Source organism: Oryctolagus cuniculus, chromosome 3 (assembly GCF_964237555.1).
Source record: "Oryctolagus cuniculus chromosome 3, mOryCun1.1, whole genome shotgun sequence".
Lineage (NCBI taxonomy): Eukaryota > Metazoa > Chordata > Mammalia > Lagomorpha > Leporidae > Oryctolagus > Oryctolagus cuniculus.
Window position 1 is genome coordinate 111,343,121 of NC_091434.1, and position 144,179 is coordinate 111,487,299.

The following is a 144,179-nucleotide window of genomic DNA, read 5'->3' on the forward strand; positions in this document are numbered from 1 at the left end:
CTGTCTTTGCCTTTCAAACACATAACAATAATAAAATAAAAATTTTAAAAGAGCCATGAGACTGTGGTTAAAATTAATTACAAAAAGAAAAAGAAATGTGAAAGCAACACCAAGTAAGCAAATCCTGGCTGTAAGACTGTAATGAACTGTTTTCACCTAGTGTCAAAAATAAGACTCTCAGCATAGAAATTTTCTGCCTGCCTTGCAAAGACCCACAGATATTAATGGGTATTCTTGGGTTTGTTATGACTTACCATAATTAAAGCTAGGTGTAGGAAAACTAAGTCAAGAAATAATGAATGCTGCGCATTCAAGGGCCAAATTGAAAGTTAACAAAAGCAGTTCTTAAGAAAGAAATCACATGCTAATTTAAAATAAAAAATTTTATGAAGTAACATGTTAAAAGTCTCAATTTAGAAGATTTCTTTTCCAGGTTTACAATGTCATAAGAAAAATGTTGTCTTCAAGAGTGCTTCTTGGCTTGCACTGCAGCTCAATAGGCTAATCCTCCACCTTGCGGCAACCGCACACCAGGTTCTAGTCCAGGTTGGGGCGCCGGATTCTATCCTGGTTGCCCCTCTTCCAGGCCAGCCCTCTGCTATGGCCCAGGAGTGCAGTGGAGGATGGCCCAAGTGCTGGGCTCTGCACCCGCATGGGAGACCAGGAGAAGCACCTGGCTCCTGGCTTCAGATCAGTGCAATGCGCCGGCCGCAGCATGCCGGCCACAGCAGCCATTGGAGGGTGAACCAACAGTAAAAGGAAGACCTTTCTCTCTGTCTTTCTCTCTCACTGTCCACTCTGCCTGTCAAAAAAAAAAAAAAAAAAAAAAAAGTGCTTCTTGCAGTCCACAAAGCAGACTCATAGAATGATAATCACTTTAAGTAGCACTCTGACCTCAGAATCAGCTCTTAAGGCATCCTGGCGTGGCTGAAAAGCCCATGAGAGCATTTCAGTCATGGAAAGCCAAGAAGATGTGGCAAAAAATGTTCTACATGAAGGCTCTCTGTGAGTGAGACCTCAGTGGAAAGAAGTGGCCATCACAGAAGGATGTACTTTTCCCTAAAGGGAGGCGAGAACTTCCACTTTGCTTATGGCCTTGTCTAAATACTGACAGAGTTTGTGGATTCAAAAGGCTTCCATAGCCTTGGCAGCTCATACCAAGTGCCTCTGGTGGTCATACATAAGAGTGTTAATTGTTAAATTAACAACAGGAGTCACTGTGCACTAACTCCCCATGCAGGACCTCTATCCTTAATGAATTGAATTATGAGTTAACTGTAAAACTTTTTCTGTCTGTGTGTGTGTGTGTGTGTGCAAATTGTTGAAATCTTTACTTAGTATAGAGTTGGTCTTTTGTGTACAAAGTTAATTGAAGATGAATCTTAATAGAGACTGGGACTGGGAAGGAGAGAGGCAGGAGAAGGAGGGGTGGGAGTGTGGGTGGGAGGGCAGGTATAGTGGGAAAAATAACTATATTCCTAAAGTTGTACTTGTGAAATTTGTACTCATTAAATAAAAAGTTTCTTTGAAAAACAAGAGTGCTTTTCCACTTCAAATCCCTAATTCAAAATCACTTTTTGTGTCACCACAAATTCAACATGTTGTCATTGGACATGGTGCCACTTCACATTAATATTTCAGCAAAATGCCCAAGGGAAAATATGTAATTTTTTCTTAATATGTTAATGATTTTATTATTTGATACTGTAACAGTTAATATACATTGAATGTAGGACATTATAGAGAAAAACTTTGTTTAAATGTAATGATATTAAAAATGCTTAGTTTTTATGATAAACCAAAATTTTTTAGATAGCCAAAAATCAAAATACAAATAAAGAGTTAAAGATTTCAGGGGCATGGCACTGTAGTGTAGTGGTTAAACTGCTGCTTGCCACACCAGCATCCTATGTCAGAGTGCTGATTTGAGTCCTAGCTGCTATGCTTCCAATCCAACTTCCTATTAATGTGCCTGGGAAAAGCAGTGGAAGAGGGTTCAGGAACTTGGGCCCTTGTCACCTGCATGGGAGACTTAGATGGACCACCTGACACCTGGCTTCAGCCTGGCCCAGCCCTGGCTGTTGTAGCCATTTGGGGAGTGAACCAGTGGATAGAAAATTCTCTGTGTCTCTCCTTTTCTCTGTCACTCTGCCTTTTACGTAAATATTTTAAACATAAAGATTCTAATTATTACACAATCTTCATTCCAGATTGCAAAACAACAAAAACTTCCTATTAAAATAAATGGCCATTATTTGCTTCTGATTTATCATGGATTCCTCTTCTGTGCCTAGTTTATTAAAGATTCTTAATGTTCAAAGGAAAATTTCCTGTGTGTTGCTCCCCGTCTTCATGGAGGAACGACACAGGACCCTGCGCTGTTCTTTCGTCTGCTCGGTCCTCCCCGGGTTTGCTGCTGGTTCTTCCCGGGTTGGCTACTGTCCCTTCCACCTCCATGGAAGGGCGGTTCCCCCTGCCACTTTCCCCACTTCCGCGGGGGAGCGGCACACTGCCGGCCGGCTCTCTCGGGGGCTGCTCAGATGTTCCTCAGGTGTTCCCCTTAGATGTTCCTGGTGCATGTTGTCTCTCTCCTCCTTTATAGTCCTCTTCCGCCAATCCCAACTCTGCTACCCACACGCCGAGTACGCTGCTCTCCTCCAATCAGGAGCAGGTCCTACAGTTTATTGGCTGAACTGGAGGCAGCTGTGTAGAAGCTGTTTACTCCCTTCTCAGCGCCATATTGTGGGAGAGCAGATGCATAGAATAAGTCTTAATTCCAGTAACTTAGTCTAGTCTGAGTTGCTCCCCACACCTGTGTACATAAATGCCACTCTGAAATACTGTTTTATTAATCCTTATATAGCCAGAGGCAGCTGAAGGAAATGTAGCATCTAAAAATTCCAAGTCTGATGGAAGCATTTAGCCCAACAGTTAAGATGCCCATATCATACATGAGAATGCCTGGGTTCTACTCCCAGCTCCTGCTCTTGACTCCAGCTTCCTATCAATGCAGATTGTGGGTAAAAGCAGTGACGGCTCAAGTAACTGGGTTAATGCCACTCACGTGGGAGACCTAGATTATGTCCCTTGTTCCTGGCTCAGGTCATAGTGGGCACTTGGAAAATGAACCAATGTATGGCAACTCGATCTCTCCCTCTCCAATCAATAAAAAATAATTTTCATTTTACTTCTTATATTTTCATATTCTTTGAAAGGCAGGGGGTAAAGGGTAAAGAGAGGCACAGACAGACAGGTCTTCCATCTGCTGGTACACTCTTCAAATGTCCACAACAGCCAGGGCTGGGCCAGGCTGAAGTCAGAAACCCACAACTCCGTCTGGGTCTCACATGTGGATGACAGGGACCCAAGTACCTGAGCCTTCATCTGGGTCTCACCTGTGGATGACAGGGACCCAAGTACCTGAGCCTTCATCTGCTGCTTCCCAGGATACGCATTAGAAGGAAGTTGGATCAGAAGCAGAGGAGCCAGGTCTGTGGATATGGGATGTGCATGTACCAAGCAGCAACAAAGTGTTGCACCAAACACCTGCCCCAATAAAAAATAATTTTAAAAAATTACAAATCTGCATAAAACATACCTCAATTAATCTAAATGGAATTTTTGAGATAGGGCACTTATTAAAATACAACCCTAACTTCAAATTCTGTAAACTATCTCAAATGCTATACCAGTATTAAAAAGAAATCACACACAATACATTTGTTACATGAGTTAAATCTGCAGATCTTGCAGATGATATTCATCTCTTATTTCCATGAATTTGTCCTAAAATATTTAGTAATAAAGAACATTTCAAAAGGATATTAGAGAGAAATGAATCAAAATTGCAACAACTAGAATTGTTCAAAATAAAAACAACACTTCATTTATTTGCTAATAAGGCTGTGAAAATATTATTTTCTCATTAATTCTTCCTTTATCCTTCATTAAAGACATTTTTGTTTCTTTAGGCAGCACAGTGAGGATTAATGCCACAGGCCTGACCACAGTGCCCTATGAGAAAATGTGGCTTCCAGGAGTCATACCTTGCAACCCCAAATTGGCTCTGCATGATTGATTTTAAAGTATGCATTAGCATTCTTCCTGAAACAAGGCTGGATACCTCCGAGAACATTCGCATTTAACCTTGTGAGTGCACTTCTACAGAAACTGAGCTGCCAAGGGAAAAATCAGTGTAATATAAGGAATTAATTAAGTCAGGCTGGAAAGTCTAGTATCGAAATAAAACAAAATCAACATGTATCTAAAGGGATAAGGATAGATGCATTACATATACTTAATGGCTTTTCTAAATGACTCCCAACAAAAGCATTCATCTAAGCACTTTTAACGCTGCCTCATTTTATAGTTTTGTTGTACTTGAGATTCTGATGTTTACCTAATAGAAAGTCTGACAAAATAGACTTTTTTCCAGTCATGGTCATAATTTGAAGCATTATACAATAGTGGGCTTTAAATTATGTATGGGTGGAAAAGTAGAAGACTGAAACCAAGATATATTCAGAAAAATATAATCATGTGCCAAAACTGCTCAAAAAGAGAGGAAGGACTTGAGCACTTGCATGTAACCTCTCCCACCCACCATTTCCAAAGACTTGCCCACCCTGACCCCTTGTTTCTGGGAGATCCAGATTGGAAGGAGCCTAGCACCTTATTTCTTGAGAAGATGAACTCTTAACTACAAAAGTGCAGAATGGAAGTCTTCAGGTGCACACTCACTATGACTACACTATTCAAATATAACAATCATTCAGATACATAAATCCTGAGAGAAAAGGTGAGCCAATGTTTTCAAAATTCATACTCCCATTTAGCCAGTTTATGGGGCTTCTTTCTAGGGAAGTTTTCTTCAATCAAAATACAGCAGCCTTGTAGAAGCCCTGCTGGAGATCTACCCAGCATGCTAACTAAGGCTTACTGCTCCCAGAATCCGGAATAACAAAATATGATCTATGGTGTGAGCCGACAGCCCAGGAGTAAGCAAAAAATTCTGAGTTCAATCTCTTTTCCTACCATGTTTACAGAATAATACTGATCAAGTATTTTACCCTGTAAATTGCTGAAGATCTCTGTGAACTGTTGAATAGCAAAAACAGAGTAGAAGTGTCTAAATAGTAAATTTCTACCATAATTAGCCTTTAGTAATTGCAATGTTAAGTTCTTTCTAAAAAAAAATTACTTCCACATTCTTTACATGCCTCTACCATGTCAAGATGAACAGATCAAAAGTATAACAAAATCAACATTATTTTTAGCCTACGAACTAAGATGTCTCCAAATGAGAAGACAGCTGTCTGTTTTGTAAATTACCATAAGCCATCTTTTAAATTAATATGATACAGAAGTTCTCAGTACTAAGCAGAAAGATCATAAGGATGGCTAAATTTCATCTTAAATTCCCAGTAACACTAAACCAATTTTAAGAACATGAATAGGACAGACTAAAACTAAAATATGCAAAGGGAATTTTAAAAAATCAGAATCATTGAGAAACTTTTAAGAGAACTGTTCCCACAAAACTTGAAAAGGGAATAGAGTCTGATTAATGAAATCACTGTGAGTCCTGGGACATATGTTCTCTCATGTCTATAATGAAAAGACTTCCAGTGCAGTCAAATAATAAATACACGGGAAATCTAAGATTAAGGTTGTAATTGTGAATATTTTATATTTAGTAGAGTAAAAAGTCATAGGTAAGGAGAATTCCTTCTTGCTTTTCTTCTTTGGCAACCACTAAAACTTTATTCAGGAAAACTAAGTTATTTCAAAAAAAGAGGCATTCAGTTCTGGAGTAATTTGGTAGATTTATATGTGCAAAAATTAGAAATCACTTGATACATCTATAATACACAAATACATATATAAACATTTTATTTTAATAATACTCTTTTATCACTTCAATTTAAATCATTCCATTATGAAAATGTCTTAATTGAAGAGAGAATATTTCTTCAAAACTCTAAATTAAACAGAGCTTTATCAATTAAATTTACAACAATACAACCTTTAGAAATATGTAATTCTTCATTTGACAATAATACTTCCCATTAAAAATTTGTCATGGTTTGTCACAGATTTAAAATACAAGGCACCTAATACTATTAAAAGATAATACAGTATATGTAGTGTAAGTGAACCAGATCTGTTCTCAAATATTTATTCTCTTTAAATTTCCATCAAATTTGCATGAACATACTTGTTGCATAAATTAGACAATTTTTCCTGTGTAGTTAATTTGCAATATTTTACAATACCAAAAAATATAATCCGTACCTATTGCAGCCAGCTTATTTTAACATTTTTCCTGTCAGAAACACTGATCTACATAAATGATTACTTGAAAATATTTCCATAACACAGTCCAGCATCTAATAAACATGAAAATAACATTAGGATTTTATTCCTTGATTAGTTTAATTGATTTCACCAGCTGAATTTCTTGGGACGTGTAAGGCAGGTTGGTCCTGTAGATGGACTATGGACTAGAACTTCCTACCATTGTTTTGATATGTATACAGCTACATAGCAAAGTACTTCATTATGAAAATGAAGAAAACAGATATGAGGAAAATATATTTTAGAGTTTCAAAGAACTGAAACTGTTATTTTTCAGACTAGGCACTGAAACACTTTTCTACAAAAACTTGCCAGAGATTGTCTCTTCGCCGTATAACGTTCCATGATCAAGCTAAAAACAAAAAACACAGACAAATGATTAGATTCTGATTTCCATAGTTTTGATTTTTGAGTTCTACAGCAATGTCAAAGGCTGACATTCAACACTATAAGTGCTTACAGACTGTGTCTTAGCAGTGTGTATTACTGGTATGTTTCACTATTACACGTACAAGAGACAAAGACTGCTGCCCAACCTGCTCTGCTCTACACTCCTCTACTACAATCGATTGTCTTGAGTCTTTACTATCTCCCCTTTGTCCAATTCTCACTTCCAGAAATACTGAAACTTTGCCTAGGTTGGGGTGGGTTTGAGCATGACCCTGGGAATAATGCACAGCATGCTATGAAAAGATGCTGCATAAATTATAGTATTTAAAAACTTTAAAAATAATTGTATTTATAGTTGTGTATTTAAAGATTTTAGTATGTATTCATTCATTTATTTATTTGAAAGGCAGAGTGACAGAGAGAGATCTTGCAACTGCTGGTTCACTCCCCAGCTGCCTGCAACAGCCAGGGCTGGACCAGCCCAAAGCCTGGAATTCCATTCGGGTCTCTCACGTGGGTAATGGAAATCCAAGTATTTGGGAAATCACCTGCTGCTTCCCAGGTGCATTAACAGGAAGCTGGATTGGAAGTGGGTGTGGGACTCAATCCTAGATATTCTGATATGGGATATGGGCATCCCAAAATGGTGGCTTAAACCACTGTACCACAACACACTTTCCAATTTTTTTTAAAAAAACTTAAGAATGGCAAATAAACACAGACTTAGCTTCACTCTTTTCTGAAAAGCTCATTAAGAAGGCAATGAAGGGATTATTTTTTTCCTAAAAGAAATAGACCAGAGTTCAGTAGTTAGAAACCACCTGAGATGGCCACATTCTATATGGAAGTGTGTGGGTTAGAGTTCTAGGTCTACTTCTTTTTTTTTTTTTTTAACTTTTATTTAATGAATATAAATTTCCAAAGTACAGCTTATGGATTACAATGGCTTCCCCCCCATAACATCCCTCCCACCCATAACCCTCCCCTTTCCCACTCCCTCTCCCCTTCCATTCACATCAAGATTCATTTTCAATTCTCTTTATATACAGAAGATCAGTTTGGCATACATTAAGTAAAGATTTCAACAGTTTGCTCCCACACAGAAACATAAAGTGAAACATACTGTTTGAGTACTAGTTATAGCATTAAATCTCAATGTACAGCACACTAAGGACAGAGATCCTACTTGAGTAAGTGCACAGTGACTCCTGTGGTTGACTTAACAAATTGACACTCTTGTTTATGGCATCAGTAATCACCCTAGGCTCTTGTCATGAGCTGCCAAGGCTATGGAAGCCCCCTGAGTTCTAGGTCTACTTCTGATTTTAGCTTGCTGCTAATGCACATCCTGGGAGTTATGGCTCAAGTTAGTTATGGTTCAAGGAGCAGAGCCCCTGATATCCACACAGGAGACCTGGGTTGAATTCCTAGCTCTTGGCTTTGACGTGGCCCAGCCCTCAGCTATTGCAGGCATCTAAGGAATGAAGCAGCAGATGGAAGACCTCTCTGTTTTCATCTCTGTCTCTCTGCCTTTCAAAAAAATTCATAAATAATTTAAAATAAAAGGAATAAACTACACAGACTGAGAAGATCAGAGAGCTAAGAAGAGAGCTGTCAACTTTAGCACATAAGGGAGAAATACCACTTGGAAGAATGAGAAAACAACTAAAAAATATAATATTGGTACCAAGTGTATAGAAAAACCTTGGAGGTACGCAGGTGCCCTCCCCTTACATTTCGCAGATGGTCAAGTGTCTTCTCTCAGAAACTAAAAATGCTGGTAACAAAGGTTCTCTGGACTGGGGAAATACCAGGTAGAACCCTACATAGTTTCATTATAAGTAACGTTCATTTTGTCATAGCGATGTAAACCTTAAATATAGGTCTAGTAGAAATTATGCATTAATTATGATGGAATACAGAGGAGGTAGGCATGATGTAGATTAGAAAGGCAGGCATGTGGCATGGGAGCAGAGAAGGTTTAACTATTTTGGTGGAAAAGTCCACTGAAGATGCCCAAAAATGAAAACTAAAGAAACAGAAGCAAAAGCATGGTATTTACAGGGACAAGGAAGTAAATGCCAAAAGAATCAGCAAAAGCATTTAAATGATTTCTTCAGAATGGGAAAAGAATGAAAGCCTGAAGGGCAACACTAGGTAGGGCACAGCAGGACTAGCTGCTTTGAACAAGAAATCGCATGGAGCATTATAATGATGTACACGTAAGACCATCAGCACAGTAAAAACTAGATTAAAAAACAAAACCTAGAAATCAGTCTTAGGTTAGAGAGAAATTTACCATGAAGATAGTGAAATATAAGCTTCAAGACCAAGAGGAACACTAGAATGTAACAGGAGTTATTCAACAGTCTAGGCGGCAAGGGAAACCTGACTACAATCAGGAAACACTTCAATATAAATTGCCTAAAGATCTTTCACAAGGGACCTGTATCTCCATAATTCTGGTAACTTAATCTCTCATTCTAAATAAATAATAATTTTGTATCTGCCAAAGATATGCTTACTTCAAGTATTCATTAGCAAATTATTAAATATCACCTACTCTGTCATCCCAGAAATATAAAAGATAGTATTTCTTATAATTTAAAAAAACGGGAAAATATTCTTGAAACATTTTAAATACAAAAGCACAGAGAATCAGGGAACAGATTGTGCTAGTTAGGCAAAACATACACATGCACAGAGAAAAGACTATATAACACATTTTTCTTAATTTTATAATCAGAGATAAAATATTTTTCTTAAGTATAATATTAAATAAAATTATGACCCTTAACATGAAAAAAAATACAAGTTTGGGGGCTGGTACTGTGGCATAGCGGGTAAAGCTGCTGCCTGCAGTGCCAACATCCCATATGGGTGCCAGTTCGAATCCCAGCTGCTACACTTCCCATCCAGCTCTCTGTTATGTCCTGGAAAGCAGGAGAAGATAGCCCAAATCCTTGGGCCCCTTCACGCACATGGGAGACCGGGAGGAAGCTCCTGGCTCCTGGCTTCTGATAGGCGCAGCTCTGGCAGTTGTGGCTATTTGGAAGTGAATCAGCAAATGGAAGACCTCTCTCTCTCTCTCTCTCTCTCTCTCTCTCTCTCTTTGTGCCTCTCCTTCTCTCTCTTGTGTAACTCTGCCTTTCAAATAAATAAATAAATCTTTTTAAAAAAAAAAACTAGTTAAAATTTACTGGTCACTTAATTTGAGTTAGTCACTATTATGTGTACTCTAAATTTCCAAGAATTTAATGTTTCCAGTAACATTATGAGTGGGTTTCAATTTTGACCCCAATTCACAAATAAGCAAATTGAAACACAGAAGTAAAGCACTGGGGTTGAGTGGTTGGCATCCAGTTCAAGTCCTAGCTGCATTTCAATCCAGCTCCCTGCTAATGCACCTGGGAAAGCAGCAGCAGAAGGCTCAAATACTTAGGTCCCTGCTACCCACATGGGAGACCCAGATGGAATTCCAGGCTCTTGATTTCTGCTGAGTCCAGCTTCGGCCACTGTAGCCATTTGGGGAATGAAACAGTGGCTGGAAGATCTCTTTCTGTGCAACTCCATCTCTCTCTCTGACATTCAGCCTTTCAAATAAATAAATAAAATCTTTAAAAAAAAAAAAAAAAGAACCAGGATTGTTGTTGTGGGGACAGTGAGTTAAGCTGCTGCTGGGAATGCTGGCATCCCCTACTGAAGTGCTGGTTCAAATCTCTGCTGCTCCACTTCCAATCCAGCATTCTTGCTAATGTGCCTCAAAAGGCAACAGAAGATATCCCAAGTACTCGGGCCCCGTACCCATGTAGGAGCAGGTGTTGCGGTCAGCAGGTTAAGCTGCTGCTTGCAACGCTGGCATCCCATATGAGCACTAGTTCAAGCCCCAGCTGCTCCACCTCTAATCCACACCCCTGCTAATGCACCTAGGAAAGCAGTAGAAGATGGCCCACATACTTGAGCCCCTGCCACCCATGTGGGAGATGTAGATTCCTGGTTTCAGGCTGGTCCAGCCCTGGCTGTTGGAGCCATTTGGGGGAAGTGAACCACCAAATCAAAGATCTTTCTCTATCACTCTGACTTTACATAAATAATAAATACATAAGAGAAAGAAAAAGAGAAAGGGGGGGGGGAAGGTTATACAGTTAGGACATGGAGAAGGTGGAATTGGAACACAGGCAGTTTGATTCCAGACTACTCTCTTAGCCTTTAGGTGAAATTGCCTCTTAAATAACCAATAATGGAACAAGAATAAGAATCTTATGCAACACTAATGCCAGCTTACATACAAACCTGGGCTCTAGGCAACAGCTAACTAGCTCCATCCTCCTGTGAAACACCATGCATAGGAATGAGGCTCTCACACTGTTCACTGTCTTCTGGAACTCTTAAAAAAAAAAGCAATAGTTAAGGGCAGTTTTAGAGTTTTAAGGGAACCTTAAAAGTGATCTATTCTACTGGCAGAAGCTGTGAGGTCTGGATGCAAGTTACTGGCAGATCTAAAATGAAGCCAAGATTTCTTAACCTGTCCCAAGTTCTTTTTTATAGAACAATATAAAAAGCTTCCTCTCTTAAAAAGAAAGGAGTAGAGAAGAGAGAATTTGAGGCAATTCTATCATTCTATTATGAATTATATTCAAATCAATAAAGGTGTTCTCTATTTAAATAACATTATAGCAAAACAGTAAATACTCTAGTTCTACCTGTAAATCAAAACACTTTTTCTGCAGTGTAGCAATGAAAAAACTCTTACCACCTAAAGGATCTGAGCAGATTACTTTATTTTTATCTAGCATAACACAGAGATCATGTGTAATCTTTCAGTAATTCCTCACAGGCTAGCACAATCTGATTTTCAGTTTACTTAGCAAACATTATTTTTTAAAAACCTACAGTGGAAATCAACCTACCTCTGAATTCGATGTTTTCTGCATATAAAAGCAAAAATTCTTCTGATTCCTACCATCACGGGATCCCAATTATTATAATGGCATAGGAGAGTTACAATAAAAAATGAAAAAAATACTGGGATAGCGCCTGCAAAAAATAACCAAGAAAACTGCACCTAAAAATGAAAGATAGGGAAAAAAATCAGACCTGCAATTATCACTGAGGAAAATTTCCCCTTTAATATAACTTTCCTATTTACAAAAACTAACAGAAATGTTAAAACATCAAGAGGATAATACTCAGCATTGAAAACATATTATTAATTATGTTATCATTAAATATAAGAACCCAGGAGTTCAATTACCTAAATAATCAACAATATTTTCTGCTTGGAAAATAGGCTAAAGAAAAGGCCAGGTAGCCTTCATTTACTTCACGGAGTACACTGAGAACAGGATCATCTACTGTGAAGCTACTGTCTTGCACACACATCACCATCTCTTCTTGCTTGTCACTGCCTATTCCCTCCCCCTCAGTTCCTGAACTCATCTTCAAAAACCTTACATTAAAAAAAAAAAAAATGTCATAGTTGTGTTATTATTGTGTTACATTATGGTTCTTTGTTAAAGATAGTACTAAAAGCAAGCAAAACCTCAAGTGCAACTTTTGTGAACCTCTTAGTTTTTTTTTTTTTTTTTAAGATTTAATTTATTTATTTAAGAGGTAGAGTTACAGACAGTGAGAGGGAGAGACAGAGAGAGAGGTCTGCCTTCCATTGGATCACTCCCCAGATAGCCGCAATGGCTGGAGCGGCGCCAATCCGAAGCCAGGAGCAAGGTACTTCTTCCCAGTCTCCCATGCGGGTGCGGGGGTCCAGGCACTTGGGCCATTTTTTCCTGCTTTTCCAGGCCACAGCAGAGAGCTGGATTGGAAGAGGGGCAGCCGGGACTAGAACCAGCGCCCATATGGGATGATGGTGCTGCAGGCTGAGGATTAACCTATTGTGCCACGGTGCTGGCCCCTGTGAACCTCTTATTAACAATTCTATCAAAGACACTTGAAACTATGAAACAAGTTAAAAATGAAATAATGACCAAGCAAAATAATGAAAATACATAGGAATATTTACTAAGGAATGTTAGAGAAGACAAGCCTCAGAACAGAAGAGCCCTCTGATGTCACCAAGTCTGATCTTCTAATTCATTTATCATGGTTGTCAAGAAAATTCAAAATAATGAGACGATACAGTTATCAAAAAAATTCTTTCCTTTTGACTAGTTTACCTTTACCATCTATATTCAACTAATGGTTAAAAACAATTGCCAAAGAAACCTGCACTGATTAACTATTGAGAATTTTGGGAGACATCTTGTTAGTGTGCTTTAAAAATAATGATGGGAATAGGCCATTTAGGCTAGCAGCTAAGACCCCCTATCATGGTACCTGGTTTTGATACTAAGCTATAGCTCCTGACTCCAACTTCCTGCTAATGCAGACCATGGGAGGCAACAGTAATGGCTCAAGAAACTTATCTTCAGCCTCTCATATGGAAGACCTGGATTGAGTTTCCCACTTTTGGCTTTAGCCCTGGTCCCACTCCAACATCAACCATGTAGGCATTTATGGAGTCAATCAATGGATGAGGGTGTTCTCTGACTCTGGCTCCCAAGTAAATAAATATAATAATGGAAATAATAACTCCTTCTATCTTTAAGATAGGGAAGGAAACTGTGTGTTCTTTTTGACAGTTTGATGTTTTTAAGGAAGCTTAGAATTATACCCAAGACTCCCTCTGGTGGAAAACATATTTCATTTCAGAGTATCATTCATCAGATTAAAGGGGTTTTGTGAGAATGTCTTAATACAAGAATAATCACTTGGACAATTTTTCACATGCACAGCTATTTGTATGGTACAGATACACAAAAGCTATCCCCAAAAAATAGCCATTAAGAGAAACTAAAAACCCTCTAGTTATCCATTAGTAGTATTTATAACATATTTACCAGAATATTTAATAATCTAGAGAAACCATGATACATTTAAATTATCCAAAACTATAAAAAGTGTGAAAAACTTATGAGAGCTAAAACTGTACATAGAGCTGATAGAATGACTTTGTGACTATTCAACTAAAAACCCTATTTTTGCTAATCCTCCACCTTGCGGCGCCGGCACACCGGGTTCTAGTCCCGGTTGGGGCGCCGGATTCTGTCCCGGTTGCCCCTCTTCCAGGCCAGCTCTCTGCTATGGCCAGGGAGTGCAGTGGAGGATGGCCCAGGTGCTTGGGCCCTGCACCCCATGGGAGACCAGGAAAAAGCACCTGGCTCCTGGCTCCTGCCAGGATCAGCGCGGTGCGCCGGCTGCAGCGGCGGCCATTGGAGGGTGAACCAACGGCAAAGGAAGACCTTTCTCTCTCTGTCTCTCTCTCTCACTGTCCACTCTGCCTGTAAAAAAAAAAAAAAAAAAAAAAAAAAAAAAAAAAACCTATTTTTTAAACTGAATAAAAGTAAAATTTATAAAGGTAGGGAGTGGACATATAGTTTAGTGGTTAAGAAGTCCCCAACCCCCATCAGAATAGCTGGGCTCCATTCCTGCACCTTGCTCCTGACTCCTGTTTCCTGCCAATACAGACCCCTACAATGATGGCTCAAATAATTGGATTCACCACTCAGAAGGGAGACCTGGATCATGTTCCAGATTACTGGCTTCAACCCTGGCCCAATCCCAGGCATTGCAGGCATTTGGGGAGTAAACTATCAGATGGGAGCTCTCTCTGTCTCTGACACGCTTAGCCTCTTAAATAAATAAAAACTTAAAAAATGTATAGAAGTAGATAATAAAGCCCTAGAAGATCTCTAAAAGCAAAGCTTATACTCAACAATGCAGTTATTTATGTCTTGGCTCATAAAACTTCTACTTTGATTACCAATAACCTATGAAGATAATTAAAAAATAATAAAGTCAGAAAAAAGGAAAATTGCTGAAGTAAACAAAAATTATTCTCTGATCCCTGAATATATCTTAATATAAATCTGAATCCATCAGAGATGCTTCCTACTGTATCAAATGCTTCTAGAATAAAATAGCTAATTTATGTCAAGTACAATAATGTTAATAAGTGCTAAAAATTCAGAAACTAAATGTATATTGGCTAATAAAAGCAAAAATGACCCATGAAGGTAGAAGATTTTTCTTCCTGAGTTTCTATTGTAGCTCTGATATACTCTGCTACTTTTTCCAGTATCTCCCTACCCTCAATCCCCTGCCAAAGGCCCAGTCTGCTCATTTAATTGGTTTCCCATTCTAGAGGTTCAGACAGTCCAAAAGACTGATTGGTTATTTTTTCTAATCAATTACATTTACATATATTTCCCCTTGTCTTCTCTCTTTTTTAATCTTAAAATACTTGATTAAACAAACTATAAAATCATGTAATAAAACCAGGTCTTCTATAACATTGAGTTTAAAAAATTCCCTAAAATTAGCCTTTATTTTCAATCAGCCAAAGCCTGTTTTTAAGTCAGTATGGTAAAGTTGACTTCCACATCTGTCTATTAGAATCTTGAAATATACAGTACTTCCCCAGTTTAATAGAATAATTTTGTTTGATATTCAGGATTATTATCCTGAGATAAGGAAGGACCTGGATGTTATTAAAATCTGTAAAAGAGTCTAATGAAGGAGGCAGGTGTTGTGGCACAGTGGGTTATGCAGCCACCTGGGATGCTCGTATCTCATACTGGAGTGCCTGATTCAAATCTCAGCTATCCTGCACTTTTTCAAAAATATATAATAAATCTTTTTTAAAAATGAATAAATAATATTCATTTACTTAAATGGCAGAGAGAGAGAAAAATCTTTTTGCTGGTCCAGTCTCTAAATGGCTGGAATGGGCAGGACTAGGCCAGGCCCAAGAAGCCAGAATTCGATTGGGTCCTCTCCATTGGTAGCAAGGGCCCAACTGATCTGCCAACGCCTTCCCAGGTGCATTAGCAGGATGCTGGAAGGAAAGCAGTGTATCCTGGACTCAAACCAGCACTTAGTATGTGATGTCAAGTAGTGACTAATCCCACAATGCTGGCCTCTACTCTGCACTTAAAAAAAAAAAAAAAAAAAGGTTTATTTATTTGAAAAGCAAAGTTACAGGGTGGGGGAGAGGTTGCTTCCATCCTCAGTTTCACTCCCCAAATGGCTGCAACAGCCACGGTTGAGCCAGGAGCTTCATCTGGGTCTCACACATGGATGCAGGGAATTGATCACTTGGGCCATATTCTTCTGCTTTCCCAGGTGCAGTAGCAGAGAGCTGTATCAGAAGTTGAGCAGCCAGTACTTGAACTGGCATCCATATGGGACACTGGCATTACAAGTAGCAGCTTAACCCACTTTGCCACAATACCATCCCCTCCTCTGTACTTTGGATCCTGCTTCCTGCTAACACACCTAGGAGGCAGAAAATGTGGCTCAAATACTTGGGTTCCTGCCAACCATGTGGGAAACCCAAATGGAGTTCCTGGCTTTGGCCTGGCCCAGCCCTGGCTGTTGTGGGAATTTGGGGAGTGAATCAACCAGTGGTACCTGGGTTTAACACTGAGCTCCAGCTCCTGACTCCAATTTCTTGCTAATGCAGACCATGTGAGGCAACAAGAAATTAAGTTCCAGCCACCCATATGGAAGTCCTGGATTGAGTTTCCCATTCTGGCTTCAGCCCTGGTCCCACTCCAACATCAGCTGCGTAGGCATTTATGGAGTGAATCAGTGGATGGGAGTGTCCTCTCATTCTCTCTCTGGCTCCCAAATGAATAAATTAAATAAATATAATGACGGAAACAATTACTCCTCCTATTTTTAAGGTAGAGAAGGAAAACTGTGTGTGTTCTATTTGACAGTTTGTTTTTTTAAGGAAGCTTGAACTTATACCCAAGAGAAGATCCTTCTCTGTCTTTCCTTCTCTGTTACTCTGCTTTCAAATAAATAAATCTTTTTAGAAAAATAATTTAATGATATATAATTTCATTGATATATATATATCATATATATATATTTCATGATATATATATAATTATATATACTTTATAATACACATTCACATTCTTTGAAAATACACAGTATATGAGACTTAATTGAGAAGAGCTCCATTCTTCAATCATGACAAATAAGTAAGAATTTACTGAACCATAAAACAAAAAGTTAAATGTAAGCACAAAACATTTTAAAAATACACATACTAGGCCGGCGCCGCAGCTCAATAGGCTAATTAATCCTTCGCCTAGCGGCGCCAGCACACTGGGTTCTAGTCCTGGTCGGGGCGCCAGATTCTTTCCCGGTTGCCCCTCTTTCAGGCCAGCTCTCTGCTGTGGCCCGGGAAGGCAGTGGAGGATGGCCCAAGTGCTTGGGCCCTGCACCCCATGGGAGACCAGGAGAAGCACCTGGCTCTTGCCTTCGGATCAGCATGGTGTGCCAGCTGCAGCGCGCCGGCCGTGGTGGCCATTGGAGGGTGAACCAACGGCAAAAAGGAAGACCTTTCTCTCTGTCTCTCTCTCTCACTATCCACTCTGTCAAAAAAAAAAAAAAAAAAAAAAACACATACTAGGGCTGGTGCCGCGGCTCACTAGGCTAATCCTCCGCCTTGCGGCACCAGCACACCGGGTTCTAGTCCCAGTTGGGGCGCCAGATTCTGTCCTGGTTGCCCCCCTTCCAAGCCAGCTCTCTGCTGTGGCCAGGGAGTGCAGTGGAGGATGGCCCAAGTCCTTGGGCCCTGCACCCCATGGGAGACCAGGAGAAGCACCTGGCTCCTGCCATCGGATCAGCGCAGTGCGCCGGCCGCGGCGGCCACTGGAGGGTGAACCAACAGCAAAGGAAGACCTTTCTCTCTCTCTGTCTCTCTCTCACTGTCCACTCTGCCTGTAAAAAAAAAAAAAATGCACATACTACATTATCATTGAGAGTATTTTGCCTTTACCCTAAAAAACTACACAAAGGCCTAAAAAATAGCTACAAAATCTGATTATTACTTGTATACATTTGTATACCTTTGGACTTTCAAGTATTTCCTGCCACACTTTTGTTACTTAGCACGGAGATTTGAAGCTTCAAAACACTATACTTCATGATAAATGCACTCCACCTTCCAACAGTAAGCAGTCACACCTCTTTCCTCCTACCAACCCTAGGGGCACTGACGAAACTCCTCCCTTCCAAACAGCTGGCAGAGACCTTGGTTTTTCTTTTCTGTGATGTTATCATTGCCAATGTTTATCACAAGAGTCCCCATGGCCAGACCAGGACTTCACAGATGAGGGAAGGAACACGTCCTCTACTAATTCCAGACAGAGATGAACATTCACTGAGAAACAAAATTATTCATGTGCTGCTCATATCTATAGTAGTATTAACACAGTGTTAAGGAACCTCTGAAGTTTATCTTAGAAATCAAAATACTACTACTTTATCATAAAATGTATCCCCTATTCTGTTCTAACACAAAAACACTTAGACCATAATAAGCTCAAAAACTGGAAAACTACATATAAAAATATTGCTGTTAAAATTTAGGGAAACATTGAAAAGTTTAAAAGTCAGGAAATAATGCATTTCTTTGATAATTTTTATAATTCTATGTACATCAAACACTTTGGGAGAAAATACATCAAGTTTTATTCATATTCATATCCTTTATAATTTAGTCATATTCCTTAGCTTTTTTAAAACCATATACTTAAAATATCTAGTAAGTAGTTTTCCTTACCTTTTGCATACACATGTCAGCTATAATGGACAGAGGTATTGTAAGGCTTAGTGCAAGTGTGCCTATCAATGATGAGGTAAGAAAGCAGCCCCTAAAAAAAAATTATACATTTCTACATTAAAAAAATAAAAGAACAAAAAAAAGCACTGAATAAAGACTTTTTATCCTAAATACAGGCTGAGAGACCAGTAGCAAAATTAAAGCTTAGGATGAGCTGAGACATAAAACATTGGATGATTCTCAAAGTTTATATTAAAAATGCAAATATATAAGTACAAAAAGTTCAAATACTTTATGCTGTTTTTAAGATTTGCTTACAGATAATTTTCAACTTTGGATGAATCGTTCATTACTTTTTTTTTTTTTACAAAACTGTCAAACAGAGCTCTTAGAATTTTATGATATATAGCTAATGAAGAAAACAGTATTATTAAAATTGGATATTTCACACAGAGACTTTAAGACAGTGATAAGCCAACATGTGACTCTATCATCAAAGCAAAAATCTCACCCTCATGAAAACTAATAATGTGTTATTCTTTAGATTTGCCTAAGCATAAAAAAGAACTGAATATTTTAAAAGAATATTTCTTTGCTTTCTATTTTTCTAGCAATTGTCCAAATAGCTAATTTTTTTCCACTTGAACTATCAATAATGGTGTCAAATTTTGAAATATTAATCTGCATGTACTTTCGTTTACTTGAAGGAAAATACTACATGATATATAGAGAGATAATCCATTTATACAGACTTACAATTTGGATCTACAAGAAAATGCATTCTGAGATAAAAACATAATATATATTATTAGGACCAAAAACTCATGAAAGTTATAGGCAAGTAAAGCTCTAGTTCAGTATATATTATAATTAGCAATGCTGCTCTGCAAAAAGAGGTCATCTCTTTATAAAATAAATATCCAAGATAGGCTTGACAACTGGTTCTTACTGACAAGGAAAGGAGAGCTCCAGTAGTGGTTCCTACCACTCATGGGCTGGTTCAGGGATCAAGTAGATTTTTTCCCTCAAATACAGGATATGTTCTTGGATATTTATAATCTTTGGTATATATAATATAAAATCAAAAGTCTGAGAGCATATTAAAACCTTGCTTGACTTAACCCAGCTTTTCTCTTTTTAGCTTATGGCTGACCCCTTCTATTACCAATAAATATTTCAGGTTAAAAAAGTTAAGCATCTAAAATGAATATAATAAAAGAGGGAAAGTGAATGAATAATAGATTCAGATATCAAAAAGTTTTAGAACAGCAAAGAAAAATATAAATTAGTATAATGTGAAGCAAATCTTTAAGTATTATACAAAAGGGAATAAGTATGCTAGATAGTGAGAAAAGTGACTACTCCCTTAACTGGGCAGGGTGAGAAAACAGTGTTACGACTTCTTGGAAAACAGGATCTCTGTTGTAGTGTTTAGCAAGGGAAAGCCAGTCACTGGTCTCAATTGATATGTAATACAATTCATTTAGGAGTTTATGAACAATTTGAATTTCTTTTTAAGTTTCTATTATATGGAAACAGGATTAAGTAGAAAGCTCCATAGTTAAAAAAGTTTCTTAAACTCCATACATGATATTATGTTCTAATTTTTTAAACATGTTCCATATTATAATATCTAAGTATATTTTAACACTTCATACTAATCACCTCTTGCTTACTCATATCAAAGGTCCTAAAAATAGTATTATAACCAAAAATGCCTAGGAACCACGAGATATTCTAAAGACTTTTATGTAAGTAACATCCCATAGATTTTTTATTTAGAATTAATTAATTCAGACTTGTATACATAGCTCATAAATTTAGATGTCCATTAGAAAAGGATTACATTCATTTGCATAATACTCTACTTTCTATAACACTTTTACAAATTTAAGAACATTTTGATTTATTCATTCATTCATTCAACAAATATTTATGGAGCTCCTTCTGTGTATGAACTACTACTCTATGCAATGGGCACACAAAAGTTAAAAAAAAAGTTCCTATTCTAATGGAATTAATGTATTCACTTCTAAGAATTTATGGGTGAGCTCGTGCGTGTGTGTGTGTGTTGGGAGTTGCAGAGGAGGGGCCATTAGAAGACAGAAAAATAGTACTTAAACTATCCAAAAGTCAATAAATGAATAATAAATCACAGGAGAATAAACAGCACATACCACAACCACAGGAACTCTGAGAGAACTGTTCCAATAAGGCCATTAATAATAATGCACATCAATACTACTTTATTTGGAAACTCAAAGTCCTCAAATCCGGTGTAATGAAGTAAAAAGAAACCAGGCCACAAGAGCAGCAGATTAAATAAACCTACAAAACCTAAACAGAAATAGAAGAAACACAACTTAAAATTGGGATTTATTTCAATTTTCCAAACTTGTAAGTCTATAATTAAAAAACATTAGATTTGCACAAAGAGTTTCAACAGGTTTCCTTAACTAGAACTTCTGCTGGTTTGGTTTGTTCTGAAGTCAGTCCTATGATTAACAAGCTCCACACTTGGAAAAAATTGTTATCCGGCAAGTGGTGATTACCACTCTTTGAGGTTCAACTATCCTCTTTATGTGGGGAGCAACTACTGTGGAACAAACCACTTCAAGGAATTCAAAGAGTTACTAACTTTATGAACTAACAATATGTCTTAGAACTTAAAAAACTGGTATGTGTTTGTTTATTCAAACTAAATTAATTGTGAGGAATTAGATGGCTTGCTTTCATGTTAAAGCATCTGTGCTAGGAACAACAGTGGAAGATTCCAAAGGAGATCCAATTTTTGGTTTCTGCCTGTCCAACATTCAAAAGCTAGTTGGTGATTACACATACAAGGATAACTCAACCAGTTCACAGGAAAATGTAAATAAAAGATATTTTATTTTGGTGGAAAATGTTATAATCCCATGATCAATTTTTTTCATAATATGTATTTTTCACAAACTTTTTAAAGACTCCTGGTATATACAAATAGCTGTTCAATGTACAATCTAAATGCAGACTGGCTGCTAAAACAGGAAGGCTATACGTGTAGTGCTAAAAGTCTGCTCTACAGTCTGACCATCCTGAGTTCCAATTCCCAGTCTACCATTCACTAGAAGTTGAAGTCTTATACAACAAGCAGAATCTCTTTTAAACCTTAGTTTTCCAATCTATAATAGTTAATTAGATTTCTGGGAAGCTGGAAGAAACACATAAAATATAGCACAGTACCTGGCATATGGTAAGTGCTTAATAAAGTTAGCTGTCATTATTATAGAAATTAAGTTTATATATGACTAACATACATATGAATGTAAAGACTGCAAAAATGATTATAATTTTATAGTAATTTGATTTTGCATTTCATTTTGTTTAACAGGTCTCCTATGAGAACCATGAGGTTAACTATAGAGGTTCCTTCAAAGAAAATTAAATGATAGTAGACATATATTTTATACTTCCTATATCACCTAAATAACCAGTTAGTATTTAGGGTACCTAGTTAAATATTCTTAACAAAGCTGAACACCATTCTCTATCTGCTCTCAAGATTCATAGCCACCCTCACTCTCTGAGGAACCATCTTGGAGAACAAAACAAGACTGCCTTTCCCAGAAGTTCCCATTGTCAGTGACTGGGGATGCACACACTGGCCCTCCTGGCCCTCATGGCTGTGAGGAGTGAGAAGTCATGTGACCTGTTCCACCTCACATTTGCTACAAATTAGGTCAAACCTCAAATGTACTTGGGACTATGGTTCTTTCCCTTTCTCTGTTCTGCTTCCCTTACTTCCTAATCAGTTTTTCCTTCACCTCGTCCACCACCAATAAACCACCCACACCAAATCCTTATCTCATATCTTGCTTTAAGAAATCCAACTTAAGACAAAAAAAAAAAAAAAAAAAAAAAAAAAACCTAAATGACACATAAACATAAGGGACTCATGGCCTAAAATGTTTACATAACATCAAAAAGTTTTCTAATAATGACAAAAAAAATCAGCCATTTTTTTTATTTTATTTTTATTTTTTGACAGGCAGAGTGGACAGTGAGAGAGAGAGACAGAGAGAAAGGTCTTCCTTTTGCCGTTGGTTCACCCTCCAATGGCCGCCGCGGCTGGCGCACCACGCTGATCCGATGGCAGGAGCCAGGAGCCAGGTGCTTTTCCTGGTCTCCCATGGGGTGCAGGGCCCAAGCACTTGGGCCATCCTCCACTGCACTCCCTGGCCACAGCAGAGGGCTGGCCTGGAAGAGGGGCAACCGGGAGAGAATCCGGCGCCCTGACCGGGACTAGAACCCGGTGTGCTGGCCCCGCTAGGCGGAGGATTAGCCTAGTGAGCCGCTGCGCCGGCCAAAATCAGCCATTATTAAGAATTAAATCTGGGACTGGCATTTTGGCACAGTAGATGCCTGAGACAACACCTGTGACACTGGGCTGGTTCCAGTCCCAGTTGCTCTGCTTACAATCCAGCTCCTTTGTAATGCACCTAGGAAGGCAGTGGAGGATGGTCCAAGTATTTGCCCTGACACCCCTGTGGGAAACATAAATGGAGTTCCAAGTTCCTGGCTTCAGACTGACCCAGTCCTGGCTGTTGCAGCCATTTGGATTTGGTAGATGAAACAGTAGATGGAAGATTCTCTCTCTCTCTTTCTCTCTCTTTTTCCTCCTCCCTCCCTCCTTCCCTCTCCTTTTCAAATAAATAATTATTAATAAGTAAAATTATTAAAAAAATAAAAAGAATGAAATCTATTCATTGAACTATGAGTATGAAATCCCACATAAATTAATACCTTTTGGTCCTAGAGACAAACAACCAAATCACATCACTATTCCTCAGGTTTTGCAGAATCTGGTGCCACATATCTTCCCATTCTTCCCCAAAGTGAACATTCTGGTACAATCACACTCCCTTGTCTGAACTCCCACATTCCAATCCTAACTCCTCCAAATCCTATCTATTCTAAAGCCTAGGACAAATTGATAATTGGTTCACCTCACATCACATATGAAAAGGACTAATAGGAATAACATGTCAATGTGCACTCACTCTAGTTAGAGTAAATTGAGCAGTTTTTTCTTGCAGGCTGCCAATGATTAAAAAAAAAAAAAAAAAGATGGGGTTGATCTATGGCAAGGTGGGTTAAGCTTCCACTTGGATTGCCAGAAACCCATATCAAAGTGCCAGTTTAAGTCCTGACTGCTCTGCCTCTGATCCAATTTCCTACTAGTATGCCTGGGAAGGCAGCACAAGAAGGCCCAAATACTTGGTCTCCTGTCACCCATGGCAAGACCTGGGTGGAGTTCCTGCTCCTGGCTTCAGCCTGTTTTGGTCATTTGGGGAGGATACCAGTGGATGGAAGGTCTCTCTCCCACTGTGGCTCTGCTTTTCAAGTAGGTAAGTAAGTATATCAATTAATCAATCTTTTTTTAAGTGCCATTGACTCAACCATTTACCCATAATTCTCATTTCACTGAATTCCAGATGAATTTTCTATGATTCTAAAATAAGATGTCATAAAAATTATCATTCTGGAAGGGTTCCAAGACAGCAGAATATTGACAGGATGGTCCGAATCATGTGGGGGAAAATTAATATTTAAAATGGGGAGAAAATACATGCCTGTGATAAAACTGTGGGAAAACTACAATGGGAAACCCAGCAGGAACAGCAGAGATGGTCTGGGTTTGCACTGAAGGAACAAATAGGGGGGAAACAAAGAAAAAAACAGCAGAGATTTGGACCTGGGGAGGAGACCGCCAGCCCCGGAAGACCAGGGGTATCTGCAGCTATGAGGAAAAGGGTGGTTCTCACAAACAGAGGTGAACATACTCCTCCATCCAGATAACAAGAAAACATACCAGGGGACTCCAATTTAATCCCATCAAGGTGGCTTGTACCAATGCCATCTCACTAGTCCAAGTGATCAATTTCAGTTCACAATTGATCATAATGAAAGGACTAAGAGTCAAAGGAAGCACATAAACAAGTCTAGTACCTGCTAATACTAACCAATAGAATAAATAAAGGGGAGAGTGATCCAACATGGGAAGCGAGATACTCAGCAGACTCATAGAATGGCGGATGTCCTAAACAGCACTCTGGCCTCAGAATCAGCCCTAAAGGCATTCCGATCTGGCTGAAAAGCCCATGAGAGTATTTCAGGCATGGAAAGCCAAAACAGTCAGGCAAAAAAAAAAAACAAAAACAAAACAAAACAAAAAAAAACCTAAATGAATGATCTCTGTGAGTGAGATCCCAGTGGAAAGAACAGGTCTTCAAAGAAGGAGGTACCTTTCTCTGAAGGGAGGAGAGAACCTCCACTTTGACTATGACCTTGTCTAAACAAGATAAGAGTCGGAGAACTCAAGGGGCTTCCATAGCCTTGGAAACTCATGACTGGAGCATAGGGAGATTACTGATGCCATAAACAAGAGTGTCAAATTGCTAAGTCAACAACAGGAGTCACTGTGCACTTACTCCTCATGTAGGATCTCTGTCCTTAATGTGCTGTACATTGAGACTTAATGCTATAACGAGTACTCAAACAGTATATTTCACTTTGTGTTTCTATGGGGGTGCAAACTGTTGAAAGCTTTACTTAATGTATACTAAACTGATCTTCTGTAGAAAAAAAAAAAAAAGAAGAAATTATCAATTCCCAACTTGACTCTCACTGGGATTAAACATGACAATAGGTCTGATCTGATTTCATCATCATTTAAAAAATCATCTATTATTTTTCACTTTATGTTTGTGTGGGAGCAAACTGTTGAAATGTTTACTTAATGTATGCCAAACTGATCTTCCGTATATAAAGAGAATCGAAAATGAATCCTCATGTGAATGGAAGGGGAGAGGGAGTGGGAAAGGGGAGGGTTGTGGGTGGGAGGGACGCTATGGGGGGGGAAGCCATTGTAATCCATAAGCCGTACTTTGGAAATTAATATTCATTAAATAAAAGTTAAAAAAATAAAAAATAAAAAATAAAAAAAAACAATAATACAAACAGCAAAGAGTTGGTTTTTCGAAAAAAAATAGACAAAATTGACACACCATTGGCCCAAAAAAAGAAGACCCAAATTAATAAAATCAGAAATGAAGAAGTAAATGTAAAAATAGATACCACAGAAATAAAAAGAAACACCAGCAATTACTACAAAGAGCAGTACACCAACAAAACGGGATGCCTAGAAGAAACTGATAGATTCATGTACACATATGACCTACCGAAATCCATCAATGTGATACATCACATTAAAAAATTGAAGAACAAAATCCATATGATTATCTCAATAGATGCAGAGAAAGCATTTGACAAAATACAACACGCTTTCATGATGAGAACTTTAAGCAAATTGGGATAGAAGGAACATTTCTCAACACAATTAAGGCAATTTATGTCAAACCCATGACCAGCTTCCTATTGAACGGGGAAAAGTTGGAAGCAATCTCACAGATCTGGAACCAGACAAAGGTGCCCACTCTTACCACTGCTTTTCAGTATAGTTCTAGAAGTTTTAGCCAGAGCCATTAGACAAGAAAAGAAAATCAAAGGTATACAAATAAGGAAGGAGGAAGTGAAACTATCCTTATTTTCAGATGACATGATTCTATAGATAGGGGATCCAAAAGACTCCACTAAGAGACTATTGGAACGCATAGAAGAGTTTGTAAATGTAGCAGAATATAAAATCAACATATAAAAATCAATAGTCTTTGTATTTGCAGACAATGCCAAAGCTGTGAAAGAGCTTCTAAGATCAATCCATTTCACAATAGCTACCAAAAAAATCAAATACTTCAGTATAAATTTAACCAAGGATGTTAAAGATCTCTACAGCAAGAATTACAAAATATTAAAAAGAGAAATAGGAGAAGATGCAAAAAAATGGAAAAATCTTCCATGTTCATGGATTAGAAGAATCAATATAATCAAAATGCCCATACTATCAGAAGCAATTTACAAATTCAATGTGATACCAATAAAAACACCAAAGACATTTTTCTCAGATATAAAAAAAATGATGTTGAAATTCATATGGAAACACAGGAGACCCTGAATAGCTAAAGCAATCTTATACAAGAAAAACAAAGCTTGAGGCATCACAATGCCAGATTTCAAGACATACTACAGGGCAGTTATAATCAAAACAGCCTGGTACTGGTACAAAAACAGATAGATTGAGCAATAGAACAGAATAGAAACTCCAGAAATCAATCTGCACATCTACAACAAACTTATATTCAACAAAAGGAGCTAAAATCAATCCCTCAAGCATGGCCAGTCTCTTTAACAAATGGTGCTAGGAAAACTGGATCACCACATGCAGAAGGATGAAGCAAGACCTTTATCTGACACCTTCCACCAAAATCCACTCAAAATGGACTAAAGATCTAAAACAACAACCCAAGACAATCAAATTATTAGAGAACATTGGGGAAACCCTACAAGACATTGGCATAGACAAAGAATTCTTGGAAAAGACCCCAGAGGCACAGGCCAGCAAAACCAAAATTGACAAATGGGATTACATTAAACTGAGAAGCCTCTGCACTGTGAAAGAAACAATCAGCAAAGTGAAGAGAAAACTGACAGAATAGGAGAAAACATTTGCAAACTATACAACTGATAAAGGATTAATACCCAGAAAATATAAAAGAGATCAAAAAACTCAACAACAATGAAACAAACAATCCAGTTAATAAATAGGCAAAGAACTGACAGACATTTTTCAAAAGAGGAAATCCAAATGGCCAACAGACACATGAGAAAATACTCAGGATCGCTAGCTGTCAGAGAATTGCAAATCAAAACCACAATAAGGTTTCACCTCACCCCTGTTAGAATGACTTTCATACAGAAATCAACAAACAACAAATGCTGGTGAGGATGTGGGGGAAAAGGCACCCTAATCCACTGCTGGTGGGAATGTAAACTGGTAAAGCCACTATGGAAGATAGTGTGGAGATACCTAAGAGGTCTGAACACAGAACTACCATATGAGCCAGACATCCTACTCCTGGGAATCTACCCAAGGGAAATGAAATCAGCATATTAATGAGCCATCTGTACCTCCATGTTTACTGCAGTTTAATTCACAATAGCAGAGACATGGAATCAACCCAAATGCCCATCAACTGAAGATTAGATAAAGAAATTATGGGGGGGGGGGGGGGGGCTAGCGCTGTGGTGTAGTGGGTAAAGCCACTGCCTGCAGCGCCGGCATCCCATATGGGCACCGATTTGAGTCCTGACTGCTAAACTTCTGATCCAGCTCTCTGCTGTGGCCTGGGAAAGCAGTAGAAGATGGTCGAAGTCCTTCAGCCCCTGCACCCACATGGGAGAACTGGAAGAAGCTCTGGCTCCTACCTTCGGATCAGTGCAACTCTAGCCACTGCAGCCAATTGGGGAGGGAACCAGTGGATAGAAGAACTCTCTCTCTCTGTCTCTCTCCCTATCCCTCTCCCTCTCCTCCTTTCTCTGTGTAACTCTTTCAAATAAATAAATAAATCTTAAAAAAAAAAGAAATTATGGGATATGTACACCATGGAATACTACACAGCAGATAAAAAATGAAGTCTGGTCATTTGCAACAAAATGGATGAAACTGGAAAGCATCATTCTTAGTGAAATAAGCCAGTCCCAGAGGGAAAAATTCTGTATTTTCTCCCTGACCTCTGATAACTAATAGAGTACCTAAAAGGCAACATGTAGAAATGCAATTGACACTTTGAGAAGCAATGATTTTGAACAGCTCTTCTCTTGACTGTTGAACAGCTTTTTGTTCTACATTTTTGTTTATCTTTCCCTTTCTAATATTTTCTTTACCTTTTTCTCTTTCATCTGAACCATTTAACTCTATACTTAACTCTATACTTTAACTCTATACTTAACATAGAGTTAATCATATATGTATCAAATTAATTGAAAATAGATCTTAGTAACGAATAAGAGTGAGAATAAGAATAAGAAGAGGATGGGGGTGGGGGTGTGGATTGGAGGGTGGGCACAGTGGGAAGAATTACCAAGATCCTAAAGTTGTAATTGTGAAATTATGACTTGCAGTCATAATTGCAAAGCAGTATAGTCCTACATACTTTCCTATGGACTTATTCTAAGGGTACAGCTTAACAACTTGCCAAAGGACCCCAAAATCCCTTAAGCTGGCTGATAAAAATAGCAGCTTAAGTGTTATAAATATTACATTGGTAGGAACAAGTGCTAAAGTGACCATATAAATAGGATCAAGTGTTAAAATGATCATATAAATAGGACTAAATGTTTGGAAATAATAGAATTAAAAAGGAATGAAGGCTCCAACATGGGAAGCAGTCCATACAGCCAACTCATAGAATAACAATCACTTTAAGTAATACTCTGATCTCAGAATCAGCCCTTAAATCACTCTGGTCTGGCTACAAAGCTCAGGGGGAACATTTCAGGCATGGAAAGCCAAAACACGCCAGCAAAAAATGTCCTACATAAGGGACCCCTTTGGGTAAGACCCCAGTGGAAAGAAGTGGCCACAAAGAAGGATGTACTTTTCTGTGAAAGGAGGAGAGAACTTCTACTTTGCTTATGGCTTTGTCAAGCTAGTGGATCCAAAAGGCTTCTATAGCCAAGGAAGCTTATGTCAAGAGCCTTAGGTGATCACTGATGTCACACTTAAGAGTGTTATTTGTTAAATAAACAACAAGAGTCATTGTACACTAACTTTCCATGCAGGACCTCTGTCCCCAAAGGGTTGTACCATGAGACTTCATAGTAAAATTTGTTTTCAAGAATCACTTTCTTTTATTGTATTAAATTGAGAATATTATTATGTCTCATAAGTTATAGCTATGTCTAAAAGCTCAAAAAAGATGTATCATCCTTGGGTTCTTTTTTAAAGACAACCAAGTTTCTAAAAAGAAAGAAGGGAGAGGAAGGAAGGGAAATGAAGCAAATTCACCTTTGAGAAGAAATAACATAGAACAGCCCTTTGTCTAGACTGTTGAGTAACAGTTTTCTTAGCTTTTTATTCCATTCTTTTTTTTTTCACTTTTTCTTTTTTGGACTTAAAAGAAGAGGGAGGAGGAAGGGGGCATAAAGAGTGGATGGGAGGGTGAGTATGGTGGGAAGAATTACTATGTTCCTAATGTTGTATTTATGAGATACATACAAATAAAAAACAAAAAAAATCATTCTTTTAAAAAATACTTATTTGAAAGAAAATTAAGATGGGGAGACACAGACACAGACACACACACACACATACACACATGAGAGAGAAAGAGACAGAAGGAAAAAGATTTCTTCCATTCACTGGTTTAGTCTCCAAATGGTTGCAACAACCAGGTCTGGGCCATACTGAAGTCAGGAGCTAGAAACTCCATCTGGGTCTCCCACATGAATGGCTGGGGCCCAAGTACTTGGGCCATCATCTGCTACTTTTCAGGTGCATTAGCTGGAAGCCAAGACTTGAAACAACATTCCAATGTGCAACGCTCACACCACAGGTGGCAGTTTGGGGCTGGCATTGTGGCACAGTGGATTAAGCCACCATTTGCAGTGCCAGGATCCCATATGGGTGGCTAGCTCCTCCACTTTGGATCTAGCTCCCTGCTAACGTACCTAGAAAAGCAGCAGAAGATGGACCAAGTGCTAAGGGCCCTGCCCAACATAGGAGACCTGGAAAAAGCTCCTAGTTCCTGGCTTCCATCTGGCTCAGTTCTGGCTGTCTCAGACATTTGGGGAGTAAATCAGTGGATGGAAGATCCCTCTCCCTCTCTTTCTCTCTCTCTCTCTCTCAATTTCTCTCTGTGTCTATCTCCTTCTTTAACTCTGCCTTTCAAATAAATAAGTAAATCCTTAAAAAATAAACATAAAAACAAGTGGCAATTTAACCTATCACACCACAACACCAGCCCTAATCTTCATTTTTAATGTATATTTCTATAATGGTATACTTAAAAGGAATGTAAGCAGTCATTCAGACCTGTGACTTTTCAAATGTTTTATGGCTGTAAATATTTAGGTGCAGCTATTTAAACTATTTTTAGTTGAAAAACCTTTTTTACAAACTAAATCATAACAGAAAAAGCCCAACTAGTAAGACTGCTCCAGAGGAAGCAACAACAACAACAACAAAAAATCAAGAACAGACTCCCATGTGCAACTCCATCTCTTCCCAGCCCAAATCCTTTCTATTCCCTAGGAAGGAGTTTGGATGAGTTTAGAAGCACTTATGTAGTCCAGTATCTTCCATTTTTCATATGAATACAAGTCAAAGGAAGTTATAATAGCCAAATTCCAGGTCTCCTAACTTCCTGTCAACTGCACTCTGAACTCTCATTGCCAGGCTTCTTTCTCTAATTATATTCAGCCAATTTTTGGTGAATATCATATCATTGTGTGTTCTTTAGCAATACTACAAATCCCACAAATTCTTTCTTTAACTGATTTTAGACAAAGGAAAATTTATGTCATATTAGGTATTTTATTTACCAAAGCCTAAGAATTGGTGCCAGAAACTATAACTGGGTAATTTGAGAATCTATGTTGAAAAAATATGAGTTTTTAGGATAAAATGTAAATGGAAAGCCTTTAACTATACCACCATTTTTAATGAAAATATATACACAAATTGGAATAATTTTCTACATATTATTTTGGGGCAGTTCCCCAATCCTATACTTCCAACAATTCTAATGGCAAAATGTAAAATATATAGTGAGTAAACTCTCACATGGAATAATTCTGTCCTATCAATGAGGACATATTTGAATCCTAGGCTGAAAACACTGATGCAAAAAAGGCTTTAGGAGTAAGTTTCTCCACCTCATACTGAGGGGAATGGACATTCCCTCAGAGGTGTACAACCATGCAGGACAAAGTAATAGAAAAGCACTGAGATGGTCTCCATAATCCTTAAATGGTTTTAAGCACTCTTATGGAGGGGGGAAAGGCTTTCTTCTACCCAAAATTAAAAACTAAAGTCTAAGTCAATCATTTGAATAGCCTCAAATTAAACATATTCTTACCAAAGAACATTGGAATATCCAACTTGTCTTCTCTGTCTACTTTTCTCTTAATCATAACAATATAGACAGCATAGAGCATGGCTCCAACAAGAGACCAAATAGAACCTGTAAAAATCAACATAAGGACTTAAAGCATTTATTTATTAACTCATTCAACATATACTTATTCACAATTTAGTATCAGACACTACTTCAAGAAATGAGCATATTCAATATTTTAATCAATTACTCAAAAGATAACTATTATTTTACTATTTTTAGACCTTTTTTGAAAAAAGCAAAGGGAAATCCTATCAACAAATCTCTTGGGCTAGTGTTGGGGCACAGCAGGTTAAGTTGCCCACTGCAATAATGGCATCCCCTGTTGGAAGGCTGATTCAAGTCCAGGCTGCCCCATTTCTGATCCATCTCCCTGCTAATACACCTAGGAAAGTAGAGAATCATGGCCAAAGTGTTTGGGCCTCTGCCACTCATGTGGAAGATCTGGATGGAGTTCCAGGCTTCTGGCTTTGGCCTGGTCCAGCTTCTGCTGTTGCAGTATCTGGATGGAAGATCTCTCCCTCTCCCTCTCTCCCTGTCTCTTCTTCTGTCAACTCTGCCTTTCAAATAAATAAAAATAAATCTTTTTTTTTTTTTTTTTGGACAGGCAGAATGGACAGTGAGAGAGAGAGACAGAGAGAAAGGTCTTCCTTTTTCCGTTGGTTCACCCCTCAATGGCCGCTGCGGCCGGCGTGCTGCGCTGATCCGAAGCCAGGAGCCAGGTGCTTCTCCTGGTCTCCCTTGCGGGCACAGGGCCCAAGGACCTGGGCCATCCTCCATTGCACTCCTGGGCCATAGCAGAGAGCTGGACTGGAAGAGGAGCAACCGGGACAGAATCCAGCGCCCTGACAGGAACTAGAACCTGGGGTGCCAGGGCCACAGGCGGAGGATTAGCCTAGTGAGCTGTGGCGCCAGCAAAAAATAAATCTTTAAAAACAAACATCTCACACACATAACAAATACATGAAGTACTTTAACGGGAAATGGTATTTAAAGTATGAAATTATTTTGTTATAAAAATGGTTTGTTCATAATGTATGTAAGATGTGTATTATGAAAAACTATGCATAGATTTCAAAACAATTTTTGAACCAAAACAAACTCACACTCTTAACTCCATTTGCCACAAGTTTTATGAAATATCTTTGTATCTATATATATTATTTTATATATAAGGGGCTACAAAAAGTTCACAGAAAATGTGCATTATCTTTTAATTCTACTTTTGACAAACTTTATAAAGACTGACACAAAACTGCTCTAAGTAAGAAAGATATAAGGCAGTTTAAGGCACTGCTCGCTGAGCAGTAACGAAAAATAACAAAGAAAGCATTGGTTTATTCAATAAATTTCATAATACCTAGATAAAGTATCCAAGGGAAACCATTTAAGTTAGGTTCTGATCATCTTGGTTTTATTAAATCTAAGCATAGGATCAAAAATTGTTTATCATATTTAGAACTGTTTCAGATAAGAATCAAGAATGCATGACAAAATTAGTGGGTAAAAGTTTGATAGGAACAGGATATTTGTCTAGTCTCAAAGTATCTCTCCACACCATGTTTATTATCTACAAAGAAAAAAACAGTAACTTTATTCTGGAGCAATCTGGCAGAAAACACCTTGGAATTAACATCACTAGTCCCAGGTCAAATCAACATCATGTGCCTTCTGGTACAATGCACTAATCAGATAAGGAAACACATTCTTAGCATAAGTGAACAACTTCAATTTAATCATGAGGAAATCAGTCAAACTCAAATTGAGGGGCATTCTGCAAACAATTAGGCTGTATCCTTCAAAAGTGTCAAGGTCATAGAAGACAAAAACAGAGGCAGGAACAGTTACAGATTAAAAGAAACAAAAAGATACATGACAATTAAATGCAACAATGATCCTGGACCAGAAAAAGAACCTTAGTAGAAATAACAGTGAAATTTGTAAAGGTCTATAAATCAGGTACTACAATTTTAATCAATGCTAATTCCTAATATTTATAACTGTAGTTATATAAATTATTAACAACTAGAGAAATGTGGATGAAGGTTATATGAGAATTCCATAAAGCATTTTTGAATTGTTTTTTACATTAATTCCAAGGAAAAGCTTTAAAAAAAATGCTGTTAGTTCCCATGCTCTGTATTAGCACACATGTGCACAAATGATGACATACACAAACTTCTTAGCATACTTCTATGCTCTTAACTGAGAGGTAACTTACCTATTGTATCTCTTCCAGCAGATTTTTCAGACCCTGATAGGTTTACCAGCACAACACCTCCAATGCTATAAGAATGACAGTCATTACTGATAAGCAAAATAATGAATTCCTTAAGAGGCTAATTATAAAGAAAAAAATTATTTATAAGTGATAAAGTCTAACCTAACTTTGGGTAAAGCTGTTGAAGAAGTTCATTAATAAGAATTAATAATATTATCAGTAAAGTATATTATACTTCTTTTTTTAGTATTATACTTCTAATAACTAATTTAATACTCACAAAATGAATAATATTGCCTCACATGAAAGGCATCACTATTACCATTTGCATTTTACATGAGCAAACTAATGCACAAAGAGGTAAAGTCATTGAACCAAGACCAACTGGCTCCAGAGTCCAACATTCTTAAGTACTATTACCCTTCAACTGGAGAAAAATTAACCAACTTGTCATTCCTCTGCCAATCCTTCTTTTGGAGATATAAATGTATTAAGTTAATATAGACTTTACATCGGTACAACTTCTGCTTACTGACAAAACCTAAGTTAACGGTAAAAATATCCTTACATACTTAAGTAATCCCACTTATCCCATGCTTTTAATGAATAAAAATAAGATCAAACTAAGAATACAGAGAAATCAGGTCACTCACTCAATTGCTATTTTCTGAGTAGCTAACATGAGTGAATGAGATGGATATGGTTCTTAGGCTCATGAAGCTTATGCTATTTTCCTATTTCTATGCATCTTCTAAATTATATACAATTTTTCAAGCAGATGGAATACTAATTTTAAAAAGTCTAATTCTCTCACCTTTTGATCAAAATGACCACGTGGCAATGGGAGAGGAATATTAAAAAAGAAATTATTGGGGCTGGTGCTGTGGCACAATGGGTTAATGCCCTGGCCTGAAGCACCAGCATCCCACGTGGGCACTGGTTTGAACCCTGGCTGCTCCACTTCTGACACAGCTCTCTGCTGTGGCCTGGGAAAGCAGTGGAAGATGGCCCAGGTCCTTGGGCCCATGCACCCACGTGGGAGTCCCAGAGGAGGCTCCTAGCTCCTGGCTTCGAATCAGTGCAGCTTCGGCCGTTGCGGCCAATTGGGGAGTGAACCATCAATGGAGGACCCCCCCGCCTCCACCTCTTCTCTATGTGCAACTCTGACTTTCAAATAAATAAATAAATCTTAAAAAAAAATACTTAAAAAAAGAAATTATTTTCCCTTGTGGAACAGTGCTGTCATAAGTCAAATGTAATCTTTATATTAAAAATTTGTTATCCTTCAGTTAAATGACCAAAGTTCTCAGTTAAATAATCATTTAACTGAATCAGATTCAGATATGATTTGAGTACCAACAACATTCCAGAAATCAGAGATTTTATTTCCATTTATATGATGATGATTGCTAAATATAATGAGCATCTGTTACATACCAGATATTGTCTCAAACATTTAACAAGTTTTAATTCATTTAATACTTTTGACAATCCCAGACAACAAATTCTACTACTATCCCAATATACAGAAGAGGAAATTTGCACAGAGATGTAAGAAACTTGCCCAAGGTCTCAAACCTAGTAATGATGGAAGTGGAATTAGATTATTATATTAAAATAATAAGATTCCAGGTGGGTTGAGGCCACTCTTTCTCATTGATCAAATGAGATTTCTTAGCTTATCAGATTTTCTTCAAGATTGTTGCAATGTCAAATTCTTTTTTATAACCTCAGAAACTGAACGTTATTGTTTAAGGCCAGTTCATAATGAGGTACTAAACAACGTTTACTATGACATTTTAAGAACATACAATACTACTTGTTTTAAAGCTTTTTTTTTTTTTTGACTGCTAGGGGCGAAAGCCTATGCTGAGGCTTTAGGTCTCTAAGGATTGACAATCCAGTAGGAAGACAACACAAATATGCACACAATTAAATAAAGATTGAAATATAGTTATTAGCAATATTGATGTTGTGCAGCAGTACAAAACTAATAAACAAGTTATACAGAAAATAAGTGAAAGATCATTGGAGGGTAAGACAAGAAAAGAAAATTGAATGTTAGATTTTTAGAAAAAGTACAAGGAGAAATCAAAACCAAGTAAAAAAGGGGAACTTGTCTCAGGAAAAGGAAATTGAAACCCAGAAGGTTATGAGGATTGAATTGCCACATTAAGTTAAATGTGAGCATCAGGATAATATTAAGTGTGTATTGACATAAGTGGGAGTCAAAGACGTCATGGGGCTTCTTCCTGCAAGTTACCCTACCCAGAAAGGTTTACAACTGCTCCAGCACGTGATGCAGGACTGAGTAGCACAATGCCCACTTAGGGCCTTCTTGTATCCTCATCTTTGTTTGTATATTATACTACAATATAAATTATTATGACTATTTTTTAACATTGTAGTTTTAGGCAGAGAAAACTACCTATTATACTATGAATATACTAATATTCTTACCTTAAAATTACAGCTAATAATTTTGAAAGGGTAAATCTATCACCGCTGTTACTAGGAAACACTGCAGCAAGAATTAAGGTAAACAGTCCTATGGGGAGAAAAGGATGAAAACAAGGTACATGAGCTTAGAGACTGTTACCATTATTTAATATCATCTTCATGGCTTCATTATAAATCTAACAAATTATTCTTTTGTCATTTTTAAATGACTGTGACTGCAGTTATCTAGGCTGAAATGTTCAAAGTCATACATCAAAATTAAACCACGTTTATCTTAACTGTACAGATCAAGGAGAGTTCTATTTATTTTAAAATAATAAGGGAGTTAAGCATCCAGAATAACATTCTGACTTCATCATATTCCAGCCTGTGTGCTAAAGTTATTTTTACCACTTCAAAAATACTTCTTTTATCTTCCAGATTTGGAAGGTGATTCAATTTTAAAAATAAAACACCTTAACATGGGGAAAATTATAGTTCTGAAAGAAGCTATTATATTTAGTTAAAGGGTCTAGAAAAAGATCTTTAGAAAGGATATGTGCAGGGAAAGAAAACTAGCTACAACTATAATATAAAGAACCAACTGAAATACTTCAATATATTGGCATATAAAAAATTCTGTAAAGTATCTGAAAACATAAACAGCACAAGACTAAAAAAAGAAAATATGAAGATTAAAAAGCAGTTACAATTACACTAATGTACCCTAAAATTAATGTAACAGCTTAGAAGATAGAATTTTATATACATATGCAAATATGTATATATACCAGAAATATACATGTATCAACTTTATAGCAGATTTGAAGATAAATTTCTTACCAGAAGTTGAAGACAAAATATTAACTATAGCAACTTGTGTGTCTGAAAGTGCTTCTTGATAAGACAAATTTGCCAAAAACCACTAAAAGAAAAAACAAAATGATAGACATGTCTGTATCTTTTATAGCAACTTATAGTGCTCCCTTTTTTTCTTTTCCTAAACACTTTTACCATGAGAGATTTTAAAAGCTGCTTCACATTAAAAAAAACCACAGGCCCAAAAGATAATAAACATTTGTAATCAGACCTAAGATCATGTTATCCAATTTCCCTTATGAAATTAACAAAAATTGGTTGAAAGTTACCTTTCTTTTTAAAAGAAAGTAAAATAAAATTAGGCATTAAATAACTTTTAAAATTTGTTTTAATCAAGCACCACTAGCACTCTATGAAGCTTATTTAAATCAAATTTAAATTGGGGAAAAATCTCAAACATTAACACATATATAGGTGAATAGCATAATTAAGAACTCCATTAAACTGAATGTGTCCATGCAGAAAGATGGAACTAGCTAGCTAGCTAGATTGATAAGCAAAGGCTACATTTACTTCATAAATTTAGAAATGTCTAATGAAAATTATTAGTTTATTGGTAATTATTTATATGATTATTATGAATCATCTGGGATTAATTATATGATTCTGTTTGGAGATACAACGCAAAGAAGTTCTTATAATTTTGGATACACTGAAGGAAGTTTTCTAGCTATGAGGAGGATTTTATTTCTCTTCCTTATCTTCTGCTCCTTAAGCTTGGGATATTCTTAAATTCCCAATCCCACACCTACTTTGCTTTAGGAAAAGGAAATAAAATCTTTTTTTGATGAAGGGTGTTATGATGTCCAAAGCTCATTTATCTTCGTTAAAATTGATCTTTTTTTTTTTTTGATAGCTAGATACTTCACTATTTCAAGCATGAGTGTTACTAAAGCATATACTTTACAGAAGTAAACTAACTGTTAGTCTAACTATTTTGGTATCTTTGTTACTGTCACAGATTCCACTGAAGACTGCCTTGTCTCTATTGAAAGGGACATATTTAGATCTCTCTCAGAATTTATAACTAAGTATTATGAAGTGCATAGATGTAAGATATCAGGATACTATCAGAGACAGCAGATGGCTAAGAGTCTAGTGATCTCTAGTCTATAGTGTAATTGAGGCTAAAGTCACAGTGCAATTGTGTCTATGTGTATGATTTCATCTATTTTTATTTATTTATTTTTGACAGGCGGAGTGGACAGTGAGAGAGAGAGAGAGAGACAAAGGTCTTCCTTTCCCGTTGGTTTACCCTCCAATGGCCGCCGCGGCCAGCGCACCATGCTGATCCGAAGGCAGGAGCCAGGTGCTTCTCCTGGTCTCCCATGGGGTGCAGGGCCCAAGCACTTGGGCCATCCTCCACTGCACTCCCTGGCCACAGCAGAGAGCTGGCCTGGAAGAGGGGCAACCGGACAGAATCCGGCGCCTCGACTGGGACTAGAACCCGGTGTGCCAGCGCCGCTAGGCGGAGGATTAGCCTAGTAAGCCACAGCGCCAGCCCATTATTTCATCTAAAGTCCATCTGATTTCCTAGATAATTTCACTTACCTATCTAAATAATAAGATGAGGTAGCAATTGATGAAATGGGTACTATCAGCCAGCGCCGCGGCTCAATAGGCTAATCCTCCACCTAGCGGCGCTGGCACACCGGGTTCTAGTCCTGGTCAGGGCGCCGGATTCTCTCCCGGTTGCCCCTCTTCCAGGCCAGCTCTCTGCTGTGGCCAGGGAATGCAGTGGAGGATGGCCCAAGCACCTGGGCCCTGCACCCCATGGGAGACCAGGAGACGCACCTGGCCCCTGCTTCAGATCAGCGTGATGCGCCGGCTGCAGCATGCCAGCTGCAGCAGCATTGGAGAGTGAACCAACGGCAAAAGGAAGACCTTTCTCTCTCTCTCTCTCTCTCTCTATCCACTCTGCCTGTCCAAAAAAAAAAAAAAAAAAAAAAGAAAAAAAGAAAAGAAAAGAAAAAGAAATGGGTAATATCAAACATATACAGCTGTAGGATTCATAATCTATCTGTAGTTGAATCACTAGGCAAGAGGCAGATACTGCCCTGAATTATCTTTCAGAGATTTTCTGCAAGAACAGATAAGCTTATCGGGTGTAAGTAGCTTTATTAACCCAATTCTTGTACTACTTTAATATTTAAACATTTTGCACATTTTCCAAACAATCTCACCAGTCTCTGCTAATGGAAGGTAAAGAAATAACAACAGAACACTTAGATGGCAGGCATTCAAAGATCATAAAAACTCATTAGCTTCCCAGAAAGACCTTCCCATTCTCTACCTCTCCCAAAACTCTATTCTCTGGCTCTCAACCCAGGGCACTCATAATAAAAGACCTATTCCCACTTTACTCCAATAAAAATCATCCATACATTATCCACGACTCATTCTATTACTCCAGAGTTGAGGACAACTACTTACTAATAATTATAGGAAATAATTTATATAACATTTCATTGTTTCATTCATAGTAATTCAGTTTTAAATACCCATAAAAATATTCTAAGAGATACTTAATTGACAAAAATTATATAAATTCAGAATATACAAAGTGATGATTTATGTATGTATATGATATATATGTATATATACACTATATACTAATTATCACAAATTAGAACACCCATCATCATCCACAGTTACTACTGTATGTGGGGGGTGGTAGTGAGGACATTTAAAACCTACTCTTAATAAATTTCAAGCAAACAGGCACAGGCGTTTGATGTAGTAGTTTAAGTTGCTGCTTGGGCTGCCTCCATCCTTTACCAGAGTGCCTGGTTCAATCCCCAGCTAATCTGCTTCGGATCCAACTTCCCACTAAGGCACATCCTGGAAGGCAGCAGATGACAGCTCAAGTACTTGGATCCCTGTCATACATGTAAGAGATCTGGAGAGAGTTCTGGGCTCCTGGCACTGGCTGGTCCAGCCTTGGCTGTTGCAGCCATTTGGGGAATGAACTAGCAGATGGAAGATCTCTCTCTGTCTCTTTTTGTTACTCTGTCTTTCAGATAAACAAATCTTTTTTAAAAAAAAATCTATAGGAAATTCTGTGGAATTACTGTACTTGCAAAAATAATACTCAACCACATTTACATGATTTAATATAAAGTGTAAAAACACATACTTGAACAAATTAACATGTATAGTAAACTCCTATGTGGATTTTTACTATTCCCTTGTATTTTATAACACAGGGTAAAATAAATATAATTCTAACTCTGAGAAAATGACAAACTCTGAAGAACTTCCTAAACTGCACTTGTGTGTATATGAACAGTTTCACTGTTGTAAAATTCATTGAATTACAATTAATATATTGAGGTAACGATAATCATGTATTAACTCTAATTCCCCGTCATGCCAGAGAGTAGAGTTTAAAGTCATGATTAGGGGCCAGCGCCGTGGCTCACTTGGTTAATCCTCCGCCTGCGGCGCCGGCATCCCATATGGGTGCCGGGTTCTAGTCCTGGTGGCTCCTCTTCCAGTCCTCTCTGCTGTGGGCCGGGAGGGCAGTGGAGGATGGCCCAAGTGCTTGGGCCCCTGCACCCGCATGGGAGACCAGGAAGAACCACCTGGCTCCTGGCTCCAGATTGGCGCAGTGCCGGCCATAGTGGCCATTTGGGGAGTGAACCAACAAAAGGAAGACCTTTCTCTCTGTCTCTCTCTCTCACTGTCTATAACTACCTGTCAAATAAATTACAAGAATAAATAAATAAAGTCATGATTAACAACAACAAACAAAAATTAACAATCTGAAAGTCTTATACTTTAATACAATATTGTCAGTATACAGTCTTTTCAAGTTCCAAACATATAATTAAGAAACAACCTACCACAAAGCAAAAAAAAAAGCTAATTTTTGCTACTTGAGTTGCAGTCAGTTTCCCCACAGTTTTTAATATAGATTCTTGTTCTTTCACAGTAGGATATGACATGCGCGACAACTTCGCTTCTAATGCATGGCTTGATGGAAGCTGTCGGATCTCCATGATATTACTGAACCTTACACGAGACTTTTTGGGAGCTTAAAAGGAAAGCACAACACAAAATCATTAAATGTTTCCCCTTGCAATCAATAAAATCTAAGTTGTGATTTAATGATAAGTATATACTATTTAATTCATCTATGACAAAGGAAACCAGAGTTATGTTATTACCTGGGGCATCTTTGTCTATTCAAAATAGTTAACTGGAAATATGGTTTCATCTATGAAAATGTTTGGAAGGTTTTAAAATGAGACTAACAATTAAACATGTCTTCTGGAAATGTGTAAACTGCCTGCTTCTGGATTTTAGTATGATTATTGTTTTAGCATTTATAATAAAATTTTGTTTGGATTTTTCTTCATGAATACTCAAATTATAAGAATTATTTTCTTGGGCAAGCATGCAGATTATTCCTGTATAGGTCCATTTCTTGTGAGAAAAATTGTGGGTAAATCCTATGTTTACACTGAACCTGGTATGCTTTAATAAATTCACAGAACCCTCAAAACTTACCTAATTTGCTATGAGGGATTTAAGGGCATATGGAGAGGATACTGTTCATTTGAAAAAATATATTTATGATGAAACCATACAGACTTTTGGTGCTTGGATTTCTGGTTGGATCATTGCAAAAATGATTATATTGTATCAGATTCACAATCTAGACAAATGTGTAGAAGACTGCAGGATGAGCCAACACATGTGCAACAGAAGCATTACTGGGGAATGCCAGTCAGTCTAGCAAACCACAAGTTTAGGGCTGAGTGGGAGGCTTTAATGAGGCTAAAATTTCCCCCCCCCCCTTCAGAGATATGAAATTGTAAGATTTGCTCACTTTTTTCAGTATCAATGCTTGTACTCTCAGGTTTTTCACTTGGAAGATCATGAAATTTCACAGGAACATACAGAGGTTCACTCTGGAATGTAACAGAAACAGAACAAAAACAGCCAGTATAAAAGATGATATGGTGGCTACAACTTAAATGTAGATCCAGATACCATCCAAAACACCATGTTTACACGTCATAATTTTCCCAAAACATGTTTTTAAGGAAACTCAACTAATTCATCAAAGTATAATGACAAACAATAAATCAGTTTAAAGTTTGGAAATGTAATATAATAACATTGGGACATTATAACTAGGACAGGCTGAGCATCCCAAATTTGAAAATCCAAAATCCAAAATACTCCAAACTCAGATATTTTGTAAGTATGCTCAAAAAGTTTCAGATTTTGGAGCATTCTGGAGTTCAAATTTTAGGATAAGGGATACTTAACCTGTATTTAAATGTCATTAAAAAAAATGACCTCTCTCTCAGTTAACAGATTATCTCCCATCCCTTTTCATTCACTCTTTTAAAAAAATACATATTGAGCTCTGACCATGTCAAATATGGTTCTAGGTCTTAGGAACATAAGGGTGAGAAATGAAAAAGTCTTATCCTCAGTGATCCTGTAGTCTAAAGGGGAAGGCAGACAAGGAACAGCAATCAAATATACAGTTTGCATTAATAATATTTGCCACGGGGCTGGTGCTGTGGCGCATATGGGCACTGGGTTGAGTCTCAGCAGCTCTAGTTCCAATCCAGCTTTCTGCTATGGCCTGGGAAAGCAGTAGAAGATGGCCCAAGTCCTTGGGCCCCTGCACCCACATGGGAAACCCAGAAGAGACTCCTGGCTCAGCTCTGGCTATTGCAGCCATTTGGGGAGTGAACTAGTGGATGAAAGACCTCTTTCTCTCTCTCTCTCCCTCTCTCTCTCTCTCTCTACACCTCTCTCTGTAACTCTTTCAAATAAATAAATCTTAAAAAATCTTTTAAAAAAAGCTTTCCAAATTATTTCCTCTAACTACATAAGATTCAACAACAAAAGCATAAAAATTCCTGAAAACTTTTACACAATTAATAGGTAGCAACAAATGGCCACTACCATGACTTACTTCTTGCTAGGTACCAGGTACCAAGCAGAACAGTTAAACACGTGTACATTTTTCGCTGGTCTCCACAATAAGTTTATGAAATAGGTTCAAGAAACTAACATATAAAATAAACAAAGGAGGTGCTGGTGCCAGTTGGATTCCCTGCTGCTCCACTTCTGATCCAGCTCTTTGCTAACGCACTGGGAAAGTACTGGAAGATGGCCCCAGTGCTTGGGTCCCTGCACCCATGTGGGAGGTCTGGATGGAGTTCAAGGATCCTGGCTTTGGCCTGGCCCAGCCCTGCCACCGAGGCCATTTGTGAGTGAACAAGCGGTTGGAAGATATCTTTCTCTTTTTGTCTCTTCCTCTCTCTGTAATTCTGCATTTCAAGTAAAAATAAATCAATCTTTAAAAAAATAATAAAATGGTACACAATAGTATTAAAGCCTGGTTTGCCTAACCTTCCTCTAAAAGGTCAGTATTTTTAGGTGATTCTAAATGACATCTATTTTTCAAATGTTCTCCAGGTGATCTAGTTTTCCAACCAGAAACAGTTTTATTTCTTTGATTTTTAACTCCTGACAATGACAAATGTTCAGTAAATAAACAAATAGGGTCTAGAAACAGACATGGTTAGTCTCTTTGTTATACTGTACTTATTATTGCTTCTCGGCCTTTGGTTAAGATCAAGTGTAGTATCTGTTCTTATCAGTTATACTGAACTTATCATTATAGTACTGGGCCTAACACAATTTGGTAGACTCATCTTATGGATAACAGCAAGGAATAAAGGAAGAATAGTCAGAAGGGTAGTCTGCTATCTCAGTTCTGATTTTTGTATTGACAGAGACAGCTGATATTAAATTACCTTGGCACATTAAGATCCCAAAGAAAAGAAAGGGCATTTTCTCTAAGTGTCAATAAACTTTTCTCAGTACAAACTTACACATTTAACTACACATTTAACTACAGTTCTAAGACACAAATAAAACAAAATGAAAAACTGTACTGTCAATAAAGTCACCAAACAAGGGCTTCACAAGCTGTTATTAAATTTTAGAGAACTTTAATACCATTCTCAGATAGAATGCCACATTTGGAAAGAAAAGAAGTACTGTAAAAACCACATTTTAAAGAGATGCCTCAGTAATGGTCTAACAAGAATGGATTTTACATAGTATCTCTCTAAATAGATTATAAATACTTAAGTAAATATGTTAATTATTTTATTTGCTTTCTTATTATCTGTCTCCTCCCTTACCCCAAACAAACACACACACTAGAACATAAGCTGTATTTTCAGAGCCTAGACCTAATGCTTAACACATATTAGGCACTCTAAAAAATGTGTGGAATGAACAAATGAACAATCTACTTACATATTCTTAGAGTCAAGTAGAAATATTTGTCTCTAAATGATAATGAGTATGAAGTAGAAAAGCTGGTAAGGAACAAAGGATTGTCCTTTACCATTTTCAAAACTAGTTTCCCCTTCCCCTGTCTCTTCAGAGGTAGCTGAATTGCTTACCTCCAAGCCCCAGGTCTCCCTGGGAAGGAAGAAAAAAAGGAAGAAAATACTAAACAACAAATTTCATAGAGGGCACTCAACATTGAGCTATAATTCCTAATATAGCTATGGTGCCATCGAAGCTGTTATTGAGTTCTTCCTGCAGTGGCTCAAGTCCACCAGCTCCAGTGGTGATGAGAAAACTTACCAAAGAACTGTTTATAGTTGTATCTGTTGTGCAAGCAGCAAAATAACCTTCAGCATCTGCAAACTAAATATAACAAAAAACATACAATTCAATTAAACTTATAACGTAATATTAGTCAGACACAGCTCAAAAGAACAGAATAAAAATTCAAAACATACCTATAAGAGTATAACTACTACTAATAATTCCAATTAATGCCAAGTAATCAAAATGCAAGGCAGGTATTACCATTTTCATTTTATTGATGAAGAAACTGAGACTGATTGGTCTAATATCGAAGTTTATGCTTTTTACATAACACTCATAATAACATTTCAGGTAACTGGGAAGAATGAAAAGACAAGCAACATGTTGGTATTATCATGAAAATAGTTTTGAACTCATGAATCCCCTAAATGGAACTCAGGGGCTGGGTCAAACTTTAAGAACCACTCTAATGCTGTATAAGTATGACTTTATTTCCTACCTATAGCAACTCTCTCATTATCCTTGCTGGAAGTCTGAAGAGGTTAAATAACTTGTACAAGATCACACAACTGGTAAGTAAGAGAACAAGATTCAAACACCAGAGCCCATGCTCTCAAAGAGTCCTTTAAATCAGTAAGAAAAAAATAAAAGAATTCTACTGTCCAAGAGATATGGAGAAGTAACCAAAAACATAGATTAACCAAGATGCTAATAAATTGTTCACCCTCAAACTGGTAAATGACAGCATTTCTGGTAAGGGTTCAATCTGATACAACACTAACTGAGACTGAATTGGTACAACTATTGTAGATGGTAATTTGGTAAAAAGAATCAAGAGCTTTAAAAATGAATTTCCCTTTTATTCACCATTATGCTTTCAGGAATTTAAGTGAATAACTACAGATAAGTATAAAGATATTTCCATTTATTGTATCAAATGCAAAAATAGGAACAATCTGTCAAAGGTAAACTAAAATAGGAAAAGATGATAAATTTTCTTTTTTCACCTAGAAAATCATGATATATTGTTGGGTGAAAAATAAAATTAGGTTAGAAAATTATATCTACATATATATAAAGAGAAATTAAGCCTATTCATGTTACATATATTTTTAATAGAACCATAGAAATATATAGTCTTATATAGTATCAAATATTTACAGAAGTCTTGGGTTAGTGGGAAAATGGATAGACTATTCTTATTCTTCTTGTTATCATAATTTATCTTCAACAATGAACATTTATCATTACTAAAATAGAAAAATTCTTAAGAATAGCAGCATATATGCCATTATTATTCCTTCGTTATTTCTTGAATGGAAGAATTTACTATTTTGTTCTTTTGCTTCCTCTGTATTTCCTGCACATATGCTAGTTCATATACAATGTACTTCTACATGTAATACTACATTGCATGTGCACTTCTATCATGTATATGTATTACTTTTGCAAGGTAAAAGTATTCATATTTGTGACAAGTCAAATTTGTGTAGATATGGTATAGATTCTAGGCTTCACCTCAAAATCAGTTATTGAAAAGCCCCTGACAAAAATCAAACAAGTATATTTCTCAAAAAATAGATCAGAAATATTACTTTAACCCTTAAAAACCATTATACACAAAAGAAAACGACAAGGAAATATAGGGGTGACCAGCAGCTAGGGGAAGGAGATAAAGGGTTAATATTTAATTGGTACAGACTTTTGTTTGGGATGATGAAAAATTCTGGAGATGGATGGATGGTTGCACAGTAAAGTGATTGCGCTTAATGCCACTGAATTGTACATTTAGAAAGGGTTAAAATGGTAATTTTGATATTATGTATGTTTTACCAATAGAGAAAATTTCTAATAGGATTAATACTGGAGACAGTTTCATTTTCTTTATTCTCAAAAGTTGCCATGTTTCCACTCGGATCTGGCTGAAAAGCCCATGAGAGTATTTCAGGCATGGAAAGCCAAGACACTCTGGCAAAAAGATCTCTGTGAGTGAGATCCCAGTGGAAAGAACAGGTCTTCAAAGAGGGAGGTGCCTTTCTCTGAAGGGAGGAGAGAACCTCCACTTTGACTATGACCGTGTCTAAACAAGATAAGAGTCAGAGAACTCAAGGGGCTTCCATAGCCTTGGAAACTCATAACTGGTGCATAGGGAGATTACTGATGCCATAAACAGGAGTGTCAATTGGTAAAGTCAACAACAGGAGTCACTGTGCACTTACTCCTCATGTAGGATCTCTGTCCTTAACGTGCTGTACACTGAGGCTTAATGCTATAACGAGTACTCAAACAGTATATTTCACTTTGTGTTTCTATGGGGGTGCAAACGATTGAAATCTTTACTTAATGTACACTAAACTGATCTTCTGTAAAAAAAAAAAAAAAAAGAAGAAGAAATTATCAATTCCCAACTTGACTCTCACTGGGATTAAACATGACAATAGGTCTGATCTGATTTCATCATCATTTAAAAAAATCATCTATTATTTTTCACTTTATGTTTCTGTGTGGGAGCAAACTGTTGAAATACTTACTTAAGGTATACTAAGCTGATCTTCTGTATATTAAGATAATCGAAAATGAATCTTGATGTGAATGGAAGGGGAGAGGGAGTGGGAAAGGGGAGGGTTGTGGGTGGGAGGGACGGTATGGGGGGGGAAGCCATTGTAACACATGAGTCGTACTTTGGAAATTTATATTCATTAAATAAAAGATAAAAAAAAAAAAGTTGCCATGTTTCTATTTTTATAAGGAAGACACATCATTATGTAAAATATCATTTTCTGACACTATGAGTGAGTTTATATTAAATCAAAGAATATAATTTGCCAAACATCTGAAACATGTCCCAAAATATGCTATTTTCATTTTATAAAACCTTATAACCAACTTTATAACTAATTATTTGATATACAAGCTGCAAATAACCAAAAAGTCTACACATTCTTCTTTCTCCTTACTTTCATCTTTCTCTCCATATTAATTAATTTGGCCTAATTCAACAACTTTTAACAACTCAACTTATGTCACAGGGTGGGGGAAAGAAAGTTATTAGGTACTTTTGATTTCTCACAAGATATTCTGATACCATGTTAATCAGAAGACAAATAAAAATTTTGGACAAAAACAGCTTTTTCTTCTTTCTTTTTCTCCAAGGTAGGTTTTTCTTAAGCCATATTTTCACTCATTAAATGAACAACTTGATACCTGACTGACCTTATAGAAATTAATATATCTTTAAATTTTCAAAAAATATATACCTCCCCAATAAATAAGACTCAAAACTTACAAATGCAGCATGCTTGCCTCTAAATCCTCTTGTACACTGCTGTCTCCATGGCTTCCAAATAATAAAGCCCAGAAGGTACAGGACAAACATAGATGTTTTTGCAAAGGTACTGAAGAATGGTTTGTTGTACTGAGTAAAAACATACTGTAAAGGAAAAAGTTATACAGACATCTATGAGATGACTTTAAACCTTATTACTCATCTCCAAAAAAATAAAGCCATTATATGATTTTTAGAAGTAGTTCATTGCAATAAGAAAGGTTAAAAGGGATTATAAAAATATTTGTGATTCATTTCTGAATGCTTTATTTGCCTGGCACACAAACAATAATATTAACAAACAAAATAGCAATAACCTTCAAAAAAGTTTTGTTCAACATTCATTGAAAACCTACTGGGCAACAGTATCTGAGCTAAGGGCTAAAGAAAAATTAAATAGGCTTTCCTGCCCTTGAGGAACTTACAATCTAATAGAGGTGCCACATATAAAGAATATACAGCATAACATACTAAATACCATTACAGGGGTTCAGGTTGCCACAGCAGCACCAAAAGGAAGACAACAATTTTTTTAAAGATTTATTTATTCATTTGAAATGTAGAGTTACAGAGAGGCAGAGGCAGAGGCAGAGAGAGAGATCTTCCATCCACTGGTTCCCTCCCCAGATGGCCACAAAGAGCCTGTGCTGCACCAAACTGAAGTCAGAAGCCAGGAGCTCCTTCTGGTCTCCCATGCAGGTACAGGGGCCCAAGGACGTGGTCACCTTCCACTGCTTTCCCAGGCCAGTAGCAGAGAGCTGGATCAGAAGTGGAACAGCTGGGACTCGAACTGGTGCACAGATGGGATGCTGGCACTGCAGGGGGTGGCTTTACCTGCTATGCCACAGGGCTGACCCCAGATGACAACAATTTGAAAGTTGGGCTTGCTGCCTGAGAGGCAGGCTTTTCTTGAGATGTGTTAGAAATGCTGAAAAAGCAGTCAGCCAAAATGAAGGGAATAGCATAAAGAAAGGCAATGAGATAGAAGTGTGTGTAAAGACAACTATGTGAAGGTTAATGTTCTTGGGAAGTTATATTAAAACTATACTCTTCACTTAAATTAGAAAAATCAATTCACACTTAGGATTTTGTCTCCTAGAAAAAAATAACTTCTAATTATGTGCACTGAAAAGTCTCAGAAGAAATGATAACCTGAGAGGAATAAGCAACTCCAGGACCAGACAGCAGGGTATGCCATCTGGCACTACAAAAAAGTATGGCTTCTAGAAGAAATGAGTAAATCCAGGTATGGAGAGAAAATATACAAGATGAGCCTGGGGGCACCTTGTGCCAGAAAGCAAGTAAGATGCTGAAGATTAGTAAGCTCATAGTAAAAGTACCCCAAAGCCAACTTGAAGGGGCTCCCATCTGTTAAAGATAGAACAGTGTAAACATTAAAAGAAATAGTTAAAATATTAAAAAATCTGAACAATTAACAAATTCTCAATGGTTACTACTAGAAGTTGCTAGATAATTCTACTCTAAAATAAAGACAAAAATTCAAATTTATTCACACTGTTATACATGAATCATGTTTCAAGATAACCAAACAGTAGTTATAAAAGAGCTCTTAAAGAATTCCAGCTAGGGGCTGCCACTGTGGCATGGCAAGTAAAGCCACTACCTGCAATGCTAGCATCCCATATGGGCAGCGTTTCATGTCCTGACTGGTCCACTTCAGATCCAGCTCCCTGCTAAGGGCCTGGGAAAACAGCACAAGATGGTCCAAGTGCTTGGGCTCCTGTATCCAAATGGGAGACCAGGTTGAAGCATCTGGCTCCTGGCTTCAGCCTGGCTAAGAACTGGGGATTGCAGCCATCTGGGGAGTGAAACAATGGATGCAAGATTGATCTCTTCTCTCTCTCTGTCTGTCTCTCTCTTTCTCTCTCTCTCTCCCCCTCCCTTTCACAAGAGATAAATAAATCTTAAAAAAAAAAAAAAAAAAAGCTTAGAAAAATCACTGAAACACCAGGACAATAGTCACATGGATATTCAATTACTAACTAAAGTTTGATGAGGAACCTTATAATGCTAAAGTGTCGTCAACCAAGGTGAGGCTTGCAGTCATTATGTGCTTTGTGTTACCATATGAAGTACCCAGTATCACCAAGGTATTTTTCCTAAAAACCTAAGCAGTACTTTACATCTAACTACCATTTTTCAGGAAATAAAAGAAAGAAAAAAAAGGTAAAAACCTCAAGGAAGCAATCAGGGAAGTCTAGAATTTATTATATACATCCTACAGGAAAAACTAACTAGCTTCTTCAACAAATCAATAGCATGAAAAAAAGAGAGGGGTTACAGTTAAGTAAAAAATTATTTCAAAGAGCCAACAAATTCAATGTGTGACCTTTGTTCAGATCTCAGTAACTCCCCCCCCCCCCCGCCCCGCAAAAGGTCTGGACACAAGGGCCAACCTGAATATGAACTATAAAGAACTTTAGCTAATTTTGTTAGATGTTAATGACAGTGATATGGTTTTTAAAATAACAGCACTAATCAGTTTGAGGTAAATAGACAAGAAATTATGTAGTTACAATTTGCTTTAAATACTGCAGGAAGGGCAAGGATTTGGCACAGCAATTGGGACACCTGCAATCCACATCAGAGTGCCTGGTTTGAATCCCAGCTACTCCACTTCCAATCCACATTCCTATTAGTGCACATCCTGAAAGGCAGCAGATGATGGCTTAAGTACTTGGAGTGCCTGCCACCCTTGTGGAAGATCTGGATTGGGTTCCAGACTCCTGGCTTCAGACTGGTAAACCCTGGCTACTGTGGGCATCTGGGGAGTGAACCAACAGATGAAAGATCTCCATCTGTCTTTCTGCCATGCAAATCAAATGAAAGATAAATGAAAACAAAACAAAACCAAAAATAATACAGGAAAAAATTCAGGGCCAATGTTGTGGTGTAGCAGGTAAAAGCTGCTGCCTGTGACACCAGCATCCCATATGGGAGCCCATTTATGTTCATGTCCAAGCTGCTTCACTTCCAATCCAGCTACCTGCTAGTGGCCTGGGAAAAGCAGCAGAAGATGGCACAGGTGTTTGGGTCGCGGCCACCCACATGGGAGACCCAGATGAAGTTCCTGGCTCTTGGCTTTGACCTGGCCCAGCCCTGGCCATTGCAGCCATCTGGGGAGTGAACCAGTAGATGATAGATCTCTTTTTGTCTCCTCCTCCCCCCATCCCTTTCCTTCTCTCTCTCTCTCTCTCTCTGTATCTCTGATTTTCAAATACAATAAATAAATCTTAAAAAGAAAAGAAAAGATTTGAGAGAGGGGTTGACAAGCTGGCAAAATTTGATAATTGTTAAGCAATGAGTACCTGGAGATGAATTATACTATTCTCTTTACTCCACATGTTAGAAATTTCCAAATTAAAAATAATAATTTTAGTTTTGAAATACATTAAGAGTTTGATGAATTTGTCAGACTGCAGAACTAGATATTTTACACATGCTCTTGCATAATGAAGTTATAAAATAGCCTTTAAAATATTTTCTTTTTTATAAAAACAAGGGATTTTTTCCAGCTTTATTGATAGTAACAGACACATAAAAATTGAATATAATTACTATGTACAATGTGGTATTTTCATGTATATATACATTATGAAATTATCTCCACAAACAAGTTGGGTTATTTTTAACCTTGCTTAGATACAAGTTGCAAAGTTACAATTTAATCAGATGCTCTTGTGTCCTAAATTTTATTATCTAATAAATAAAACAATTTAATTAAAACTAAAACAAAATTTAAGATATATTTGGCAGCAGGCATTTAAACTAGCAGTTAAGACTCTAAGACTCCTGCATCTCACATCTGAGTACCTGGGTTGGATACTTGGCTCTGGCTCCAAGAGCCCAGCTTTGACTAATGCAGAGCCTGGGAGGTAGCAGTGATGGTTCAAGTAATCTCTCCTGAAACTCACATGAGAGATCTGGATTGAATTCCTGGCTCTTAGCTTCTGTCCAGTCCAGTCCCGGCCACTGAGGACATTTGAAGAATGTATCGGCTGATGGTCGTTTTCTGTCTCTCTCTACCTCTCTGCCCTTCCAATTTAAAAATTACATTAAAAAAAAAAAAAAACATAGGTTTTGTTTCCTGTCAACATTCAGAGTATTACTTTGAGGTAAAAACCACAGAGTGTTAAATTAATCTAAAAAAGGTTCTAGAAAAATTCAAAAGTAAAAACTGGCTTGTAGTATTCCAAAGAAACTAAAAAAAATGTTATACAGAGGATATAATGTCCATGTCATATATGAAAAGTGAGAAGACTTACAACATCTAACTGCTTCTTTCAACATTTAAATTTATTTTATAAATACAAGCTCCCTTTTGGAAATTTGCCTTAAGACTGCATCATGAGTCAAAATGTAGTAAATTCTGAAAATAAAAATGTCTTTTTATAAAGAATATTAAACACACAGCATTAAGTCTACAAATAGAGAAACTACTTCTAAACTCAAAGTACCACATCACTACCAATGGGTCATTAATAAAGACGAATTTTAACTGAAGGCAATCATTGTATACCATGTACTTTGTAACAGTGTTTGAGTCAGCAAACATATAAATGGGAAAGCACCCAGGCCTCTGCATAGTAGTGACCTATACATGAAAATCTGAGCACTTTTACTCTTGTCCAAAAACATTCTTATTTTATACTAAATGGAGACTGTTAGATTCCTGAATGGCTATTAATTAGAATATTTATAGAGAAAGAAACTGAATTTAGAAAAAAAACAAACACATTCAAAGATTAATATGAATTCTCTCTAATACGTAATTCTCCCTAAAAGATACAATAAGACTGAATGAGTAGCATACATTGTGGCACGGCAGGTTAAGCTACTACTTGTGATGCCCCTATTCCATAACAGTGCTAGTTCAAGTCCTGGCTGCTCTGCTTCTGATCCAGCTCCCTTCTAACCCACCAAGGAAGGCAGGGGAAGCTGACCCAAGTGCTTGGGGCCCTGGAAGACTAGATGGAGTTCTGGGTTCCTGGCTCAGCCCCAGCTGTCGTGGCCATTTAGGCAGTAAAATACTGGATAGAAGATCGCTGTCTCTCCCACCATAACTATGCCTTTCAAATAAATGAATCTTAAGAAAAAGAAAACAAACAAAAAACAGGTTTTCACTTGAATTGACACAATTCACTATAAAAGAAAAGTAAATAATCCCACAATATTTAAAACACAATTTTTAGTAAGCATGAGAGTAATGGATAGAACTACTATGGGTTAAGAGAAATAGTGTCGTTCTCATGTGACACCATTACTGAATAAGAGGTACATACCGAAGTGAGTTCAGAAGAGGCCACCCATATCACATCAACAAGCAGGAGAATAACAATCCCCAGAGCCATCCGCCTGCGCTGAGTGAAGCCACTGTTCGGGGAGTTCATGCGGTTCATGATAAACACACACACCATTTGTAGTCTGCTTTTCAGAAAATACAGATCTCATTAGAGATGACTTTGGAAAAACAAGCGAATAAAAAGAAAAAAGGAGTGGAACAGAAACACGTGACATTTGTTAGCTAATGTTCAGTATGAAAATCGCTTAGTATTTAAAGAGCCTGGAATTTACCTTGTTGTAAGGGCCTTTCGGAGATCTTCGAAAGCAATGCCTGAAAACCTGGATCTCAGTCTAAAAGGAGGTGAAGAACTCAGCACACCTAAAAACCACAAAACACTGCTTACGAAAACGTCAACTCAAGATTTTTCACATCTTTTCCACCCCTCACGTTCAGACTGAAAGCAAATGAAAACATCAAAGTGTCAAGCATAATGGACACCTTTCCCTGTGCCCTTTCCCTGTGCCCCTCAGATCAGACTCTGAGGGGTACGCTGTAGGGGGAGAGCAATATTCCAGTCAGCTTAGTTAAGACCAGTTAGCTGTTTGAAGACAGCTGCTCCGAGTCTCACAAATGCACAACTCCATTCATGTCTCCTTGCAGAGGAATTCACCCCAGAGACAAGGTCCAGACACACGCCCGTTTCTACAAATGTGTTTTCTGCATTTAAGCTCCCGGAGTGGAATTCGCTGATTGGAGAGGCAGTGATCTGCAGTGGGTCTTGAGGGCACCTTTCCAACCCCCTTAACGTGGTAGAGGAAAAGGATCCTCCACGCTCCCCCACCCACGCCTGTCACTACATCTCGTTATTTCAGATCCAAGCAGTAATTCTTCAGGAAGGGAAGAAGCAGCTGTTAAAAAGGAAACACCCCCACCCCACCCCCTTTTTTTTGGAGGAAAAAAAGTTAAGTCGGTGGCGCCTCCGGTGAGAGAGAGGTAAAGCCCCAGGCGACCACGCACGAGCAGCTGGCTCAATCGCTGGAGTCTGGAGCCGGGTCAGAAGCCCCTGTCAGCCGACCGCTCTCTCCACCCCTCGAGACCACCATCAGCGGTCCTATCAAGGCGCTAGCAAAGGCTGCAGGTGGGCTGTTCTCGGGCACTTGGTTCCGGCTTCGGCTCCGGGTGACTTCGGGGCCCTTCCCTGCCTGCCTACCTGGCCTTCCTGCCCCGCGATGGCGTCGTGGCGGCACCATGAGCGGACCCGGCCCGGTCCCGCCGTCGCCCAGCGCCACGGCCGCGGCCTCGGACTCACAGAGCTGTCACTGCGCTCGACATCGCGCCGCGGTGGAGGCAGAGCCCCTGAAGCCGCGTGCCCCACAGGGCAAGGCCGCCGACACCTCCCAACTCCACTCGGGCCGGGAGGGCGGGGAGTGAGCAAGGGGAAGGGACAGTGCAAGCTGCGATGGCCGCGGAGGCCCGGAGCTCGGCCCTGGCTCCGGCCCCGCCCCCGGCCGGCCAGCTCCGCGGCCCCGCCCCCCGACCCGACGGCGGCGCGCGGGCTACGTCACGTCGCGGCGACGGCAGACCGTGGGTGCATCTCCACGGTGACTTGGCAGCGCCCAGCGATGTATTGCCCGGAATGCCGCGCCCATCAAGGAGATGCGTCGGTGACGCGGTCGGGGAGCCGCGATAGGAAGAAAGGAAGTAGGGTGAGGCGGAGGGAGAAAGAGGGAAGCTGGCGGCGCTGGGTGGGGAAGAGAGCGAGCAGGGAAGTGAGAGCCTCTAGACAACCCCTCCCTAGAACCTACGCGAGCAGCTCCCTCTCCTGCTGAGTTGGTAACTTTTGTCACCCGTTTCTCGAAGAGGGGAGTGGAAAGCAAAGTGGCCTGGGAATACTTTGGGTTCCTGGAAACTTTCATATGTAGACTACATCCTAGCTCTTGAACTGACAAGCTGTATCTTAGGGCAAAATATTTCTCACGTGGCACCTCAATGTCCTCATCTAAAGAATGGGGATAATGAAAGTACCTGCCGTTATCTGCCGTGTGTGTGTGTGTGTGTGGATGGATTATGTGAGTTTACAAATGTAAAGGGCTTATATGTCGATTCGTGGCACATAGACTCCAAGTGGTCGGCATCTTGACTTACAGTTGGAAAACAAAAATGAGGTTTAAGAATTCTGTAAGATAACTGGTATTGACTATCACAAGTGCCTTTTTAAAAAGATTTATTTTATTTGAAAAGCAGAGTTACAAAGAGAGAGAGAGGGAGGGAGAGACAGAGAAGGATCTTCCATCTGCTGGTTCACTCCCCAAATGGCCGCATTCGGTGGGGCTGGACCAGACTGCAGCCAGGAGCCTCTTCCAGGTCTCCCACATGGATGTAGGGGCTCAAGCACCTGGGCCATGTCCCACTGCTTTTCCAGACCATCAGCAGGGAGCTGGATCCAAGTGAAGCAGCGGGGACTGGACCTAGTGCCCAAACGGGATGCTTAACATGCCGGCCTCCACAAATGCGTTTTTGACATCTTAGTACGATGAAATTATGGGATTGACATTACTTTTTAAGTCTTCTTTGTTTCACAGAAATTTAATATATATTCATATGACCAAAAAGCACCAATGAACATTGTTGTGTTGATCTAATCAGTTTCTAATAAACTCTCAACATCAAGCATTTATAATAAATAAGTCAGAAATGTATTCTAGTAAGTTGTGCAGAGTAGAAAAACAGGAAAGGGGAGGGTTGCGGGTGGGAGGGAAGTTATGGGGAGGGAAGCCATTGTAATCCATAAACTGTACTTTGGAAATTTATATTCATTAAATAAAAGTTTAAAAAAAAAAGAAAAACAGTCATCTACTTGCAATTGTTATTCAGGGGAAATTTGGTTGCAGATATTAATCAAATTATTCCAGAAGTAGTTTATTCTTTTCTTTCTTTCATTAACATTCTAAAGGATGTCAGGGTTGTAATATACTTAGAAATTTTTTATTCTACATGTATGACACATAGTCTGAAAACAGAATGTTACTGCAACTATTCCTCATGATCTAAGAGCCAGGAAAGCCATGTTCTATTTCCTAATCTCACCACAGTTTGTTATGTACCCTTGTAGATTACACTACCCCCACTGTGCCTCAGTTCTCCACTATATTCTCAGCACCAAAACTAGTGCCTAGCAGAGTTGGCAGTCAGTGGTTAATGAACTTGAACATCCTTCTGTGTCTTGAACTTTTCCTTATACATAATTCCTCTCCCAAGTCTCCATTTATGTCATTTGGTAGTACCATTTTCCTGATCTCAGTCCTAATCTTTTCTTTTTAATTAATTTCCCTGTTATTCTTCAAACTTGATCACTTTTAAATCCTTTTGAAATCTCTTCATTGTAAACCCTCACAATTCATCAGGTGATAATTCTGACACCTTCGAAAAATTCCCTGAAATCTACTCCAGAGAAAATAATTTCCCCAATACATATACTACAAAATTAATATGAAAGCAAAGGATGTGTGTGTGTTAATAGTTGAATGCAGCTATAACCTGTACATTCCACATGTGCAAATAACCTTCAAATGAGTACAACAAAGGATATTTACAGTCAGCTTTGTATATCTGAGGATTCTTTATCTATTTGATGGGAAAATGCATCTTCCTTGAACATGTACAGACTTCATGTCTTTAATCCCCAAATCCTGTAATATAGACTAAGCACTATTTACATAGCATTTATGTTGTATATTAGGTATTATAGCTAATCTAGACGAGTCAAAACACGTGGGAGAATGTGTGAGAGTATATGCAAACACTATGCTAGTTTAAATAAGGGACTTGAACATCAGAGGATTTGGTATCTGAGGGTGCTAAAACCAGTCCTCAGATACTGAGACAGCTGTACTCAAAACTTACTATAGCAAAGCAGACAGCCATAGTCACTTGTGTTCAGCAGTGAACACAAAGGCAATCAGTGCAATGTGGAAGCTTTATTGGGACAAGGAGGAAAGGCTTCATGGATGCCCTCCAACCCTGATTGGGGGTTTCATATAGGGATGATGGAGGCAGGTTAACTAGAAGAAAGGCATCCTATATAGTTAGTTAAGGGGTACATATTTGGCTTTCTCTGGTTGGTCCAAAGTTGGAAATAAGACAAAAACTAAGGAAACTGGCAGCTGTTGATCAAGTCCTAGTCATTTGGAGTTGCTGGCTTCAGAGATTGTGGTTGCTTTTCTGAACTGGTTGCTTCAGAGGTTGTGGGTCAGAGTTCTATTTTTATATATGCTCTGGCCATTGTCCATGTGTATATTTAGTGTCTGTCTCACAACAGTCTACTGCATATATCATCATATTCTCTACAATACCTACCAGATTGCTGGGCACACAGCTTGATAAATACTCAATTTTGTTTCTAAGATACAGCTAAACTAAGGTTCACAATTTTAAAATATATATTATATATTTTTAAATATAGATATGTAAAAGACTTCTTTTAGATTTGAACTTTACTGCATTTTGAATTTGAACCTTACTGTGAATTATATGCCATAGTGGAGGCCATAAACTTAGGAGGTTCTGAGATACTTAAGGTACTAAGGGTTATTGTATGCAATCAAGTCCTAGATTTTGTGGGGTTTAGTGGCAAGGTGGAGGAGCAAAATGTCAACAGAGATGTGAATGAAAGTTCTAAACATCTACAGAGTAACCATCTCGGCAGTACTGGATGGAAGTCCACTCGTAGGTTGATGCCCACTCATTGAGGGCATGGACCAGAGTTCTGAGTGCTTGATGTGTCTGGATAGCTATAGATGGAGAAGACTTTGGAAAAGAGAGAATCTAAGCTTGATTTTAATGATGGGGAGAACTGTGATAAAGGGATAATATTTTTTTCTAAGTGAATAAAATATAACCAAAAGAAAAAGGTGTGTTCGGAGACAAGTTATAAAACTGGTTTGGCAGAGCACAGCATGTATGTAGAGAAGCAATGGGAAATAAGACAGGTCAGGTGAGTTCTGGGGATATTGACACCTGCTCTAGAAACTAGATTAGAGATTTGGGACTTTTAATTTGCATATAATGAAAACCTAAGGGTTTTTAAACAAGAAAGAAACACTTTAGTGAATCAGAAATTATTAAATATCCACATGATGTCTACTATGTGTTGGGACTGTGTCAAGAGTACCACATAGGGGCCGGTGCCGTATCGCAGTAGGTTAATCCTCCACTTTTGGTGCCAGCATCCCATATGAGCTCCGGTTCTAGTCCTGGCTGCTCCTCTTCCAATCCAGTTCTCTGCTATGGGCTGGGAAAGCAGTGGAAGATGGCCCAAGTCCTTGGGCCCCTGCACTCACATAGGAGACCTGGAAGAAGCTCCTGGCTCCTGGCTTCGGATTGGCACAGCTCCGGCGGTTGCGGCCATTTAGGGAGTGAACCAATGGATGGAAGACTTTCTGTCTCTCCCTCTCACTGTCTGTAACTCTGACTTTCAAATAAATAAATAAAATCTTTAAAAAAAAAAAAAAAAGAGTACCACATAAGGCGTGGGCCTACTTTCAAGGAAATTATGGGATAGAGAAAATTGATTCTCTAAATAGAGAACGTATATTCCAAGCTTGAAGATGCTGAGTCTAAATGCACTTCTCAAGTATCCTTTTAGCACCCTGTACCCATACTGGACACTAAATTGATGGTCATTTTGAAAATGGTCTCAATTGTCACTTCCTTATATCTTACTGTTGAAGGCATCGTTGGGAGGGAAGTGAATAATAAAGTAAAAGGCTCATCTGATTATCTCTGACCAATTTAAAGTGGCCCTGTTCATGCCCACCCAGTGCCTGAAACCAGGTGACGCAGGCGACCTGCCAGCTGAATGGCCCAAGCAGCAGACTAGCATGTGGTAATGAGGAGCTTATTGATGCCACACCTGATCTGAAGCTAGGAGCCAGGAGCTTCTGGGTCTCCCATGCGGGTGCAGGGGCCCAAGGACTTGGGCCATATTCTACTGCTTTCCCAGGCCATAGCAGAGAGTTGGATCGGAAGTGGAGCAGCCGGGTCTCCCCGGCGCCCACGTGGGATGCCAGCGCTTTAGGCCAGCATTAACCCGCTGAGCCACAGCGCCAGCCCCGCTGTCTCCTGTTTTAAGCAAAGACTTCCAAAGCACAGAACAACCAACTATCAAAGACCATAACAGTCTAAGGTCAGATTTTAGACAGTCCATGTGGAACTCAGAAACAGGGGTTTCGAACTTAGTGATACATCAGCACACTATTCAAATCAAAGCTATATTTGTAGAATAAGAATCCATGACGAGTTAAAAAGAATTTACTTGAAGAGAGTTTTCACTTTACGTAAATATCTCTGATTCCTTAGGGATTTTGAAGGTCTGCTTCTCCCTTTCTTAACCCAAGCAAGGGGAAAGGTGCTCTTCAAAAGAACATTCAAAGATCTTGCCTTATGTTTTCTGTTGTTAATATTTATTTATTTTATGTATTTAAAAGACTGAGAGGTCTTCCATCTACTAGTTCATTCCCTAAATGGCTCCAATAGCCAGGGCTGGGCCAGACTGAAGCTAGGGGCAAAGAACCCCATCCAGGTCTCCCATGTGGGTGGCAGGGATTCAAGTACTTAAGCCATCATCTGCTGCCTCCCAAAGGCATTAGCAGAGAGCTGGATCAGAAGTCAAGTAACCAAAACTCAACAGATACTCCAATATGAGTTGTGGATGTCCCAAGCAGTGGCTTAACCCACTGCTCCACAACATCCATCCCAGCATATTTTCTCTCGAATTTGAGGAACACAAAATGGATACCTGTGTCTGCGAGTGAGAGGATATGACTGGACACTACAGGGGGCTTGATGCTATGACAGCAAGATAAAGAAAGAGGCCTCTAGTGGGAATGGCTTATACTTCCAGGAAAGGCAAACGAAGATGAATTTCTCTTGGGCCAAAAGTGGTTCCCATAGGAAGGCATCATACTTGATTTCTTAAAAGGGATTCTATGTCTTAGGGCTACCTAGGGGAATGCAGTTCTCATAACCTGTGACCACTCCAGGAGACTGTCAGGCGAACAACACGGGAATCATTTCAAAGGAACTACAGGAAACATCTTTCCCAGCAGGTGTGTTCCATGAAAACAAAAATCTGCATTTGGAGTATACTGTGTCTCTTAGCACAAGTATTCCTTGAGAACACAGATCCGCATGTGGTGTTCTGGTAAAGGATTAATCAACAGACCTTTAGATTCCAAAATTTTTTGCACCAAAATAAGCTCATATTAACTTGTTATATGTGAACAAATTTGACATACTAAAAAAGATAAGCCATCAGTTTGAAAAGAGCACTATCAGAGCAACATAAGTTTGCTAAAATGGAAGCAAGCACAAACACCAAATTTAAGAAAGCTAGGTAGGGCCGGCGCCATGGCTCAATAGGCTAATCCTCCGCCTTGCGGCTCTGGCACACCAGGTTCTAGTCCCGGTCAGGGTGCTGGATTCTGTCCTGGTTGCCCCTCTTCCAGGCCAGCTCTCTGCTGTGGCCCGGGAGTGCAGTGGAGGATGGCCCAAGTGCTTGGGCCCTATACCCACATGGGAGACCAGGAAAAGCGCCTGGCTCCCAGCTTCGGATCGGCACAGTGCACCGGCCACGAAGGCCATTGGAGGGTGAACCAACGGCAAAGGAAGACCTTTCTCTCTGTCTCTCTCTTTCACTGTCCACTATGCCTGTCAAAAATAAAAAAATAAATAAAAAATAAAAAATAAAGAAAGCTAGGTAGAAAAAATGGTGAAATAATTGGTAATTTATTGGGAAAATGCCTCAAAGAAATCATTTTATAAATGAGTAACTCGTTTTAAGAAGGGATCAAATGATGTTAAAGATGAAGGCCACACCTCAGAATCAGCCCTAAAGGCATTCGGATCTGGCTGAAAAGCCCATGAGAGTATTTCAGGCATGGAAAGCCAAGACACTCTGGGGGAAAAAAAAATACTAAATGAAAGATCTCTGTGAGTGAGATCCCAGTGGAAAGAACAGGTCTTCAAAGAAGGAGGTACCTTTCTCTGAAGGGAGGAGAGAACTTCCACTTTGACTATGACCTTGTCTAAATATGATAAGAGTCAGAGAACTCAAAAGGCTTCCATAGCCTTGGAAACTCATAACTGGAGCATAGGGAGATTACTGATGCCATAAATAGGAGTGTCATTTTGTAAAGTCAACAACAGGAGTCACTGTGCACTTACTCCTCATGTAGGATCTCTGTCCTTAATGTGCTGTACATTGAGATTTAATGCTATAACAAGTACTCAAACAGTATTTTTCACTTTATGTTTCTATGTGGGTGCAAACTGTTGAAATCTTTACTTAATGTATACTAAAGTGATCTTCTGTATATATAGAAAATTGAAAATGAATCTTGATATGAATGGAAGGGAAGAGAGAGCGGGAAAGGAGAGGGTTGCGGGTGGGAGGGAAGTCATCGGGGCGGGAGGTGGGGAGCCAATGTAATCCATAAGCTGTACTTTGGAAATCTATATTCATTAAATAAAAGTTAAAAAAAAAAAAGATGAAGGCCACAGTGGCAGACCATCTATATCCATTTGTTTGAAAAAAAAATTAATAACTTTCATGACCTAATTGAAAAGGACCAACAATTTTTTTTTGTTTGGTAAGGTTTTTTTTTTAACCCCCAGAAACCTTTTAAGGAATACAAAGTTCATGGATTTCATAAACATAATTTTAGGAATATAGTGATTCTTCCAACGTACTCACCCACACTCCCACCCATCTTCCTCTACCCTCTCCTACTTCCCATTCTTATTTTTTACTAAAATCAATTTTCAATTAATGTTGTACACATATTAACTCTATACTAAATAAAGAATTCAACAACCTGTAGGAAAAAAAAAAGTTCCTCAATAGTTGAGAAAAGGGCTATTCAAAGCCAATGCATCGCAAAGTGTTACTTTCACTTCTATAGATTATCTTTGAAGTGTTCTATTAGTTATCACAGATCAGGGAGAACGTATGATATTTGTCCTTTTAGGACTGGTTTATTTCATTAAGTATGATATTTTCCAGTTATGTCCATTTTGTTGCAAATGACAGGATTTTATTTTTTATTTTTACTGCTATGTAGTATTCCATGGTGTACATATTCCATAATCTTCAGTTGACGGGCATTTGGATTGACTCCATATCTTAGCTATTGTGAATTGTGCTGCAGTGAACATGGGGGTATAGATAACTCCTTCATACACTGATATCATTTATTTGGGTCAATTCCCAGGAATGGGATGGTTGGGTCATATGGTAGTCTATATTCATATTTCTGAGGTATCTCCACACTGTCTTCCACAGTGGCTGTAGCAATTTACATATAGGGTACCTCTTTCCCCATACCCTTGCCATCATTTTTGTTTGTTGATTTCTGTATGAAAGCCATTCTAACAGGGGTGAGGTGAAACCTCATTGTGGTTTTGATTTGCATTTCCCTGACTGCTAGTGATCCTGAGCATTTTTTCAAGCATCTGTTGATGATTTTTATTTCCTCTTTAGAAAAATGCCTGTTTAAGTCCTTTGCACATTTCTTAATTGGGTTGTTTGTTTTGTTGTTGTTGAGTTTCTTGATCTCTTTATATATTCAGGTTATTAATCCTTTATCAGTTGTATATGTTACAAATAGTTTCTCCCATTCTGTTGGTTGTGTGTTCACTTTGATGAATGTTTAATTTGTAGTGGTGAAGCATCTCAATTTGATGTAATCACATTTGTCAGTTTTGGCTTTGATGGCCTATGCCTCTGGGGTCTTTTCCAAGAAGTCTTTGCCTATATAAGTGTCTTGCAGGGTTTCCCCAGTGTTCTGTAATTATTTGATGCCATCAGGTCTTCGATTTAGGTCCAGAATCCATTTTGAGTGCATTTTTGTATAAAGTAAGGTAGGGGTCTTGTTTCACACTTCTGCAGATGGAGATCCAGTTTTCCCAGCACTGTTTGTTGAAGAGATTGTCCTTGCTCCAGTGATTTATTTTAGCTCCTTTGTCAAAGATAAGTTGGTTGTAGATGCATGGATTGATTTCTGGAGTTTCTATTCTGTTCTATTCGTCCACTTATCTATTTTTTGTACCAGTACTAGGCTGTTTTGATTATAACTGCCCTGCAGTATGTCTTGAAATCTGGTACTGTGATCCCTCCAGCTTTGTTTTTGTTGTATAAGATTGCTTTAGCTATTCAAGGTCTCCTATGTTTCCATGTGAATTTCAGCATCATTTTTTCTATATCTGAGAAGAATAACTTTGGTATTTTGATTGGTATCACATTGAATCTATAAATTGCTTTTGGTAGTATGGACATTTTCATGATATTGATTCTTCCAGTCCATGAACATGGAAAATTTTTCCATTTTTCTGTATCTTCTTCTATTCTTTTGTTTAATGTTTTGTGATTCTCATCATAGAAATCTTTGAAATCCTTGGTTAAATTTATACCAAAGTATTTGATTTTCTTGTGGCTATTGTGAATGAATTTAATCTTAGAAGTTCTTTCTCAATTGTGGCATTGCCTGTGTATACACAGGCTTTTGATTTTTTTGTGTTGGTTTTTATATCCTACCACTTTACCGAACTCTTCTGTAAGTTCCAACAATGTCTTGGTGGAGGCTTTTGGATCCCAAATGTATAGGATCATGTCATCTGCAAATAGGGATAGTTTGACTTCCTTCTTCCCAATTTCTATACCTTTGATTTCTTTTTTCTTGTCCAATGTCTCTGGCTAAAACTTGCAGGACTATATTGAATAGCAGTGATGAGAGTGGGCATCTTTGTCTGGTCCTGGATCTCAGTGGGAATACTTCCAACTTTTCCTCATTCAATATGATTCTGGCCATGGGTTTGATTGTGTTGAGGGTTGTTCCCTCTATACCCAATTTGCCTCAAGTTTTCATCATGAAAGGATGTTGTATTTTATGAAATACTTTCTCTGCATCTCTTGAGATAATCATGCTTTTTTGTTTCTCAGTTTGTTAATGTGATGTATCACATTAATTGATTTGCAAATGTTGAACCATCCCTGCATATCTGGGGTAAATCCCACTTGGCCTCGGTGAATGATCTCTCTGATTGTTGTTGGATTCCATTGGCTAATATTTTATTGAGGATATTTGCATCTATGTTCATCAGGGAAATTGTAGTTCTCTTTCTCTGTTGTATCTTGTTCAGGTTTAGGAATTAAGGTGATGCTGGCTTCATAGGAGGGGTTTGGGAGGATTCCCTCCTTTTCAGTTGTTTTGAATAGCTTGAGAAGAATTGGAGTTAGTTCTTTAAATGTCTGGTAGAATTCAGCAATGAAGCCATCCAGTCCTGGGCTTTCTTTGCTATGAAGGTCTTTATGACTGATTCAATTTCCATCTTGCTTATTGGTAGGTTCTCTGTGCCTTCATGGCTCAATTTAGGTAGATTGTATGTGTTCAGGAATCTATCCATTTCTTCTAGGCTTCCTAGTTTGTTGCCATACAGCTCTTTGTAGTAATTTCTGATAATTCTTTTCATTTCTGTGGTGTCTGTTGTTAGATTTCCTTTTTCATCTCTAATTTATTGATTTGAGTCTTCTCCCTCTTTTTTTTGGGGGGGGGGGAGTTGGGCCAATGGTGTGTAAATTTTATTTATTTTTTCAAAAAAACAGCTTTTCCTTTTGCTGATGTTTCATGTCTTTATTGTTGTTTGTTTCAATTTTGTTTATTTCTTCCCTGATTTTAATTATTTCTTTCTTTTTTTTTCTTTTCTTTTCTTTTTTTTTTTTTTTTTTTGACAGGCAGAGTGGACAGTGAGAGAGAGAGACAGAGAGAAAGGTCTTCCTTTGCCGTTGGTTCACCCTCCAATGGCCACCACGGCTGGCGTGCTGCGGCCGGTGCACCGCGCTGATCCGATGGCAGGAGCCAGGTACTTATCCTGGTCTCCCATGGGGTGCAGGGCTCAAGTGCTTGGGCCATCCTCCACTGCACTCCCGGGCCACAGCAGAGGGCTGGCCTGGAAGAGGGGCAACCGGGACAGAATCTGGCGCCCCGACCAGGACTAGAACCTGGTGTGCCGGCGCCGCAAGGCGGAGGATTAGCCTAGTGAGCCGCGGCGCCGGCCCTAATTATTTCTTTGCCCCTACTAGTTTTGGGTTTGGTTTGCTGTTGTTTTTCTATGTCTTGAGATGCATTGATAGTTCATTTATTTTGTGCCTTTCCAATTTCTTGATCTAGGCACCAATGCTATAAACTTTCCTCTTAAACTGCTTTTACAGTATTCTATAAGTTTTGCTATGTTGTATTGTTGTCTTCATTCATTTTCAGAAATTTTTTAATTTCACTTTTTATTTCTTCAGTGACCCACCTTCCATTCAGGAGCATATTGTTCAGTTTCCATGTGTTTACATATGTTCTAGATTCTTGAGTTGTTGATTTACAGCTTCATTCCTTTGTTGTCAGAGAAGATGCATGGTATGAGTTTGATTTTTTTCAGTTTGCTGAGACTTGCTTAATGTCTTGGTATGTGGTCTATCCTAGAGAAAATCCCATGCACTGATGAGAAGAATATGTATTCCTCATCTGTAGGATGAAAAGTTCTGTAGATAACTGTAGATTTAGTCTGTAGTATCAATTAACTCGTTTCCTTGCTGATTTTCTGTCTGGTTGATCTGTCCATTGCTGAAAGTGGAATATTAGAGGCAGCGCCATGGCTCACTTGGTTAATCCCCTGCCTGTGGCGCTGGCATCCCATATGGGCGCCGGTTCTAGTTCCAGTTGCTCCTCTTCCAGTCCAGCTCTCTGCTGTGGCCCAGGAAGGCAGTGGAGGACGGCCCAGGTGCTTGGGCCCCTGCGCTTGCATGGCAGACCAGGAGGAAGCACCTAGCTCCTGGCTTCGGATTGGCATAGTTCTGGCCGTAGTGGCCATTTGGGGGGTGAACCAATGGAAGGAAGACCTTTCTCTCTGTCTCTCTTTCTCACTATCTAACTCTATCTGCCAAAATAAATTTTTAAAAAATTATAAAAAAAAAAAAGAGGAAAGTGGAGTATTTAAGTCTCCTGTTACTATTGTATTGGTGTCTATGTCTCCCTTTAGATCCCTTAACATTTCTTTTAAATAGCCAGGTGCCCTGTAATTAGGTATATATACATTTTTAAAAAAGGTTTATTTATTTATTTGAAAGAGTTACACAGCGAGAGAAGGAGAGGCAGAGAGAGAGAGAGAGAGAGAGAGAGAGAGGTCTTCCATCAACTGGTTCACTCTCCAGTTGGCCACAATGGCTAGAACTGTGCCGATCTGAAGCCAGGAGCCAGGAGCTTCTTCCAGGTCTCCAACACAGATGCAGGAGCCCAAGGTCCTGGGCCACCTTCTACTGCTTTCCCAGGCCACAGCAGAGAGTGGATCGGAAGTGGAGCAGCCAGGACTTGAACTGGCACCTGTATGGGATGTCAGCACAACAGGCAGCAGTTTTACCCGCTGTGCCACAGTGCCAGCCCCAGGTGTACATACATTTGTAATTATCACATCTTCCTGTTAAATTGAGCCCTTAATCATTACATAGTACCCTTCTTTGTCTTTTTTTACAGTTTTTGTGTTAAAGTCTGTTTTGTCTGATATTAGGATGGCTACACCAGCTCTTTTTTGGTTTCTGTTAGAATGGAATATCTTTTTCCATCCTTTTACTTCAGTCTGTGTGCATCTTTGTTGGTGAGATGTGTTTCTTATAGGCAGCAAATAGTTGGGTTTTGTTTTTTAATCCATTCAGCCAGTCTGTGTCTTTTAACTGGAGAGTTGAGGCCATTTACATGCAAGGTGACTACTAATAAGTAATTATTTGGCCCTGCCATTTTTCTATAAAAATTATTTACTTTGGATTTCCTTTGTACTTTTACTGGTAGCTTTTCTGCCTTCCCCCTTTTTTTATAGTGATGTGTTTCTGTGTGTAGCACATCCTTAAGCATCTTTTTAAGGCTATACAAGTGGTTACAAATTCTTTCAATTTCTGTTTTTTATGGAAGGTTGTTATTTCACCTTCATTCATAAATGAGAGCTTTGCAGCGTACAATATTCTGGATTAACATTTTTTTTCTCTTAAGTCTGGAATATATCTCTCCATTTTCTCCTAGACTGTAGAGTTTCTGATGAGAAGTAAGCTGTGAGTCTAATTGGAGATCCTCTGAAAGTAATCTAGCATTTCTCTTGTGCACATTTTGAATCTTTTCTTTATGTTTTACTGTGGAGGGTTTGACTATAATATGTCATGGTGAAGATCTTTTCTGGTCATGTCTATTAGGAGTTCTATGTGTTTCCTGTACTTGAATGTCCCTTTCTTTCTCCAAATTGGGGATTTTTTTTTGTTATTATTTTACTTAAAAGGTCTTCTAATACATTTCTCTTTCCACACCTTCAGGAACTCCTAAATCCTGTATGTTGTGTCATTTGATAGTATACCATAAATCTCCACTGTTTTTTAGTTTTCTAATTTCCTCTTCTTCTTTTTTAGTCTGACTGTAAAATTTCCAGTGATTTGTCTCGGATATTCTTTCTTCTGCCTCACCGAGACTGGCTTTCAACCATAGTTTTTATTTGGTCTATTAAATTCTTCATTTCCAATATTTCATTTTGATTTCTCTCAGTTTTGTGAGAACTGTTTTCATTCATGTAATGTATGGATTTCTTCAGTTCATAAATTTGCTTCTGATTACTTCTAAGTAATCCTACAATCAATTTTTTAAATTCCGTTTCTGGCATTTCTTCAATCTCTTCATCTTCACATTCTAGTATTGAGATACTGTGTTCTTTTGGGTGTGTCATGTTGTCTTCCTTATACTTGTTTCCTGAATTGCTGCATTTATTACTAGGTGTTTGTGGTGATACTTGTTTTTCATTCCCTCCCTGTAATGGCTTTTTATCTTTGAATTATGCCTCTGTGGCCTAGTGGATTCTCTGCTCTTTCAGTGAATACCCAGAGGCATATGCTAGGTGTGGTCAGGGAGCTCTGTTCAGTGAGTGCTCCAAGGTGAGGGGAATGCAAGGTGACACCAAAGTTAGGCATGGTAAATCTCCTCTTTTTTTTTTTTTTTTTTTTTTTTTTTTTAATCAGAAGGGAGATTTGTTCAACTCTGTTGGCATAGTTTCATGCTCAGAGACCAATGTCTGGGTGCTAGCCCCAGTGAGTACAATTTTCATTCATTTCCACAAGAACCACACAAAGGATCTGTGCAGTCCTTGGTGTGAACACAGATCCTGCAGCAATGACCTTTACTAGGGAATCAGGGAACCCAAGTATGTGGAGCTGCCCACAGTGACTGCCCAAAGTCCCAATCTTGCCTTGCTTCCTCCCATGCAGCCACAGTGTTTTCACAGTCCGAGCATACAAGGCTCCAACAGTCACAAGTTCCCAGCCCCCTGTCACTTCTCTGAGCCAGACTCAGTTGTCTCCTGTTGGCTGGTTGCTGGGCACAAAGACACGACCTGGCATAGCTATTAATGTATGCCCCAAATGGTGCCCACCCTCTCTTGGCTAGTTACAGGACACCAATGGTGGGTGGTTGAGGAGAGAGAAATGTGCCGCCTTTTTTTTCCCTCTAGGTTGGCAGGTACACTGTCCCCCACAGAGCTGCAAGCCAGACTCTTCCCACAGCTTTATTGCCAGTAGCTTGGGCTGCTGCAGTCTGGTCTTCCCACAGCTTTATTGCCAGTAGCTTGGGCTGCTGCAGTCTGGTCTCACGTCACTCCATAGCTGGTGCTGACACCCTCAGCTGCTGTGGTCCTGAGCTGTGGCCATCTACACTCCCCGTTGTAGTTCCACAGAGTCCCTCTAATTTGTGTGGAGTTTCCTCTTCCATTTTCTCACTAACTGTTCCCGGAGATTACACTCTCTCCACTTTCTTTGAAACTATCTTCTCCTAGACTGGAGCAGTAAGCTCCCTCCTTATTCCACCATCTTCAATACTCCAAGGACCAACAATTAACAGCAGAAACAGCAGCCAACACTACAGATATCTCAAGTTGTTCAGCTTTGTTTCATGGAGGAGAAGGGGCTTATACAATTCTGACTGAAAAATTGAAGTACATCAAAATTTCTGCTTGATAAGTACCAGAACTACTGTGCCCAAATCAACTGTAAAGAGAAGAGTTTTGTATGGAACTTTTCAACAAAGGGTATCAAGATCCTGAAGCATTTGTTCTAAGAATTATAGTAGGAAAAACATACTATGCTTCCCCAATACGATCCTCAGAACAAAGCAAAAAGTAATGGTTACCAACAGGTGGAAGTTGTCCAGTCAAAATGAAAGTAAAGTTCATGGTGAAAGGTTTTGGGATGCTCAAGCCATTTTGCTATTGACTTTCTAGAGAACCAAAGAATGAGAACATCTGCTTACCATAAGAGTATATGGAGAAAGTTAGACAGAGTTGTAGCTGAAAAACACCTGGAAAACCACAAAGTCCTTGGCCACCACAATATGTCTGCTCCTTCCTCAGAAAACAAGGATAATTTTGCAACAATCTTCATGAAAAATTATTAGGCATCCACCTTACAGTCCTGATTTGGCTCCTCCAACTTCTTTTTGTTTTCTAATCTTTAAAAAAAATTTAAAACACATCTATTTCTTTTCACTTAGTTTGAGTATGTATGATGGAATATTATTCAAGCATAGAAAGGAGTTAATTACTGACATATGCTACAACGTGGATATACATGGAAAACATTACACTAAATTAAAGAAGCCAGATATGAAAGATCAGATGAAGATATGAAAGATCACAGATATGAAGATTTACATGAAATTTTCAGAATAGGTAAATCTAGAGAGAACATAAGTTGGTGATTGCCTGGAATAGGGGAAGGGAAGATGAGTGGGGTAGAAGGTGGTAACATTTAATGTACATGAAGTTTCCTTTTAGAGTGGTGAAAATGTTTTGGAACTAGATGGAGGTGGTGGTTGAACACTATCATAAACAATACTGAAGTGCTCGCTTGACATGTTAACTTGATGTGAATTTAACCAATGAAAAAATTAATGAACATTATTTTAAAGAGAAAGAGGGTTTTGACTCCAAAAATAATTAGAGTAGTAGATAGGTTTTTTAGAGGATGAGATCCAGCATTAGGTCAGAGTACAAGCAGTGAAACTAGAGGTATAGCTGCTACTCTGAACTGGTACCCACTTAACAAAACTTGTACCCACTTGAACAAAAAATTCAAGTTTTGTTTTTTATCTAAGGTAAGCAAATTTCCAGTAATTCATAAATATAGATTTAGGAACATAGTGACATTTCCTATAAGAGGGGGCATCCATGTAGAGCCCTTACTGTGAGCTGTCTGTTCTTTGCTGTTCACATTACAAATGTTTGATTAGTCCAGTCCCCCTGTGACTTGTGAAAGCCATTTTTCAGATAGAGGAAGGTTTATGGTCTTAAGTCATAGAAGAGCCCCTCTCTCCTTTGGTAAGATTATTTTAGTTCAATAAAAGGTTCAACCTATTTTTAAAAAATATTTATTTGAAAGAGTTACAGAGAGAGGAGGAAGACAGAGAAAGAGAGAGTCCACTTCCATTGTTGCTTTACTCCCCAATGGCCGCAATGGCCAGGGCTGGCAAGACTGAAACCAGGATCCCGGAGCTGCTTCTTGGTCTCCCATATGGGTGTAGGGGTCCAAGAATTTAAGCCATCATCTGCTACTTTCCCAGGCACATTAGCAGAGAATTGGATTGAAAGTGGAGCAGCTGGGTCTTGAACTGGAACCCAAATAGGATGCCAGCATTACAGGTAAAGGCTTAACCTGCCATGTCACAACACAGGCCCCTCAATGCACTATTATTAGGAACCCTAGGAAAAGGGAGAATTTTATACTTACTGGCCTTGCAAAAAACTGAGCCCATACCTTAATAACTAGAAGTTCTTCATATAGACTTTTGATCCTGAATTTGCTTGGTTTATTCTCAAAGCATCTATGAGTACAGAAAATAACCATCTCACTTTTCTAATTTACTCCCAGCCACTGAGTGATTATTTTTTTTTTTTTTACAAAGGATACACTTGGCAGGGGGGCCAGAATTACATTCCCTGAGAATTTTTCTGAAATGACTGGAAGTTTTCTTCAGGCAAACCATCAAGGGCCTGCTTTTTCTCTTGACGTTCACAAAAAGCCATGGTAATAGCCAAGATTCATGATTCCATAATTTTCAAAAATTTTAAAGTGTCTTTTTTATAGGACATTGTTTTGAACCTGTTGCAATATAGGTTTGTGCAAATGGGTATAGAAATATTATTTACTATACTAAATATACTATACATTTGTAACACTAAATCTTAGTACCTCTGAAGAAAAAAATTTTTATAGAATTATAGCTCAAAATTGCAAGTTGGGAATGATGTTGTTTCCTATCCTAGGACCTCATGTAGTAGTTGATTAAAACATTTTTTACTGCTGTCTTGTATAACCAATGAGCAATATAGAGAGGATATATTTATTGGTCCTCCAAGTATTTATCGAGTACCTGCCATGTGTCCTGCTCTGTTCAAGACAATGATCTATCTTAGGATGACCTAAACTTCAAGAAGGCCCTGCATTGTGCAGCAAGTTAAGCTACCATTTGTGGTACCAGCATCCCTCAACAGAATGTTAGTTTGAGCCCCAGCTGCTCTACTTCCCATCCATCTCCCTGCTAATGTGCCTGAAAAAGCAACTGAGGATAATCCCATGCATTAGTTCCTCGATCCTGGCTTTAGCCTGGCCTAGCCCTGACTGTTGTGACCATTTGAAGACTGAATCAGTGGATGAAAGAGCTTGATCATAGGCCAGTGCCACTGCTCAATAGGCTAATCCTCCGCGTGTGGCGCTGGCACACCGGATTCTAGTCCCAGTTGGGGCGCCGGATTCTGTCCTGATTGTTCCTCTTCCAGTCCAGCTCTCTGCTGTGGCCCGGGAGTGCAGTGGAGGATGGCCCAAGTGCTTGGGCCTGCACCCACATGGGAGACCAGGAGAAGCACCTGGCTCCTGGCTTCGGATCAGCGCGGTGCGCCAGCTGCAGCTCGCCAGCTGTGGTGGCCATTGTGGGGTGAACCAATGGTAAAGGAAAACCCTTCTCCCTGTCTCTCTCTCTCACTGTCCACTCTGCCTGTCAAAAAAAAAAAAAAGAAAGAAAGAAAGAAAAGAAAAGAAAGAGTTTGGTCATGCTCTCTTGTTCACTTGCCCTCTCTGCCTTTCAAATACATAAAGAAAGAAAGAACCAGTATCAGTGTTGCAGCACCATGAGTTAAGTCATTGCTGGCAAGGCTGGCCTTGCCTACTGTAGTGCTGGTTGAAGTCTCCGCTGCTCCACTTGTAATCCAGCATTTCTACTAAGGTGTCTTGGAAGGCAGGGGAAGATGGCCAAAGCACTTGTGTCCCTGTCACTCATGTGGGAGACCAGGATGAAGTTCTTGGCTTCTAGCTCCTGCCTGGGCCAGACCTAACTGTTGTAGCTACCTGGGCAGTGAACCAGCGAATGGAAGGGCGCTATCTGTCTGTCTGCATGTGTCTTCCTTTCTCTGCCATTCTGCCTGTCAATTAAATAAACCTTTAAGGAAAGAAAAGAAACTTCAAGGCATTGGAGATACATCAATAAGCAAAACAAACAAGACTCTGACATTTTAGAGCTTACTTTCTAGGAGAAGATAGATAGTGAATAAGTAAATAACTACATAAGTATATGCAGTTTGTGATGTTTGATACTTTCAGTTTGAATGGATCTCTTAGGAAAGATACCTCTAGTGTGGTGATTTGGGCTGAAGACTGATAATGAGTCAGTATTGTAAACAGCTATAGAGAGAACAGTCCTCATGGAAGAAACAATGGGTGTTCTTAAGAAAGGAGACAAAGTATAGCTAAAGCATTTGTGGGTGAAGGGCAGTAGGAGAAGGTCCTGGAGAGGTAGATAGCAGCCAATATGCACAACCTTGAGGATCTTGGTTAAATGTGTAAATTTTATTTTTAGGGACAACCATTGATAAGTCTTAAATAATGGACTAATGATATTTTTTTAAAATTACTCTGGCTTCAAAATCAAGAATGAATAGGAGAATAGATAAAGGGACAAATCAGAAGGTTATTGCAGGATTCTTGGAGCTGATAGGGAGTCATGGAATGAAGATAAATGGACATATTTGAGATAGATTTTGAGAATGTAACTTGCTGATGCATTGGATATGGAATTGGCATGAAAATACCATCCTACGTGAGCTGTGTATTTTTAGAGCTAAAAAGAATACCTGGGGATGGGCAGCATTTGTGGCACAGTTGGTTAGGCTGCCACCTGCAATGCCAGCATCCTGTATGGATACCAGTTTGAGTCCTAGCAGTTCCACTTCTGATCCCGCTCCCTGCTCTCCCAGCCTGGAAAGCAGAGGAAGATTACCCAACATAATTGAGTCCCTGCAGGAATGTGGGACCCTAATGGAGTTCTGAGTTCCTGGCTTCAACCTGGCCCAGCCCTGGCTATTGTGGCCATTTGGAGAGTGGATGGAAGATCTCTTCCTCTGTCCCTCCCTCTTTCTCTGTAACTCTGACTTTCAAATAAATAAATTTTAAAATACCTAGAAAATGTACATATTTGTTGAATACAACTTTTGAGATTATAGCTATGTAGGAAACAAATAATAAATACAGTAGTGTTAACAAGTCCTATACTAAGTGTTACCTATAAATAACCACTATCTATCTGAGATAAAACTGAGATAAAACTAGTGCTCAATTATTCCATATTGGAGGCAACTGAAACAGAATAAAATAATAATTGGAGCCAGTGTTGTGCTGCAATGGATTAAACTGTCATTTGTGATGCCTGCATCCTATGTTGAGCTGCCCATTTGAGTCCTGGCTACTTTGTTTCCAGTCCATCTAGGAAGAAAGCAGAAAATGACCCAAGTGCCCCTGTCACTCATGTGGGAGACCAGGATGAAGTTCCTGGCTCCAGGCTACAGTCTGGCCCAGACCTGGAAGTTGCAGCCATTTGGGGAATGAACCAGCAAATGAAAGATCTCTCTCTCTCTCTCTCTCTCTCTCTCTGTCACTCTGCCTTTCAAATAAATACATCTTACAAAAAAGAAAAAAGAAAGAGTAGATTGCAGCTCCAAGCTGGGGAATAGATGACTCAAGAACCAACTAATAACAGAATGTACTACTAAAAAACTGCTTTGTAAAAGGTAGGGGAGTATAGATCTTTTTGGAAATGTCTTTAATTTGCCCCATTTTGTCTCATTTTTCTTAATTTATAATTTTTCCTCATTTCTCTTTTCTCTCATTTCATGCCACAGTAGATTTACAATTTTAAGTGTGATTTTGGGCTGGCGCCATGGCTCACTAGGCTAATCCTCCACCTGTGGCGCCGGCACTCCAGGTTCTACGCCCGGTTGGGGCGCGGGTTCTGTCCTGGTTGCTCCTCTTCCAGTCCAGCTCTCTTCTGTGGCCTGGGAAGGCAGTGGAGGATGGCCCAAGTGCTTGGGCCTTGTACCCACATGGGAGACCAGGAGGAAGCACCTGGCTCCTTGCTTCAGATCAGCGCAGCACACTGGCTGTAGTGGCCATTTAGGGGGTGAACCAACGGAAGGAAGACCTTTCTCTCTGTCTCTTTCTCACTGTCTAACTCTTCCTATCAAAAAAAAAAAATGTGATTTTACACACAAAATTTTCCATGACTCTATTTTCAGACAAAAATAAACAAGTTAAAAGATGATCATATTGTGCATTGAGTGCAACTCAAATGGCGTCCTGATAGTTTAGCGTGATTGAAACTTCTCACAGATCAAGTCAATCGCACTGTCAGGGTCACTAAAACCAGCACCTCCTACACATTCCACAGAGACTTTCCCAGGTGGGATGTGTCAGTTGCCTTCAGCCCACAACCTTGACTGCTAGACTTAAACTGTCAAGAATCTCTTTCCTTAAGTAAATGACAAGAATAAATTGTATGAAACTAATTGCATACAATGCTGGATTTATCTATTTATGTTTTATAACTGGTTGTTTACTGCATTCCCAGTACCTAGATTAGTGCCCAAAGTGTAGAAGCTCAGTGAATACTTACTGATAGATGGAATGCATGATAAATACTCTCTGACAATTTTTCATAAAAGAGATTCCCTGCTCCAGAGTAGCTAGCCAACAGTAAATTCCATTAGAGCCATTATTCTCAACTTCCAGAACTCTTACTGTTACCGCTACCTTGTCTTCCTAGGGTCTTTTAAAGGCTGGGAATATGAGAGACCAAAGAGAGAAAGAGATTAACAGTTTGGAGAGGACATGCACTTTGCAGCTTTGGCATTTCACGTTGTTACCAGAATAGGTATATGAACACATAGGATTATTTATGATGATAGTAAATGCAACTGTGACACAAAAAAAAAAAAAAAAAAAAAAAAAACAAAAAAAAAAAAACTTCACTCCTGAGCTATCACCTTGTCTGAAATTCTACTCTTAAGGATTAAATTATTAAGACATCTGCATCCAGGTATTGATTGTTCTTCAATTATTCAGACCATTAGCAGAACCTTAAACAATGGTGTCATTCTCTACCCTCAGTGCCTAGCATATCCTTGCACATAAAGGTATTCAATAAATATTTGTTCAATAAGTAAATGGATTCTCCTCTCTGAATTTTCACTCTCCTTTTCCTTGATATTCACTTAAGTCTCTATTCTGTAAGCCTTGCCTTTTCCACTCCAAACTCTGATAGTTCTTTTCCTTTTTTTTTTTTTTTTTTTTTTTTTTTTTTTGACAGGCAGAGTGGACAGTGAGAGAGAGACAGAGAGAGAAAGGTCTTCCTTTGCCGTTGGTTCACCCTCCAATGGCCGCCGCTGCAGCCGGCGCACCGCGCTGATCCTGGCAGGAGCCAGGAGCCAGGTGCTTTTCCTGGTCTCCCATGGGGTGCAGGGCCCAAGCACCTGGGCCATCCTCCACTGCACTCCCTGGCCATAGCAGAGAGCTGGCCTGGAAGAGGGGCGACCGGGACAGAATCCGGCGCCCCAACCGGGACTAGAACCCGGTGTGCCGGCGCCGCAAGGTGGAGGATTAGCCTATTGAGCCACGGCGCCGGCTCTGATAGTTCTTTTCCAACTTTAATCACACCCCTAGACTTTTTCCCTGAAATACATATGCTAACTACTGGTTAACAGTGAAGACCTTGCCAGCTAGATGAAAGGCACAGACACTGTTCTGAAATCTAATCTCTAGCCTAACATTTAAACCTGCCAGGAAAGTGCTCCCAGCCTATGTGTTCCACGTGTATCATGCCAGCTTCCCAAACAGAACCCTCTATTTCAGGGTGGCCTTTCCACTGTCCTGCATGTCATTTTCACCACCACCTTCATAACTGCTCACATATTTCTTCATCCCTTTCTTCTGCCCATGGAAATGGCATCTTCTGGGTTTGGTTCAAGAAACAACTCCATAAATCCACCTCAGACCATGCTAAGCTAATTCATCTCTCCTCTGAAATCCTACAGCTGTATTAGTACCACTTGTGTAAACACATAATTACATGTTATTCTGCGTCATGATTTAATTGTTCCTGTATTTGTTTTATTGCTCCATTTTGAACTGTATAAGGAGGGAGTATATTTTTGTATTTCCTTTTTTTAAAAGATTTTACTTATTTATTTGAAAGGCAGAGTTATAAAGGCAGAGAGAGAGAGAGAAAGAGAGAGAGAGAGAGGTCTTCTATCTGCTGGTTCACTCCCGAGATGACTGCAATAGCCGGAGCTAGGCCAGGCCAAAGCCAGGAGCATGGAGCTTCTTCTGAGTCTCCCACATGGTTGTAGGGGCCCAAGAACTTAGGCCATCTTCTACTGCTTTTCCAGGCTGTAACAGAGAGGTGGATTAGAAAGTGTAGCAGCCAGGACTCAAACCAGCACCCACAAGGGATCCTGACACTACAGGTGGCAGCTTTACCTGCTATGCTACAATGCCAGCCCCTATTTATTGCTCATGTATTTCATAAGGCCCAACTGATTGCTTTTACTCAAAGCTAGAGCTCAATTATTACTTGTTGCATTGAGTAATGAATTAAATACTCATGATTACAAGGGAGAGCTGTAGCTGTTGTTACAAAGCTAAAGATGATTTCTATCGTTTAGTATAATAGCAGGATATTATCACATGGAAGACCTCTGTTTTAAGACTAGTGAGAAATGGGCTTGGCTTTGTGGTGTAGCGGGTTAAGCCACTGCATGCCATACAAACATCCCATATGAGCACCAGTTTGAGTCCCAGATGCTCCACTTCCAAATCAACTCTATGCCTGGGAAAAGAAGTGGAAGATGGCCTGCCACCCGCATGGGACACCACAGTGAAGCTCCAGGCTTTGGCCTGGCTCAGCTCCAAATGTTGTGGTCATTTTGGGAGTAAACCAGAGGATGGAAGATATGTCTTTTTTGCCTTTCCTTTTCTGTCTCTTTTTCTGTAAATGCTGCCTTTCAAATAAATAAATCTTTAGTAACAAAGATTAAAGAGGGATGAAAGCTGACATGAAATGTTGTTGCTGTGGATTCGTTTCTGAGAGGAGGAGTGTAGTAGGGGCAAGAGGTGTGGAGTCACCACAAAGACCCCGGGAGCCAGGTGAAAGCAGGCCAGAGGCGAGCAGCCCGCAGACTCGTTTATTTCAGTTGATACAGTAGCTTAAATAGCCAAGGCAGCCAATCCGGTCAAGGGGCGGTTTATGCCCTAACCAATCACAGCCTGTTGCCAGGCAGTATCTGAAGCCATCTAATCATAGCCTGTTGCCAGGCAGGCTCCATTGCCAGGTGGGTTCCAAGCCATTCCTGAGTAACTGACGCTTGCTTGCCAGTGGCCATCTTGGCATGGCCTTCTCATTCCACCACATTGTAACAGAGATCTCTCTCAGAAGTCAGTTTTCACCAAATATGGACCTAATCATGAAATACAGTGAAAATAAGTATACCACTATACTAAGTAATTGAATATTTTAAAGCATATTTTTCTGCATAATTTGTCTTAGTAACAAAATTACTTATACTTTCTTGTTTCTATTTAAAAGCAAGTTTTATTTAAGTCAGAGACCTCCAGCCAGAGTGGCCTGGAGAAGGGCTCCAAGAGAAGAAAAACCGAAAGAGTCTGGTGGTACTGGGGTTTTTAAAGCAGTTTTGGAGAAGAAACTGTCAGTCAATACAAGGCAGGGACAAACCCATCAAAAGATGTGATTTGTCATCTTTTTACTCTGTCTGGCTTGCTCATGCTAAAACAAAAGAGCCATCAGAAGGGTGGGATACCTATTTTGTTTTATAGTAAACTGGGAGCTCAGAAGGATGGAATACTACTCCCTTGCTATTCTCATGGTAAAATAGGGAATTTCTTAGAAATGGGGCAGGCACTTTTGACCTGGCTGAAGGTAACTTTTCGGGAAAGCAAGCATTTTACACCCTAAATTTCCACTGGGACCAACCTGACTGCCTATTAACCCATATGGACTCCTCGCGTTCTCTCCTCCAGAAGAATGGACCCTAACTTCTGTTAGGAGGTTAACCTTTCTTTTTTTCTAAGTTTTTATTTAATGAATGCATTTTTCATAGATACAACTTTAGGAATACAGTGGTTTTTCCCCCATATCCACCCCCCACTTAAATCCCATCCCACCTCGCTCTCCCTCTTGCATCTCCCTCTTGATTATGGTTCATTTTTAGTTTGACTTTATATACCGAGGACCAACTCCATGCTAAGCATAGACTTCAACAATTTGCACCCATGCACACACATAACATATACAGTATAATTTGGGAACAAAATTTGCAGTCAATTCTCATAGTACAACATATTAGGGATGGAGGTCCTACATGGAGAGTAAGTGTACAGTGACTTCTGTTGTTCCTTTAACAATTAACACTCTTATTTATGACATCAGTGATCACCCAAGGCTCTTGCCATGGGCTGCCAAGGCTATGTAAGCCTTTTGTGACCATAGACTCCATTGGTATTTGGACACTGCCATAAGCAAAGTGGATGTTCTCTCCGCCCTTCAGAGAAGAGTACATCCTTCTTTGATGGCTCTTTCTTTCCACTGAGGTCTCACAGAGATCCTCCGTGTAGGATTTTTTTTGCCACAGAGTCTTGGCTTTCCATGCCTGAAATGCTCTCACAGGCCTTTCAGCCAGACCAGGAAGCCTTAAGGGTTGATTCTGAGGTCAGAGTGTTATTTACAATGAATGTCATTCTAGGAGTCTGCTGTGTGGACTGTTTCCCATATTGGACCCTCCTTCCTTTTTAATTCTATAATTACCAGGCACTTGATGTTATTTATATGATCACTTTTACATTTAAACCCATCTAGATGTTGACTTTGACATTTAATATGATCATTTTAACAGTTAAGGTGGCATTTAAACCACTAATTTTTATGGGTTTGGAGTCCTGTGACAAGTTTTTAGGCTGTACCCTTAGAAGTATGTCTGTAGGACTGTATGCAGAACTATACTGTTTCATAGTTATAGACTACCTCCTTCATCTCTTATTCCCCCTCTTATTTTTAGCTAGGATCTTCTTCCAATTGACTTAAAATACATATGGTTAACTCTATGTTACATGAGGAGTTCAGCATATAGTATGAAGCAGAGAAAAAAAAAAGAGAGAAAGAAAACAGGAATAAATATAAGAGTGGGAATAAGAGAGGGAAGAGAGGTACAATTTGGAACATGCTCAATCTGACTTGCTCCAAATAGTAGAGTTAGAAACGTGCCAGGGGATTCCAATTCAATCCCATCAAGGTGGCATGTACCAATGCCATCTCACTAGTCCAAGTGATCAATTTCAGTTCACAATTGATCATACTGATAGGTCTAAGAGTCAAAGAGATTACATAAGCAAGACTAGTGTCTGCTAATACTACTGATAGAATTAAGAAGGAGAGAACAATCCAACAAGGGAAGTGGAATACACAGCAGACTCATAGAATGGCAGATGTCCTAAACAGCACTCTGGCCTCAGAATCAGCCCTTAAGGCATTTGGATCTGGCTGAAGAGCCCATGAGAGTATTTTAAGCATGAAAAGCCAAGACACTCTGGAAAAACAAAAACAAACAAACAAAACACCTAAATGAAAGATCTCTGCGAGTGAGATCCCAGTAGAAAGAATGGGCCATCAAAGAAGGAGGTACCTTTCTCTGAAGGGAGGAGAGAACTTCCACTTTGACTATTGACTATGACCTTATCTAAATAAGATTGTAGTCGGCAAATTCAAAATGCTTCCATAGCCTTGGCAACTCATGACAAGAGCCTAGGGAGATTACTGAAGTCATAAACAAGAGTGTCAAATTGTTAAGTCAACAACAGGAGTCACTGTGAACTTACTCCCCAGGTAGGATCTCTGTCCTTAATGTGTTGTTCAATGTGAATTTATGGTATAACTAGTACTCAAACAGTATTTTACACTTTGTGTTTCAATGTGGGTGCAAACTGTTAAAATCTTTACTTAATATATACTAAATTGATCTTCTGTATATAAAGAGAATTGAAAATGAATCGATGTGAATGGAATGGGAGAGGGAGCTGGAGATGGGAGGGTTGTGGGTGGGAGGGAAGTTATGGGGGGGAAGCCATTGTAATCCATAAGCTGTACTTTGGAAATTTATTAAATAAAAGTTAAAAAACAAAAAAATCTATAAAAAAAAGAAAACAGGAAAAACAGCAACACAACAATAACAACAAAAAAGGATATACAAAATAAAAAGTAGCAATGATAAACTGCCCCTGGACAGTCAGGTCAAGGACTATTCAAGTCATTGAATCTAAAAGTGTCAATTTCACTTCTATAAGGAGGTTAACCTTTCAACAGCTAAATTTAAACTCTCCTCAGATACATTAAAACATAACAAGGCCCCCCATCACTGGATCTATCAATGCACTATGAAATTAAATGTTGAAAGCTAACTTTCAGCTCTGGGACAGATTGTCATATTGAAGAAAGGAAACTATGAGAGATGGCTGTGGTCATGTCAAAAAGATTCAAGACCAATTTCATGAGACTCATACTGCCAAAGGATAAAACCTTATTAGTAAGAATCAGAGTAGTATTTACAATAGACTAAAAATTATCAAATACAAAGGTACTTCAACGGCCGGCACCGCGGCTCACTAGGCTAATCCTCCGCCTAGCGGCGCCGGCACACCGGGTTCTAGTCCCGGTCGGGGCGCCGGATTCTGTCCCGGTTGCCCCTCTTCCAGGCCAGCCCTCTGCTGTGGCCAGGGAGTGCAGTGGAGGATGGCCCAGGTGCTTGGGCCCTGCACCCCATCGGAGACCAGGAAAAGCACCTGGCTCCTGGCTCCTGCCATCGGATCAGCGCAGTGCGCCGGCCGCGGCGGCCATTGGAGGGTGAACTAACGGCAAAGGAAGACCTTTCTCTCTGTCTCTCTCTCTCTCACTGTCCACTCTGCCTGTCAAAAAAAAAAAAAAAAAAAAAAAAAATGTAATTCAAAGGTACTTCAAGGGCAGGCATTATTAACACAGTGGGATAAGCTACCACTTGAGACTCTTACATCCCATATCAGAATGCTTGGGATTGAGTCCTGCCTCCTCTTCTAATCCAGCTTCCTGGCAATGCACACCCTTGTAGGCAGCAGATGATGGCTCAAATACTTGGGTCCCTGTCACCCATATGGGAGATCTAGATGGTGTTCCTGACTCCTGGTTTGGCCTGGTCTAGCCCTGACTGTTGCAGGCATTTGGAGAGTGAACCAGTGGATTGAAGATCTCTCTGTCCTAAGTAAAGAAAATAAACAAACATAAAAGCCAAAAAGTAAATATAGATAGATAGATAGATAATACCTTTTTAAAAAGACTCACCTGTCTCTATTGCTCTACATTTCTAATAAACAAAATCTTTTAAAGTTAAGGGTCAAGAATGGGCATTTTGCTTAGCAGTTAATGCCTGACTTCAACTGTGTCACAATTTTAGCTCCTGACTCCAGCTTTCTGCTAATTTAGACCCTGTGAGGCAGTAGATGGACCCAACTAATTGAACCTCATGGGAGATTTAGATTGTTTTCCCAGCTCCTGGCTCTGGCCCCACCACAATCAATCATTTTGGAATTTGAGGGGAGAACCAGCAGATGGGAACATTCTCCCATTTTCACTCTCTCTCCCTCTGCCTCACCAATGCATAAAAAATAAACTTTAATAACCACATTTTTCCTTATGACACAATATTATGACTGACTATTTTTTCCTTTTCAGCAGACCTGCCACCTACAAAACCTCAGCTTAACTGAATAAGTAAGTGAAAACAGGAATGACATGACATCTGAGTATGTAAAATATACACAGCATTTTCAGTTTCCCTAAACTCTGGATAATCACTTATTTTCATATTTTTGTGTCAATTATTAGATAGTCTCTAACTCTAAATATGATTAATATTTCTATATCTTTATGCATAAATAAATAGAGGCTAGGCTACTATCATTACTAATCATGTGATCAAATGTTCATACCTACCAAGTTGTGCCTCAGAAGGGGTCAACCTACAGAGGACCCCAAAGCCACACAGTACCTGTACAATAGCAATTTTTTTCTGCCACATTACAATGAAAGAGAGTACAAAACAGTAGATGTGGGAATTCCAGCTCTATTTGATAAATATGTAATGATTCGGAGGCAGAAGACTTCAAGAGAAGGCAGATTACTTTTTTTTTTAAAGATTTATTCATTTACTTGAAAGTCAGAGTTATACAGAGAGAGAAGGAAAGGCAGGGAGAGAGATAGGTCTTCCATCCTCTGGTTTACTCCCCAGATGGCCACAACAGCTGGAGCTGCGCTGATCTGAAGCCAGGAGCCAGGAGCCAGGAGCTAGGAGCTTCTTCCTGGTCTCCCATGAAGGTACAGGGGCCCAAGAACTTGGGCCATCTTCCACTGCTTTCCCAGGCCATAGCAGAGAACTGGACCAGAAGTGGGGCAGCCAGGATTTGAACCAGCGTCCACATGGGATGCCAGCACTACAGCTGGTGCCTTTACCCACTATGCCACAGTGCCAGCCCTAAAGCAGATTACTTTGACACTGGTGCCATGTTTGCCTGCAACCCCCCCACCATTCCAATACTATCAAAGCCCTGCATGGAAGATTCCCACAAGTTACCCACACAATGCTAATGTGGCTAAACTAGAGAATGAATTAGAGCTAACAGCTATGATTTAGAAAGATACTTATTCTTTCTGTGCCCAAGTTTAATCCTCTGTGAAAGTTACTTTGTCCTGCTTACCACAGAGCTGCTAGGATCATAAATTTCCATAGTGTTTTCTGAAACAATCTTGAGAACCTTGACTTCTCTATAAGAAGATATATTCTATATACTTTAAAAAGTTTTGCAAAAGAAATTTATGATTATTTTGTCCAAAAAAGAACCTTCTTCAATGCCAGTCCCTCTAGTATTTTCCACCATTCTTTTCAACAATTGAGGCCATCATTTCTAAAAATAGGAAAAATATTTTGAATTACATAGACATGGAAGTGACTACTAATCACCTACTGAATATGCATTGTATCCTGCTTCATTTCTAATAGGACCAAGATTTTATTATAGTGACAGTGTGGCAACTAAAAAGCTGTATTTCCTTCTCCATATTATAGCTAATTATGATGCCCTGACTAAAGTCCAAGATTGTGACAGGTTAGAGATAACCTGAAGCAATCAGATAGCAGACTAGAAGTCATCACATTTCCCCTCACTCTTTTGTCACTGTGCCTTTGTGCTAGGCTTACTCTTCCGTGTAGATATCAAACTTTTGCAAAAGTCCCCTCGGCCAGCTATTTATAAATAATTTGGGAGGAAAGGGGAAATTCTCCTGCAGAATAGACTTTCTCCCAGAATAAAAAATGAAGATGCCTGGTAACTAGTGGTAGTAGAAAAATGTAAGAAGGAGAAGCTTAGTACACCAAGTAGAAATTCCACATTCAGTTGCTTCTGAAGAGAATTACAGAGGGCGCTAACAGAATACCAAGTTTATTTTTTTTAAATTGACCAGTACCCCTGGACACATTCAGTGATTCTAGCCCAATATCCATGTGAATTATTCCCATCCTAACCTCTGTTTCACAACACTGGAAATCTTATGCCTATGTCCAACAGATCTAAGGTCACCATGGCACATGTATGTTTTGTGTCTAAGATCTCCCTCCTTCATGTTTCTTTTTCCTTCTGTTCTCCGTACTTTTATCTTATTATATAATAATATTTAATAAATCATATAATTCTCAAACTCCTCTAATCCTAGCTTCTTTGAAATTAAACATAGTCTTGAGAAATGAATTACAGCTGTTAGGAGTTTTTTTCCTTTATTTGGTGAAGGCATCGGATCATCATCCCCTTCCACACCAAGATTTGAAGAGTTTGTGGTAAGGGATTATTCTATGACACTGGTCCTGAAGCTCACACAGGTCCTTTCTCCCAGGCTTCTGTTTCCTGACCCCAAAAAAATACCAAATGATCAAAGATCCCAAGAAATAACCACTCTCCCTCTTTCTATTTTCCTTTCCTTCTCCCTCTCTCTCCTCCCTATCTCCCTCCCTCCCTCCCTTCCTTCTTTCCTCAAATACTAGAGAATGTCTGAGGTTTCTATGCAGATATTTAGTCTACTATTTAATTGAGTTCTTTGTCTTTTTATTATTAAGTTGTAAGAGTTCTTTATACTTTCTGGATACCTACTTCTTATCTGACATATAACTTGAATAAAAAACTTTCCCATTATGTAGGTGATCTTTTCACCTCTTTATGTTGCCCTTTGAAACACTAAAGTTTTACTTTTTAATGAATTCTCCAAATAACCTATTTTTCTTACGCTGTTTTTTATGTTTCTCAACTAAGAAATCAGTACCTAATTAAAAGTCATGAAGTTTGATGCCTATGTTTTTTTTAATTTAATAATGTTACCTCTTCTACATGGATCCTTTCCCATTTTGAGTTAATTTTTGTCTATGGGTAGGAGATAAGGGTCTATATAATTTCATTGCATTTGGATTCCCATTCATTGAAAGGTGTTTGGATTTCTGTTAATAATTCAGCCGCCTGTATGCTTTCTTTGTTGGTAAAGGGTAATAATTTCCCTCTGAATCCATTGAAATCATCTACAGAAGTATTTTTCCCTTTTATCAAACCACCAGAGAGTGTCGTGAAACTAATTGACTCATAATCAGCACATTTAAAAAAAAAAGAAACAATAAAAATTAGCAGATTACTCAAACATAGTTAGGATAAAATTATTTTTAAGAAATTTCATTTCAGTTTTTAAGTGAGTGTGTGTGCATGCACATACACGCATATATATGTGTGTATGGACTGGGTTGAGATAGAAAGTGTACATCTTACATTTTACACAATTTGTGAACTTACAGATAAATTTGGAAAATATTGATGTGGAGTACATTCTTGCTCAGAATGAGTGACAAATAAATGAAGGGAAGAACTATTAAAGATTGTTCTTTCTTTGCCTATAAATGTTTTGCCTTCCCTAAGAATGCACTGGTTGGACAAAGGTGAAATTGGAGCTCCAGATATCAAGAATTCCAGTTACCTCCTCTTCCAAGCTTAGAGCAAACACTCTCAGGCCTCTCTTGCAGCAGGATTCAACTTGTCCTTTGCCTTTGGCACTTTCAGAAAACATGATAATGAAGATAATAAAATGCTGACTGTCAAGCAGGTATTGTCTCTCCTTTGGCTGCTGGACAAGTGTAATTCCAATTCTAGATAGGCAGTCTAAATTACATAGTTGGTTTCTTTGGCTTGTATGGGTAAATCTTGTCAATTCTTTCCCTTTGGACACATCCTTCAAACAATAATGAACCTCGTCTAAAAGCAGCCCTTAAATTAGTAAAATTGTTTAAAGTAGATACATAGGTACAAGAATAAATACAGAAGCCCCCGGAGAAATGTTTAAGGAAAAAAATGCCATAATTTTATGTAACAAGTGACATCAGAACATAAACCAAAAATGAAATAGCTACTAGTCTACAGCATAGCCCTATTATTTTAGTTAATAAATATGCTAATGTACAACCTATGACATATCAGATATATAGACTATCTAAAAATGCACATATCAGGGGCAAGTATTTTCCTAAGTCAAGACTCTACTTGGGATGCATATACCCCATATCAAAATGTCTGGGTTTGAGTCCTGGCTCTGCTCCTGATTTCATCATCCTGCTGATACGCACCCTGGGAGGTAACCAGGATGGCTGAAGTAGTTACATCCCCACATGGAGACTGCATTGAGTTCTTGACTCTTGACTTTGGCCTGGCCTAGCCCTGGCATTGCTGGTATTTAGGGGGAGTGAACTAGCAGATGGAAGTTTTCTATGTTTGTCTTTATCTCTGTTCTCAAATGAAATAAATAAATATTTTTTTAAAATGCACATTAGTATTTCATTAAATAGTATTTTTAAAAATAATATTTATTTATGTGAAAGGCAGTAACTAAGAGAGAGTTAGAGATCATCCATCCACTGGTGGTTCTCTCCCCCAAAAGCCCCAATGGCCAGGGCTGGGCCAAACTGAAGCCAGGAACTCCATCTAGGTCTCTCACATGGGCGTCAGGGTCCCAGGTACTTAAGCCATTTTCTGCTGTTTTTCCAGGTGCATTAGCAAGGAACTGGATTGGAAGGAGAGAAGCTGAGACTCAAATATTTGCTCCAATATGGGATGCCAGTAGCATTGCAGGTGTCAATTTAACTCACTGCACCATAAGACTGGCCCCACTTTGGGTCATAGCTAATTAGAAAAGAGAGGTCATTGTCCAAAGACCTTCATCAGAACATACAATTCAGAGGGGACTTTGAGAGACTTTAGAGATATTTAGGGACTTGCCAAAGGTTATACACTTCACCAAGTGAGGGTAGAGCTCAAAGTAGAACCCAGTCTTCCAGACTCTTCTTCCTGTGCTCCTTCTACTTTACTGTTCTCTATTTCTCTCCTTAAATTTATTTGAAAACTGCTTTCATGAAGTCTCAGTTATTAAGCCATTCATTCCTTCAAAAGGAATTAAAAATGTCTATTATATGTTAGGCATTTTTTTCTATGACAATGTTCCTACCTTCATGAAGCTCACTTTTAAAGCAAGGTGATAGAAAGTAAATTATTGGCCGGCGCCGCGGCTCAATAGGCTAATCCTCCACCTTGTGGCGCTGGCACACCGGGTTCTAGTCCCAGTCGGGGCGCCGGATTCTGTCCTGGTTGCCCCCCTTCCAGGCCAGCTCTCTGCTGTGGCCCAGGAAGGCAGTGGAGGATGGCCCAAGTCCTTGAGCCCTGCACCCCATGGGAGACCAGGAGAAGCACCTGGCTCCTGCCTTCGGATCAGCGTTGTGCGCCGGCCGCAGCGTGCCAGCCGTGGCGGCCATTGGAGGGTGAACCAACAGCAAAAGGAAGACCTTTCTCTCCGTCTCTCTCTCTCTCACTATCCACTCTGCCTGTCAAAAAAAAAAAAAAAGTAAATTATTAATGAAAATTAATAATGAAGGTCTTGCAAAGTAATGGGGCAAGACTTTGTGTCCTTGATTAATGGAATATATGGATATGGCTACACTTTTATAGATAGAAAATGTAGATGGAATGGCGTTTGAAAGTTCCAGTTCCAGTTCAACTCATCTTTCTCCATTCCAGGTGCTGAACTGCACCCAAAGACTAGAAGACATTAAAAAGATTTAGTTTCTTCCTGTCCTGGGGCTGTTCTGTCTCCATGAACTGAAGGATTTAATGATGGAAATTACATCACAGGTCATGGGATGCCTCACATGAGCAGGAGCCAAACTGCCTCTATTAGTAGATTTACTATTTTTTTAACTCCAAAATGAAAAATGTTTACAAAACAAAAAAAGTTTATTATTTTTTAACTCCAAAATGAAAAATGTTTATAAAACAACAACAAAAAAACTACTCTCCCCCAAAACTGCCCATTTTCATGGTACAGTTAATGTCAGCCATGCCTAAGAAAATACTGATTAAACACTGCTGTTTAAAGAAGTGGTACACAGAGTCTCAAAAGAGACTGTGAATGATTTCAGTTGTGGAAAATTTTCAACACCAAAAGAAATAGACCAAAATGTTAAGAAGCTATTCCAATCCTGATCAATCCCAAAGGTAAAGTGTTTTGGTATATCACTCCCATTAACCACCTCAATGGATTTGGCTGTTTTCCAAAAAGGTAGGTGAGTGACCTGGGAACCAAGAAGCAAACTAAAATTTAACATTGGAAGATGATGATCAATAACCAAAGATCTGTCCCTCTTTTTATAGCACTGAGATCACTGAAAAAAAGCATATAAATATTTGACATTGAACTGGCTAGCAAAAACCTTAGAATTTATGGAGAAAGAAATATTTATTCCAGTCCTAAATCCAAAGATAATCCCCTAAATACAAGCCACTTAAATTTGCCAAGCATAAGACTTTTCATTTATAAAATGGAAACAGTATAAACAATGCCTGCCTCATAGGTGTACACTTTGTTGAGTGCACAGATATTCAACAGACACTTGGCACAGGATTAAGTAATCTGTAACTCGTACCATTAACAATCACAGCAGTAACAGTAATAAAATGGATTCCCAATCAGGGAGTTGGGTCATCCAAGCTACTTGAGAACCACTCTGGGAAGTACTTTTGAAAACCTCACATAACTCAAAACATGCATAATTCCAGACAGATTTCCCCTTAAGAATAAAAGTAATGCAAGAAATAACAATTTCAGCACACATAAACCTAGGCCATAGTAATATATTTCTTATATCAAACTTAGTGTTTAGTGCAAAATAAACAAACTTTATTGTAGGGAATTTATATTATTTCCACTTGTGTGCGTAAAGGGAGATTTTAATAATATTTTTCAACTCTCTCCATTTCACATTTGCTAATTCAGGTTTCTGTAAAATATAACTGCACTGTTTATTTAAAGGCCACTGAATATCAGAAAGAGGTTGTTGTAAGAAATGAGGCACCAGGGATTGTGACATAGTATTTCAAGATATATACCCTAAATAGAGAAGGAAGCAATAAGAACTGTAAAACCTGAAACAGAATTTAAATTATTGGAATTTCTTTTACAACTGGGAAGCCCATAAAAAATAAATTTTAGCTGCAAAGAAATTTATAGAGGAATGTGAAATGACGAAAAATTAACCCCCTCTTATACTCCCAAGACATCAGCTGTGATGGGAGAGGAACACACAGAAGCACAGAAGAAAACTCTTTATCTATTGCATAGACAAAAGCCAAATTTCCAAGAAGGATTTATGATTGTGCCTGCAAAATTTGGATTCATGCCTTATACTTCTACTTCTTGGAGGGAAACTAAAGCCCCACCTGGGGACTTTGTCTCCAGATTCCACACTTAAAGTCAGGCCTTTAGTTGCATACTTTGTCAAAGATTACCATAGGATAAGATTTCACCGCCACCACTGCAGTGCTAGAAACTGGAAGGAAGGGCATTCGGGTTGTGTTTGTGGTTTGTATTGTGATGAGGGATTTCTTTTAGCAGATGACTCAGACTCAGTTCTTCAGTGACTCCTATTTCAGCTTCATGGGATAAAGTCCTAAAATCATCACATAATTCAAACTTGCCTAAGTCCAGACAGTTTATTCCTCCAGAGAAATAAGTAGAATGTAAGGATTAACATTCCCAGAACACATGACTATTATTACATTGTAGAGCACTTCCTCGAGAAAATGTTTAAAATTTCAAAAAAGTTTTCATTTTAAAATAATTTTAATGGTAAAATGATACTTTTAAAGTTTATTTTTATTTATTTGAAAGGCAGAGTGATGGAGAGACAAAGAGATCTTCCATCTGCTGATTCACTTTTGCGAATTTCTGCAACAGTCAAGGCTAGGCCAAGGCTGAAGCCAGGAGCCAGGAACTCCATCTGGATCTCTTGCAAGGGTAGTGGGGGCCCAGTACTTGAGCCATCATCTGTTGCCTCCCAGGGTGTGCATTAGCAGGAAGCTGAATCAGAAATAGAGGTGAGACTGATTCCCAGGCACTTGGCCCCATATGGGTTGCAGATGTCCCAAGCAACAACTTCACCCACTAAACTGCAATGCCCACTCCAATATTTCATTTACAAAGCTTTTGTGTCAATCAGAAAGCAATAATATTGGGGCTAGCATTGTGACATGCAGGTAAAGCTGCCGCCTGAGACACAGGCAACCCATTTGGGCTGGTTTGAGTCCTAGATGCTCCACTTCTGATCCAACTTCCTGCTAATGTGCCTGGGAAAGCAGAAGAAAATGGCCCAAGTGCTTGGGCCCCTGCACCCACATGGAAGACCAGTTGAAGCTCCTGGCTCCTGACTTTGGTCTGGCCTAGCCCTGGCCATTGCAGTCATCTGGGGAGTGAACCAGTGGATGAAATCTCTCTCTCTCTCTCTCTCTCCCTCTGTGTGTGTGTGTGTGTGTTTGTGTGTGTGTGTGTCTCTCTCTCCCTACCCTTCTTTCAAAGTCTGTCTTCAAATAAAATAAAGCTGAAAAAAAAAATTAGCAAAAATGTTGTTACAGTCCAGGCATAACTGGTAGCCATGGATTGCTATTTGTCCAGGCCCAGCCTAGGCCCATAATCCCTACATTATTTTGGGACCCTCATACCCCAAAAATCTGCAATCTTGGAACAAGGGATTAATTATGAAACAAAGCTCCTACCCTAGTGCCTTTGGTGTGGGACTTTATCAGTTTCTAGTATCTCTTCCTGGACTTGTGGTTCCTCTAAAGAGCAACTCATAAATTAGGGAGTATCACAAGGATAAAGCAAGAGCCTAGACCCTGAGTCATAAAGACTGGAATTACCCCTAGTAGTTAATCTCAGTGCTAGCCTCTATTCAGAGAGCTTTGTAGTAACTCACAGGCCCTGATCAAACCAAGTAACACCCAATCTACCCTTAGACCCAGACAGACTAGAACCCACTGTCATTTCAAAGGAAACACACTGGCCAATCAAAGGAAGAGCATGCATACTGTGGACAATCTAGGGACCCACAGAGGGGCTGATCATGTGCTGCTTAACCTCCACTTCATTCTATAAGATTCATTGCTTTTAATCCTATGGGAGTCCAGGAATTGAGTGGTGGCTACCTGAGTCCTTGCTCTGTGCATTGCAAATAAATACTTTCTTCCACCATCCCAGTGTGTGCTAGGGAAAAGACGCAGTATGGGGGGTTCTGTAGCAATTCCTCCTCCATCCAGCTTTGGGGATGTTCTATTACAGCTGGAGCTGGATCATCCAAAATTACATCTCATCCTGTAGGATTTTTCTAGGTGGCCTGTCTTTATCCAGCAATCTAGATCCCACATTCTTTACAGGATGATAGCTGGCTTCCAAAGGGCAAAAGGAGAAACAGCCAAATTTTTTCAAGGCTAGGCTACTAACTGAAATCATGTCTCCATACCTAATGTTGCCAGCTTTAGCAAGCAGTAGTACAGATGCCCAGTTATATTTCAATTTCAGATAAACAACAAGTAGGTCACATTTTTCTGCTCATCTGGCATTCAAATTTAACAGAAAAGGGGTAAAAACTGCTACTTTTCTACACTTTTCCTACAACACTTCTGACACCAACCAGTTCCCCAATTCTTGGAGAACACCAACTGGCCATCCTACAATTTAACTCAATTCTGATATTAATGGGCCAGAGTTCGCTCCAACCCCACCAGTTAAGAACTCAGTTCTACAAAACCACACCACCAGCACCCCACTGTCCCACAATTCAGTTATCACAGTGGTGAGTCCCCACAATATCCACAACTTCTCTCTGACTTTGCTACAAATTAGACACTCCAACAACACCCTCCTCAGATTCAATAGCTTGATAGAATGACTCACCAACCCAGGGAAACTTTACCTACTTTTACTGCTGTGTTACTGAAAAATCTTAATGACTACTAGGGAAAAGGCAGATGGGAGAGATGCATAGGCCAAGGTATGGAGGTGGGGTGATGAATTTCCATGCCCTCTGTGGGATCACCATCCACTCAGCATCTCCATGTATTCATCAACCTGGAAGGTTTTGGAGCCCAGTCGTATAGGGGTTTTATGGAGGTTTTGTTACATATCCATAGCATAATTAATAAAATTATTAAAAATTAATAAAATTTTAAAATCAATAAAATTATTGGCAATTGGGGTATTGAAGTCTATCTGTAGCCCATCTCCTTTTTCTTGAGGCCAAGTGTTGGGGCTAGAAGTTCCAACCCTCTAATCACATGGCTGGTTCCCCTGACAACCTTTCCAGAAGTCAGCTCATAATATAAACTTTGGTGTAGTTAGAAGGAACTTGTGAATAATAGAAAATGTCCCTTTAACTTCTGTAAGTCAGGAATTAATGAGGGTTTTAGAAGCTCTGTGTCAGGAACTGGAGATGAAGACAAAATACGTATTTCCTATTACATAGCAATATCACAAGGAGGCACCCTGAATTTTATCTGTTGGCCCTATTTCCATCAGATTCTAAAGGTAAAAGCAAAGCACTCAAGGACAAGGGGAGCCTGTTGATGGTTGAATGGCTTGCTTACACAGGGAGTGGAGGAATTAATGATGGTCACACTTGCAGACTACCTCACTATAGCAAAAACCTTTAAAAGGTACATCTTGTTGGCCAGCGCCGTGGCTCACTAGGCTAATCCTCCGCCTAGCTGCGCCGGCACACCAGGTTCTAGTCCCAGTCGGGGCGCCGGATTCTGTCCCGGTTGCCCCTCTTCCAGGCCAGCTCTCTGCTGTGGCCAGGGAGTGCAGTGGAGGATGGCCCAAGTCCTTGGGCCCTGCACCCCATGGGAGACCAGGATAAGTACCTGGCTCCTGCCATCAGATCAGCGCAGTGCGCCAGCCGCAGCGGCCATTGGAGGGTGAACCGACAGCAAAGGAAGACCTTTCTCTCTCTCTCTCTCCCTCTCTCTCTCACTGTCCACTCTGCCTGTCAAAAAAAAAAAAAAAAAAAAAAGGTGCATCTTGCTACAAGATTTGTGATTCTATTTCTAGCAGTTTTCCTAAATACATGAATAAACAGGTGCAAAAGATTCAGCTGTGTGGATGTTCATTGTAGAATCACTTTATAGTGAAAAATAGGAAATAGTCTACACATGCAGCAGTAAGAGTTAACTATATTTAGTCATAACATGTTATATAACAATTAAAGCAATGTAGAACATCTATTTTCTCCTAAAAACATTGAGTGCCCAATATGTACAAGGCAATATGTTGGGTCCTGAGGTAACAGAAAAACAACACAGCTAATCTCTGGCCTCAGGGGTCTTAGATGCCTAAGAAGCAAGACTGACATTAAACATAATCACACACCTGATTAATTGACTGTATGATAATTATTATGAAGGAAACCTATTAGGTGCTAGTACATCATCAAGAGACCCAATCTACCGGGGATTGGTTTAAGTGAAGGAGAAGGAAAGAAAAACAAAGAATGGGGAAAGAGAGCATCAGTCATAGCAGACAGTAGAAATATAGTAAATGGATCATAGTCCCCCCCTTATCCACAGGGGATACATCCCAAAACCTTCAAGTGGATGCCTGAAACCTCAGATGATGATAAACCATGTAAACTATGTTGCTTCCTATACATACTTACCTATGATAAAGTTCAACTTATAAATTCATCACAATAAGAGATTAACAATAAATAATAAATAGAACAATTATAACAATATAATGAATTTTAAATTATGTAAATGTGGCCTCTCAATCTCTCTCAAAGTATTTTATTGTATTTTCACCTTTTTACTTAAAGAAAGCATTTTATTGCCTCTTTGGACCATCTCAATTACCAGCATCACTCCTCTTTCTTGCACTTTAGGGCCAAATTAAGGGCTATTTGAACCAAGCAGTGGTACTATGACAGTTCATCTGATAACTGAGATGGTTGAATGATTCAGTGTCCCAGATGGAAAGGGGCAAGAAACCAAGCAATTTCATTGCACTTCTGAGAGTGACATGCAATTTAAAACATATGAATAGTTTATTTCTGGAATTTTTCATTTAGTATTTCAGATCATCATGGGCCTAGGTAGCTGAAATTGTGAAAAGCAAAACCATGGATAAGGGTGGACGACTCTGTTCATTTCCACTGAAAGATAATCATATGTCCAACTGGAGATGCAAATACTATTAGGATATACAAGTTCAGAGCTGGGGAAGGTTAGATTTGGATTTGTACATTTGAGAGTTACCAGCCTACATTCAATGGAATGGAATGGGCACTGATAGAAGAAGAAAATCGGGGAACTGGGTTATTGTAGGGGCCAGGAGAAGAGAGAGTCTCAAGATGTAGCGGGTAGTCACAAATGCTGAATTGTTGAGTAAGATGGAAGCAGAAAAGTGATCACTGCATTTGGTGACATTGTGTTAACTGAATAATCTTTTAGAAGATTCAGATGTGGGGAGGAAGACAAAAGTCTGATTGCTATGGATTGAGGAAAGAAAATAGGTGGTGTCACATGGAAAGTCATTCATTTGAGAAGTTCTGCTGTAGAGAAAAAAGGAGAATTGGGTAGCAGCTAGACAGGAATGGGAGGTCAAGAGCAGATTTGTTTGCTGATGAAAACAATCCTCTAGATAGAGCAAAATCAGTAGTGCAAGAAAGAAGGGCACAGTTCTAGGAGTGAAGTCCTTGAGAAGGTAAGAGAGTGAGATCCCAAGTACAAGTGAAAGGTTGACCTTAGCTAGGAGCAGGGATACTTCATCCTTGAACAGCAGTATGAAAGAGTGGGTCACAGTTCAGCATGCTGGAGAGATGAGAGTTTGCTTCTATTTCCTATGAATCATCAATCAAGGTCATCAGTAAGAAGAAAGGGAAAGGGGAGATTAGAAACGTACTAGAATAATTCCCCTAGTGTACTTTACATCACAGATTGATTATATTAATTGGAAAATAATAAATGTATACAACACTCTCACTTTTTCAATAAATGCTACAGTTTCTGAATGTCCCAAACAAGAAAAAAAGTGAAGGGGAGCCATTGCAAGTATCAAAAACAATAGCGCATTCATGAAGATGAATATATAGGAAGAGAAAAGGGGGTGCTCCAATCTGCTGGTTCATTTCCCATATGCCTAGGCCAGGGCTGTACTGAGCTGAAGCTAGTAGCCAGGAATAAAATCTAGATCTTCTATGTGGGTGGGAAGGACCCAATCAATTGAGCTTTCATGTTACCTCCCAGAATCTGTATTAGCAGGAAGCTGGAGTTGGGAGCCAGAGACTGGCATCAAATCCAGGTATTCCAATATAGCATATGGACTTCAGAACTGATGTCTTAACCACTAGGCCAAATTCCCACCTCTATGGAATAGTTATAATTAAAATCTTTTTTTAAAGATTTGTTTATTTATTTGAAAGTCAGAGTTACACAGAGAGAGGAGAGGCAGAGAGAGAGAGAGAGAGAGAGAGGGTCTTCTATCCGATGGTTCACTCCTCAATTGGCCCCAATGGCTGGAGCTGCGCCAATCTGAAGCCAGGAGCCAGGAGCTTCTTCTGGATCTCCCACACAGGTGCAGGGGCCCAAGGACTTGGCCGTATTCTACTGCTTTCCCAGGCAATAGAAAAGAGCTGTATCAGAAGTGGAGAAGCCAGGTCTCGAACCGGCACCCATATGGGATGCCGGTGCTTCAGGCCAGAGCATTAGCCACTGCACCACAGCGCCGGGCCCCATAATTAAAATCTTTAGAGAAATCTTTAATCACATACTAAAATTCACTTGTCTTAGACTATTTATGTTGCTGTAACAGAATGTTTATTTTCTGTTCCTATTAAGAATATCTGAGACTATGTACCTTACAAAGTGATTTATTTAGCTCAAAGTTTTGGAGGCTGAAAGTTCAAGACTGAGCAGCTTGGCCCCAACAGTTAAGCATCTGATTTGGCCATAGGAGTTCAGTTTGATGTGATTGCAGCCATTTTGGATGTGACTACCATCTTGCCCTTTAGATAACTCTGACAATCATCCCAAACCCTATGATAGGTTGAACAAAAGTCATTATGATAACCTGCTAGGATTGTATTGCTGGGTCAGACCCTGGAATGTCCCAAATCTGATGCCTAGAATGTTAGTATTTCTTGAGATAGTACAGGTGCACCTGGGTTAGCCTTGAACCACCTTTACCCAGCTTAACATATAAACCTCTTACTGCTGACTGGGAATATGCAAACCAGTTATCTTACAGCTGCCCAAGACCACAGTCCTACTTGTGAGTCCTCCAATGAATTGCATTCTGAGTAATCTTGAATTTGTCCTCTTTATTCTATCTCACAGCACCCTCTGCCAGTTCACATATATTGTGATGTTCCAGACAGCCCTCCTCCTACAGCTCCATCAAAATATGATGGAGAATCATTCATATGAAGAAGGGGCCAGATACACGAGGTGGCCTCATTTCAGTGAGAACCATCTGGGATCCCACAAGAACTATATTAGTGCCTTAGGGAGATAACACTCCCACTGACTTAATTACCTCCTGTAAACTCAACCTCTCACATCATTACACTGGGCATCAGGCTTCCAACACATGACTCTTTGGGGGACACACTTCAACCACATCCAAACCACAACACTGGGAAATTTTTAATAACTGAGAGTTTATTGACTCACAGTTCTGGAGAGTAGGAAGCCCACTAACAAGGAGTTAGCATCAGGTGAAAATCTTGCTGCATCACCTGGTGGGAGGAAAGAAGAATAGGGGCAACAGGATAGAGAGGAAAGGAGACTGAGGGAGAGAAGAGAGTGCGAGAGATAGACTGACAGGCTGAACTTGCCCTTTTGTAATGGCATCAGTCCCACTCATAAAGGTAGAGCCCACCTGGCCTCATCAACTCTTAAAGTTCCTACCCCTTAATACTGTTACAATGGCAGTTACATTTCAACATGAGTTTTGGAGGGGACAAACATGCAAACCATAGCATTCATCTATATTGGTGTTGCAATCAGAAAAATTCCTAAGTCATAGGTAGACATTGCATCAAAGTCCTTTTTAAAGTATTTGAGTTTCCCAAGGTTTGCATTAGCAGGAGACAGAGTTGGGACTCGAACCCAGGCACTCTGATGTAGGCATCCTTTTTTTTTTTTTTTTTTTTTTTTTTTTTGACAGGCAGAGTGGACAGTGAGAGAGAGAGACAGAGAGAAAGGTCTTCCTTTTGCGGTTGGTTCACCCTCCAATGGCCGCCGCGGCCGGCACGCTGCGGCCGGCGCACTGCGCTGATCCGATGGCAGGAGCCAGGAGCCAGGTGCTTTTCCTGGTCTCCCATGGGGTGCAGGGCCCAAGCACCTGGGCCATCCTCCACTGCACTCCCTGGCCACAGCAGAGGGCTGGCCTGGAAGAGGGGCAACCGGGACAGAATCCGGCGCCCCGACCGGGACTAGAACCCGGTGTGCCGGCGCCGCTAGGCGGAGGATTAGCCTAGTGAGCCGCGGCGCTGGCCAATGATGTAGGCATCTTAACCACTGCATCATACACTCCTTCCTCATTATTCAGAGATTTGCATCATAGAATTAACAAAGACTCAAATGATGTCTGTTTTAGTGACTTAATCTAAGCATGAGATTGCTTATCTCCATACTAGAAGAGACTAAATGAGTAACCGTAACCGAGTGATGTGTTTATCATGACCAAAGAAAACTAGACATAAAAAGAGATAAAGTCAATGTATAAATCACAACACACCACTGTAAACTATATAAACTATCCAACTTGAGATCAAAAGCTGATCCTCCTGGGAATATTTTTTCAGAAGCTATTAAAAAAAGTGAAATTTGAGAGAAGCTTTTGGGTCATCAGTGCACTATATTTAGAATCTTCAAATAATCATATATCTCATCACTATGTCACCAAGAGAAAAATGAAATGGGTTACTTCTCATTTCACTGAGTTTTTTTCTTTTTCTTTGAGTGCACCAGGAGTTTCTGTGATGGGACAGATCCCATTCTGACACTTAGAAATAGATATTACTAATTTCATATAAGAGTAAAATCTACCACGATCATTAAAACATAATAGCATTATTATTTATAATAGAATACACGTTTTTTCAAAGAACAAACCTTAAAATTTTAATTGCCCATTTTTGTGGGTTTCTGTGTGACAAGTCAACACATGTATTCAATGTGTGGAGATCAAAACTGATTCTTTAGCATTTCCATCTCTTTAGATTTAAAAACATTTTAATTTAATTTTAAAATTATTATTTATTTGAAAGGCAGAGAGAGATATTGAGATCCACTGATTCACTCCAAATACTCATAACAATAGTGAGTAGGCCAAATTGAAGCAATCCAGCCCTCCCATATGGGCAGCAGGGACTCAAGTACTAAAGCTATTCTCACCTGCTATTCGGCAGAGTGTGCATCAACAGGAAGCTGGAATTGGAAATGGAGGCAGGACTTAAAGTCAAGCATCCTAATATAGGATGTGGGCATCCCAAGTGGTATCTTAATCACTTAATCACCAACCATAACTGTACATATGTATGGAGTACAGTGTGGTCCTTCAGTAAATGTGTGCAATTTGTACAGGTCAAATCAAGATAATTAATCTTTCACCCTCCTTTTCGCTGTTATATGATTGAAACTTCAAACCTCTTTCTTCTATTTGTTTAGATAATTTATAATAGGTTATTATGAATAATAATCACCTCACTGTGTTGTACAAAACTAGGAACTTATTCTGTCTTTTTGGTACCAGTTATTCAACATTTCCCCAACAACCTTACCCCCAGCTCTTCTCATCCTCTAGGAATCACTGTGCTGTACTGAGATCCTTATTTTATCCTATAAATATGAGGGAGAACATGCAGTATTTGTCTTTCTCTGTATGGCTTGTTTCATGTAACACAATACCCTCCAGTTCCATCCACTTTACTGTGAATGACAGGACATTCTTTTTTATTGTACTTAGAACCGTATACCACATTGTTTTATCCATTCAACTGTTGATGGACAGTTGTCTTGGCTATTGAGAACAGTGCTGCCATAAATAAAAGAGCAAATATTTGAGTACTCATGTGTCAACTATCATTCTTTCTTGTACTGATTTTAATGAAATCTCAAAAATGCAGACACCTTTATGAGGCAGGTACTATTATTCTCTGCATTTTGCAGAAGAGGGAATAGTGGTTCATCCAATCCAATATAATAAAAACATACAATACAAATATTGTATGAGTGATCTATGCCAAGTATATCACTATGCCCAAGGGAGGCAAAAATTAAATGAGATTCCCCAGCTCACAGCCTCCTGGAAGGGACAAAGGGGCAAACACATGAGTTATATTTCCATGCAGCGTATTTTGTGGAAAGATAAATAATTAATCTGCTTGAGGGTAAAAAAATTTCACAAAAGAGATGACAGCAGAGTTGGATCCTGGAGATTAAGTAATTATTGGGAGAAAAACAGGTAAAAACAAGTGGAAAGAATGCAGTTCAGACAAGGTCCTGGTCTTAGTTCAGTATAAGGAGAAAGTACAAGTTAGGGAATGGTGAGAAATAAGCTGGAGATATAATAGGTGAGAGGCAGACTGCAGGGGTCTCCTGTGCAGCTGTCAAGTTAGGAATGACTTCTGTAGCTACCATAGAGCATCAGAACCATGCATATATGATTAACTTTGATTTTCAGGAGGATAACTCTGGCACCAATCTGCAATGTTTATTGAAGGTGAAAAACTGGAATGCTGAAGAAATTTAGAGAAAGTTAATGCCTGGGTGCAAAAGGATGATGGCCCCAAATAAGGTAGAGTCATTTCTTGATATTACTAGGGGATTGGTTCCAGGACCTCACTGATGATACCAGAATCCGAGGATGCTCAGTTCCTTGTGTAAAATGGCATAGTAGTTGCATATAACCTATGTACCTCCCCCTTGCTACTTTCAATCATCTCCTTATAATACTTAGGACAACACAAATGCTATATGAATGCATAGCTGTTACACTGTACTGTTTAGGGAATAATGTCAAGAGAAAAGGCCCTACATATTCAGAGAAGACAGTTTTTTCTGAACATTTTTGACCCCATTTGGTAGAATCTGAAGATGCAGAGCCCTGGATATGGAGGGCTGACTGTGTTAATGTAATAAGTAAAGAAGCACATTTATGATGTGTTTCTGAGCAAAGATACTAATCTTTGATATTTAAATACATAAAATCTGGATTTGTCACAACACATCCGTATCCATGGATTAGGGCTGGCAATTACCAGACAGTATTTCTGGAAAGATTTTAACTAACTAAACAATATCCATCCTAACTGCCGCTGGCCCGACAGCAATCATAAGATGCTATTCCTTTCTAACTTCATATATGTTAAAATGTGAAAGAGAAAAATTGTGCTTGGAATGCATGAAATGGGAGCACAACATTAAAAATATATTAAAAATGCAAACACATCTCCCCAGTCCAAGGCAACACTGCCTCATTCCTGGATCATTACAGTAGCTTCCTAACAGGTCTCGCTACTTCTGCCCTACGAATGTCCTTATCCCTTTTCTATCCTCAAGTGGGCAGATAGAATCAGGTCATGTGATTCATGTGTTCAGAAGCTCTGCTGGCTTCTCCTCTTACTCAGAGAAAAAGCCCAAATCTTTACAGAGGATACAAGGCCCTGCTGAACCTGAGGCCTCATTAGCTCTTTCTCTACATCTCCTGTTCAACTCCCTGTGTTCCCTCTACTCCAGACAAGTGGGCCTCCTCTTACACACCCTCCGCCTTCCACTTCAAGTAATTTGCATCTGCCACTCTCTCTGCAGGACCTGCTCTTCTCCAAGTACCTGCTAGATTAAATTCCTGAAGTGTTTCCCAAATGTTGCCTTTTTGGTGAGGCTTCCTTTACCTGCCCTTGGCTAAAAGTACCATCAACCCCAACCCCAAACTCTTATTTACTGCTTATCCACCCTCCCTGTTTGTATTCTTTCTTTTAGAAATTAATTAATTAGAGAGGGAGGAAGGGTGGAGAAAGCAAAAGAGAGAGAGAGCGCGCATGAGCGAGAATACAGTTCTGCAGGTTGGAGCTGGAGATCAGGGTGACAGTATAGTTGGATTCTGGTGAAGACATTCTTCAGCGGTGCAGGCAACTTCTAGTCATATCCTCACATGGAGAGAAGTAGGGTGAGCTAACTAGAGTCCCCTTTATAAGGACAGTAATCCATTTGTGATGGTTTTACTCTCAAAAATTAATTATTTCCCAAAGGCGCTACTTTGTAATACAGGACAGAGTAGGATTTTAACATTTTGAGAGAGTCATAAACATTCAGTCCATTATAGCCAACAACTCTGTTTCTTTTTCCAACATAGAATTATACCTAACAGGATCAATATTATCTAAACAGGAAAAAGAATAGATTAAATTTTGTTTGAGACAATTTTAGTGAGGAAACACTGAACTGACTTTTAAAAGAGAAGGGGTAAGGTCCTGGATCTTACATCCTGGTGTTCTATTTGTCACCAGCTCACCCTCTAAAGACACTGTGCTGATAGAAAGAAAATCCCATTGTCCAGCGGACAGGTAGCTTTTCCTTAATTGCTTCAAAATCAAAGGAAAAAAGGAAAACAAACCGAGAATTACAGGAAATACTACGGACATTTGTTTTTTGTACTTTTTTTGTTTTGTTTTTGTTTTTGTTTTTGTTTTTGACAAGCAGAGTTAGACAGTGAGAGAGAGAGAGAGAGACAGAGAGAAAGGTCTTCCTTCCGTTGGTTTACTCCCCAAATGGCCGCTACGGCTGGCGCGCTACGGCCAGCGTGCTGCGGCCAGTGCGCTGCGCCGATCCGAAGCCAGGAGCCAGGTGTTTCCTCCTGGTCTCCCATGAGGGTGCAGGGCCCAAACACTTGGGCCATCCTCCGCTGCCTTCCCGGGCCACAGCAGAGAGCTGGACTGGAAGAGGAACAACCGGGACAGAATCAGGTGCCCCTAGGCCGGCGCCGCGGCTCAATAGTCTAATGCTCCACCTAGCGGTGCCAGCACACTGGGTTCTAGTCCTGGTTGGTCGGGGCGCCGGATTCTTTCCCAGTTGCCCCTCTTCTAGGCCAGCTCTCTGCTGTGGCCCGGGAAGGCAGTGGAGGATGGCCCAAGTGCTTGGGCCCTGCACCCCATGGGAGACCAGGAGAAGCACCTGGCTCCTGCCTTCAGATCAGCGCGATGCGCCGGCCGCAGCGCACCGGCCATTGGAGGGTGAACCAACGGCAAAAGGAAGACCTTTCTCTCTCTCTCTCTCTCTCACTGTCCACTCTGAAATGCCAAGATGATTAATCTACTTCTCCTCTTTTCTCACATTCATCCCATTACCACCAACCCCTGCTGTAGAATACCCCGAAACTGTTGGGCAGATTTACTACAGAAACACAAAAGTAAAGATGCTTGTCTGACATGCAGCAAGCCAATCACAGGCACCAGGGCAGTAGAAAAAAGGGACGTTTATAGCAAAGCACAAAGCAAGGCCTGGCCTCCCTGAAAGATTAGAGGAATGAGTCTTATAGTTCAAAGTTGGGAATGTGCACTGCATGATCAGCTCATGTGTGGGCCTCTGGTTGGTCCACAGTGCACCTGGCCTTCCTTTGATTGGTGAGAGGGGCCAGAGAGTTTCCTTTGGAATGGCAATGTCTGTCCAGGTTTCTGGGTAGATTGGGTATACTTTGAGTATACTGTGGGTATACTTTGCATATACTTTGGGTATACTTTGGGTATACTGTGAGTTCCTACAAACCTCTCAGAATAGAGCCCAGCTTTAAGATGTTAGCTATGTAAACTATGAAGGCAATTGTATCACTCCTTAACTTAATGAGTTAATCTATTTTTAAAAAGATTGTTTGTTTGTTTGCTTGTTTATTTATTTGAAAGGCAGAGCAACAGAAAGAGAATCTTCCATCTACTGATTCACTCCCCAAATTGCCACAACTGCTGAAACTGGGCCAGGCTAAAGCCAGAAGCCAGGAACTCCACCTGAGTCTCCCACATGGTGACAAGAACTCAAATACTTAAGCCAATTATCCACCACTTTAGCAGAAAACTGGTTTAGAAGTGGAATAGCCTGGACTTAAACTGGCACACTGATATGGGATGTGAGCATCCAAACAGTGGCTTTCCCAGCTGTGCCACAACACTTGAGTTAATCTTTACAGAAGAACTACAAGCTAAGGAAGAGATACTGGGGCCCTCTAAAACTCTAAGGTATTAGGGATACAGGCTCGTCTTTACTCCAATGTGCTGATTGGTATTGAAGGGGTGAGCAATTGTTGACCAATGAATGAGGGACTAAGGGCGAAGCTGATTGACATCCTACCATCCTACCTGCAGGAAATCTAAGCTTAACCAATCACAAAAGTGGAGTTGAGTGGCTGGTTGAAGGATTCTGGGTCAATTTATTACTTTCTGCAGAGCACTTGGGCTAGACAATCATGCTGTTGTCGGATTAACTTCTACTTAAAGTCTACTCATCATCCAGCTGGGAACTTAGTTTACCTGATGTGAACAGTGAGGTACCACTTCACACCCATTGGGATGCCTAATGTTGAAAACAAATCAAGAAAGTAACAAGTCTTGGTCAAGTATGTGGAGAAATTGGAGTCCTTATACATTGCTGGTAGAAATGTAAAATGGTCCGGTCGGGGTGCCGGATTCTGTCCCGGTTGCCCCTCTTCCAGGCCAGCTCTCTGCTATGGCCAGGGAGTGCAGTGGAGGATGGCCCAGGTGCTTGGGCCCTGCACCCCATGGGAGACCAGGAAAAGCACCTGGCTCCTGGCTCCTGCCATCGGATCAGCGCGGTGCGCCGGCTGCAGCGGCGGCCATTGGAGGGTGAACCAACGGCAAAGGAAGACCTTTCTCTCTGTCTCTCTCTCTCACTGTCCACTCTGCCTGTCAAAAAAAAAAAAAAAAAAAAAAAGAAATGTAAAATGGTATAGCTACTTGAAAACACAGTTTAGAAGTTCTTCAAAAGGTTAAGAATAGAGTTATCATATGATCCATCGATTTTGTTTACAAATGTATATTCAAACAAGGTGAAGGCATATGTTCACTAACACATACAAAAACTGGTGCATAGCATCATTTATTTATTTCTTTATTTGAAAAGCAGAGTTACAGAAGGGGAGAGAGAGAGAGAGAGCGCACACTTTATCTAACATCCCCTGGTGCACTCCTCAAATGGCTACAATGGCCAGGGCTGGGCCAGGCCAAAGCAAGGAGCCAGGAGCTCCATCTGGGCCTCTCACACAAGTGTCAGAGGCCCAAGCACTTGGACCATCTTCCACTGCTTTCTCAGACACAATAGCAGGAAGCTGGATCAGAAGTCAAGCGACCATTATTGGAACTGACACCCATATGGACGGCTAGTGTTGCAGATAGCCATTTATCCTGATTTTCCACAATGCCAGTTCCAGCATCATTACTTTTCAAATTTTATTTATTTACTTTTATTTATTTGAATGACAGAGTGACAGAGGTGGGGGTGGTGGAGGGGGGAGAGAGAGAGAGAGCTCTTCCATTCACTGGATCAGAATGGAGTAGCCAAGACTCAACCGGGTACTCTACTAAAGGATCACAGCTTCCTAAGCAGCAGCAGCTTAATCCACTGTGCCACACAGTCACTCCATCATTATTCAAAATAGTCAAAAAGTGGAAATAATCAAAATTTCCATTAAAAGATGAATAAACAAAATATGGTATACCCATACAAAGAAGTATTATTCAGCTGTCAAAGGGAATGAAATATTAACACATGATACAGCATGGATGAATGTTGAAAACTCTGTGTTGAGGCTGGTGTTGTGGCATAGCAGTAAAGCCTCTGCCTGTGATGCCAGTATCCCATATGGGCACCGGTTTGTGTCATGGCTGCTCTGCTTCTGATTCAGCTCCCTGCTAATGGTCTGAGAAAAGCAACAGAAGATAGCCCAATGCCGGTTCGAGACCCAGCTGCTCCACTTCTGATCCAGCTCTCTGCTATGGCCTGGGAAAGCAGTGGAAGATGGCCCAAGTCCTTAGGCCTCTGCACCCATGTGGGAGACCTGGAAGAAGCTCCTGGCTCCTGACTTCTGATCAGCACAGCTCCGGCCATTGTGGCCAATTGGGGAGTGAACCATAGGATGGAAGACCTCTCTCTCTGCCTCTCCTTTCTCTGTGTGAAACTCTTTCAAATAAATAAATAAATAAATAAATCTTAAAAAAAGAAGATAGCCCAAGTGTTTGGGCCCCTGTCACCCACATGGAAAATCCAGATGAAGCTCCTGGGTCCTGGCTTCAGTTTGGCCCAGCACTGCCCTTTGAGGCCATCTGGAGAGTGAAGCAGGAGACAGAAGATCTCTCTCTCTCTTTCTCTCTCTCTCTCCCTCTCTCTCTTCCTCTCTCTTTCTCTCTGCCTCTGCCTCTCTTTCTCTCTCAAATCTGACTTTCAAAGTAAAAAATCTTTTAAAAAAGAGAAAAAACTTTAAGTTAATTGAAAGAAACTAGTCACACAAGATCACATATTGTATGACTCCATTTGTGTGAAATATCCAGAACAGTTTATCTATAGAGACAGAAGTAAATTAGTGCTTGCCAGAGGCAAGAGGGATGAAGGACTAGTGAGTGATTTTCGTGGGTGTGGAATTTCTTTTGAGGCTGGTGAAATGTTCTAATCTTATATTGTGGTGACAGTTTACAACTCTGTGAATATTCTAAAAACTCTTAAGATTTTTTTTGTGTATGTGAAATATATCTATTTAAACTTGTTATTAAAAATAAAATCTATTTTTGTTTTCAATGATATTTCCTGTATATTTCTAATGACAGTATTATCAAATGATTTGTATACTTTAAATGAGTGAATTGTATGGCATGCAAATTACGTCTCTTTAAAGCTGTTACAAAAAGGAGAAGGAAGACAGATCTTGTTTAAACAGTAGATGGAGGGAATGTAACTTTTTTCCTTTATCAAACCTGTCAAAGCCTAAGAGAGGAAATGAAAACCACAAAATCTGTAGGATCAGACACCAAGAGCAGGAACAAATCCCTTAGCAGCTGGGCAGTAGTTAAAGAAGAAGGCCCTGCTTTTGAGAAAAGACTGCCCTTCTAGGGGCCATGAATAGATAGGCTCTTCCTGTATCATTTTCAGGCAGACCTGGAACCAAAGAATTGTACTTGAAAATCTACAATGAGCCCATCATAGTGCTCAGATCTCTGAATTCTCCAGATCAAGAATTTGCAGTCTTTCAGACCTAAGGACTACCCTGGTGAACAACTTGTCCTGGTTTACTCAGAACTTCATCACTTTTCGTAATGAAACTTCCAAATCCCAATAACCTCTACAGTGCCAGGTAGATCAAGATGATTACTCGCCCTAGGATCTCCAGATAAAGGAAATGAACTATAGAAAGCAGTTGTCTTTATTGATTCTTGTGATCAACAGACTATGGTGACCAGACATTATTAAAACTCCTTCTGTTGCAGAAAATAAACTCCCGTATTTTCCCTGGCATCCCAGGGCTTGTTGCTACGGTTATTTACCTTGAGAGTATTAACAGAGTTTGGAAACAACCCAAGGCAGAAAATGATAATTCAAGTTTAAGAACACCAGAAACACATCACAATGATGGGATTCTGTCTCAAACAAATATCTGTGCTATGCTGGAAATTCATAGCATAATATATAGAAAATAAATAGAAAGCTTGCTAACAAATGAAAACCAAATACATCATAGAATCCAATCCATTGACAGAAAGTGTTCACTAATTAGAGAGGCTTTCAAGCCTCTATGTTTCTCTGGCTAAAAGGTATCCTAGAGGCTCTCTGAAACATCTACTTAATAACATTTATGAACTATATCCAAATTCAAATCTGCTGTATCAGAATGAAGGATACAATATTAAAGGAGTGTTTTGTTATCCATCAAAAGTAAACTACTGACATGATCAAGGTAAGAAATAACATCTATTCACCATCAGCTACCAATGTTTAAGAACATATTATACCCTGATATGTTTACTAATGTTTTGAGTTTGGGGAACTTCAGAAAAATGGCCACCTGAAAACAGGTCCAAAATACTCTTTTCCGGGAACTATATTTGAATTCCTGGATACTAAGTAAGAAAATATAAAGGAAATGAATAAATTGTTGCACAAAAGGAAAAGTTTCAATAGCAACACCAATGATGTTGGCCTACCCTGACAGCTTCTTAGCTTCTGTGTAGTTCATCCAGGTGATGATGTCCTAGGATAAGTTGAAGCACACTGCCAACAATAAGAACATTATCAAAGTCTTTTCTCTAAGATTCCTGCAAAGAAGATAATTACAATTTAAGATGCAATGCCAGACTCTTCCTCATCACATGATGAGCTTGTGGCTTCTTAGCTGTTACACATAAAAAAGGCATTTGATCAAAAATGACTCAATTTTTACATAGCTTATAAACTTATTTAAAGAAAGAGAAATGCTCCCTTTCTTCCTTCCTACCTATCTACCAAACTATCATCTATATGCCTATCCATCCATCCATCCCCTACTTCCTTTGAGAGAGAAAGAGAGAGAGTTCAAACTGGCAAAGGCCAAATACATTTTATGCTTTGGAAGTCAAACACATGTTTGTTACTCAGTTGATAAATCCCACATGACAGTCATAGGATTAGTTGGCAGTCTTTTCCAAGATGTCACCACATGGTGCTTCTCCTCTTTCTTAAAATCACTCAGTTTCAGTGGTGTTCCAATATGCTGCTTAGTCATGACCTTAAAGCCAAAGCCAAACCCCATACAACTTCTGTAATGAAACCTACAATAAGATTCCAAATTTCAGTGAACAATGTCAAATATCCTTCATTTGCAGAGTGAGGGAGGCAGCAGCTGAGGAAAACAAATGGGAAGAGGAAATAATGGGGCTGTCTCTTTTTCTTTTACATCCCTCTATTCCTTTGTCCTTTAGGGACTTGGTCTTCAGAAAAGTTCTTAGAGTCCAGATGAACCTTTTCTTTTCCAGACAGTTTTATTTGACCCAGCTTCTCACAATCTCAGACAGTTAGAGGATCCTGCTTTCCCTGAAGATAGATGACTGAACTCTTTGCCTTCCAGACCAGGTGTCACAATGCATGAGTTTAGTATCTATAATGCTGGTCATTTTCAGAGATAATTTAAGATGAAAGAAGGCCTGGGGCCAGTGCTGTGGCATAGCAGGTAAACCCACTGCCTGCAGTGCCGGCATCCCATATGGGCACCAGTTTGAGTTCTGGCTGCTCCATTTCCAATACGGCTCTCTGCTATGGCCTGGAAAAGCACTAGAAGATGGCCCAAGTTCTTGGGCCCCTGCACTTATGTGGGAGACCCAGAAGCAGCTCCTGGCTCCTGGCTTCAGATTGGTGCAGCTCTGGCCATCGCAGCCATCTGGGGAGTAAACCAGCAGATGGAAAACCTCTCTCTCTCTCTCTCTCTCTCTCTCTCTCTCTCTCTCTTTCCTTCTTCTCCCTCTCCCTCTCCTTCTCTCTGTGTGTAACTCTGACTTTCAAATAAATAAATAAAATATTTTTTAAAAAAAGAAAAATAGAAAGAAGGCCTTATAAAGTTCAATTAGCTTTTATTGGGGGGCTTAATTGAACCAACATTCCACTGTTCCAACTGAGTTAAAAAAAAAAAAAAAAAAAACTTTACTCTCCCTTGAGAGGCCACCTCCTGCTGGAACCCTGTCTTGACTGCCATTCCCAACGACACCCGTTTTCAGCACAAAGCAGCCAGAGTGATCATCTCCCAGTCCCCCTAACAGATGTTAGGGTTCGTTCTTGTTGAGAGGGGAATGTGAGGAGTCAAATGGATTTAATAGGTAGTCTGGAAATTGAGGGTGGAAAATATTCCCCCCAAAAAAATTATTCTTAGCAAGGTCAGAAGTGCCTGCTTGCCCACTCCTTGGGAGCTTCCAGTCTTATCATGAGAATAGCAAGGAAGTGGTGACTCCACCCTTCTGAGCTTCCAGTTTATTGTGAAAACCACCCTTGTGATGGTTTTTTGTTTTATAATGAGCAAGTCAGAAAGGATAAAGAATTTAATTTAAGGTCTTTTGTTGGAGTTGCCCCCACCTTATTGCTTGACATTTTTGTCCACAGAATTGTACTTAAAAGCTCCAGTGCCACAGGGTTCTTCGGGTTTTGCTTCTCTTGCAGCTCCCCTCCATGCCACTCTGGCTGGTGGTCTTTGACTCTAATAAATCTTGCTTTTAAACCTTAAAAATTTTATTAATTTATTTATTTGAAAGGTAGAGTTACAAAGAGGCAGAGGCAGAGAGAGAGAGATAAAGAGATAAAGTCTTCCATCAGGTGGTTCATTCCACAGAGGGCTGCGATGCTGATCTGAAGCCAGCAGCCAGGAGCTTCTTCCGGGTCTCCCATGCAGATGCAGTGGCCAAGGACTTGGGCCATCTTCTACTGCTTTCCCAGGCCATAGCAGAGAGCTGGATTGGAAGTGGATCAGCCAGAACTCAAACTGGTGCTCATATGGGATGCCAGCACTGCAGGCAGTGGGTTTACCTTTTATGCCACAGTGCTGGCTTCCCCAGCTGAGTTTTCTCACCAGGGAAAATGTTCCTCTCCTGGGGGAAGGGAAAGTAGAGGAATACTTTCCTGAGAGGAGTGTACTATCTGACAGAGGAACGGAAAGAAGCAAGTGAGCATTCTCAGATTACCCACGTTGCTTGATTGTTTCTTTGTCCCACTTAAGAACTACCACTATGTCTCCATGAGGTAAACCTTCTATGTCATGATCTAGTCTTAATGTGGGGAGAATGATAGTTTGGGATAGGGCAGGTGTTTGTCCTATTGGCTAAGACTTCTATATCCCATATCAAGAGCCCCTGGGTTTGATACATGGCTCTGGCTCAGGCTCCAGCTCTTAATTCCAAATTCCTGCCAAAGCAGACCTTGGGAAGCAGCAGGTGATGGCTCAAGTAATTGAATCCCTGCCATCGACATGGAAGAGAGACTGAGTTCCTGAATCCCAGCTTCACCGTAGCTCCCTGCCAGCTACAACAGGCTTTTGAGGAGTGAAGCAGTAGTTAGGAGCTCTGCTTGTCTCCCAAATGAATATAAATATTAAAAATAGGCAAGTAATTTTAGGAAGCATATATTTGTGATGGGTAGGGTCATTTAAGTGGAAAGTTATTAGGGAACATAATTTTGGCTAATGTCTATGCTTTATTCATCAAACTGCCATCTTGATAATAGAACTGGGTATTATGATTCTTGTGTTTACTTCTCAAGTGGTTTTGAACACAGAGGATTGACAGAGAAGTGTCAATTCTATATACCATGCTATGATTGGATATGGTTTGAGTGTGTCCCTGAAAGTTGCATGTGTTCAAAGCTTGCTCCCCAATGTGGTGATGAGAGGTGGTGGGACTTTTAACAGGTGGATCTAATGGAAGGTCTTTAGGTCATTGGGGTGGTTACCCACCCTCAGAAGAAATTAAAAGAGTTATTGTGAGACCCCCAAACTCTCAGAAGAGCAAGTTGATACAAAAGCAAGTTCAACCCTTGAGTCATTCTGTCTTCCTATCTCACTATGTGATCTCTTGCTCCAGCACATGCTGTCATCAGAATACCAACCAGTAGCTGAACCAATGAGGCCACCTGATCTTAGCCTTCCAGCCACCAAAACTATGGGTTCAGTAAACCTCTTTTCTTCATAAGAAGTTGCCTCAGAAATTTTGTTACAGTAATGAAAAGAGACTAATACACCCTCAAACCCAGTGGCTACAACAATAATTTATTTCTCACTCATATCATTGGGATCCTATCATGTACTTTGCACATTGTCATGCCGAGGGAGGAGAGGGTCTTTAAACCCCAATTTGAGTTTCAAGCACCTCCAACTGGGATGTTTTGAGAATATAGAAGTAGAAATGATTTTCACATTTGAAGCCTAGGATGTACTTACAGGAACTGTGCCTGAGTGGTGTCTTCAAACTTAACCCTCTACATAGAGGAGCCATATTTATTATGGCTATCATCTACAACTGAATAAACCTTTTCATATCCCCCCAGTTTGCTGAGAATTATTTTTGGGAATACTTAATCCAGAGCTTTTCTTTCAGGGTATTGGCACTTCCCATTTTTGGATATGAGTTATTCTAGACCAACCTCTATTATTTCTGGATTACATGTCAGCAAAGGAAAATGAATTGAGTGTTTTGAGGAGAAAAACTATCATGGCCAGATAGATGAATGGACTGATTGTGCTGTGTTGCTAAAAGTAGGAACTCTGGAAAACTCATTGGTATGATTTTCAAGGAAGCATATCTTTTTGGATACTCTTCAGAGTTGTGACAAATTCCTCCAGCAGCAGGTGGGAGGTGCGTCTATTGATACAACACTTTCCCTTGGCCCTCCCCTGAGGTATTTGAACTGACAAGACCTACTCTGTCTTCAAAGAGAGGCCTTTCTTTGCTATGTGATATTCAAATATAAAAGCTGCTTTGAACTCTCAGATTTCAGGCATTTGGGAAAGAAATCAGCAACCAGTCAAATTTACATATTTATTGTGTCTACCGGAGGATGGAGAGATATTTTTCCTTGCCCAGTTAATATTGGTGTTTATCCATTGAATAGATATGTATTGTTCCTACTATATGCCACATAATATTGTGTGCCTGTTATACAACAACGGTTCAGACTGACATAGCCCCTCATCTAATAGAATTCTCAATTTGGGAGGAGGGAAGTGCATACTACAATGCACTTGAATAAACATCCTACAATTCAGTGTGAGAAATACCACGATGAGGACACACCAAGTGCCATGGGAATCATATAGCAGACAGCCAGAAATGACTTGTTTGGTCATTGTGATCCCAGGGATAGTAACTTAACCAAAGAGAATGAACAAAAACCCTAAGGTTGGAGGCTGGCATTGTGGGTTAAGCCGCTGCCTGTGATGCCAGCATCCCATATGGGCACTGGTTCATATCCCACCTGCTCTACTTCCAATGTAGCTCTCTGCTAATGGCCTGAAAAAAACAGTGGAAGAGGACACAAATGTTTGAGCCCCTGCCACCCACATGGGAGACCAGGTGAAGCTCCTGGATCCTGGCTTCAGCTTGGCCCAGTCCTAACCATTATGGCCATCTGTGGAGTAAACCAACAGATGGATGTGTCACCTCTCTCTCTCTTCCCCCCTTTCTCTCTCTGTAACTCTGATTTTCAAAGAAAGAAGAAAGCAAGCAAGCAAAAAGGTAAGTGAAAGCAGCTCTGAGGTTAGAGCAAATGTAGTATACTTAAAAGCCTGAGTGTAAAAGTATATTGTGTAGGTGAGGAGGAAAATAAGTTTTTGGGAGGAATAGTTGAATAAGAAAGGAATGAGGTAAAAAAGACAAGCTAGTATAAGGTCATGGAATGTCTAGAGAATCCTATCAGGATCTGTGGTGTCTATTCCCATGGGAAGTCACTGAATGATTTGCAGAGGTAAGTGGCATGATTGGATTTGTGTTCCCGAAGGCTCTGACTACTCTGTTGCAAATAGATTAAAATAGAAAAATTCTGGAGAAAGGAAATAGAAAGACCAGTGAGGGAGCTATGTAGGCCTCCAGATGAGACACTATGGATGCCTAAAATGAGGTATTAGTAGTAGAATGCACAATATGAGTGGACTTGAGAAAAGTTTAGAAGATAGAATTGACAGGACTTGGTGACAGAAATGATGTTATTGATATAGAAAGGGAGAAACTGACCATGACACTGAGATTGCTCAAGTTTCTGGTTTAGACACTAGGTTGATAGTGATGTTATTTATTTATTTATTTATTTTTTGACAGGCAGAGTGGATAGTGAGAGAGAGAGAGAGAGAGAAAGGTCTTCCTTTTGCCGTTGGTTCACCCTCCAATGGCTGCCACGGCCGGCGCACGGCAGCCAGCGCACCGCGCTGATCTGAAGGCAGAAGCCAGGTGCTTCTCCTGGTCTCCCATGGGGTGCAGGGCCCAAGCACTTGGGCCATCCTCCACTGCACTCCCTGGCCACAGCAGAGAGCTGGCCTGGAAGAGGGGCAACCGGGACAGAATCCGGCGCCCCAACCGGGACTAGAACCCGGTGTGCCGGTGCCGCTAGGTGGAGGATTAGCCTATTGAGCCGCGGCGCCGGCCTATTTATTTATTTTTAAAGATTTATCTTATTTGAAAGAGTTAAAGAGATAGGGGGAGAGAGAGAGAGAGAGAGAGAGAGAGATCTTCCATCCACTGGTTCGATCCCCAAATGACCTCAACAGCTGGACCTGGGCCAGGACAAAGCCAGGAGCCAGGATCTTCTTCTGGGTCTCCCACATGAGGGCAGGGACACAAGCACATGGGCCATCCTCCACTGATTTCCCAGGCAAGGTAGCAGGGAGCTGGATCAGAAGTGGAGCAGCCAGGACTTCAACATGCACCCATATGGAATGCCAGCACGGCAGGCAGCAGATTAACCAGCTATGTCACAATGCCTGCCCCCGTTTATTGAGACAAGAAACCCAGGAGGAAAAACAGAGTGAAAGTTAAGTCCTTGAATTCAGTTGGGAACACGCTGATTTGAAGTGTGTAGTAGGTGCTCTCAGTGACCCATTCCCATCTCCTTGATCTACCATTGAAGTTGCCTGCAGACGAACATGTGGAACCAACTTCTGTATCCCTCTGCCTGAGGCCTTTCTTAGGCCAACAGAGTAAGCACTGCCTCAGGAAGGCTCACCAACAGGGAGGGACTTGAGTTGAGGGATAAAACTCTAGCTTTATTGTCCCACTACATCGGTTAAGAGGCGTGTTTCACCCATGTCTCAGAGGGAATTCATAGTGAGACAGTCCCATTTACCAACAACAATAATCTGCTTATTAACATACCCTCTCTCTTTTTTAATTTTTTTGAAGATTTATTTATTTATTTGAAAGTCAGAGTTACACAGAGATAGGAGAGGCAGAGAGAGGGAGGGAGAGAGAGAGAGAGAGAGAGAGTCTTCCATCCGCTGGTTCACTCCCCAGATGGCCACAATGACTAGAGCTGTACCCATCCGAAGCCAGGAGCCAGGAGCTTCCTCCAGGTCTTCCACATGGGTACAGGGGCCCAAGGACTTGGGCCATCTTCTACTGCTTTCCAGGCCACAGCAGAGAGCTGGATCAGAAGTGGAGCAGCCAGGACTCGAACCAGTGCTCATATGGGATGCTGGGACTGCAGGCAGCAGCTTTACCCATTACACCACAGTGCCGGCCCCAACATACCCTCTCTTGCTTTCCTTCTTTTCCAGTCTCATTTCCCATCCCCTTAGAATGTCTCTTGGTATTAACTATTTGTATCCAAATTGCAATATTGGAGTCTAAGATGAAGATGTTTGTTATACAACCAAGTGGAAGTTCCAGAAGCCAAAATGGGTGTGAAGATTTGAGGCTGAGGCACAAAGTTGAGCTGGAGGCTTAATTTGGAAGTCATAAATGTATGCTTTTTCATTGGTGTTGTAGTCCCAGAAAATATTTCAAAAGACTGTGTAGAAGAAGAGGGTCTATCATAAAAACACTATTGTTTAGGGGACAAGCAGAAAGAACACTGGATTTACATGAGATGGAGAAGAAAGTGAGGGAGGGGGAGAATCAATGGCGGAGTGTGAATGTTCTGGGACAGAGGGATAAATAGAGCCAACGCTGCATTCTCAAATGTCTATAAGTGCAGTACTGGAAAATGGACTGAATTTGGCTGCAAAGATATAATAGGTGATTATAGGAAGCCCAGTTTCAATAGAACATGAAGCCAAAGGCAGGCATCACAGATTAAATCTTGAACAAAAAGTGACAGTTTAAATCATGAACAAAAAGTGAAAAAGTCTGGGCAAAAATACAGATAGGCCCATCCGTGTGGCAAAATAGATAGATAGATAGATAGTCCTCTCAAGAAATCAAGCTATGAAGAGAGAGCCAACGCTGAGTAGTATTTCGGGAGGGATATGGAGAAGAGGGGTTGTTTTTGCTTTTTGTCTATTTCTTAAGAAGGAAGATTGTGAGGTTTTGAGTTGTGGTTTTTTTTAAGATTTTATTTATTTGAGAGGTAGAGTTACAGACAGTGAGGGGGAGAGACAGAGAGAGAAAGGTCTTCCTTCCATTGGTTCACTCCCCAGATGGCTGCAATGGCCGGAGCTGTGCCAAGCCGGAGCCAGGAGCCAGGAGCTTCTTCTGTTTTCCCATGTAGGTACAGGGGCCCAAGGACTTGGGCCATCTTCCACTGCTTTCCCAGGCCTTAGCAGATAGCTGGATTGGAAGAGTAACAGCCGGGACTCAAACCAGCGCCCATTTGGGATACTGGTGCCACAGGTGGAGGATTAACCTATTGTGGAGGCAGAGGATTAACCTACTGCGCCACGGCGCCAGCCCTGAGGTTTTGAGTTTTGATGATTCTGATAATCCTGATTGTGAGTTATTTTTTGAAGGCACTAAAATTTCATTACTCCAAATCATTCATCAAATATAAACTTAGAATGTATTAAGTGTCAGATTTTACTGTAGGAACTACAGTTGCAGCAAATAAGATAGCCTAACAGGAGACACAAACATCAAACTAATGATTGCACAGATAACCCAATGATTAGGACTTATAAAGGTGTCTGAATAACAAGTACAAATGCAAGGATGTATTTTAAGTAGATGTAATCTAAGTGAAAACAATTGAAAAAAAAAACCTTACTCAAAGATGAAATATGAACTAAAATATCAATAATCAAAAGATGAATTAGTACAGGGAGGCAGACATTTGGTGGTGGCATGGGAGGTTAGGTAGGTATTACGAGAAATCCATTACAGTGATCTGTGTGTGAACAGTGCACCTTCAGGAATACAGGTAACTGACAGAATGTCCAAACAATTTTTTTAAATAAAGATTTTATTTATTTATTTGAAAGGCAGAGTTACAGAGAAAAAAGGCAGAGGTAGAGAGAGAGATCTTCCATCCACTGTTTCACTCCCCAAATGGCTGCAATGCCCAGAGCTGGGCTGATCTGAAGTCAGGAGCCAATAACTTCTTCCGAGATACCCACACAGATACAGGGGCCCAAGGACTTGGGCCATCCTTTGCTGCTTTCCCAGGCCATAGCAGAGAGCTGGATCAGAAGAGGAGCAGCCAGGTCTCAAACCAGTGCCTGTATGAGATGCCTGCCCTGCGGTTTTACCCACTATGCCACAGTGCTGGCCCCAAATAGATACAGTTTAATACATGAATCTGAGAAAGTAAAAGTACAAGTTTGGATATTGGCTGTACAAAGCCCAGCTTAATTTCCATAAAACTTTCATGTAAAAAAAAGATTTATTTATTTATTTGAAAGTCAGAGTTACACAGAGATAGGAGAGGCAGAGAGAGAGAGAGGTCCTCCATCCGATGGTTCACTCCCCATTGGCCGCAACGGCCAGAGCTGTGCCTATCCGAAGCCAGAAGCCAGGAGCTTCCTCCGGGTCTCCTACATGGGTGCAGGGGCCCAAGGATTTGGGCCATCTTCCACTGCTTTCCCAGGCCATAGCATAGAGCTGGATCGGAAGTGGAACAGCCGAGTCTCAAACCAGTGCCCATATGGGATGCCGGCACTTCAAGCCAGGGCGTTAAACTGCTGCGCCACAGCGGCGGCCGCCATAAAACTGTCCTAATAACCACACTTGAAGTGACCACTCATTCCCCTGACTGCCCAGATGTTTACGGAAGGCAAAACTGCTGAAAACAAAGATTATTAAGACAATAGGCAATGCATGTTTCAAATCCTGGTCTTGTCAATTAACCAGTTTTATTAGTTAGTTTTCCTCACTATAGCAGAATATCTGAGGTGGCTAACTTGATAAAGAGGAAAGGATTATTTAGCTCACAGTTTTTGAGGTTCAAGAGCCTGGCACCTACATTAGCTCTGTTTTGATGAAGACCTCATAGTGGATGGTAGATGGCAATGGTGATACTTGTCTGAATCAGGAACAAAAGAAAGAGAAGAGACTGGCATGTCACAATCTCTTCCAGGGGAACACCTCCAATGAACTAAGAACCTCTCACTAGGTCCCAACTAGCAAATCTTCCACCACATCCCAATAGCAACATACTGTGAACCAAGCTTTCCATCTCAATGGGCCCTTGAGGGATGTAATGAAATCATATCCAAACTATACCACTAGCTGTGGGTCTTTGAGTAACTTCTCTAAATTTGTTTCTTCTTCTGTAAATTGGAGACAATCACTACTTCATGTTGAGGTCATAAAGTTAGATAATATGCAATATAATTCACAACAATTCCCATGCAAACTCCAACACAAGCAGTATCTAGACAAGAGGGAGCAGAAGGCTCTTCTTCCCTTGTCCATAGAGAACTCAGTACTCATATTTGCATTATATTTTCGGTACTATTATATAGCTATTATTTTCATTGACATAGTCCCAGTGGCAGTGTTTAATTTTCTATTGTTCCATAACGAATTACACAAATTTCGTGACTCAAAACAACAAAAACAAATTTGTCATCCAACAGTTCTGGAGCTCAGAAATCTGAACTGGGTCTCACTGCACCAAAATGAAGGCTGAGCAGGACTGTATTCCTTCCAGAGGTTCTGAGGGATAATCTGTTTTCTTGCCTTTTTCTTTTCTAAATTCTACAATTCTTGACTTTTGGCCCCTTCCTCCATTGTCAGAGACAGAATGTTAACATTTTCAGTTCTTTCTGTCTGTCTTCTATTTTAAAAAGTATTTGAGATTGCACTGGGATCACCCAGATAACTAAAGATACTGTTATTATTTTATTTTATTTTTTTTTATTTATTTGCAAGTTGTGTGTGTGTGTGTGTGTGTGTATCTTGAGAAACAGGCAGACAGACAGAGGTGTTCCATCTACTGGCTCACTCCCAAAATGCCTTCAATAGACCAGGCCCAAGCCAGGATTTATGCATTAGCAGGAAGTTGGAAAGGGACATGGAGACTTCATTTGAACCCAAGCACTTCAATATGGAATAAGGGCATCCCAACTGCCATACCAAACACCTACTCAACTCTCCTTATTTTAAAACCAGCTGATTTGTGATCTTAATTCTATCTGCAAACTTCTCCTTGTCATGTAACATAGTATATTCACATGTTCTAGGGACTTATACATTTTTTTAAAATTCTTAGCTCCATTTTTTTTTCAAGTAAATACATCTTTGAATTTAATTTTCCACAATCTTAAAAAAAATGTATTTATTTATTTGAAAGGCAGAGTTATACAAGGAGAGAGAGAGAGAGAAAGTGAGAAAGAGACTGGTATATGGGTACCAGTTTGAGTCCTGGTTGCTCCACTTCCGATCTCACTCTCTGTTATGGCCTGGGAAGGCAGTGGGAGCTGGCCCAGGTCCTTGGGTCCCTGTATCTGCATGGGAGAACCAGAAGAAGCTCCTGGCTCCTGGCTTCAGATCAGCACAGCTCTGGTCATTGCAGCCATCTGACGAAGAACTCCCTCTCTCTCTCTTTCTCTCTCTGCTTCTCTGTAACTTTGCCTTTCAAATAAATAAATAAATCTAAAAAAAAAAAAAGTGGATATCACAACTATGCACCAAGACCCTGAATCATGAAAGAGGCGGCCTCAACCACTGACTCAACCAGCCTCTTATGTAAGGAGGCCAACTCACAGAAGGGTCACAGGCTAGGCTGCAGCAGTAATCTGAGCCAAAAGAAGTGTTATCGGAAAGCCCTGCTGCCTCCAGTCTGAAGCACACATCTTAAACTATTACTCTTTAAGAGAAGACAAATCATGTCACCAGCACCACCCCCCCATGGTAGTTAGTTGACTAGATTGATTGGCAAATCAACAGAGCACCTAAGGGAATGTGACATCAGCCTACCAAGGAAGCAAGCAGAGGTTCCCAAAACTATGTGGCCACCTTACGCAGAGTAAAGCAACTAGCGATCAAAAGGGATTTAAACACCTTCATGAAATTCCCATCCCTTCACATTACATGAAAATTACATCAGTGGCCTAACACATGAAAATAGCTCCCACTTCCTGAACACAAATTAAACATCAGACCTGGCACCAACCATATTATACACAAGATTGCATTTAATGTTACCACAATTTCAATGAGCTTCTCTTAATACCAACAACTTAATACCAACAACTAACAGAGAGGGAACTAAGGATAGAAAAGTTTAGTTACTTACCTATGGTCACACTGCTGACATACTTCAGAGTTAGGATTCAACATGAAGACTACTGACTCCAAGGTCCTCCCTTGCAAATAAAGTCCCATGTTTGTCCTTTCAATGGGAGGATTACTTCCTCAGTGGAAGGAAGATTTGAACCATCAACCCATCCTGCCTAGGGGTTATCTGTGATGAAGACTGAGACAAATATGTAAGATAAATAAGAATACCAGCATGTTTTGCTCCATTCTGCATCTTGAAGAAGTAACTCAAAAAGACAGTTAACTTTTTACTGCTTAGTTGAGAGGTGAGAAGAATGTGTAACATTTCATGCCAACAAATATATTTTTTCTTTATTTGAGAGACTGATTTCAAAAAAAAAAAAAAAAACAGAAAAAGAGACAGGGAGGGAGGACAAAAGAAATGAGAAGGGGGTAGGGAGAGAGATAGAGACAGAGAGAGTGCACTCCCATCCATCGGTTCACTCCTCAACCATCTGCAATGACTGGGGTTGGGCCAGGCCAAAGATGGGAACCAGGAACTCATTACAGTTCTCCCACATGGATGGCAGGGACCAAACTGATTGAGCCATCACCACTGCCTCCCAAGGTCTGTGTAAGAGGAAGCTGGAATCAGGACTGAAAGTACTCCAAAACATGATATTGACATCTTAGCTCTTAGGCAAAATGCTTACCTCATTGTTTTCTTGTTTTTCTTTATTAAAGAAACACTTACTTAGTGTCATCATCAGGGACAAAGATGGCATCTGTTACTTCATACCTGTCTTCAAGAAGGCCTGTTAGACTTGATTTTCCTCTCTTCCTTGGGAGACAAAAAGTTGCTAAGCCACCTTGGGGAAAAAATCTTTACAAAATTGCCTTTCCAGATTGACATTACCCTAGAATTCCTGGTTCTTCGCTTTTTGAACATCCTCATAAGATATGTTATGACAATAAACAAAAAACAATGTGACTGGGTGTGTTATGACCACCTATCAATGTCTTCTTGTCTTCTGCTTTCACATGGGAGGGTACTTCCTGTATGTATCCACTGTGCTCCTGTAAAGATGAGGCTGGAATAAACAGGAGGGCTGAGGTTATTGTATTGCAAGAGAATGGACGATTATGGCTACTAAATCAAACTGCAGCAAACCCTTGTTGACACTTGTTATAAAAGCAAGCTGGAATTATGGACTCAATATTTTTAACTTTGAAAATTTTATTTTCAACATTATCATATAGTAGAAAATTTTTTTCCTTGGTGTACAGTTCTATGAATTTTAACACATTGATTGGTTCATGCATCTACCACCATGATCAGGACACAGAACACTACCTTCATTCCTCACCAACTCCCTTCTGCTATCCCTTTATAGTTACCCACTCCTAGTCCCTGAAAACCACTGATTTGTTGTTCTTCCTCATAACTTTGTCATTGAGAATGCCATATAAATGAAACTTTACAGTATGTAACCTTAGGAGACTTAGCACAATGCCTTTGTGATTCATCCAAATTGTTGTATATATCAGTATTTCCTTTCTATTTATTACTGAGTAGTATTCCATGGTATGTATGTATGTATCATCATTTAACATCTTGAAAATTAATATTTTAAAAGTAGAAATATAATTTACATACTATAACACTGATAATATTACCTTAAGTTTTACAAAAAGAAGAAATGGGTCATAAAATTATCTTTACCCTATTAAAAATATCATTTGTAATCTGGAAACATTTTTGAACATGCCATGTATGTCTGATTTTCTTCAATTTCCTACTCCTTTGATCTTTGCAGGGGGGAAAAAAACAAATTATTTCTATATTTGGAAAATTGTTCAGTACAAATTCTTTCTCCATCTGCTTACACTCATGTTATCAGCAAATGTTCCCTCCTTTATATTGATTTAGGGTTGGCTCTCCAACACTCTACATTGCCTTTACTCTTTAATTTTTGGTAGATAATATCTGTTTATTGCCCAAAACACAAAAAATATAAAGTGGTATACTAAGGTAAGTATGTCTCCTGCACTCTCTCTCTCCAGCAACTCAGTCTCATCTCTGAAGCCAACAATTTTCCCAATTCTTTTCTGAATCATTACAGAGCTATTCTATGCATTTAAAAATATATACATAAAAATGTGTATAAACATATGTAGAAGTATACAAAATGTATGTATATATAGATATACAATGCACATTGATATAAATAAAATAAATGTATATGCATCTTCCTTACACACATAGGAAGGTGCATTCTACCCATATCCTAAACTGTTTTCTCAGAACTCCTCTTGTAACGCTTGTCCAGAAGATTATATTTAGAGTAGTTTATTGAGTCCACTTACTCTATTGCATGAATGTATCACAATTTACTTAAAGCCGTTCCATTGTCATGTATGTTGTTTCCAAACTTTTCCCTTACGATGAATCCCTGCAATGAATATATAATTTTATTTGAATCATGTCATACATGTGGATTCATCTATTTAGGATAATTACTTAGAAGTGAAATTTCAGTCAAATGTTTCATGCTGGTCTGTTTTGAATGGAACTGCCACATGACCCTTCAAAGATGTCAGTTCTTCCTCTATTAGCAAAGGATCACATTGTTTCTATGTTTTCAACATATATTTAGTAGCTAACTTTAGCATAATTTCAGACTTATTAGTGAATGTTCAATGATCAGTAGCAAGAAATTAGCATTAATAGTTTTCAGTTCTCCTTGGTTTCATGACATTACCTCTTTTTGAGATTTATGATGGTTATATCAAAGAATGTCTTTCCGCTTGGGTCTATTTTTCCTTTAAAACAAAACAAAACAAAACAAAACAAAAAAAAGAAACAGCTGCAAAAATTCAACACAAAAAATAAGGAAAAGAGCCAGAATTGGTGGTACAGCAGGTAAAGCAGCCCTTGGAGAATACTGCATCCCATATTGGAATGCCTGGGTTCAAGTCCTGCTTCTGCTTCCTCTCCAGCTTCATGCTAATGAGCACCCTGGGAGGCAGCAAATGGTACCTCAAGGTCTTGAGTCCCTGCCACTCATGTGGGAGACCCAGAATGAGTTTCGGGTTCCTGGCTTTGAGCTAGGCCCAGCCCATGTTGTTGCAGGCATTTTTGGAGTGAATAACCAGGTTTTCTCTGCCTTTCAAATAAATGCAAATAACTAAATAACCTTAAGAAAACAAACAAGTGAGGGGCCTGCACTGTGGTGCAGCAGGTTAAAGCCCTGGCCTGAAGCGCTGGTATCCCATATGGGCTCTGGTTCTAGTCTTGGCTGCTCCTCTTCCAATCCAGATCTGTGGTATGGCCTGGGAAATCAGCAGAAAATGGCCTAAGTCCTTGGGCCCCTGCACCCAAGGACTCCTGGCTCCTGGCTTCGGATCGGCACATCTCTGGCCGTTGAGGCCATCTGGGAAGTGAACAAGCAAATGGAAGAACTCTCTCTCTGTCTCTACCTCTCTGTAACTGTCTTTCAAATCAATAAAAATAAATCTTAAAAAAACTATAAAAAAGAATATGACAAAAAATTTTCATACTATTTATTGATCTCTTTACTTAACAGTTAATCATATGTGTATAAAATTAATTAAAATAGATATTAGTAAAAAATAAGAGTAGGAATAGGAAAGGAAGGAGGAAGAGGGGTGGGAGAGCAGGTGGGAGGGTGGGTACAGTAGGAAGAATTACCATGTCCCTAAAGTTGTAATTATTAGATGCATTAAGTTTGTATTCCTTGTCTAAATAAGGTCAGAGTTTGTGAACTCAGGAGGCTTCCATAGCCTTGGCAGCTCATGACAAGAGCCTCAGGTGATTACTGACATCATAAATAAGAGTATCATTATTAAATCAACAACGGGAGTCACTGTGCACCTACTTCCCATGTAGGATCTCTGTTGTACTATGCGAATTAATGGTTAAACTACTGCTCAAACAGTATTCTATATTTTGTGTGTTTGTGTGGGTGTAGTCTGTTGAAACCTTTACTTGGTATATACTAAGTTGATCTTCTGTATATAAAGATAATTGAAAATGAATCTTGGCCGGCGCCGCAGCTCACGAGGCTAATCCTCCACCTTGCGGCGCTGGCACACCGGGTTCTAGTCCCGGTCGGGGCGCCGGATTCTGTCCTGGTTGCCCCTCTTCCAGGCCAGCTCTCTGCTGTGGCCCGGGAGTGCAGTGGAGGATGGCCCAAGTGCTTGGGCCCTGCACCCCATGGGAGACCAGGAGAAGTACCTGGCTCCTGCCATCGGCAGCGCGGTGCGCCAGCCGCGGCGGCCATTGGAGGGTGAACCAACTGCAAAAAGGAAGATCTTTCTCTCTGTTTCCCTCTCTTACTGTCCACTCTGCCTGTCAAAAAAATAAAAAAAGAATCTTGATGAAGAATGGGATGGAAGAGAGAGTGGGAGATGGGATGGTTGTAGGTGGGAGGGAGATTATGAGGGAAAAGCCACTAAAATCCAAAAGTTGTACTTTGGAAATTTATATTTATTAAATAAAAGTTGGAAAATAAATAAATAAATAAATAGTTTCTGGGGGAAAAAGTTCCAAAAAAATTATTTATTTATTTGAGAGGTGGAGTTACAGAGAGGGAGAAGCGGAGGCAGAGAGAGGGAGAGAGAGACAGAGAGAGAGAAAGAGGAGAAAGAGCCATCCACTGGCTCACTCCCCAAATGTCCACAATGGCTGCAGCTGGGCTAGTTCAAAGCCAGGGGGCAGGAGCTTCTTCCTGGTCTCCCACTTGGGTGCAGGGGCTCAAGGACTTGGACTATGTCCCACTGCTTTCCCAGGCACATTAGCAGGGAGCTGGATTAGAAGTGGAGCAGCTGGAACTCGAACTGGTGCCCATATAGGATGCCAGCGCTGCAGGCAACAGCTTAACCTACTTGTTTTTTAAGACTACTTACAATTTTTTGAATTTTATTTATTTATTTATGTATATTGAAAGACAGGGAGACAGAGTAAGACAGAGATATTTTCCATCTGCTGGAAAAGTTTCAAAATCATGGATTGATGGCACTGAGAACGTGGAAGCAGGGTTGGCATGCTGACACAATGGGTTAAACCGCTACCCACAATGTCAGGTTCCCATATGAGCACTGGTTCAAGTCCCAGTTGCTCCACTTCCAATCCAATCCAAATCCCTGCTCATGTGGGCCCCTGCTGCTCATGTGGGAGACCAGGAAGGAATTGTAGGCTACTGGCTTTGGCCTGGCCCAGCCCTGGATATTGAGGCCATTTGTAGAGTAAAACAATGGGTGGGAGTATATAATATATATATATTATATATATATAACATATATATTATAACATATATAACATATATAACATATATATATATATAATGTCCTTGAGTCATTGGGAACATTCTGTTAGAGGGTAATTCTCACAAGGGGGCTAGTTATATAGGCTTGGGTTGGACCCAGCCATAATCTATCCACTTCTTGGCTCACCATATGGGCTCTCTTCTGTACTTGTCCTGCCATCCACTGCCTTTCTCAGATGCCAAGCCAATGGGGGCTACCTGGTATCAGACTGGAACCTCCAAAAATATGAGCTAAAATAAGTCTTCTTCCTTCTTATGTAGCTCTTTTCAGATATTTGTGATAGCAACAAAAAACAGATTAATACTGGAGGCATCCTGGAATCTGTCCCTGGGAAGATTTAGGGAAGAACTGCATAGAAAAGCAAAATTGTTTACCTCCCATCACAGAATTGGTCCTTTTCCTCTTCCTTACTTTCCTTGCTTTTCTTTTCAAGTTGCAAAAGTTATGTATGCTCATAGTAACAAATTAAAATAATTCAGAGAGGAATATATTAAGAGTGGAATGCCCTAGGCTCTCTCTAGTGTGCCACAATAGGGATAACCTCTGTAACAACAAGATGTGTTTAATGTCAGACCATTTTCTTTTTCCTCTTGGAACAAATATTTGAGTCCAATCCTTTTTTTTAAAGGTATATTTATTTATTTGAAAGGCAGACAGACAACGGGTGGGGGGTAGGGAGGGAGAGAGAAAGAGAAAAAGAGAGAGAGAGAGGAGAGAGAGATCTTTCATTCTCTGTTTCACTCCCCAAATGGCTGCAACAGTCAGGGTGTGGCCAGGCCAAAGCCAGGAACCTAAAATTCCACCCTGGTCTCCTGGATTGGTGCCTGGAGCTCAAGAATTTGAGCCATCAACTGCAGCCTTCTCAGGTGCATTAGCAGGGAGCTGGATCTGAAACAGAGCAACCAGGGCTTGAACTGATGCTCCAATTTAGGATGCAGGCATTGCAAGAGACCATCTAACCTGCTGCACCACAAAGCCAATCCTGAATCCAGCTCTTTCTGAATTCAAAGTCCTTCTTTGTGATGAATATTCTGTATTGCCTTCCATATGCAAAGAGCAAAGTTATATGATTGTACAGATTCTGTAAATTAAAATGGCTCTAAAAACTCACACCCATCAGATTATTAATTGAAAAGCAAGAAAAAACTAAAACATACAAAGTGCCATATCTTTGTTACAAATAACCATTTTTTTCATAACATAAAGGCTATAAAATTAATTTTAATTATTTTTAAAAAATTTTTTGACAGGCAGAGTGGACAGTGAGAGAGAGACAGAGAGAAAGCTCTTCCTTTTGGCCGTTGGTTCACCCTCCAATGGCCACCGCGGCTGGCACGCTGCGGCCGGCGCACTGCACTGATCCGATGGCAGGAGCCAGGTACTTCTCCTGGTCTCCCATGGGGTGCAGGGCCCAAGTACTTGAGCCATCCTCCACTGCACTCCCGGGCCACAGCAGAGAGCTGGCCTGGAAGAGGGGCAACCGGGACAGAATCCGGCGCCCCGACTGGGACTAGAACCTGGTGTGCCAGCGCCGCAAGGCGGAGGATTAGCCTAGTGAGCTGCGGCGCCGGCATCGGATATAAAATTAATTAAATAAAATTAAAATAGATTTCAAAATCAACACCCAGCAAATATGTTTTGCAAATATTCTCTTTAGTCAATTGACTACCAAAAAAAAAAGAAATGGAAAAATGAGGCATGTAACCAAGGAAGGAGAACAAAAGCCACTGAAGCCAAAAACAGCTTTATTGTGCACTGGCTAATCTGGTGGCTCACTTGGTTAATCCTCTGCCTGCAGCGCCAGCATCCCATATGGGCGCCAGTTCTAGTCCTGGTTGCTCCTCTTCCAATCCAGCTCTCTGCTGTGGCCCAGGAGGACAGTGGAGGACGGCCCAAGTGCTTGGGCCTCTGCACCCGCATGGGAGACCAGGAAGAAACACCTAGCTCCTGGCTTCGGATCAGCACAGCACCAGCTGTAGCAGCCGTTTAGGGGATGAACCAATGGAAGGAAGACCTTTTTCTCTGTCTCTCTCTCTCTCTCACTGTCTAACTCTATCTGTCAAATTAAAAAAAAAAAAAGTGTTAGAGGAGGAGACTGGAGCCAATAGTTCTTTTTTGTTTTTTGTTTTTGTTTTTGTTTTTTGAAGAATTACTTGTATTTGAGAAGTAGAGAAAGAGAGAGAAAGGAGAGAGATTTGATCCATAGGTTCACTTCCCAAATGTCTACAACAAAATTCATCCATGTCTCCTACGTGCAGCAGGGATCCAACAACTTTAGCTATCACCACTGCCTTTCAGGGTCTTCTTTTATGGGAAGCTGGAGTTAGGAACTAGAGGAGGTGTTGAAGTCAGGTATTCTGATATGGAACACAGGCATCTCAACTGGAATCTTAACTACAAGGCCAAATGCCTACCCAGAAGCCAATAGTTATTCTATCAGTATTCAATTACCTGCATTGCATCGATTGCATAGGATCCTGGTGAGATTATCCTGGTGACTGGTATCTCAAGCATGTCCCATTTCAAAGTATCAATGGTATTGGCAGTGGGACATGAGGACCATTTAAAAATTATTCTTTCATTTTAGGGGGATGGTTCATTTTTATAAGCTGGGCAATGACACTGAAGAGGACTTAGCAGTTCCATGGAATTAAGATTCCATCTGCCCTCTTTCTACTTCCATGTCACAGATTCCACTGGGACTCAGATCCCCTTCAGAGCCAGTGAGCCAGAATTTCTTGGATGTAGTGTAGGAATCCAGTATTTGAGAACATCTGCTGGGCACTGGCATTATGGTGCAGAAGGTTAACCTGCTACTTGGAACACCACATCTCATATCAGAGTATTGGTTCAAGTGCTGGTTGCTTTGCTTCCTGCTAGTGTGCCTAGGAGGCAGTGAATGATAGCTTGGGCCCCTGACACACACGTGAGAGACCTGGATAATCTTAGCTTCAGCCTGACCCAGTGACTGTAGCAGGCATTTGGGGAGTGAACCAGTGGATGAAATATCTCTCTCTTGAAGAAAGAGGAGAAGGAGGAGAAGGAGGAAGAGAAGGAGGAGGAGGAGGAGAAAAAGAAAGAGAAGAACTTCTATCAGGAAGCACAACATGAAGGTATCTGAGCACCTGCCTGGCAGGTAACAACTGCCTGTAAAATGCAGGGGAAGCACCAACCCTGCAAGCAGGGCAGGCTTAATTGATAGCATATTACACTCCTGTGAGAAAGAGATAGCCCTGTTTCCAAAAACTCTCATGACTACAAAGAGCTTAGTATAAAATGTGTTCTATTCAAATAAATTCAGTAAGCATTTATTTTCCACTTTTCACTGTGACATATACAAAAGAAGCACACAATCATAAAATTAAAATGGCTAACATTGAGCACCTACTGTGTAGCAGGCACTTTGTCAAATGTTTTGTGTGTGTTGCCTCATTTAGTATTTACCAGACTTCTTCATGTAGACTATAATCAGGATCACTAGGCGCAACATCTGGGGTCCATGACACTCTTAGGGACACATAGAAATATTTTAGTTCTTTTTAGAATAAGAAGGGGGAAACAAAGGAATACAATTGTCTCTGAATTGTATTAGTCTTTATAACAACTGAGTCACAAAATGCAATTCATAGTCTTTTTTTTTTTTTTTCATGGAAGAAGTCCATGAAGGCAAAAGTGCCTTGGGCCTCCAGAAGCTCTACTGTGATTATCACCATAATCATTACCATTTAACACTTGAGAACACAGAGGTTAAAAAGTTAAACTTGCCCAAAGGCCACACATCTAGGAAATGGCAGAGGTAATCTTTGGATATGGGACTGTGGGATTCCAGCAATGACCCTTGTCACTATCACACTATGCTTGTGCAGTATGACATAGCAAGAAGCTCATGCTAAACCGAGAAAGCAAGTTCATTGTACATTAACCAATTAAGAGATTCTTCACGGAAAGAAGATAATTAAATATCTAAATTTAGGAGTGGATTGAGATTATGGGGGGCCATCAAGTGTAAATCTCATTAGCTCCATGATAAAAGTCCCTGTCCTTAGGCCTAAATAAAGCCAGGAAAGGGATAGGGTTAAATCAGACATATGGATCAAAGATTTAAGGAGGAAATGAGATCGAAGTGCTACTCTAATTTGGATGTCCTAAGTGTAGATACCTGGGGAACAAGTCAGCATCGTCTCTTCAGGAAAACAGAGAACTCCACTGCATTGCAACCCACAGTGACACTGGCCAGAGACTAGACTCAGGGCATGGGGAAATCAGGAAGTGCTGCCTGTTTTAAATACTAGGATGGAGGAGCCATGGGTATTATTACACATTGCCAGGTCTTGTGTCACCACATAATGAAAGGTAACATCAGGGTGAGGAATCTGATGGCCATGTGTAGGACTCTCCAGAGGTTCAGATACAGGCTGAAAGATCTAATTGAAGGATTAATATAGGTATGCTTTAATGAGCTCCTGATAAATTGTGACTAACAAAGAGGAAGAAGACAAGAGACAAGGGAAAGAATAAACACCAAAGAAAAGAGTCTAAATCAGGGGTGAGTATTTGGTGCAGTGGTTAAGCTGCTACCTGGGATGCTGGCATCCCATGTTGCAGTACCTGAGTTCCAGCCTTGGCACCATTGCTGATTCAAGCTTCCTGCTGGTATACACCCTGAGTAGCAGCAGTGATGGCTCAAGTACTTGTCCCTGCAACCATGGAGGAAACCCAGATGAGGTTTGTAGCTCCCAGTTTCAGCCTGTTCCAGCTCCAGCTGTTGTGGGCATTTGGGGAGTGAACTAGCAGACGAAAGGTTTCACTTTGTCTCTCTTGAAAATAAATACATAAGTAAAATTTTTAAAGAAAGAAGCTCAATCAGGTAACCAGAAGGAATAAAGAGGAATAACAGTCAATGATAGTTGTTATGTTTTGAGCCTGGGTAATTAAAGGAAGAGTTGTGGGATTGTGAGAAATGGAGAGGTTGGTTAGGTTTGGTTCTAGAGAAGTGACATGTAGCAGAATGATTGCAACAAAAAGGCATCCTGAAAAAAACTTGATTAGACTCCACTGGCATTAGCCTTGCCTGTGTTTTCTGCTAGTAATGCTCATGTGATTAACACCTTCTTTTTCAATGATGTTAACAGCATTAATAACAACATGGTCAGGTCTGCCTCTTCTTGCTGACTATGAAGCACTTGACTTCTAACATGGCTTTTGTTAAACACTGTTGAGATTATTCATTATAATTTAATACTCAGAGTTGCATCCATGCCCACTGCTTCCAAGGCTGAACGGCTAAGAGGGCTCATCACAATAAGGTTTGACAGAGCATTACAGAGCAAACAAAAATACAAAAGATAAGGATTAGAAAAGAAGGATGAGTCTTACAATCATTCAAAAAATGCTTATTACACACCTATCATGTGTCAGGCTATGTGCTTGAAACAACAAATAGAGAAAAGATATAATCACTGCTGCAAGGCAGTCTGAGTTTTCAAGGATGGGTGCTTGGAAATGTGATAGGGTCAGGCATAGTATCAGGAACAACAAATTGTAGAAAGTGAGGGGAAGGATGATGAATTTCAATTTAGCCATGTTAAATTTGGTATTCTGAAAATGTGAAGTAGAGATACCCAGTACAAAATTGTAAACATGGGAATGGAGGCTACGAAAGAAGTCAGGGCAAAAGACAGACATTATAGAGTACATGTAACAGCATAAAGTGAATGAGGTAGGCACAAAGGATGAAGGTGTGATGTTCAAGGATAACAGGGTAGCATGAGTGGAGGCTCTTTAAAAAAAAAAAAACTACAGAGGCTTCAAAATCAAAGAATTACACAGAATTAGTGATAAAATTATACAGAATTGGTGACAAACTGGTAAAGATATTACAAAGAAAACAACCTAGGAAGAGGCTCAAAATCAGAACTTGACTTGCATCCTCTTAAAGGTTTCCTATGATCTGTTTTAACAAAAACCAGGAGGAAGAGAAGCTAGGCTGCAGAAGCAATGTAAAGATAGATGGCAGGCCAATTAATGGTTGCCTTACACAGTGATCTGCCATCAAGGAGACACAACAGGCCAGTCCACTGCACTGGTTTTTTACATGAAAAGCCAGGGTTTCCACAGAAATCAGCTTATGAAGAGCCCTGGCAACTCTGCCAGTCAAGACTTGGGTCACTGGAAACGGAACTGCCCTGGAGTTGAAGGACTTCCAGGTCAGAGCTGCAGGCCTTGTGGCTCTTAGCTAATCTTCACTCAGCCCAGCTTCCAAAGTAACCACTGCTGTCGGGGGGATGGCTAAGTAGGGGTCAGCAACATTGCAGGCAGAACTATAAATTTCCTATTAGAGATGCCACCTGCCTTTACCTGGCCAGCTCTCCACCCAGGCCAGCTAGGTAATGGAAGTCAACAGGGTATTATCCCTAAGAAGGTTCACACCTCCCTTATGATGTCTCTTCCAATAACCCATGTGATGATATAAATACAACTGGATTTCATACCTGGCAAGGCCTTAATGCCCACATGATTGTTATCAGGTCCCTTCTGTCAGTTTCTATTTGCCTCTCAATGGGAAAACTTGCTCATGGTTTAGACAGCACCTTTCTTAGGGCCTCTAATAATGACTCTGTCCTCGGTTTTAAATCCTGTCTTGACTGCCCTTCCCAATGGCTCCCCTTTTCAACATGAAGCCCCTTTTCAATATGAAGCATCCAGAGTGATCATCATCCATTCCCCCAACAGAAGTTAGGGTCCATTCTTGTTGAGGGAAGAATGTGAAGAGTCAGTTGGGTTAATAGGCACTCAGGGTGGTCCCAACAGAATTTGGGGTGTAGAATGCTTGCTTCCCCCAAAAAGGTTATCTTTAGCAAGAACAAAATGCTTACCCTCCTTCCTTAGGAATCTCCAAATTTACCATGAGAATAGCAAGGGAGTGATTTCATCCTCTTGTACTCATGGTTTATGGTGAAAACAAGTTACCTATCCCACCCTTCTGGATGGTTTTTTGTTTTATCAAGAGCAAACCAGATAGGATAAAGGATTGCAAATCAGATATTTCATTGTGTTTGTCCTCACCTTACTGATTGACAGTTTCTTCCTCAAAATTGTACTTAAAAATCCCAGGGCCATGGGGTCCTCTGGGTTTTTTCTTCTCTTGAAAGCCCTTCTCGAGGTACCTTTCTCTGAAGGGAGGAGAGAACTTCCACTTTGACTATGACCTTGTCTAAATATGATTAGAGTCGGCAAACTCAAAAGGCCTCCATAGCCTTGGAAACTCATGACTGGATCATAGGGAGATTACTGATGCCATAAATAGGAGTGTCAATTTGTAAAGTCAACAACAGGAGTCACTGTGCACTTACTCCTCATGTAGGATCTCTGTCCTTAATGTGCTGTACATTGTGATTTAATGCTATAACGAGTACTCAAACAGTATTTTTCACTTTGTGTTTCTATGTGGGTGCAAACTGTTGAAATCTTTACTTAATGTATACTAAACTGATCTTCTGTATATAAAGAAAATTGAAAATGAATCTTGATAAGAATGGAAGGGGAGAGAGAGCGGGAAAGGGGAGGGTTGCAGGTGGGAGGGAAGTCATTGGGTGGGTGGGGGAGCCAATGTAATCCATAAACTGTACTTTGGAAATCTATATTCATTAAATAAAAGTTAAAAAAAAAAAAGAAAAGAAAGAAAGCCCTTCTCCATGCCTCTCTGGCTAGAGGTCTTCAACTCTAATAAATCTGTTTAAATCTCAAAATAAAAAAAGACAAAATATTCTATTAGGAATATTCTACATGTATCCCATAATGTTTATAGTTTATTTTGTTGCTCCTCTCTACATATGGAAACTTGAATTTTCTTTCTTTTTAAGCAATATTAATACAAAGAGAATGGATTCAATGTAGTTCTAAGAATATAATGATATTCTCTTCCTACCCTTTCCCTCCCTTTCTGACTTTCTCCCTCCCTCAACCAATCTTCCTTTGTTTCTTTCTTTGTTTCTTCCTTCGTTCCTTCCTTCCTTTTTAGTTTTCAAGATAGCATATTTTTAATTAAAACTACAGTCAGGGGTTTAATGTTCCACTAAATAGAGAGATCAAAATGTAAAAAGTAAAAATATCCTGGTTCAGTGCTAATATAAGCAAAGGTTGTATACAACAATCAAATGGAAAGATGAACACTGCACCCATATACAGTAAATTTTAAAGCAATCACAGATCTTTAAAACCCTCTTAAAATTTTATATTTAACTTCTAGATGTATAAGATTGTGTTAATCATGATGTGTGTGTGTGTATGTGTGTGTATTCAACTAGAGGAGAATTAAATATAGAGAATAATTGCACAGATAATAGAGAAGCAGAGCACAATGTTAGAACCCAGGCATTAGCAACAACAGAAAGCCATTACCAGTTTTGGTCTGAATCAACAATGGAAGGAGATAATCTTGAACTTTGAACTAAGGCCATCTGGAATGAGTTAAGGCCAACATGGAGAATGCCCAACTGGAATGGGAGCCGCAAGCAGCAATTCACAGAAGGTAGGGAACATCCTGCCTTCCCATCTGCCTCTTCAATTCACAGTCATCACTGTGTTCATTGTTTCCCATTGGTGGAGCCTACCAGGAGTCCAGAGCCAAGGCACCCTGGGAACTGTAGCTTCTTATTGGAGGAAGAGTAAGGGGAAAAGCAAATGGGGGTAACAAATATTTTATTACTGGATATGTAATTGTATTATATTGCGATCAAATAATATGTTCTATAAAATAGTGACTACTTGCTATTCATTGAGACTCAATTTGTGGCATAGGGAAAAGTCAATTTTTGTAAATGCTCCAAGTGCTTTTGCATATTCTCTATATGTGTGTTTAGTGTTTCATATATATCCATCGTTTTGTTTGTTAATTGTATTATTCACAAGAAAAAGAAATCTTTTTTATCCACATGATTATTTTCTCTGCATGAAGTCAGTATCTAAAAGAGGTTTGTGAAAAATCTCTCATTCTGATTATGGAAAAATGGGGAATATATGGGTATATGGAGAATAGTCTATCAAACAACATTGATAGAAATAGCAGGAAGGTTGGTACAGTGGTGCAGGCAAGATATGGTGGTAATCTGGTCAAAGATACTGAGAATGTGAGAAGAAAGGGAGAGAAATTAATGCTGATTTCTAGGTCTTTGACTTTTTTTTTTTTTTTAAAGACTTATTTATTTGTTTGAAAGGCAGAATTACAGAGAGAGAGGAGAGACAGAGAGAGATATGTCATCTACTGGTTCATTCCTCCAAAAAGCTGTAACAGCCAGAGCTAGGCTGATTGGAAGCCAGGAGCCAGGAGCTGCTTCTGTGTCTCCAACGTGGACGAAGGGGCCCAAGTACCTGGGCCGTCTTCTACTACTTTCCCAGGCCATTAGCAGGAAGTGTATCTAAAGTGGAGCAGAGATGCTGGTGCTGCAAATGGTGACTTTAACTGCTACTCCAAAACACCAGCTCTGATTCCTGGGTTTCTGGATAAAGAGTGGTACCATTTACACACAAGGACTGCCACCGACCAGCGTTTGTCCTTGAGCAAATGACATAAGCTCTCTGTATTCACCTTTCTTATATATAAACATAGGAAAACAATAACTTGCATTTCATAAGGTTATTGTGAGAATAAAAAGTTAGACAAAGTACTCAGCACAATATCTAAATAATTGTTCGGTATATGCTCTTATTATTACCAGTTAGGATCTGGTTGAAGGAGGGAGGAAAGGTTTGGGTTTGAGGTGGAAAATCAAGCTTTCCTATGGAAACTCAGTACATAGTAAGTTGCTTTGTAAATTTTCTCTCAGTAAAGAAGGTTGGAGCTCTCTTAGCAAGTGCTGCCAAGGGATGAGAGGATAGAAGTGAGAAAAGGGGCCTGCACTGTGGCATAGTGGGTAAAGCCTCTCTCTCTCTTTCTCCCTCTCGGATGGAGGACCTCTCTCTCTCTCTCTCTGCCTCCCTTTCTCTCTCTGTGTAACTGACTTTCAAGTAAATAAATAAATCTTTAAAAAAAAGTGAGAAAAGACAACCAGAAAGTCTTCAATATTCTTTCTTTGAAAATTCTTTTAATTTCTTTTCATTTTATCTGAAATGGAGAGATGGAGAGCGAGAGCGAGAGAGAGAGAGAGTGAGAGTGAACAAGAGAGAGAGAGAGAGATCTTCTGTCTACTTGTTCACTCTCCCAAAGAGCAAACAACAGTCAAGGCTGGGCCAGGCTGAAGTCAGGAGCCCAGAAGTCGTTCTGGGTCTCCCACTTGGGTGGCAAGGACTCAACCATATTAGGCCTCCCTGCTGCCTCCCACGGTGTGCATCAGCAGGGATGCTGAAATGAAAGCAGAGTAGCTGAGGCTGAAACCTGGCACTCTGATAAGGTATGCAAGCATCGCAAGCAGCAATTTAACAGCTTTACCAAATGCCTGGCTCCAAAGGCATTTTTTTTTTTTTTTGACAGACAGAGTGGACAGTGAGAGAGAGACAGAGAGAGAGAGAGACAGAGAGAAAGGTCTTCTTTTGCCGTTGGTTCACCCTCCAATGGCCGCTGTGGCCGGTGCGCTGCGGCCAGTGCATCACGCTGATCCGAAGCCAGGAGCCAGGTGCTTCTCCTGGTCTCCCATGTGAGTGCAGGGCCCAAGGACCTGGGCCATCCTCTACTGCACTCCCCGGCCACAGCAGAGAGCTGGACTGGAAGAGGGGCAACTGGGACAGAATCCAGCACCGGAACTAGAACCCAGTGTGCCGGCGCTGCAGGTGGAGGATTAGCCTATTGAGCCATGGCGCGTGCCAGGCATTTTTCAAGAGGTGGCAGAATCAAGGGAAGAGTCTCTCCATCTCTCTGCCTTTTAAAGATTTATCTATTTTATTTGAAAGGCAGAGTTACAGAGAGAGAGAGACAGAGAGAGAGAGGCAGAGACAGAGATCTTCATCTGCTGGTTCACTTCCCAAATGGCCGCAATGATTGGAGCTGGGCCAATCTGAAGTCAGGAGCCAGGTCTCCCATATAGGTGCAGGGGCCCCTTCCCAGGCACATTAGCAGGGAACTGGACTGGAAGTAGAATAGCCAGGTCTCTAACTGGCGCCCACATGGGATGCCAGCACTACACGCAGCAGCTTTTCCTGCTAAGCCACAGCAACAGTAGGAAGAGTCTCTTTTATAAAAATAATTAAATTTCATTACATATACTTAAGATATGCAATACCATGAAATGGAGACATATATATGGTCATAAGGTTATGAAGAAAATTAACATATTTATTATCTCATATAATTACCTATTTTGTTTTTTGTTTTTGTTTTTGAGGTAAGAACAGTTAAAATCTACTCATTTAGCAGGAATCCCTTATACAGTCCAATTTGTTTTTAAAGATATATTTATTTATTTGAAAGACAGAAAGACAGAGGCAGAGAGAGAAAGAGAGAGCTTCCTTCCACTGGTTCACTACCCAAATGGGTGCAATTGCCAGAGCTAGGCCAATCTGAAATCAGGAGCCAGGAGCCAGGAGCCAGGAGTTTCTTACGGATCCCCCACATGGGTGCAGGGGCCCAAGGACTTGGGCCATCTTCAACTGCTTTCCCAGGGCATAGCAGAGAGCTGGATTGGAATAGGAGAAGCCAGGACTCGAACTGGCGCCCACATGGGATGCCAGCACCACAGATGGTGGCTTTACCTGCCATGCCACAGCGCTGGCCCTCCCAGTACAATATTATTAACAAAAACCTTTGTGTTATGTATTAGATCTCTATAGACTCATTCATCCTAATACCTGCCATTTTGTATTCGCCAATCTAATCTCCTGATTTGCCTCATTCTTTTTTTTTTTTTTTTTTTTTTTTTTTTTTGACAGGCAGAGTAGACAGTGAGAGAGAGAGAGAGAGAGAGAAAGGTCTTCCTTTTTGCCGTTGGTTCACCCTCCAATGGCCGCCGCGGCTGGCGCACTGTGTTGATCCGATGGCAGGAGCCAGGTACTTATCCTGGTCTCCCATGGGGTGCAGGGCCCATCCTCCACTGCACTCCTGGGCCACAGCAGAGAGCTGGCTTGGAAGAGGGGCAACCGGGACAGAATCCGGCTACCCGACCGGGACTAGAACCTGGTGTGCTGGCGCCGCAAGGTGGAGGATTAGCCTAGTGAGCCACGGCGCCGGCCCCATTTGCTTCATTCTTAAGGTGAAGGGAGCAGATTATGGTTTCAATCAGAGAATTAGGAGTCATTTCAGAAATAGATATAATAGTTGACTACATATACTTTCCTGTTTATTTGTTTATTCATTTGAGAGACTGAGAGCTCCCATTTGCTGGTTCACTCCCCAAATGCCCCCCCAACAACTGAGATGGGGTTAAAGTTAGGAGTTGGGAGCTCAATCCAGGTCTCCCATGTGGGTGGCAAAGACCCAACAATTTAGTCATCATTGCTGCCAAATGCCTATCTGTACTTTCCCATGTATTTTTGTTTTGCACTGTTATAGTGTGTTGTCGGGTATGGAAGCCAGCCATCCCTAGAAGGCTGCAGCAGGGTGGAACTCTGGAAAACATGACTGTAATTATAGAACAACATCGACTTGGAAACAACTGCATCTTACCTCCACTATGACTTATCATATTATTAAGAAACAGATTATTCTAGCAACAGGTTGTTAAGAAGCCTGTATTAAATTTTTGGAGCAACCGGGGAAAGTGATTAACTTGAAGAAATACATGAATATGTTTCAGGTTTGGGCTACTGTGTAGAATGAAAACTGAAATTGTAAATTCCATAGTACTCACTGTCTTGGCTGATTTTAGTGTGAGCTTATGCATGACTACAGCCCTCCCACAAGTTTACACAGGCTTGGGAATTTTCTTACCAAAGTTATTATGCAATCTGCATTTTAGCCACGATATATAATGCTTAGAAAAATATTAGGAGGCATATTAATCTTGACTTATAATTATGTATTCCCCTTTACTGGGTTAGTACTGAATTATTTTTCCTATTCTATATTTTTAAGGAAGTAAGGCTTGCTGTAAGCCTATTGTCATTGGAGCTATCCTTCATTAACCTGTTTCACATCTATCACAAATAAATCATCTAATTGATCAGCACAACTCCCATCAATGAGCTTTTTTTTGCAAGCCAACTAATTAGCATCAGGCCCTTGCCTACGAAAAGTTAGCCAGTACAGGATGAACTCGCTTCAATAAACACAGCTCTGAGTGCCAACCAATTAATAAGATTTCATTTTTATTTATTTATTTTTATTTATTTATTTTTTCACAGGCAGAGTGGACAGTGAGAGAGAAAGAGAGAAAGGTCTTCCTTTACCATTGGTTCACCCTCCAATGGCCGCTGCGGCCGGTCTTCTCCTGGTCTCCCATGCGGGTACAGGGCCCAAGGACCTGGGCCATCCTCCACTGCACTCCCTGGCCATAGCAGAGAGCTGGCCTGGAAGAGGGGCAACCTGGACAGAATCCGGTGCCCCGACTGGGACTAGAACCCGGTGTGCCAGCGCCACAGGTGGAGGATTAGCCTATTGAGCCGCGGCGCCAGCCTCAATTAATAAGATTTCAACCAGGAACTGTGATTCTATAGATGATGGAAAGTCACGAAAATTCTAACAGTCCCTGACCTCCTGCTTCCTAAAATCCCTAGGAAAAACTTAGCAGTCTGTTCTGCTTGCCTGACCACAACAGCTTTCCCATACTATGGCAAGCAGTAAATTCAGCTTTGTCCTTTTATTTCAGATAATGTGTGGTAGTCTTACCATCTTTTAACATAGATGGATTTTTAACTTCTGACTGGGAATACTGGAAGCTACAAAGCAATGGAGAAAAGCTTTCAACATTCCAAAGGAACATAATTAATAAACTAGAGTTCTCTACCTAAAAAAACTACCACTCAAATATAACAGATATTTTCAAACACTCAACAGTTTATTTCTCATACACTCTTTCTTTGGAAGTCAATGGAAGAACTCAGGCAAGATGGAGATACAGGTTCCTGCAAACAGGAGATTCTATGTAAGAAAAAGAAATCAAAGAATAGCCACAGAATGGCATTAAAAAGAGAACCCATGATGACAGTTATAGCCCAGCACAAACCAGTTCACATTCAGCTTGTATCAAATATGTAGCAATGCATAACAAACCAACCCAAAATGGTGTGGCTTAAATAAAAACAAAAAACTGTTTAGCTCACAGTTTTGCTGAGCAGGTCTTCTGGCTGATCTTATCTAGGTTCTCTAGACTATCTGCAGTTCAGCTGAGGCTGATTTGTTCCAGATGGCCTCACTCATACCTGATGGGTATCTTGGTGTTGACTGGGGTGGGGAGGGGTGACTCGGTTGTGACTGTTTCCTCATCAGGAAGTGATCCTGGTTTATCATAGGACAGCTGGGGCCAAGAGCCCAAGCACAAGCACTCTTTATGCCTCTATTCCATCACATGTGCTAACTCTCCAGTGGTCCAAGCAAGTCAAATGGTCCAGGTCACAGCCAAAGTGAAGGAACATCCAAATTTACAGAACAAGGGAGCATAGATACAGAAAAGGTAATTGGGGCTGGCCATTTTTGTTATTATTATTTTGTCTGCCACAGAGCTCTTCAAAAGCCTCCAGCTGAAAACTCTTTAATAAGATTGAAATTGGTAAAATACACCTGATGTATCTGAATATGCTGATGGAATATTTAGATAATTGCAAAAGCATTTGGTATTGAATTCATGGTAAATGCAAGAGCTCTTTTGGTTGTGGAAAATGTAAATTTTGCACCAAAATAAACTTATTTCTTAATTCCATTTCCAACACACTTCTTGAAGTACCCCTGTATAAAGATAACTAAGTGAAGGGGAAAAATAACAGAACATTGTTCAGGAAATAAAAGCAACATAGTTTGCAACAGACTCAGTAGTAGTGTTTACTTAGTCATAAATAAGTCGGTTAACCGTAATTATTGTTTGTGTCCCTCCAAAATTCATATGTTGTGACCTAATCCCCATGGTGGTAGTATCAGAGGTAGAACTTTGGGAGGTAATAGGTCGTGAGGGCTCTGCCCTCATGGATGAGATTAGTGCATTATAAAAGAGGCTTAAGGGGGCTAGCATTGTGGTCCAGTGGATAAAGTCACTGCCTGCAATACTGGAATCCCTTATGGTCACCTGTTCAAGTCTCTTCTGTTCCCACTTCTGATCCAGCTCCCTGCTAATGGCCTGGGAAAGCAGTAGAAGATGGCCCATGTTTTTAGGCTCTTCCACCCATGTGGGAGACCTGGAAGAAGCTCCTGGCTCCTGGCTCCTGGCTCAGCTCCAACCGTTGGAGTCATCTGGGGAGTAAACCATCAGATGGAAGACACCTCTCTCTCTCTCTCTCTCTCTCTCTCTCTGTAACTCTGCCTTTCAAATAAATAAATAAATCTTTAAAAAAGAAACAAAGGCTTAAAGGAGCCTGTTTGCCCTCCCTCCATGTGAGGATACAATGGGGACACAATTCTCAGGTAAAAGAAGTGAAAGTCACAGACAGAAATGGCAAATGAAAGAGACAAGAGCTTGCTGTTTTTATCAGTAAGCCTTGGAGGGCCATTTGTCTTTAAAACTATCTGCATTTTAACTTAGTTAAAAATAAAGACAAAGGAAAGGAAAGTGGTCAGCATTATTAATCCAGGCTGATAGGCAATGATCTGTAATATTAAGTGAAAAACAAAAAAGCAGAAAAATTTGTATAGTAATCTATTATCTGTGTTTTTAAAGTGGAGGGACTGGGAAACATAAATATAGGATTATATGCATAGAATGTCCTCAGCAAGCTCTCTCGGGTGTGCCATCAAAATAAATCCCAATCCAACCATAGCTCACCCTTCCATCGCTCTCACCCTTAAGAACACCACCCTCTCTTGCTGACACTGGGCCCTTAGCCTTCCCACTGTTTCCCTTGCCTCCCTGTTTCTGCCCTTCTGCATAAAGCAGCTCAAATAATACAGTTAAACACAAACAGATCACATCACTCCCCTGTTCAAAACTCTTAGAGGTTTTCTTTTCTTTTCTTTTCTTTTCTTTTCTTTTCTTTTCTTTTCTTTTCTTTTCTTTTCTTTTCTTTTTTCATCAAGACATAAAATAAAACCAAATTCCTGGGATGGACTGTGGTAGCCTCAAGTGATCTCATACTCATGTCATACACTTCTTGTTCTAACACATTTTTTATCATTACTTTTTTATTTGAAAGGCAGAGTTAGAGAGGGACACACACACACACACACACACAGAGAAAGATCTTCCATATGCTGCTGAGAGAGAGAGAGCGAGAGAGCGAGTGAGAGAGAGAGAGAGATCTTCCATATGCTGCTTCATTCCCCAAATGTCCACAACAGCAAGGCTGGGCCAAAGCCCAGAGCTTGGCACTCCGTGCAGGTTTCCCACATCGGTAGCAGAAGCCCCAGTCCTTGGGTCATCTCTGTTGCTTTCTAAGGCACATTTGAAGGGAGCTGGATCAGAAGTGGAGCAGCTGGGGCTTGAATGTGCCTCAGGGACTTTGCAAAAAATAGCCCCTCTGCCTGTAATACTTTCTCAGATGTCTGCTAGTCAGCCTCTCATGGTCGCACCTCTTCCCTACTGCCATCTCTTCAGAGAGACCTCTTCTAGGGCCTTTCTGTGCACCCTTGCTGCCCCACACACCTTGTACCCATCATTGTTTATCACCTCACCCTGATTTATTCTTCATAGTATTTATTCACCATATGCCCTTTCATTGTATATTTAATAGTTATTTATCAGCCATATTTGTTGACTTTGTTTATTGTGCTGATCTCAAGCTCATAAAACAGGACCTTGTACATGGTGGTTATTAATGAACAAATTTCTTTGAATAAAAGAATAAACAATGGAAAATACACACTGGTTTGAAATTGATGCCTCTTCAGAGAAAAAATGGCCTGCCATATTTTACAGAAAAGAAAATGTTAAGGGGCCGGTGCTATGGCAAAAGGGGTAAAGCTGCCACCTGCAGTGCCGGCATCCCATATGGGCACCAGTTCAAGTCCTGGTTGTTCTACCTCCTATCCAGCTCTCTTCTATGGCCTGGGAAAGCAGTAGAAGATGGCCCAAGTCCTTGGGCCCCTGAACTCATGTGGGAGACCTGGAGGAGACTCCTGGCTCCTGGCTTTGCAGATATCTGGGGAGTGATCCAGCAGGTAGAAGACTTCTCTCTCTGTCTGTCTGCCTCTGCTTCTGTGTAACTCTGCCTTTCAAATAAATAAATAACTCTTTAAAAAAAAAAAGAAAACGTCAACTATTTATAGCAGCTGTTTTAGGGAGGGAACTGGGAACTTGAATACCAGGGGTGAAACATCAGGAGAGAATGACTGACTTTCACTTCTCTAGGCCTTCTGTCTTCACCTCCCGATGCATCCAGGATCCAAGCAATGGTCTCCACAGTGCTGTACACACAGGAGCTGCCCTTAGATTGTGGAAAAGGAAATGTTAGAACATTCATTATAAGTATCCTTTTCCTGAAATGAGGAAGGCATTCTTCATATTCAATTCACAGGTTTTGGTAAATGCGTGTAATTTACAAATAATCTTCTACATTGCAAGTTCAAAATTTATTCACAAAGGTTATACAATGGAAAAGAAACATGGTCTCTAGGAGTTTAATGACAAACTCATAGGCCATGTAAATAGTGGATGTGTTGTTTGAATCAACATTGAAATCTAGAGATTTCACATAAAATGCCAAGTTTCTGGCTCTTTTGAGACACTAGGAATGGTAATTTTGGTCCTGTGATTTGCTGGTGAGGATGGACACATGTGTGTTTAGAAGGAGGAGGGAGGTGTATGCACTGGCACACAGGGTCTTCCCAATGCTTCCCATGGGTTTTCACATTCAGCTTACCTCACTCATTTATTGTCCTGACCCTGGAGGCATTTTGGTTTATGGTTGACCCTATTTCTCAACTTAGCCAAATCATTTGTCCTTAATAACAGTGAAAGTGCTGAAATTTGCTAATAATCTACGTCCAAAGGGGGAAACAAAGGATGCATCCTGAGGTATTCCTATTAGAACACCATACGTTCTCTCTTCTGATCTTGTTGAATGAGAATAAGGGAGCACATTGTATTTGCTAGCACACTAGAAACCCAGCTTAACCGGACTGTATCCTGTGAATCATCACCCCTTGGATGTGTCCTGGCTGAGAGCAGATGAGAAACACTGATATGTAGACTACAACTTTGTACCCTTTGTATTCTCTAATTATTGCACAGTTCTTCTTTGGTCCATGTGCATCTATGGTCCATATAAATTTCCTATATTGAGAATATTTACTGAAGATTTGTTGGTTGAGTGATTAACAGAAAAATGCATGGATTCTGCTGGTATTTATAACTCATATATGCAGGGTCTTAGTCCACCCGAACGAGGATGAACTGGGTCCGAAGAAAGGTAAGTGCGCCGCTCGCCCGTTCCCCAGCCTCCTGATCCCGGAGACAATCAGACGCAGCGGGGAGTCAAGTCAAGCAAGCAAGAACTTGGTTTATTGCACGTGTAGCAAAGCCTTTTAAAGCACAAGACCGCAGGATTTCTGGGCAGGGCATAAGGACCAACCAATTACTTAAAAGGTCATTTTATGGGGTGACTTTTTACAAGACCAGCCATATGTCTGTACACTGATCAGTTGTCACTTACCCTGATGCTGCTCGGCCAATCAGCTTTGGTGGTAAACGACTTTGGGTACCGCCCACCTTACTTCCTTTGGGCACCATCTTTGAATTGCCTCCTGTGCCTAATTTCCCCACAATATAAGCATAATTTGCATGAATAAATATAGAGGAGAGTAAAACACATGGAAAGAGATGTCTGTACATAGAGTAGAAGCTGGATGAAGCCTCATCATTTTTGTTTTCTGGTTTGTCCTTAACCTCATTTTCTTATTTAATCCTTACAATAGTCATATGTGGACAGGTTTTTATTATTTTTTCTTTCTAGTCTGTATTTTTTAGGCTTATCTGAAAAGCACAGTTATAGAGAGAAAGAAGAAGAGGCAGACACAGACAGATCTTCCATCTACCTGCTCACTCCCCAAATGGCCACAATAACCAGGGCTGGGCCAGGCCAAACCCAGAAGCCAGGAGCTTCCTCTGGGTCTCCCACATAAATGCCTGGGCCCAAGGATTTGGGCCATCCTCCACTGCTTTCCCAGGCACATTAGCAAGGAGCTGGATCAGAAGTACAGCACTCAGGACTCAAACTAATGATCACATCATGTATTCACATGGGATATTGGTGCTGCAGGCTGTGATTTTAACCCGCCAAGCCACAGCGCCAACTCCTCTCGTCTGTATTATATATGTGAGAAAATAAGACTTAGAAAAGTAAAATAAATAGTCTATAGCCACGCAACTGCTAAATGGCAAAGCCAGAATTCAAACTCAGGTCTAACTTTAAAGTCAATGGTCTTCACTAAACACCACCTACCCCTACAAACAAACAAGCAAGTCTTCCTGAGTGTTGTTGAAATTTCTCCAATAAGAAATTCACAACCAATGAAGGTGTAGTCATTGAAAATAAATTATAACATCAGCATATTC

The 144,179-nt window shown here is 40.0% G+C and overlaps 1 protein-coding gene, 3 long non-coding RNA genes and 1 pseudogene across 13 annotated transcripts in view; 3 read left to right on the forward strand and 2 right to left on the reverse strand.

The window, feature by feature from the left end:
- Window positions 1-5,805: 5,805 nt before the first annotated feature.
- On the reverse strand, window positions 5,806-54,560 carry SLC35F5 (solute carrier family 35 member F5). Of its 2 annotated transcripts, none has more exons than XM_002712407.5 (16): window positions 54,422-54,560; window positions 53,502-53,589; window positions 53,210-53,351; window positions 47,868-48,011; window positions 44,615-44,677; window positions 41,814-41,895; window positions 40,825-41,015; window positions 36,944-37,025; window positions 36,122-36,209; window positions 33,662-33,726; window positions 31,402-31,506; window positions 20,563-20,722; window positions 18,386-18,476; window positions 11,658-11,812; window positions 11,041-11,134; window positions 5,806-6,709 (listed from the first exon to the last, which is right to left on the reverse strand). In XM_002712407.5, exons 1-15 carry the CDS (start codon window positions 54,459-54,461, stop codon window positions 11,059-11,061), a joined length of 1,572 nt encoding a protein of 523 aa, XP_002712453.2. In that variant the 5' UTR covers window positions 54,462-54,560; the 3' UTR covers window positions 5,806-6,709; window positions 11,041-11,058. The 2 variants fall into 2 exon arrangements, with proteins under 2 accessions (XP_002712453.2, XP_008256712.2); XM_008258490.4 differs by having other exon boundaries at window positions 53,210-53,354.
- Window positions 12,319-18,377, reverse strand: LOC138849007 (uncharacterized). Its single transcript, XR_011387319.1, has 2 exons — window positions 14,125-18,377; window positions 12,319-13,778 (listed from the first exon to the last, which is right to left on the reverse strand). It is a non-coding gene; the product is annotated as an uncharacterized lncRNA (long non-coding RNA).
- On the forward strand, window positions 43,561-43,670 carry LOC127491943 (U2 spliceosomal RNA; annotated as a pseudogene).
- On the forward strand, window positions 54,441-101,788 carry LOC103348744 (uncharacterized). Of its 9 annotated transcripts, none has more exons than XR_011387313.1 (4): window positions 54,441-54,917; window positions 82,422-82,460; window positions 99,828-99,941; window positions 100,955-101,788. It is a non-coding gene; the product is annotated as an uncharacterized lncRNA (long non-coding RNA). The 9 variants fall into 9 exon arrangements; XR_011387314.1 differs by having other exon boundaries at window positions 82,425-82,460; XR_011387315.1 differs by lacking the exon at window positions 54,441-54,917 and adding an exon at window positions 76,284-78,151.
- A 38,935-nt stretch (window positions 101,789-140,723) lies between these two features.
- The window catches only part of LOC138849009 (uncharacterized), a 5,658-nt gene continuing 2,202 nt past the window's right edge, over window positions 140,724-144,179 (forward strand). The window contains exons 1-2 of the long non-coding RNA XR_011387321.1: window positions 140,724-142,091; window positions 142,584-142,640. This is a non-coding gene — a long non-coding RNA (uncharacterized lncRNA). The remainder of the gene's footprint in view (window positions 142,092-142,583; window positions 142,641-144,179) is intronic.

Coding starts and splice junctions, on each gene's coding strand:
- SLC35F5 (XM_008258490.4), bottom strand. CDS start 54,461: ATGGTGCCGCCACGACGCCATCGCGGGGCAGGAAGGCCAG. Junction 53,355..53,501: donor CGAAAGGCCCTTACAACAAG/GTAAATTCCAGG, acceptor TTTTCTGAAAAG/CAGACTACAAATGGTGTGTG. Junction 36,210..36,943: donor TATTTTGTCTTCAACTTCTG/GTAAGAAATTTA, acceptor TTCTCCCCATAG/GACTGTTTACCTTAATTCTT.